This window comes from Carassius carassius, chromosome 41, assembly GCF_963082965.1.
Source record: "Carassius carassius chromosome 41, fCarCar2.1, whole genome shotgun sequence".
NCBI lineage: Eukaryota > Metazoa > Chordata > Actinopteri > Cypriniformes > Cyprinidae > Carassius > Carassius carassius.
This window is the reverse complement of record NC_081795.1, coordinates 7,225,364-7,347,259: the sequence shown is the minus strand read 5'-3', so window position 1 is coordinate 7,347,259 and position 121,896 is coordinate 7,225,364. Positions and strand designations below refer to the sequence as shown.

Below are 121,896 nucleotides of genomic sequence, written 5' to 3'. Positions count from 1 at the left end.
TATTAGAATGATTTCTGAAGGATCATTTGAAGACTTTAGTACTGGCTGCTGAAAATTCAGCTTTGCCAGCACAGAAATAAATGTTATTTACTGTATATTAAAATAACTAATAATATTTCACAATATACATGTTTTTACTGTGTTTTTAATCAAATAAATACAACTCTATTCCCTTGAATCAGTAATCATTACATGTCGCCACTAAGGAAACATATTGTTAAAGAGTAAAAAGAATAAACTGTCTGAAACTTTCAAAGTATATGACCTTATTAACCATCCCTATAATAGTCAGATCTCTCTCAGCATGTGCTATGGAAGGAAGAGGATCTACAGTATATCTTTTATTTTATTTTCCATGCTGCACACATGAAAATGTGCAGGTTTTTTGGACTCAAGAGTGTACAACACAGATTTTTCTTCATTTTTCAGCCTAACTCGCTGCCAAACCTGTCTTCTCCCTAAACTCCTTTCATATACAGTAAATAAACTATACTGTATATATATATATATATTTATATATATATATATTATATATTATATAAATATATATATTATATATATATATAATATATATATTTATATATATTTATATATATATATATATATATATATAATTTTTGTGTGTTTTTTTCAGGAAAACTTCATCTCCTGTCTAATGTATTTTTGTATCTAGATTTTTGGCATGAGCTTATAAACATGATCACTTGATATACAATGTAGACTGCAGTTTGTGTTGCTTCTGCTCAACGGATGAATATTTGTCATTGTCAAGGTATATTTGCACTTTTTTAATTATTAAATATGAAATATTTCTGTTAACGGATAGAATTATACTTGAAATAGAACAACATTAAAAATGCTGCACCGTTTATTTCTTTAAGAGGGTTGACACAAATACACAGCTATGTTTTTATCTTGCATGCACTTTAGGGTGTTATCTGTTATTGCTTATTTATGAATTATGGAGAAATGTTATTTTTTTGAAGGGGCATAGAATGTGTAACTGCACTATACTTATTTGGAACAAAATGATTATCTGTCAATTTACTGTTAAAAAAAGATGAATGGAACTTTCCATGAAACAAATAAGAATATGCAAACTCATCCAAGTAGACTGCAGTTGCCTTTGAGGCTAAAAGTGATTTTCCTGATGGATGCACTGATAAAAATATTTGGAAATGTGTGCCTTTGCGCCTTAATGAATCTATTGAGCAGGTTCTGCACAGTACAAGTTCCTTAGGAGTACTTTGCCTTCTGTGTCAAAAGGATTTATATGCAAACAGACAGTGATTTGTTCTTTTGTTGTCTCTTAGGATTGATGAGGCCAGAAAGTTGTCCAAGGTCATGGCTCCAGCTCCGCAGCAGATGAAAGTAACCGTCCTCCAGGGCGTTCAACATGCTTCTCACAGACAACCACCAGATGGGAGGAATCGTTCAGTTACATGACCTGACGTTAAATCTGTTGTCTTGGCCGTCTCTCGCTCACTCTCACCCAGACCACATAGCAAACCTGTAAGAATGACAGATTTCTCAAGATTACTTTTACTCCCGGCAGCTTATTTCTCCTTATATATTCTGCATGAGTTTATTTTTGTTGTCTCAGAACTGTATATTATATCATATGGATTTTGTGGTTTGAATTATAAATCAGATTGTGTAGGCCTACTGAGTTATTTTCTTACAAGAATAAATAAACGGTACCGAAAATGATAAATTACAGACAGACGGATGGATAGATAGATAGAGAGATATATAGATATATAGATAGATCGATAGATAGATAGATAGATTCTGCTTTTTACATTTAAATTTATTTACGACACATAAATTCAGTTCTGTCTGAAGAAGACTGGTGGCATCACACGTCACACTGTTTTGGCACACTGTCGCCCCCGTTTGGAGAGTTTGCGCTATTACTCCGCTTCTACACGTGCTTCATGAATATTCATGCGGGAGTGGGACGGGCTGGTGTCGGGTTTCACTGCGGGCGGTTGAGAGCTTGTATTGGAAGTGTGGATCCTAGAGTTGGAGGCTGTTGTCGATGTTGACGGACTTTATTTCATCCTGTCTGCTGCGCTCAGTTTGGACCGGAGGACAGAGCCCTTTTGAATTGATTTTGTATTTTGAACTTGACAACAGCAGGAAAATACAGGAAAACTGGAAATATACTAGTGGAAGTTGCTGTGGTACGCGACAGATAACTTGCAAGAAGATGGATATTATCTAAAAGGGATTTTTTTCCTAAACGACATTTCATTTTTGGCTCGTTTTCCTGACGTTACGTTGGGACAGACCGGATCGGTATCACTGAACAGCAAGAACAGATGAATGTAAGTATTTCATGGCTAAAGAGCGCCAGTGGCGTTAAACTATGACTTTATACTCCATCCTGACGCGACACGGCAAACTATAACGCTTCCATTACAGTCAACGCGCGCGCTTATGGCAAGCCAGTTTAACATTTATTCCTTAAAACTGACAAGTATCTATTTTGATGTTACTGGTACTTATATTTTGTCTTGTAATAAATAATCCAATAGTGTCTATTTAATAAGCTACTTCTACTTTTTCTCTTGAATAGTATTACTATTTTATCAGTGTTCCATATTAACAAATATGGATCAATCAACAAATTAACAAATTGCAGCTTTAAAGCAAATGTAACTATTGAGATAAAGAAAAGGAAAAAAAAAAGAATAATAACTGGTAACAACTGGGGTAGACCGTAGTAGTCTATCTGATAAATAGGTAATAATATAGAAGTGTTTAGATAGTTACAATAGATAACTAAAAACGAGACCTATGATCAATTATTGGTAAATGTGAAATGGGAACTCTGAACAGTTGGAATACCAGGGTTTCCCATACATTGATTTATTTGTGGTAGGCTGCCACAATATTAAAACTGACCACCACAAATAGATTTCCCAAAAGGCTTGAGCACTGCAAGTTTCAAAATCAAAAACCACTGCAGGTGTTTTTATATCACTGTATTTCAAAGAAAAACGGACTGTTTTCAGAAAATTCAATTTCATTCCATCTTGCAAGTTGTCTGATAAATCAGCATTTGTTAGCTCAGTCAGTGAGGCTCTGTATACAGCCGTTACCGGAGAAACCTCTCTCTTCCTCTTTCTGGCAGAAAAATTATTTGCATATTTATATATTGGGGCGGGGGAGTGTTGCCACAAATGAAGTGTAAGGCTGTGGGAAACACTGAATACATTATCAACATTTATACATTATGCATTTACAAATATATTTCTCACTATTGAATTATTTGCTGGTCTTTAATGTGCTAGTGACATTAAAAAAAAGATACTAGTTAGTTTTAAGAAATAAATGTTTATCCAGCTTGCCATAGTCACTTGCAGTGCTTTTGTGGAGTAGAATGGATGCATAATGTCAAATTTTATAGCTATGCATGTTGGGTAGCTCTCATATACATAAAATAAATTTTTTAATTTCTCATTTCAGTAAACACTGAAATCACTGATAATTTATCTAGTTAAGAAGCCCATTGTCACACATTTAGTTTTGATATGTAGTGTTTCATGTGAAATGCAAAGCTGAGGTGTAACCATTGAGAGTTTTGATTACATCGTTTTTTAGTCGTAAAGTTTAATTTTGGATTCAATGAATCATCGGGTCAGATGTGTGCATTTTTAGTTTAGTGCAGTTTGTGTGCACCCTAAAATATGATATTATTTAATTTATGATTTATTTGTTTCTGGTGGATGTGGCAGAAAATGGATGTTAGGCAACTTTAACAAATAGTTTATTGGAATGAATCAGACCTACACCATGCTGTTTGTAATAAATCAATACAATTAATCAGACAGTGTCAAAATGCAGCTGATATTGATATCAATACTAAATTTGAAGTTAGGAGCTATTGTATTTCCTAATCATGACTCACAAGACACAGTCTATTGGTTCAGAAATATGCTGCGGTTCACTGTGCTTGCAGCTGCTGCAGTTTGACTGCTGAACTCCAGTTTTTGTATATTCTGCACTATTGTTTTTAATCTAAACTGGAATTGGTGTAACCCAGTGTGCAAGCCACAAAAGCCTCCCGAACGGTTCTTTTCATTGAGGGGGTGATTTGTATTGCATAACTTTAAATATGTTTTTGAAAACATAATATACTAGCTGTGGAGGCCTGTGTAAACTTTAAGAGGCGGGCATTATTAATCTTCACCCCCCAGTAGTATAGAAAATGGAAGGTTACCTAATAAACCTTACAATGTATTGTCTCTGATTTCAAATCCTGCAAATAAAAGTGTTGTATCCGCTATGCAACGTTTTCAATTAAGTTGCCGTTTTAATGTATTTATTAATGTCACCAAAAAGCCTGACCTTTCTTGGCTAGTGTATCTCATGATATTTTTGGCAACGTGTTGCACCTCAGAGGAAATCAGTTGCAGAATAACAGAGGCAGATGTCCATTGGTCATTTATTTAACTTGCTTTACATGCCAGAGCATATAGATTTTCTCTCCTTGCAAGACATTCTAATTAAATTGGTTCATCAGTGGACTTCTTTTGTTAGCCGTAGAGAAGTGCTGTGCTTTTGTGTTGGTGACTGGCCATGGTTCATCCAGACTGCATTCCAAATCTCCCTCTGAGGGCGACAATAATTAATATTCATCAAGATAATAAGGTTGTTTTCACTCATTCAGTTCAGTTGACTTCCATTTCTTTGGTTCGTTAGTTGCCATAGTGCAATACTGAAGCTACTGTTTCGGCCGCTCTTGTTCAGCTTAGAGGCTGTCTGAATATAAAGCACCACCCATCGTCGCCCTGTTTGCTAGACTCCACATGTTCACACTCTCGGTTTTGGGATAGATCCATAAGATTAGTGAGTCACATCCCAAGTTAATTTGTGTTCCAGTTTGTTCAGATGAAGTCATAAGCTTGAAAATTAACCATGTTCCTCACGCAAATAAGCAGACAGCACTGGGTAGTTTATATTATAATGGTGTTTAAATAAGAACAACATGTTTGATTCAACAGCCACAAAGAAACATTGATAATCTAATAAATCAAGATAAAACCAGGAGACGGCTGCATGCTAGGCAGGAAGTGTAGTTGATTCTGGAGTGAGCCGAGCCGAGGAAAGGTTTAGAGCTTGAACCATTTTTTATTAGTTACTGGACTGAGTGAAATTTATAAAGTTTGCAGTGAAAATAGCCATAGAATTTATGTCCGACCCTCATACAGAGCATAACCATGTTGAATGCTGAAGGGCTTTTAAGACATTCCTAAGATTATGTCACCAGACTCTCATCCCAACAGACAGAGGGTTGATTTCTCAGCTCCATCCCTAACCTGGGACCGTCCCGGGTGAACTGAGATCCATTTGGATGTATGGAGAGAAAAAAACAGGGTCATTGCAGAGTCAACTACTCACAACTTTACATCACCTTTGATCTCATCCTTTTGTCTTCGGAAAGGATTCTCTGATGATGATCAGACAGTTCCAGTACCTCTGCTGTGGTGTAGTTAAACTCATCCTTACCGGTCTCTGGTGGAGCACTAAAGCCTGTTGCCCCTTGTTGGCTCCATAATTATAGATTCACGAGTTCACACTTACATACAATTGAGGGGGTAAAGTTTAATGCGTATTTGGTGTGCTGTCCGGAGGGAGGGCTCCGAGCTCGGAGTTCGGCCGAACCCAGAGTACTCCCCCCTATGTAAGTGGTTTAGGACTAGAAGTGTGGAGAAGGGGTGGTGGGGGGATGCTGCGAGACTGTCAAATGAATTGCGGTGAGACTGCTGTATATATACCTCTTACCATTGATTGCTGAGTGCGCTCCACCTGTGTTAATTATCTGCACATGCTCCTCGCGAACTTATTAATAAAACCTCATTTCACGAGTTCACACTTACATACAATTGAGGGGGTAAAGTTTAAGGAGGGAGGGCTCCGAGCTCGGAGTTCGGCCCGAACCCAGAGTACTCCCCCCAAAATTGCTAAAGAGCAGAGGACAGCCGCCGAACTAAAGACCCCCCCAAATGAGTGCCGCGTTTGGCGGGCTGGCATCTCGAGAAAGGGTCTGAATGTTTGGCCAGTGGGCCCGTGATGGCGGCTCACTGTACGTGGACTGACAGGCCCTGCTGGCCTGCAACGGGGAGCAATTGTAATTTGGAGCAACCGATCAGGCGAGTTTGTGCCTTTCTCCGCTGTGAGACCAATGCTCGCTGGACAGAAAGAGAAAACAGGAAAGAGGAAAATGAGAGCTTGACCGGGAGATTTTCTCACACTGCGTCCACTGTGAGACCCAATGCTCGCTGGAAGGATGAGAAAAGGTAAGTGCTCTACCGGGAAAGTTCTCACTGTGTCCGCTGTGAGACCAAATGCTCGCTGGACAGAAAGAGAAAACAGAAAAGAGGAAAATGAGAGCTTGACCGGGAGATTTTCTCAAACTGCGTCCGCTGTGGGACCCAATGCTCACTGGACGAAGAGAAAATGTAAGTGCTCTACTGGGAAAGTTCTCGCTGCGTCCGCTGTGAGACCAAATGAGAGCTTGACCGGGAGATTTTCTCACACTTCGTCCACTGTGAGACCCAATGCTCGCTGGACGAAAGAGAAAACGTAAGTGCTCTACCGGGAAGTTCTCGCTGCGTCCGCTGTGAGACCAAGTGCTCGCTGGACAAAAAAGAGAAAACGGGAAAGAGGAAAATGAGAGCTTGACCGGGAGATTTTCTCACACTGCGTCCGCTGTGAGACCCAATGCTCGCTGGACGAAAGAGAAAACGTAAGTGCTCTACCGGGAAAGTTCTCGTTGCGTCCGCTGTGAGACCAAATGCTCGCTAGACAGAAAGAGAAAACAGAAAAGAGGAAAATGAGAGCTTGACCGGGAGATTTTCTCACATTGTGTCCGCTGTGAGACCCAATGCTCGTTGGATGAAAGAGAAAACGTAAGTGCTCTACCGGGAAAGTTCTCGCTGCGTCCGCTGTGAGACCAAATGCTCATGGACAGAAAGAGAAAACAGAAAAGAGGAAAATGAGAGCTTGACCTGGAGATTTTCTCACACTGCGTCCGCTGTGAGACCCAATGCTCGCTGGACGAAAGAGAAAACGAAAGAAGGTGGAAGCCTTGCCGGGGGCAGTGAAGACTGGCCTCGGCGTCTTGGTGAGCGTAGGGCTGTTCGGGCCGATGTGCGGCCGCGTGAAGAAGCCTGGGGCTCAGGTGCAACGTCCGGCATTGAAGGGATGGTCGTGGGACCGGCGGAATGCGAAGTTGAATCCTTGGTGATGTTTACGTCCTCATCGGATGAAGAGCTTAATTTAGACATGGTAGCAGAGCTGAGACCAAAAAGCTACTAACTGCTGCGAGACTGTCGCAGTTCAAAATATATATAAAATAAAAAAAAGAATAAGAAATAAAATACTGCTGCAAAGTTCTCCACTAAATAAAATACTCTCAGTCTCAAACCAATATCATATAATAAAATATAATAAAAAATATAAATAAATAACTATGATTACAGTGCAGCATTACCAATCCCAGCTTGTAGGCCTGCTCATATTTAATATATATATATTTATATATAACTATAATATATATATATAACTTTTCCAAAGTGTAAAATGCAGCATCAACAGTTTCAGTTTTTAGACCTGCTCAGATTTAGTTATTGCGTTGGACTGATCGGAATTAAGAGCAAAGGTCTGTTTAAATGCCGACGGGAGCTGCGTTTGAATTACAATCGTTTTTTTCCTAGTTGTAGTGATGTTCACACTTGCGTGATGCCTTTAGAAAACATTAGGCCGGTGACACACTGGCATATTTCACCTGTCAAACATAGTCTATTTTGCCGTCAATGCTGTTGACGGTGTCCTTTATCAGTAGGCTTTATATTTATGCTCAACATGAAGTATAGATATTGTTGTCGTGAACACAAGATCCTGGTCTGTCGGCGGTATCCCTCTATTATGTCACCTACAGTAGTAGCAGCATGCCAGCGCCGCGTCAGGCACGATTCTGGTGTGTAAAGACACAGAAAACGTGAAGCAACTGACACGCAGCAGAAACGCCACGCTCACGCCACGCAGCCAGTGTGTCACCGGCCTTAGAATCAGCTGCAGATCGGGATTTGCGCTGAACGCGGAGACTTCCACCACTTAATATGTTCGTTTGGAAACACGAAAATGTACCAATGTTCCGCATACAAAATATTGCATTCGGTCATTCGGTACACACGTGCACCGTACCGAAAGCCCTGTACCGAAACGGTCCGGTAAGAATACACGTACCGTTACACCCCTAATATATATATATATATATTTGAAAAAGAGTGAAAAGAGAATCTGGACAGACAAAGACAAAGAATTGGCTCTAGGTAGTACATAAACATAAAATGGATAACTGTCAAAGTAGCATTTGTTATAAGTGTAACTTGAATCTCCTGAGGGACAGAAGACAAAATACTGCAGCTATGGCTTGTACGTCTCAGTCTGATATGGATTTGTTTGAATGTGGGGGCAACAACTCAAATATATAGTTCTCCATATGGCAACAGGCATATCGGACACGATACCTCTCTTTGAAACTATCTGCAAATGGGATGGTACAGTCTGTGTTCAGTTAAAACTACACACAGTGAGTTTCATAAACTCTATACTGAAATCATCCACTCGAGATGTTTCCAATTTCGCACAGTAACTGAAGCTGTATCAACTGGTGTCATGTTCAAAGGACCCAGCAGCACGTGTGGTTCTTTGTTTTGTTCAGCGTGCAGACCTCCTTCCACAAACACACTCGGCAGGTTGGAGGGTGTGGGAAAAAGATGGTACCCTGAAGCCAGAACATCCTAAATGCTGGCCAAACCAAGGTTGATAGGGCCTCCTTTTTTCCCATGGCACAAATGTATCTGATGTAGATTAGCAGTGCATGTACATATCTGAGGCCTGCAGATGGTTTTCTTCTTTACCACCAGCTCCTGTGGAGCACGGCTACCTTGGTTTATGCTGGACTACTGTACTGAAAATTTAGGTTCAACAATTCTTGCAGGTGTGTTTACATGGACTGTTTAGTGGATTTTTAGTTTTTAGAAATGGAATAGATGCATATACAATATGTGTTTGTTTTCTTTTTAAATACCACAAAAAAGTGCACTCTTAAATACAATTTACAGTTAAACTACAAATCATATGAAAAACCAGTCAGTAACTACATTGATTGAAGTCTCACAGTTAGTTGTAAGCTGCACGTATTTGAGTCACTAAAAAGAACTGGTTCATAGGAGTCATTTGTAGGGCTGTACTGGAGAGAAGAATTGACTCATTAAGATTCATTTGTTTTTGAATCCGACTACACTGGTTGTGCTTTATCTTTTGGATATGAAAAAAGAACAGAATCATTAATTTGGGACTGGGAGTTGGTTCTGGTGTTTTTTTGTTAATGAACTGGAACTGAATAAGAATCGGTTCTCTGTTTCCTACTGTAGTTATAAGGCTCAGTGTGTGGTTGGTGTTTGCTGATCTTTAAGATACTCCATTATTGTAGATAAGTGCTTCAACATGAAGCCTGTCTTGCCAAGTCTCACTGGATCTCAGAGTGCGTGATTTGCTCAAACAAGCAGAAGTTATATTGGAATTGATCACGATTGGCCAGGTTGGTTGTTTTCTTGGATTTCTTTCGGTTATCCTGTAAAAGCAAGAAATTTTAGGAAAATAATCCCAGTGTGACAGCATGTTTGCTTGAGGTCAAATGATAGTCAACGTGAAGTTAATTTGGCCGAGCACTAAACATCCTTTAAAATGGAAATATTTGAATTGCCCAATGTTGAGATTGATGGTGTTACTTTATGGCTGCTTGGGGTTTCTTTTTAAGGTCTTTTTGGCTTTCGGGGCCTTTTCTCACTCATCATTTACACTGAAGAGGCCAATATATTGTCTTTACCTCATCCGCCCTCTCAATCTAAACGAAATGAACTTTAGGAAAAACATAATTCTTGAAAACCATGTTTGCAGTCATTACAGTCTTCCAGCGAGAGTGTTGTTTGAGGTGTCGTGAGCAACGTGGACGTCTTCCACTGGTTGGGAAAGCGTTTTGGACATCGAGTGATAGATGATCAGCATTGGTCTGGCCAGCTGTGGTTGTTTTCATCTCCAGCGTCTTGGCCAGAGTGTTTTCGGTGTTTAACAGAGCAGCTTCTTTGGGAATCTTTGGAACTGTTGTGTGGAATGGAGGTTCTGGCAAATGGAGGAAGGCAGAAACACTTGCTCAAAAATATTCGTGGTCTACATTCCCACAAATCTGCTATCTTCTCTTCTTTGTTATGGAAGATTATAAAAAAAAATGCAAAACTGCACTGAGGTGCTTGCAGCAGGTGTGAACAGCTCGAGACCATTATTAAGTGTTATTGAGGGCATGCTTTAAATTAAAAAGGGGAGACCTGTTTTCTTTTCATCTGTGTCAGACTTTACAAAGGGAAAGACTGTGCCTTGCTCACAAAGAGTTTTATTTTTTCTTCAAATGGGCCATTTTCTATAATTAAACCACAAGCCCTTTGTCGTATTAAGTGGTCTGGGTTAAACACATGACCCAGAGCATTGGAAAGTTGCCCAAAGATGGAAAGTCAGAAACAGTGATCTAACACTTACAACATGCTCTCATAAAATTAGTAGAATTATAAGATATATTAAATTAAAAATTAAATTAAATTTATGCATTTAGCAGACGCTTTTATCCAAAGCGACTTACAGTGCAATCAATTTTTACCTATCATGTGTTCCCGGGGAATCAAACCCTAAACCTTGCACTTGATAAGCGGGTGCTCTACCAATTGAGCTACAGGAACACAGATATATGGCCAACTTCTTGACCTGATTTGATCAGTATGAACTTCACTATATAAATATATGGTTAATGATTAATATGGCATAGTTACAACATTTTTATATTTAGCTGGAATCCAAGAGTATTTCTCTTCATGCCATGTAGTTTAACAAGGCATTAAATGCAAGAAAAAGAAACTGATCATGGACAAAATAGCAGTTGTCTAAGTTCATTTGCCGTGGTACATGTCCAGCGCTTTGGAGGTCTGTTCCAACCGTTAGTAAAAGTGGCAGTGCCCATTGAACACATCTGTGCAACTTTCTTTCAGCCTTTGATAAAGTCTGGGACATTGCCTCAATGTCTGGAGAACCAATCATAATATTTGTTTTATCTTAAAACCTTAATGAATATTATAAGAAAGCTTATAGTGTGTATGAAATAAAATAAAATATATATGGATATATATATTATTTCATATAAATCTAATTTATATTGTTTTATTTTATAAAATATAAATTATAATAAATGTAACGAATTATAATGTATAATTAAGATGTCTTTCTTAAAAGTTGTTTGTTATGAAACCTCAAAAAACATACAGTATGTATAACATAATGTGTGAGTGTGTGTGTGACAATGTGTATACACACACACTTATGGGCGTCATGTATTTGGAGGCTTTACTTTCGAGAAGAAGTGTTAGGTACACATAATCTACGTTGGAGGTATTGTGTGGGTGTGTGTGCCTGTACTTTCTTAAACATATGAGAGTGTTCCTGCATGTGTGTGTGTGTGTGTGTTTCTTAGTCCCTGTGATGCTGACAGACTGAAATTAGCTTTGGATTCCCATATGCACAGGGCAGGCTTCCAGCAGACCCCAATTACAATGCAGCAAAGCCAGAGAGGGTGCAGGGCAGACTGTGTGGAGCCCTCCTGGTCTGCTCCCTCGCTCAGACACACACACACACACACACACACTATCACTACCACAGACTTGACAGACTACCGCAATGAGGCGCACAGCATGCAAAGATCTGACTCACACACACTGGCACTTACACACACTTTTATATGGACACCTGCATCATCAGACTCATTCACACACATTTTAAAATTAACCACATGTGCAGCTGTGCACAAGATCCAACGCCACCAGTCACTCTGGAGTTAATTGAGTTAAACCTGCTCACACATTGAGACATACTTACCTACTTAAAACAAATACCCTGTGGGGTAGAAAGTGAAAAGAAGTAGCATTAGAATTTTGCAGCAGTGAAAAATATACAGTAACTGTAGTCCCCCACTGGAGGGAGCATCTCTGATTCCAACAGTTTGACAGAGCAAAAGTATTTCCTGCGATTCTGTTTTTATTTACTTTACAAACACTTGTGAAATCCTGTGGTTGATTGTAAAGAATTTTATTGTGAAGTCATTTTTCTTACACAGTGATTGAGAATGACATGATTATTTTCCTTGGCCTGAAACTGATTTTGTGGTTTTTCATAGTAATGCAGATGGGGACAGGCTCATCTCAGAACTGATCATGTCTTCATTTTGTCTTCAGGCCTTGGTTAAAGGGATATTCCACCCAAAAATGAAAATTTTATGTTTATTTGTTTACCTCCAAGATGTAGGCTAGAGCCCTATTCGGACGGGATTAGTTTAACATAGGGACGTGGGGTAAAGCAATTTTTATCAGAGCTTCTCTGTGATTTTAGTCCCGTCCGAATGCTCCATGTCAGTAATCATTACGGACAATGTCAGTAAAGATTACGGCGACTTTTACCTTCTGTAAAAAGGTCCGGAGAAATTACCTCAGGTAATACTAGTCCCGTGCGAATAGACCATCTGAAAATATACACGGTAGTATTTCGTCATTTCCTGTAATTTTGCGCGTTTTTTTAAATATGGGAGCGCTTGAAGAAGCATTCACTTGCTTTCTAGGCGGTGGAACAAATCAATGGCAAACCTCAAGTTTATCCTGCATACGACGACACAGACCATTAAAGAAAAGGTCACAAGCAGTTCTCAGAAGCACGGAACTTCTGTTTGTATTAAGTTAATTTCCAATTACCAACAGAATCCAATCATCAGAATGTAATGAATTGCATTAATAAATTGTTTAACTGGACTCAAATCTTTGTTTATATATATTTATTAATATTATATAATATATATATCTATTATTATTATTATATAATGTATAAGGTACGTGTGTGTGTGTGTTATATATATATATATATATATATATATATATATATATATATATATATAGTCAAACTTAAAAAAAAATCAGACACCACCATCAGGGGCGTCGCTAGGCACGTGAAAGTTTAAATTTGAACAATTTACTGTAATTGTTGGTGTATTCATTTACATTGATTGAATGTGTATGCATTGCAGCGTAGTATTAACATTAGAAAAACTTTTGCTGAGAACACAAAACTGACGGAGAAATCATAGTTTTTAATGACCATTGGGCTGGTTTGGTTACGCGGATCTGGCAACCAAAGTAGCGCACACAAGTGTAGGTGCGTGTTTGAGACGAGGGAGGTGACTGCGCTGCGTAATCGTGTTACCCCTCCCACTTCTGACTGTTTTACTGAGACTTTCTTATCCAGTCCGAATAGGACATCAATATTACAGACGTCCTGTGGTAAAGTTACATTACTCCATCTACCCCCGTAAAACTAATCCCGTCCGAATAGGGCTTAGGTGACTTTGTTTCTTAAGTAAAACACAAACAAAGATTTTTAACTCAAAATGTTGCAGTCTGTCAGTCATATAATGTAAGTGGATGGGAATCACGGCTTTGAGAGTCAAAAAAAACCAAACACAAACTAAACCAAATTAATTCCTGCGGCTCGTGACGACACATTGATGTGTAAAGACACAAAAAGTTTTTTACCTCTGACTTTCCTGAGCGTGTCCTCAGTGCGTTTTCAACAGCCGGTGCCTGACACATCTTTTTCTTCTTCTTGCTTTATGGCGGATCGCAGACTTAGAAGTGCATTACCGCCACCTATCTCTCAAGTGGACCATTGACACTCCTAATTCAGATTGTATATAGAGTGTCAATGGTTTTGTTTGTGTATGTTTTTTTGACTCTCAAAGTTGTGATTCCCATCCATTCATCCATTCCCTGTACATTATATGACTGACAGACGGTTTGAGTTAAAAATCTCTGCTTGTGTTCTACTGAAGAAACTAAATCACCTACATATTGGATGCCCTGAGGGAAAGCAGATAAACATCAAATTTTCAATTTTTGGGTCAACTAGGTTGTCAGAACATCTGTGAGTTGCAGTATATATATATATATATATATATATATATATATATATTGCAATTTTTCCAAAAAATAAAAGTTTAAGTTAAAACATTATGTTTTTTTCAATTTCTATAGTAGCTTGAAATTATTTAGCTATTATAACACTATGATATGCCTGAAATTCATAAACTAGCTTGGAAATTACACTACATACAGTCCATAATGTTTGTGTTTAAATCTAAGTGGCACAGGCAACCTCTATCTAGCTTACTTTTAAAAATGTGCTGTAAAGAGGATTCATGTTGATTTACAGTGTTGTTTTAAGAGATTTACTCAAAGGCAGGGTCAAATGTGGGGTTCAGTTGTCCCTTTGCATGTGAATAAAATTTATCTGTAATACAGAAAACCACACAATTCATAATTCCTCGGATAATAAGATGTCTCATACAGGGCCGGCTTTGCCGACAGGCGACACAGGCGGCCGCCTGGGGCTCTCTCGCCTTGGGCACCAAATAACCTAGAGCCGGCCCTGGTCTCATAACTTTCAAGCTTTCATCTTGTTTCTGCTTTGCAGATCCTTCATACTTGAGTAGCTGGGCTGTATGAGTCAAGTTCTTCTAACCAGCATATGTAACTATTTAAGCTCCTGTCTTACAAAATATTTATAATTCAATTGGACCTAGAAAAGGGGCCTAATCCAGACAGCATAATTTTGATGATAAGGTCATCATAGTTTACAGGTCCACAAGCTACAATTTTATGGATGAAGAATCGCTAATTTAAAAGGGAGCTGGAGGAACACTCAAAGGAGACCTTTGTGGTTTTAATATATTAGAATTGGCCCACCAGTGGTTTTCTTGCTTCAATTTGGGCAGTAGTGTTGGCAATAATATACGACAGGGTTAACACTCAGTTCACTTTAAAGGGTCCTCTTGGCTCTCTTTTGCATCAGTGTGGGCTGCAGTTGAATAGTTTTACTAAAAAAGAGGGGTCATGTAAGCCACAGTCTCTATTTTAGGCTCCTGTCCATCACTGCACTGATATTTTGCTATAGGAGGACGTTCCTTAAATTTACACCCCAAAAGAAATGTTGAAGGGAAAATATAGTATTTCAAGGAAGTTTTCAAGCTTGGATCTCTCGAACAAACATGCCAACATCAACTAAAATAATCATTGTGACAGGAATTAAAAATATATTTTCATGAAAGGACAAAAACTGACTAAAAACAATCAGTCAAAATGACTATGATATTTTTTTGGTGCCATGTGTGACTACCTTCTGGTGTTTTTTTTTTTTTTTTTGTACAGTGAAGCTTCTCATTTTAACTGTAGCAATGATATTTTGACTTATTAGCTGACAGTAAAATGCAGGTGCAACATGTGTATATGGTGTGCTGCTGTATTATTAAAGGTGAACCTGTGCAACATGTGGAAAGCCACTTAAGCATTCTTGTCATAATTGTAACTGATCCTGCTTGTGTGATCCATCTATTTGTAATGCATGCTTTTTTTGATTTTTGTATAATGTCAAACCACTTTCTGTTAGTTCCCTTATACTTGCTTCTCTAACTAATCTCCTTTTCCATTTGTCCTGTCAGGTTTTGTAAGAAGAATTTTCAGTGAAGAGCAAAGAAAGGATGATTATGGATCGGTTGCATCAAAACAGGACTTGGTGGTGGATATTGGTGATCCTCTATTTGGCGCTACAGCTCATGACAATCCACTCATCACAATCCATGGTGCCAGGAACATTGCAGCTCCAGCTAGATGAGGAACAGCCAGCAGGAACTGTAGTAGGTGACATTAGTGCTGGCCTCCCACCTGACATGACTGCAACCCACTATTTCATCTCAGATCATCAGGGCACAGGTGTAGGCACCGATCTGGATATCGACGAAAGTACAGGGATCATAAAAACCGCAAAGGTCCTGGATCGGGAAGTACGGGACCGCTACAGCTTCATAGCAGTCACCATAACCGGTATAACAGTAGAAGTCACCATCATAGTAAATGACATCAATGATCACGCTCCAGTGTTCCCAAGAAAAAGAGCCACGTTTAAGATTCCAGAACAGACTACCATTGGCACCAAGTTTCCTCTTGAGCCTGCCTTGGATTCAGATGAGGACCAGCTCACTACGCAAGGTTACATCATAACAGATGGAAATGTAGGACAAGCTTTTCTTCTTGAAACCAAACGAGGATCCAACAAAGTGCTCTATTTGGATTTGGTAGTCAATGCAGTTTTGGACAGAGAGAAAAGATCTTTGTACACTCTGCTCTTGGATGCATTTGATGGTGGCTTACCCAAGAGGACAGGACAAATGATCTTGGATGTGATTGTGCAGGACATCAACGACAATGCCCCAGTCTTCAACCAGAGTCGCTACCATGCAGTGATCTCTGAGAACCTTCAACCTGGGAACAATATACTGCAGGTGTTTGCTTCAGATGCTGATGAAGGTGACAATGGGTTGGTGCTCTATGATATCAACAGGAGACAGAGCGATCCTGATCACTACTTTGTCATTGACTCTCGAACTGGAGTTATCACTCTGAACAAGCCTTTGGATTACGAGATGAGAAGAGTCCATGAGCTTGTGGTACAGGCTCGGGACAATGCCAGTCAACCAGAGGTCACCAACGCTTTCGTGACCATCCAGGTGCGAGACTACAATGACAACCAGCCCACCATGACCATCATCTTCCTCAGTGAGGATGGTTCTCCACGCATCTCGGAAGGAGCACAGCCTGGCCAGTACGTGGCTAGGATTTCAGTCACAGACCCTGATTATGGAGAATATGCCAATGTGAATGTATCTTTGGAAGGGGGTGATGGAAAGTTTGCTTTGACCACCAAAGACAGCATCATCTATCTTATCTGCATAGATCAGATTCTTGATCGTGAGGAGCAAGACCATTATGAACTCAGAGTCTTGGCTACAGATTCTGGCACTCCTCCATTATGGGCAGAGTCTTCATTTACTATTCAGGTCATGGATGTTAATGACAACCCTCCTTTGTTTGACCAGCAGGAGTATACACAGGTTATTCCAGAGGTTGCCTTTCCAGGAAGTTTTGTTGTACAGGTAACAGCACGGGACAAAGACCATGGACCCAATGGAGATGTTCAGTACAGAATCCTACAGAATGAAGAAACTCATTCAGACTGGTTCACTATTGACGCAGTCACTGGTATCATCACCACCTTGACCCAGCTAGATTACGAAACGGACCCTAAGCCTAGTGTGACTGTGGTTGCTGCCGACAGGGGTCGACCACCACTATCTTCTTCAGCTGTGGTCAAAGTGATCCTACAGGATATTAATGATAATGAGCCTGTGTTTGGCAGCAAATTCTACAATGCATCCATCAACGAGAATGCCGCAGCAGGGATCTGTTTCATGGAGGTAGGACTATCATTTATTTGTCTGCAAATGCTTAATATGTATTGTACTGATTAATATGCAAAATTTGGAGGGGGGGGGGGATGTTGTGCATGAATTGTGTGAAAACCCCAATGTGGAATGGCTTTATGTTTAAGACAGACTGTTAGAGTTCTCTTTTAAAGTGTGTAAACTGAGTAAATGGAAACAGTCATTGTAGGAAATTGACTTGGAAACCAGCATGATGTTGGGATATTGTAAGTAAGTAAGATATTGGGGAGTGAGCTTAAGTAAGCTTTGTTTAGATTGGACAACTTCAGTTGGGAAGTACTCACTCTCCTCACGCTGTGGGGGATTGTTTTTTTTTACTAGCTCTGTTACTTACACCTCACAATGGTTATTCAATGTAGTACAGAAGGTGGTGCAGATGAGTTCACATTTAAAGGTAAAAAATTTTTCACTAGGGATATGAATCATAAATAGTGAAGCAATTCTGTCTCGAGTTCCTATTAATGATTCTTTTTTTAATGCTTCCACTAGTGATTATTTAAGTTTTTTTATATTAAATATTTAGTTAATTGAATTTATATTCAGTTCATTTTATGAAAATTTTATTAAATTGTGAGATAATGAGTCACTTGGACTATACTGGTTTGATTTGCTACAGTGAACTGAATCATTGGAGTATTTTCTCTGTAATCGGACTGCACTGGTCATGCTCTCTGTTTCAAGCTGTAGATTCAGTGGTGGTGGTGACACCACTGAACAAGTAGTGTAGGAAATAGAGCCCGACCGATATGGATTTTTGGGGGCCGATGCCGATGCCGATATTAACTCGAAAAGAGCCGATTTATAAGCCGATATTTTGATTTTAAAAATAATCTGGATATTAGACCCATTTCCTATAAACTGCATTTACACAACATTCAATAGCAAAATATCTGCCTGTTCTATGTATGTGGGCTGTATAAACCATTTTCCAGAATGGACTATGTTAAAAAAAAGCCTTAGATTACAGTCTCAATGACTAAACAATTGCACATCAAAAGTATATATTTTTTAATGATCAAAAAACAGTCTGGTTTTAAACATTTAACACTTTTACTTTCTTCCAGTTGAAGCTGGTTTTAACAGTCTGTGTGTTTACTGTAAATAAATTATAATACTAAAGTTAAAGTATTTGCAGAAGTAGTCCCACACTTTGCTGCTACAGCATTCACCTTTTTCAGCCATCTGTAGGCAGAAAGAGAGACGCAGAAAGAATAAGCATGTGTATTAATAATATCACCATGTATCATTACTCATGTCATCATTAGAATTATAATAATAATAAACTGGGATCTCCTACATAGGCAAAAATGAGAAATATATATATTTTTTTATTTGTCAAGCAATAGGTATTACCTACTTATATTTAACAATATTATTTCAACATTTTCCTGTTATGTCTGTAAAGCTGCTTTGAAACAATGTGTAAAAAAAAAAAAAAGCGCTCGTTCAGCTCACATTTATTTACATGTTCCCTCTGGTTTAATCATTTCTGACGCACCTACTGTAGTTACTGTAACTACACTATATTTGCTCTCACAGACACATTCACAACAGACCCGTATATCTTCTCCTCTTCTCTTTGTGCAGTCTGAATCAAAACATCGTCTTGCCTACTATTACCGGAAGATTACGGAATCAATTCGAAGTTGAATGGTTAACGTAAGTGTCATGAACACACCGCTGTCAATTTTGAGAAGAACCACCTTCAAACAAGTTAATAGCAAGCATTTAAGGGGCCTGCTAAAAAGGAAGCTATTAGCGTTAGAGTAACGTAACCAGCCTGAATTCACCAAATTGTTCTCTGAACCTGAGGGTAGCCTCTTCTTCCTTGCTTCTCTCTTAATTCTCATCAGCAGGACTAGCGCTATCGCTCGCTTCTTACAACGGGACAGATACATGTTTGCTGCTGACCGAAAGGAGGAGGAACAGACTATGAAAGAGCTCCCGCTAAACGTTTTTAAAACTCCGCCTATGCCATAGCGCAGCGCAAATCGCGTTGTATCTGAAGGGCAACGCTGAGCCCAGCGGCAAGCGCCGTGCATACCGCGTACTGTGTGAAAGGCCCAATTACGCGGTCATTATGTGGGAAACACACCGCAATAGAATAAGAATAAGTTAAACGCTAACATTATAGTTTGACCTCCTATTAACGTTCGCGCTCTTCCACTGATAAACATGGTATTAGCTTTGTGGCTAATCTAATATAGCAATGCATTAGCGGCTGTAAGTGATGTTACAGAATATTTAGAAGTAATAATGATAGGACCGTTAGCTAGAACTACCACACAGTTTTTATATACAGGGTATGAACTAAATCTACAATCATTTCACATGACGAACGACAGACTCACCGTCAAAACAGTTGATCGCTTTCTTCTGTAGTGGACTTCTGGCGCTGTTGTTAACTCTGGAGCTGCAGAGCTCCCTCTGGTGGGCACACTATGCAACACTCATAACATGAGTGAAGCATGAGACTCTGTTTCTCATGTTTCATCGGCCGTTATAAATGCCGATGCCGATTTAAATGCAATTAGCTTATATCGGCCAGCCGATATATCGGTCGGGCTCTAGTAGGAAACTCTGCCAGATTACTTTAGTATGGTATTCTGACATTTGTGGATGAATGTCATTTCGTTCTGGTATTTACAAAGAACCGATTCTAGATTCATAACCTTATTTCTCATTTGAAAAAGTGTGAGAAGTCAGTTGAGGTTTGCAATTTTGGTCTCATCTGGCCTAGAATCCATAGTCCCTGTTGTCTGCTGACTATAAAAGACACAAACTTTTTTTTTTGTTCTATGGGTTTTATCAATGCATGTACAGGGTCTTCAAAGTGTTTTTCTAATAAGTTTCTCCACAGGCAAATTCAAAGCTTGTAATATATTTCCTAGTAAATCAAAACGTGTAATTTCACATGGTCACATATCAAGTGAAGGCACATTAATGCTTTCTCTGTGGTGGATTTGTGCTGGTGGGGGTTGAGACACACTCCAGCGAGCTGACAGAGGGCCCAGCAGACAGGAACTTGGCCCTGGAGTTTATCCAGAGAGAGGGAGGATCGTGCCTGGGAGAAGTTTTGGGACTGGCTGACTCCTTTCGGCTGTAGAGTGGGAATAGGAGCTGTGCAGGGTCAAGTGGGAGGTCTGGGAGTAAAACTAGAAGTTTATAGTGGTATTACTTAAGTTAAGAATTAGGAATCGGATCAGCAGCGCTCAGGTCTACAAATCAAGTGCAAATCAAATCTGATAGAGTGGCTCCTATCTTGCTGTCAGTTTCTTTCCACATTGACTGAGTGCTAATGGTTTATAGACAGTTTCCAAAAGACTTCAGTGTTCAACACAAGAACAATATAAGGAGTTACTAAGTCTATCCTTACAACCATCAAAGCAAACTTGCCAAGGACGAGGTCCAAACCAACTGTCTCTCAGGCTGTGGCACGAATGACTGCTGTAGATGAGAGCTGGCATGCCACTCAAGAGCAGTTGGGAGTTTGATGATGCACAGACTGCAGAAATCATTGCCAAATCCACATCCAAGCATCACAGCACGGCACTTGATGAGTTGCTTTTTTCCCTTCATCAGAGATCCCTGTGCGCAGAGTTCCACCACCTCCCTTTTTCTGAATCAATGCTTCTGTCCAAATGCCATTACAATGGGGCTATTGTGATCAGTCATTTAACATCTGAACTGGGCTTAATTAAATTTTTTCTAGTGTATCGCTCACAGAGGAGCATGATTAGTTTAATGTGTACTGGCTCTGCCGATTTACTACATTTTAGGTTTTGTCACATTGCTAGTGTGTCACTGCTGTTGGGCTGAAGAATAATTAACTACGTTTTATTTCTCTTTTGGTGGAATTTCCACCCTTTGTAGTGTGAAAACTCTAGTGACTATACCCAGTTTTGTTTTAACCACAAAGATAACTTGCAAAATACTTTAAAATTATCAGACATTTTACTAAATTCTTATAATGAGCATAACTCTGCCTTCAATTAATATCCACTATTATTTAGAAGGCATAACACTAAGTTAATTGTCAGTCAGTTTAGTTCTCTTACGAGAGCTCTCTCGTACTGCGTCTTAGCTAAGACGCTACGGGAAAAGTCTCTTTTCACGAAATACTGAAGCAAAAAATTATCCTTAATTTTGTATTTTTGTAAAGCGCATTTGCAGCAGTACACAGCCATAGGCGAGACGGCTCGCTCGCTCACTGGCTTGTTCTGCGGCAACTGCACAGCCTATCGAGCGCAGGCTGATGCAACATCAGACCAATAAGGGCGCTTCGCGCCCTTCTTGCCACTTCCCGCCGAAACGGGTGTGGCCCAACCTATAAAAGGAGCTCGAAAAGGCTGACTCACCTGATTTTTCATCTCTTCAGCGAAGCTCACGCATCGCTGGATCACGAGGAAGCAAGCGCCGTCTGGAAGAGCATATCAGCAGGACGAGCCATCCTGAAGCCGCTGGCACCGCCGCCTTCCACTGCCGTTCCTGCTGCGCTATCCGGCGCCCATATCCTTTATAATCCTTGTTCTGTCATAATCTGTGTGTGTGTTCGCCCTGCGACGCACATTCACAAAAGAGCTGCGTCTTTTTAAAGATGCCTTCGTGCGGCTCGTGCAGAACCCCGCTCAGCGAAGGAGATCGTCATGTCATCTGCGTCTCCTGTCTGGGTGAAGACCATGCAGCGCTCGCGCTCGCTGATGGCGGATGTCCTCATTGCGAGCTGATGCCTATGGTGACTCTGAGGACTCGCCTGGCATACTTCTCGAAGCCTGCATCATCCGCTGCGCCGCAGCGCCGCAAGAAGCGCCGCTCGCAGCGCCTACCAGAACCGCCTTCAGCTCGGCCGAGCTCGCCGGTTCCCTCCGCTTCGCCGGTTCCCTCCGCTTCGCCGGTCTCCCCTGCATCGCTTCCCGATGCTCAGTGTCCGCTGCTTGCCGACGCGTCATCGGAGGAAGTGGATCTCAGGCCCGCGTCGGAGGAAGAAGACACATGCTCTCTGCTTGCTTCGGGCAGTGAGGGTTGGACGAGCTCCGTGGATCTCGCGCCAGCTGCTCAGAGGCCCAGCAGACGGGGGGATATCGATAAGGAGCTGATGCGTGTACTCTCGTTGGCCGCGGCGAGCCTCGGCCTCGAGTGGTCTGCACCAGCGCCCCCTTCACGTTCCCGGCTGGATGGTAGCTATCTTCCTGATGAGCGCTCTTCCTCAAGCTCAAAACACGCCCCTTTTCTTCCTGAGCTTCACGAAGAAGTGGCGAAGGCTTGGGACGCTCCATTCTCGGCGAGAATCCGCTCATCTGTTTCGCCAGCATTCTCCACACTGGACGGTGCTAAGAACAGAGGCTACCTGTCACTTCCGCCGGTGGAACAGGCTATAGCAGCGCACCTTTGCCCGCCCTCTGCTGGACGGCGGACTAAGGCGGCGTTGCCATCCAAAGCCTGCCGCATGACGTCATCGCTGCTCACACGGATATTCTCTGCTGCTGGGCAGGCTGCGTCTGCGTTACACACCATGGCGACGCTACAGATTTTCCAGGGCGATCTTCTCCGCAAGCTGGATGAGATGGGACCTGAAGCGATCTGTCTCGCGGATCTGAGGAGTGCTTCGGATCTCTCCCTCCGCGCTGCTAAGTCCGCTGCACAGGCCATGGGACGGGTTATGGCTTCCGCTACGGTGGCTGAGAGGCATTTGTGGCTGACGCTTTCTGACATCAAGGAGTCTGAGCGCGCTGCGTTTCTTGACGCTCCGCTAACTCCTGCCGGCCTCTTTGGATCTTCCGTCAACGAGTTTGTGGAGAGATTCGCCGAGGACCAGAAAGCTTCACAGGCGTTCAAGCACTTCTTGCCGAAGCGCTCCAGTTCTGCAGCTAGCCGCTCTAGACCGGCCCCACAGAGCTCTCAGTCACGCCCACCGCCTCCTGCTGCGCCATCACGACAGCGTCAGCAACGCAGCTCGGGACCCCGTTCTCGCTCTTCGAGCCGTCGCCCCGCGCCGCGGGAGCCGCGGCAGAGGATTGCGGTGAAGCCAGAAGCCCCGAAAGCATCCTAGCACTGCTGGGAAAGCGCCGGTGTTCGAGTTCCGCTGCGGCCGAGCTCTCACCCAAGCGCGCCGCTGTTGCAGTTCCAAGAGTTGCGACTGCCTCAGTGTTTTCTGCAATGAGCAAGCCTGCACGAGTGCCCGCTTGCCTGCACACAAAAGCCGTTATCACGGCTACCCAGATGTTTCACAAAAACAGCGTTTTTTCTGGTGTCCCGGCCACGGCCGATGGTGCTATAAATGTTGTGACGATGCCCACTCCTCAGTGCCCATCTCCACATGTAAGCACAGCCCTACACACAGGGCCTGCGCTCATAATGTCGACTCAAGTCGGTCGCGCACACTACATAGTAAACGTGCCCACCCCTCAGTGCCCACAATTACTATGTCACACGCGTCATGCGGTTTCTGTAAAAACGAAACCCGTGCACGCTCGTCCGGCCACGGCCGATGGTGCTTTAAATGCAGTGACGATGCCCACTACCCAGTGCCCATCCCCACATGTAAGCACAGCCCTGCACACAGGGCGGGCGCACATAAGATCGACACAGATCGGTCGAGCGCGCCGCATAGTAAACGTGCCCACTTCCCAGTGCCCACATACACTATGTCACTTACGGCGCGGGGCTTCTGTAAAAACGAGGCCCGTGCACGTACATTCTGCACAGGCAGACGGCGAGTTGGAAGTGGTAAAAGTGCACACATGCAGCCCACGGTTACTCGCAGATATATTGAGTCCCACGGGACCCGCTCAGCCTCCCTCCAGTCGGTTAAGCGCCGGAACGGGGTCGAGGATGAGCGATCTGCCCGCTGTGATCAGCGCGCTCCCCGCCTCAGATGCACAGCACACTCGAGCGCCGCCGTTGCCCAGTCAACGGAGCGCGTGTCACATCCAGCCCTTAGCCATTCATGCAAATGCATGGTCAGCGCTTCCAGGGGTTTCGGATTGGGTGCTAGGCATTATAAAGAGAGGCTACTCGCTACAGTTTTCTCGACGCCCACCGCGCTTCTCAGCGCGCGTCGAAACTACGGTCAAAACAGAAGTAGCACACATACTTCGGGCCGAAATATCGAAACTGTTGAGCAAAGGGGCTGTAGAGCCTGTGTCTCAAGCTCAAAGCGAGGGGGGGCTGTACAGCAGATACTTTCTGGTGCCCAAGAGAGACGGGGGTCTCAGGCCCATACTGGATCTAAGGCAGCTGAACAAGGCATTGATGAAACGCAGTTTCAAAATGCTCACGACCAGGAAGCTCCTCGCGCAGATTCGCGGAGGGGACTGGTTTATGTCAATAGATCTGAAGGACGCGTATTTTCAAATACAGATAGCGTCAAACCACAGGCGGTTTTTGAGATTCGCCTTCGAGGGCCAGGCATACCAGTTTGCAGTCCTGCCATTCGGCTTGTCCGTAGCTCCTCGTACGTTTACGAGGTGCATGGATGCAGCGCTCGCTCCTCTCAGACTCAGAGGCATACGAGTGCTGAATTATTTGGACGACTGGCTAGTTCTGGCCCAATCACGAGCGGAGCTCGTGGACCACAGGGCTGTTTTACTCGATCACCTCGAGAAGCTCGGCCTCAGTGTCAATTGGGCGAAGAGTTCGCTGAACCCCAGTCAGACGATCCTGTTTCTGGGTATAGTTCTGGACTCGTGTTCCATGACGGCGCGACTGTCACCACAGCGCACGATGGGCATTCAGCGCGCAGCGAGTTCTTTCCGCTGCGGCGCGACTGTGTCGCTCAAACACTGTCAAAGGATGCTGGGTCTCATGGCCTCAGCATCTCCGGTTCTGCGGCTGGGCCTGCTCCGCATGCGCCCCCTGCAGTTCTGGCTGAAGGCTCGGGTGCCGCGCAGAGCGTGGGCGTCTGGCCGGCTGCATTTCAAGGTCGATCAGAGCTGTGTTGCGGCTCTAGCACCTTGGACAGCGAACGGCTGGTACCGATCAGGTGTAAGCCTGGGGACTTCCCCGAGTGTGAAAATGGTGTCGACGGATGCCTCCACTTCGGGATGGGGAGCGCTGCTCGAAGGCAGACCGTCCTTTGGCCTATGGTCAGAACGGGAAAAGCTCCATCATATCAACTGCCTGGAAATGCTGGCAGTGGAGAATGCGCTGACGTGCTTTTGTCCCCATATCAAGGATCACCACGGCGGAGGTGGACCTCTTTGCGTCCCACGAAAACGCTCACTGCCCCGCATTCTTTTCCAAGAACGAAAGCGCGCTGTCACGGAAATGGCCGTGCTGCCCGCTTTATGCGTTCCCTCCCGTCTCCCTCCTTCCGCAGGTGATAGAACGGGTGAGAGAAACGAGATGTTCAATACTGCTTGTGGCACCTCTTTGGAAGAACCAACCATGGTTCCCAGATTTGATGCAATTAGCAGATGTCGCCCCATGGCCGGTACCGTTGAGGAGAGATCTCCTCTCGCAGGCCAGGGGCTCGATTTGGCACCCTCAACCGGAGTTGTGGTCCCTCCATGTATGGGCACTCAACGGTTACCCGCTGATCTCGCAGTGGGAGTGCTAAATACCATCACTCAGGCTAGAGTTCCGTCGACACGACGTCTGTATGCCTCGAAGTGGTCGGTGTTCTCCAGCTGGTGCACAGCTCGAGGTTATTCACCCCTTAGTTGTGAGGTGACGGAGGATAAGGGCAGAGCCCCATCCACGCTCAAAGTTTATGTGGCGGCCATCGCGGCGTTTTCTGAAACGGCGTCCGGTCAGTCAATAGGAAGGAACGATTTAGTCATCCGGTTCCTCAGAGGAGCTAGGAGGCTGAATCCTCCCAGACCTCCGTCAGTCCCTATGTGGGACCTCGCGGCGGTTTTGGAGGCCTTGAAGGGTCCCCCTTTTGAGCCTATCCAATCGGTTAGCCTTCAGCATCTGTCGTTCAAGACAGTATTCTTGTTGGCTCTCGCTTCTGTGAAGCGTGTGGGTGATTTGCACGCGCTCTCGGTGAGCCAGTCGTGCTTGGAGTTTGGGCCCAATGACTCAAGGGTCATACTCAAACCTAGGCACGGTTATGTGCCGAAATCCCTCAACACACCGTTTCGGGCTCAGGTTATTGCCCTGTCCGCCCTGCCGGTGTCAGGGGAGGATGGAGACTCGAGTCTTCTTTGCCCTGTCAGGGTTTTAAGAGCTTATGTGTCTCGCTCTGCTGCCTTTCGGCAGACGGAGCAGCTATTTGTCTCATTCGGTGGACGTTCCAAAGGAATGGCTGTTTCGAGACAGACTCTATCCAGATGGATAGTTGACGCCATAGCGTTAGCTTACGCTTCCAGGGGCCTTCAGTGCCCGTTGGGCGTCAGAGCACACTCCACAAGAGGCGTCGCCTCATCGTGGGCGTGGTCTACTGGGATCTCCTTGCAGGATATATGTATGGCGGTGGGTTGGGCCTCGCCGTCTACATTTATCAGGTTCTATAACCTGGAGGTTCCCGCCTTGCAAGCAAGGCTGCTGTCGGTATTAGAAGAATCAGGGCCCTGAGGGGAATTCTGAATTCATGAGCGCTAGGCGCTGCCGACTGTTATATGGGCAGTATTGCGTAAGACCCGCATTGCCACATTGGTCAGGCCTTGCCTCGGCTGTGTGATGTCATATTGCCGCATCTACGGATGCTGCTAGATATGGGACGGAGGGTTTTTCCCCCTTTTTTCTGTCCCGGACTCTCTGTGAGTCCCTCAGGTGACTGTGCACTGTATATCCTGGGCGTTGCTTCAGGTTTATCGGTGTGTGATCCCTGCGCGCACGGCGTTTTACATCGGGTTCCCGTAGCGTCTTAGCTAAGACGCAGTACGAGAGAGCTCTCGTAAGAGAACGTACTCGGTTACTAAACGTAACCTCGGTTCTCTCTAGAAGAGCGAACGAGTACTGCGTTCTCTGCCGTGCGTACGATTCACTCTGGTTCGCTTCGGCGATGAAATAAATCAGGTGAGTCAGCCTTTTCGAGCTCCTTTTATAGGTTGGGCCACACCCGTTTCGGCGGGAAGTGGCAAGAAGGGCGCGAAGCGCCCTTATTGGTCTGATGTTGCATCAGCCTGCGCTCGATAGGCTGTGCAGTTGCCGCAGAACAAGCCAGTGAGCGAGCGAGCCGTCTCGCCTATGGCTGTGTACTGCTGCAAATGCGCTTTACAAAAATACAAAATTAAGGATAATTTTTTGCTTCAGTATTTCGTGAAAAGAGACTTTTCCCGTAGCGTCTTAGCTAAGACGCAGTACTCGTTCGCTCTTCTAGAGAGAACCGAGGTTACGTTTAGTAACCGAGTACGTTTTCATTAGTTTTTTATTATATCATTGTTAGTTGTAGAGTTTATAGTTTCAATACTTTTAGTTTGTATTTGATTTTTAGTATTTTAGGGCTGCCGAAGATTTGCTGGTATCATTCAATTCAAATTAAATTGAGTTCAAATAAATTTCTTTGCTTAGTCTATTGTTATTTGTGTGTAGTTGCATTTTCGTTGTTTAGTGGAGGTGAGTAAAGATTTTGTCTTATAATATGTCATGTATCTAAAACTAATATCTGTATTATGTATACAGAACTCTTTTTTTTTTAATTGTATTTTAGTTACTTTTTGAGTAAAGTAAATGTATTTTGGTTTTGTTTTTTAATGTAGAACATTTCTTGAGTTTTGTTTGTTTCACAAACTATTGTCATTAGTCATTTCATTACTTGAGGACTTTTATTTGGTATGTAAGTAACAATCCCAGCTGATGTCATACCAAAGCCAAAATTTTGGAATCGATCCAATCCTGTTATTGTGTAATATTAGAATCCTCTATCCAGTCTGAGAATTTGGAGCTCCAATGGAGGACACAGATGAAAGGCTTCTCCTTGGTATAGATGAATGAGATCTGAGATGGAAAGAATGGCTTGAACTCAGCTGATGTTTTGTCTCCTCTGCTAGGACACTTCACTTTTTAAGGCTACTATTCACAACACACTCCAACTGTGGTCTTGGGCATGTTCACCACCAGGGTGACGAGCGTTTTTCACCCTTTTATGTGAGGCAGCTGCATAATTGGTACATTTAGTCAAATCTCCCTTTTCTTAAGGTTTTGAATTGAGAGAACTGTGAAAAAAGGTGGAGTGTGGTTGCTCCACAGGTCTCCACAGCACAATAAGGCAGGAAAGGCCTTTGTCCTATTCGTATTCATCTTTTAGCATAGTCTTGTTAGCACTGCATTCTATTTCTAAAGCCTTTAATCACTTCTTTCCCTGAAACACTCATCTTTGTGCTTGTTTGTGCACTTTTTCTATGATATATAATGGGCTCCAGAAATCAATACCATTCTCATGCATAGTATGGCTTGAGATAAATTGAATATTAAGGGTATATTAGCAGTGATTTTTAGCAGTATTGTAACATTGTAATAATTTTAACGCACTTTTTGTTTGGCCATTATGTGTCCTAAAGAGAAGTTAGGTTAAAGGGGTCATATGACGTTGCTAAAAAGAACATTATTTTGTGTATTTGGTTTAATGCAATGTGTTTATGTGGTTTAAGGTTATAAAAACACATTATTTTCCATATAATGTACACTAATGTTTTTTTACAAATTTCATCGTTCTAAAAAGTGAAGTGTGCTCTGATTAGCCAGCTATCCAGTGCTTTGTGATTGGCAGAATGACATAAAGCATGTGTTGGAAATGTTACGCCCCTTAACACTGCGATGCCGTCTCCTAGCAGGACAAGACTCAGTCCAGCTTCTCTACTCGTGCACATCCCATCATCGGTACTCTTTTAGCATTTCAGTCAATGTACTGTTAGGAGCAACTGAATAACTTGGGAAATTAGTTTATTTCACGTCAGTGGGAGTGCCAGGCACATTTATAAACTGAATAATTTAATAAAGTAATTTGTGGATTAGTGCGTACTGGAGACGCAAACCTTTTCAAACGATTCAGTTCAATTTGTTGAACTGGTTTGAATGATTCACTAAGATCCGGTTAAATAGAGTTATTATAAATTAGAATTAGTTAGAAAACTGGACATCACTAGATGAGACAAAACAAATAAAACCCATTACAAATGAGTTATTTGTTGCATCCATTGGGGACATACTTACTGATTATGATTTATACGATCTTTTTACACATTGTGTATTGTGCTGCGTATACATAAAACTATGTCTGCATTTGTGATCAGAGAAACAACAAGCCTTCTCTACACTGCTCAAAACTCATGCTTGAATCATTATTGGCAAATTATTTAAATATAAAAAAACTTACAGGCTGTGAGCCAGAAGCGCTAGACTTTCTTTGTAAAGTAGGAATTGCCCAACTTTATAGAAACAGCCTTTGTGCCACAGATGCATTGTGGGCTCCTGGTTCAGGAAACAGTCCTCATCCTCCATAAAAATCTGTATATTTGGGTTGAACAGGAAGGGCAAAGAAAGTAGTTTTGCTTTCACAAGGAAACACACAGCGACTCCACAATACGACGTCGGCAACAGCGAGAATAAAAGTTATGCCTTCTTTCTTTGCATGAACATTTGGGCAATGTTATGCAAATCTTCCCACATCGTGACATAGACATGTGGAGGCGTGTTAGAACGAGCCATTTTAGGAGGCCATGGTTGACTCTTAAATTTTTATAAAGAATATCTTTTTGGATTTGAGACTTTAGTCTTTGCAACTTTACAGATCTTCTTTATGCACCAAGAGCTTGTAACACTCCAAAAAGAAAGGAAAAAAAATCAAATCGCATCATATGACCCCTTTAATCCAAGGTATGAGAGGCTTATTATGAAAGATTTAAGCTTCAGAAATTAGTCACTTTGACTCATTTTTGTATTTCAAGCAATATATTAATTAATCACTGAATCATTTTTAATGAATCAATTTTAGCAAACCGATTCCAAACTCTGATTCAGCCTTTTTTTGCTCATAGATGTTGAGTGTCCCTGTGACATTTTTCATATCTCAAAATGTTTTAGTAAAGTAAGTTTATAGATATTACTTAATTGTTATATCAGATATATAATATTTAAATATTCTTTTTTCTTTGTTTTTATATTCTTTATAGTCTTTATCTTAAATATTCAGTAAAATCATCAATGTCTTAAATATTTTAACTATTTAACTATATTTTAATTATTTTAGCTACAATATCTGGCTGGAATTTAAAATTAAAATTATGTTTCCGTTGATTAGGAAAAAAATATGACACCATTTTAGAGCAAACATATGTATATATAAAAAAAGAGATTGAATTTTGATCTTCCAGCTCCAGTCATCTAAGGAGGTGAAATGAGAGCCAACAATCCTCTACTGTAATGGCAAAAGTTAACGTGGCTTTTATGGGATGTTCTTCCTTCCTCATGGGGAGCTGTGTGTCTCCACAACTGCTTATCTGATCGGACTTCACAGCTCATTAGGAGGGTGTCAGAACAACCTTACCACCCGAAAAACTTCTTAGAGAGATCTGTCAACGCTAGAGGCTTTTTAAGAACTTGAGAGTCTGAATATTTGAGCCAAACCAAAATATTTTGCCATTCGCCTGTTTTGGAAGTGTGAGTACAACTTGTGTGTCTATCAGTTTTCCTTTGTAGCCTCGAAGACGTTTCCTGTCTCAGTCATGCTTTGGCATCTCTCTGCTGGAAAGTGAACTCCAAGTCCTGCACTGTCCTTGAAAAGACATCACTGATATTTTTCATTTATCTTCCACAGTCTTTGATTGCCCCCGTGCCTTAAAAAAATAGATTTGCAGGGCTTTCTTTGTTCAAGGGCAGCATTATATGTCTGCCTCATTGCCAGGTTTTTCAAAAATGTATTCGTGTTCTGGACAATTTGGGGCATGTTACTCATATGACTGCTGCCAGAGATGTGATCACTCACAGCATCAGACAGCTGTGTTTCTTTCCTGTATCTTTAGACATTAAATCATCCTAATTGTTAAAAAGTCAGAAGCAGAAAGAGGTTTCTGGATACTGACAGCAACTGCTCTCCAAAAACTTGATAGTATTATGTGTATTTCCTTACATTTCCAAACCAATTAGAACAGAATGCCTCTAGATTATGAAACATTTCTTATAATTAATATATTTATAATCAAACATATAAAAAGGACAGAATATGAGACTTTTTTTGTGATATACGTAAATATTTAAATAATTGTATTTCCTTTGAGTATTTATCTATTTATTTAGGCTACTTATTTATTTATTTTGTTTTTATTTCTTTTTATCATCAGCAGTACTTGCACAATTGGTTACTCACAATTAATTTGAGAGTATGTTCAGGTGATCTAAATATTTACTCACTGGAGTCATCCATTTCTTGTCTAATACTCTAAATGTACAGTATTTGATAAAATATCATCTGGAGTATTTATATGCTATGAATATTTTAGGACTTTCAGAATTTATGTTTAATGTAATCTATTTTCGCTGTATTACTTAAAAAATGGTGTTTATAGCAAATTGATAAACTAAATTGATCTCACTGCTATGTTTTAATCACTGGCTCAGTTTTTCTTCTTTGAATGCTAGACTCAAAACATCAACAAGCGGACCTCAGCAGGTCTTTGCATGGACCTGCTTCCTGGTCTGAGGAGGAGTGGATGTCTGCACGCCTCATTAAGCTGCACACACACTACCATATGGCATTTTTCTCTTGATCAGATGTCCAGTTTTTTTGTTTCAGAATATGTCTCAGATGCTGCCTTTTTCCACAAGTTTCCAAAAGCCATTCTTCGCTTTTCCAATGACTTGGTCACACTGCTTTAGTGCACACAAAAGACAACATTCCCCCAGTCTGGTTTAATGCCAGACAACTTTGCATAGTTTTTGCCCGTTTTCACAACAGCCTTGAATAAGAGGATCATAGCAACCGCTTTTTGATAAATGTTTTTGGATTCTGCAGCAGAAAATGTGTAGAAAATGCCTGGGGAGCTCAACATGGCCACTTTTGGTTATGGAAGTTGACTATTTATGTGGTTGGTTTTTGTGATAATAAAGACAGTTAGATAGAGTCAACCAATTCGAATGCTGTTTATTTACTGTACCTTTGTTTGATTGTTTGATTTTTTATTTATTTTTTTACAGTTATTGGGTTGTCTTCCCTATTTTGGTTTACATTTCAAGTTTTACACACACACTTAAGTTAAACATTTAAACAGATATCAAAAAAGCTAAATATAGAAATCAATATACAAGCAAATACAAGAAGAGGGAAAGCCAGGCAGACAGTCTCTGTGACATACTTCTGTCCTCTTCCCTGAAGGCACTCTATCACGTTCAGGCCAAGCCTCCACTGTTTTTAGTTCTCCTCCTTGTTGCTCTTTTCTGCCGTGCCCCCGCTACCCCGGCTCTGTGGTTTAGCACAGTATTTACACAGAGCAGCCAAATTGCAGGAAACGAGATGTACTACTTAATGTGTTTGCAAATATAATACTTCCTCGAGCACTTCGTTTGAGGCCAAGCGGGCGCACTGAAGCGAATATAAACATGGACGCACATCTGGACATTTTGTGGGTGTCCAGGTCAGAGTTGCTCCACTTGAGGCAACTGCCTGTGTTTTTATAGCACAGAGCCCATCAATTCAAATCCAATGCATCTGTCCAACTGTAGCAGGGGAAAATGTGTGAAGGAAAGTGCTCACAGTGCATTGCTTAACAGTGACAAATTTAAGATGTATGTTTGTGCTAAGATAACAGCAAGAAAGAGGGAGAAGAAAGACTTATGAACTATTTGGTGGTTTTGGTATTAGAAATTTTTAAATAGTTACATTATCAGGGAAAAGTTGGTGAAAAATCGTGATCTATATAAATTGAAAAATACTATATTTCCATATTTTGATTATATAATCAGTGTAATTTAGAAGGGCAAACATTTGTTTTTCTTTTACATATAACTGAATTGCATTCTTTTGAATCCTATGGATCTTGAGGGACAGGATTTTATTATGGTTTGGGGGATCCAAAGCTCACATCTGGAATCAGGGCAGTACTGTTTGGGTGGTAACTGTCCATCCTGCTTGTCATTAGATGCTGTTGTTTGCCAGACTTTGTGCTGCAGGTAAGCAGGACCTCTGAAGATCACTGATAAGATTCTGTGAAGGTAGTGATGGACAAGCAACAGAGAGTTAGAAAAGAGAAAAAGGAAAATACAAGTATCATCTACAGAGGGACAGTCGTGTCTGAGCAGTTGGAGTGAAACCTCAGATCAGCAGCTAGAGAAGGTTGTGAATGCTTCCCGACAGGTGTCTTTTCCTCTGTCCAATGTTTGTGTGGAGTTTATTCATATTTCCTTTTCTTTGACACACACAAGTTCCTTTACTCACAAGAAAATATTTTTTTAATCATATTTGATATATCATATTGTCTTTATTCAGAAAATAAAATAAAAAATAAACCGCCTTAAACAAGGTAAATTTTATTTCAAGAGGATTTAACATTTTATGGAAGCCTATTTCCACCCTAGCTTATAAAAAAAAGAAGTAATTGTTCCTCGAAATTGGGATTTTACATCCCACAGTATGGGTTTTTTTCTTATTCTATCTTACAAAAATAATAATAATAATAAAATAAAAAAATCTCACAATTCTCGGTTAAATTTTTTGCTGTGAGGTGGAAATGGGTTTCCTTACATTTCAGGCACATTTCATTGCAAGGTGCACTTTAATTTCATGGACATGTCCTGTCGTAATTCATCTTGTCTTTTTATATATATTCTGTCCTAAACATTACAACCGCTGAGCAAATTGTCTCCATATTCCGAGTGTCACTGCTTTAAAGAATGCATCCTTTGTGTCTGCCAGCAACCTCAGGCCCCTGATTAAACTCTGCCACGCTGCAATAATGAGAATGTTATAATGCTACCAATAAGACGGTGCTCGGTAACTGAACTGAAGTCAGATTGTCCTGTTTCTTATTGTGAATAGGCTTACTTAGAGTTCAGTGAGATGAGTAATTGTTAGTGTAAAGGTGAGAAAACTTAATTTTCTTTGACTTTGCTTTATTTGTGACTTAAGGCTGAATAATGCTGAGAACAAGGTGTTTGAAAGTGTGTTGCTTACTTGGAAGAAGTTCATCTGTAAATCACAACTGCTATACAAGAGGTTTAGTACAGCAGATATACAAACAGCAGAACACACAAGATGTCCTGTATCAGAAAAGAAGGAAGGACACAGGAATTTGACATTTTGGTATTTTTAGACTTGATTTCTTTATATATTTTAGGGGTTGTGCACTCATTGCTTTTTGAATATATTAATACAAATGTCAATCTGCTGCTCCATAAACCAAATGACATGTGTTTAGGATGTTTATGACATAGCAGAAGTGCATCAATGAAGAACACATATAATTCTGCTGTAAATCAGATGTGCCTGCATATAGTTTCAAAGTAAATATGAAGTACTTTCATAAAAATTGCATGGTTGTATTATAAATCAATATTAGAAGATCTTTTGAGGGCCTCATTGTGAGTGATTTGTATAATCGTAAGGGTTTAAGGTGGGAAAAGATGTCATAATCTGCCTTAGATTCCTTAGTAGATTGACTCAAATGGACCTGTGGGGCACAATGCAACACCAGGAGAGAATCGATTTATAGTAAGCTGGGAACCTCCTCTGATAGTCCATGAGCTTGTAAAATAACTAGTGTTGAGCTTAGTGATCTTAGCCCCTCAGGTTTTTCTCTCCTAAAAATGATGTTCCATATGCCCTCCCTCACAGCTCATAAATAAAAAGGGAATTAAACTGTCCCCCCTTGAGGAGGTAGGATCCTTAGGACTTTTCGCCAATCGAATTGAAAACTGATGACCTTCAGCTCCTGAGCTTTTACTAGGTGTTGTTTTTTTTCCCCCACTTCTCTTTTTTTAAGCAGGGCAGTGCAGTCAGCCGCGAAAATGCTTCATGGTGTATTGCCCAGAAACGTGGTCTTCAATGACAGCACCTTCATCTTCCTCAAATCCTCCTCGGCTTCATTAAAGGAAGCTGGAGGCAGGAGCTAGGAGCACAGGGGGCTTGTCAATGATCCTGTAAAACAGAGAGGGTAGCAGGGGGTTGGACACATGTTTCCAGCTCTGCCTCAAGTTAGAATCCATCAGGGGTTTCATGATGGAGTGCTGGAAAGTAAATGAATGGTCTAATGCGGTGCTTCACAATCTTTTCCACCTCTGATCAAACCAGAACTGGTGGTCAATTGATATGTTTTTTTAGCAAGTCTGGCAAAATTAAAAAAATCTCTGGTAGCCCTTTGAGTAGACATTCTTTTTGATATTGGTAGCCCAATAAGTATTTAACTAGCCTGAATAAAAAAGACATTGGCTGAACTTCAATGCGAACAAATCAGCATGATCAAAAACTTGTTTTTGAATATATTTTTTCATCAAATAACAAATCAGGGGAGTAGGGGTGCATTAGCAATGGATCACAAAACTCATGGCTCTGATCATTTTGAGTCACAGATTAGATAATTTTTATGAAGAGCAAAAAAAATTAATTTTCATGAGATGTGTCACCTTGGGGTCAGCACAGTTTGAGACCACTGGTCTAATGTATTTCCATCAGGTGCTCCACTGGAGTCCAAAAACTTCTGCGCACCATCATCTTTTGAAGCTTCAACACTTTGATCTTCTGAGAACCCCATGCCGTTTCAACTACAACCTTACTCTTTCCTTCAAATGTATTCCTGATATCAAACAGCCAGGAGGTATCCCACACAAAATGATTTATGCATTGCTAAAGCACCTTGTATAGGGCACAGATTTCAGAACATGTCATATCATCAAATGTCTCTAATCAAAAACATTAATGCTGTCAGAATAAAGTTGCTTGAACCAGGGATGCAAATGCCAACCTACCTAGTTCTGATGCAATAGCGATTCTTCTTTCTGTTTGAAGTCTGGTTCAAGTGTAAACCTGACTACTTTATCGAAGCCTTCCTTTTCTGTTTGAGAAGTCCTTCTGACATTTTAGGCAGCATCCTCGACGTTTTTAAGTCAAGGCATGAACTTGATCACCTCTTCTTCTAGATTGCATTCAGAAACTATTCTTTAAAGTCACAATGAAATTAAAACGGACCATGCTTCCTTTCTGGTGATTTTGCTGACAATTTTAATTTCAATGAAAAATACTGTTATCTTTTATCAAAATTTAAAAACTTGCTCTGTCTTTCAAATTACTTTTTTATTTATCAGTGACATCATCTGAAAAGCCCAGTGTGAACCAAAAGCCAAATTTTTTGATGTTAGTTGTAGTTATTGCAGCCTTTCTAAAATCTTGCCAGTATTTTGCACAGTTAAAGCCCTTCTGAAGAAATCAATCTTAAACCAGTCTAAGCTGGCTTGATGGTCCTAGCCAAGCGGCAACCTCCCACTCTCTCTTGTGAAGCCAACAAGGAAGTGACGTAAACTGCAATTCATCGACTGGCCGCTAGATGTTGGCTGCAAAAGAGAGTAAATCCCATAGACTCCCCATGTTAAAATGCCCAATTTTACAGCAGAAAAAAAAAAACATGTTTACAGCCTGGTTCAAAAAATGAGTTTTGTCTATTTAGCTAATTTTGCCCTTCATGACAACTGTGAGGGGGTGAATTTTTTATTACTCCGTTTAAATTATATTAAGCCTTAAAGTTCTACATAATTAACAGAGGTGTCAAGTAACGAAGTACAAATACTTCGTTACATTACTTAAGTAGAAATTTGGGGTATCTATACTTTACTTGAGTAATTATTTTTTAGCCGACTTTTTACTTCTACTCCTTACATTTTCACGCAAGTATCTGTACTTTCTACTCCTTACATTTTAAAAATAGCTTCGTTACTGCTATTTCATTTCGGCTTGTTTTCATTCCGGCTTGTCATCATTCAAAAAAAAAAAAAAAAAAAACTATCCAGACAAATCGCGCCATCCGGATGGAGTGAATTTGATTGTGGTTGGATGATAAGTATAAACAGATACCATTCCGACACCCTATTGGTTTGTACTAGTGATGGGAAGTTCGGATCATTTTACCGACTCGGACTTTTGAGTCTCGTTCAGCAAAATGAACGAATCTTTTTTCGAGTCATTTCGTTCATTTTAGCAAAATGTAATGAAAATGTTATGTGTTACTTCCCCAAACATCTAGTACTTACGCAAACGTTGATCACACTAAAAACAATTCAAAACTAAAATGCTATAAGATACAGAAAAAAAAATCATTCTTTACCTGGGTCTTCAGTCTGTGATTAGCTCACCTCACCTCTTATCTGACAAGAAGTCCTCGGGTTTAAGTCATTCCTTAATCACGTGACAGCCACATACGCAAAACTAACGCATTCTTGAGCCGGAAAGAGAATTGATTAGTTTATCTCATGAGTCTTTCGGGTCTCGGGTCGAGTTTGACTCGTTCCTTAATCACGTGACAGACCCATACGCTATTTCTGACATTTCTGTCACTGTGTTTTTGTTACTGTTTGTTGAGGATCTGTGGTTTGTTATTATTTTATAAATAAATAAAACCCTGTTATAAATAAAATATTAATTAATTTTTCTTTTTGACTGTCTATCGGTAAATAAACACTAGGCTATATAATAAAATAATAATTCAAGTTTACAATAAAAAGTATTTATACTAGTTTGTTCATTTTTACTTCAATTTTGAGTTTGCTGGTATAATAATTGCTTTTCCTAGGCAGACTTGACATATTGGTGTAATATATGTATAAGAAGATTGCTCAAAAAAGGACATAATGACATATTAAAAGCAAATAAAATTTCGAATTTGAATTATTAATGTTAGTTTAAAACATTAAGGTTATGATAACTTCAGCTTTAACAGTTTTAACCCAGCTCAGAGTGAGGAGGATACTTCAGATCCAGTGCAGGGGCCATGTTTTGGGAAGACTTTGACGAGAGGGTAGCAAGCTTGAGGCCTTCTGCTCCCTCTTCTAAGACCTCAGATGCTATAAAGGTGCAGGCCTACCTTGCAGAGCCACTCTTACCCCGCACATCAGACCCTCTGGCCTGGTGGAGGAGATGTTCACCAGTATACAAAAGCCTTTCTGAAGTCACAAAGACAAGACTTTGCATTGTGGCCACATCTGTGCCATCTTAAAGATTTTTTTCTAAAACTGGGCAGATTATCTCAGAGAGAAGAAACAGACTCAGCCCATCCAAGGTCAGGGAGCTTGTTTTTTTTTTAATGCAAACATGCCTTAAAGCAAGTCCTAAAAATATAGCCACAGTGTGTTATTTATTTTAAAGCTTATTTATTTTTATTTATTTAGAAAAAGACTAGCTTGTTGTGCAATATTTTTGTTGTTGTTGTGATTTTAAAGGTAATTTGTTATTGTTATAAGGCTCCGTAGCTTTAGTATCTCTTAATTTTCATTTATTTTTATTTAAATGGTTTAAAATTATTTGGGGAAAAGTTATCCTCTTTGATATAAAGTTTTTATTTTGGCACAAAAGTGTTATTTATTTTAAAATGTATTCATTTTAAATTATTATATAAAAAAAGCAAAGCTTGTTGTGCAATATTTAGTTTTTCTTTTTTTTTCTTTTTTTTATATTGTACTTTTTAAAGTTCATTTGTTAAGGTTATTAGACCCTGTGGCTTTATTATCTTTTAATTTTAATTTTATTTTTAATTATTTACTTTAGGGATGCACCGAATATTCGGCCACCGAAAATTTTCGGCCGAAAATGGCCAAAAAGTGCATTTTCGGTTTTCGGCCGAAACACTTTTATTACCGAAACAACACGGCCGAAATGTTATGATGACGCAAACAGAAACCGCGACCTGCACGTGCACCTGCATAGCGCAGACCACGAGCTCCCCGCGTCATTCACTTCACACCAGTGGGTCTTAATAGAGAACATTCTCTCTATTCTTATTCCTTTATTCGCAGCACTAAAGCGTCTCCTAACAAAGAGATTGAGACGGACCACGAAGTGAAAACAAAGAAAAGTACAGTCTTATAGAGTCTGTTAGCACACGTCTCACTGAGATCTTTTCGGATCCTCCGCACTTCATCGCGAATGTGCTTGATCCGCGTTATAAAGACCATTACTTGGACGCGGAAATATGGCAGAGCACACGAGAAATGCTCCAGGCCGCGCTGGATGCGGAGAACCCGCGTGGAGACGGAGAAGCGCCAAGCGCAGGAGACTGAGATCAGAGCGCAAAAAAAAAAAAGACTCGTCTCTGCATATATAATACACACACATATACATATACATGCATAATATCAGATTGTAGCCATATTTCTGCTAGATTTCTGCTTTAATTTGATAAAAATGTTTATTTATGCCCTGGCCCTATTTAAATACACTCTCTCAAATATTTCTCAAATGTCAGGCAGATGACAAGCTCAACTGCTCAACAGCTAGATGGTTATCTGTCTGAAGTCCCCATCCCCAGAAGTGATAACAGTCTTGCCTACTGGAGAAGTAATGCACTTTCTAGTACTACAGAGAAAAATTTCAAATGCTCTTCACCTAAATGCACTTTTTATGAGAGAACAGTTAATTTTAAAACCTTTCTGCAGGCCAGTAGGCCTGTACATTATTATTTAATATACAGATGAGTGGGATTAAATTTTAGTTTGAATTTTATTTTATACTGTGCATTGTTGCAATGTGCTTAATAAATATTTGCATAATTTGTAATTATGCATTTTTATGTTTTTTTTATAATTTATGTAATTGTAATTATCTTTGAAACTTTAATATTAATTTATGCAATTGCAATGTTTTAATTTTAGTAAAGTTAGTACACGGTCATAGCAATAAATGCAATGGTACTAATAATTGGGATAATTTCTTTCGGTGTTTCGGTTTCGGTTTTCGGCCTTGGTTTTCTCTTTTTCGGTTTTCGGTTTCGGCCAAGAATTTTCATTTCGGTGCATCCCTAATTTACTTTGTTATTATTTTGATTTATTTTGGAATAGTTGTCCTCTTTGTTACAAAGCTTTAATGGCACAAAAATAAACAATAAACAACAATTCAAAAGTATGTACACAGTGTTTTTTAATGTTTATAAAGTGTCATATGTTACAAAAGTATGGTTTATCTGATTTAATAATTACTCTAGCCAATGTTGTCACATCACGGGACAAAAGAACGAACAACCCGAAGAACCGAAAGATGAACTAATCAATTCTCTCTCCGGTTCAATACTGCATTCTTTTACTGTCTATGGTTTTAGCGTATGGGGCTGTCACGTGATTAAGGAATGACTCGACCCGACCCGAAGACTCATGAGATGAACTAATCAATTCTCTTTCCGGCTCATATTGCATTGGTTTTAGCGTATTGGGCTGTCACGTGATTAAGGAACGAGTCAAAAACCCGATAGACCCGAACTATGAACTAATCAATTCTCTTTCCGGCTCAGACTGCATTGGGTAAGAGTATGGGGCTGTCACGTGATTAAGGAACGAGTCAAAAACCCGATAGACCCGAACTATGAACTAATCAATTCTCTTTCCGGCTCAAGACTGCATTGACTGACAGGTGAATCACTACTACTAGAACAGAACCTATAGAATAATGCGCATGCGCGACTGAACGAATCACTCCCCGAGACGACTCGTTCTTCCCGAGTCACATTAAAGATTCGTTCAAAATGAACGAATCGTTCAAGAACGACACATCACTAGTTTGTACGCGATCCATCCCACCTGCACATGACACAAATCACGTCACACTCCAGCCAGGACATAGCCAGTTTTGGGTTCGTTTATCAAAAAATATATTTCTTAAAAGTAAGGTTGGATATGGAACCGGTATGCACCTTACTGAATAAGAGGAAGCAGATTTCGGTGCCTTTTAAATGCCTGAGCGATCGATTGAAATGTTTGTCCTGGTTCTCCGAAATGTACAAAAGAAGCACGGGCATTGCTAGGCTTTTTAGCGGGGCTGTAGCATTTAGCTCCATAAACTGTATACAAATTTGTGATCGCCTCAGAGTCAGTCCCCTTAAGTTTCATATGAAACCGGCGTCAGACCGGTCTCCTCTCCGTCTTTCAGCGCGCTCTTCAATCCGCAGACCGCGGCGGAGCAGCGCTAGCGGAAACAAACACAGAGGACACAAGGTATGTGTTTATCGAAAGATTGTTAGAATATCCGTATCTGTGCAGTTCTTTGTCATAAATACAGTTTACAAAAGGTCACGAGGGAGCAGTCGGTTTCTCATCTTCTGTAAAGTTTTCGCTGCGTTCACCGCTCATCACTAAACAGCTGTTTCCTCCAGCAAAAATCTAGCCCTTAACACATATGAACGAACACTTACACTTATTTAAATATACTTAATTTAATCGTACGTACTTTATACATACACCAGCTACTGTGCAAAAGTCTTGGGCACGTTAGTATTTTCACTAAAGAATGGTGTTCGGCCAGTTATTTATATACTTTGCTGTTTCAGTATAAAATATCTGTTTAAATTTCCAAACATTCATTTCGCCGTTGTCAGACTGCTTGTGCATTCAAAAGCGCACTAGATTATTAATTAAATTAATGGCAAACTGATATTTCCTACTGACACACTACAGCATATATATAAATAACTGGCTTAAAACCCTTTTTTGGGGTGAAAATACTAATGTGCCTTAGACTTTTGCACAGTACTCTACAAACGACTGTTGCTACTTTATAAAGAATGAGCATACAGTCATTCACAGAATGGATTAAAGACAGTGACAGCACTCATCTTAACTAAATATCAGAGTGAGTGACAGAGATACAGTCGAAACATTATGTGTGGTTTTTGTATTAAGTATAATGACCCAGATTATGAAATGCATTTATTAGCCTTAGATTAAGCATAACTTGGGAAATAAGAGCATCCAAAGTGAAAGCTATGTATTTATTTTAAATATTTGTAATGTTCTTTAATGTTATCCATAGTTTTTTTGTGGGTCTTTTTTTTAAAGTATCGGTTCAGGCACCGTTTAGGCGCCGGTACCGTTTTAAAAGTATCGAAATGGCACTGGATTATTTCTCACTGGCTCATTTACCAAATGGGTGCTTTCTCTTCGTCCTCCACAAATTAAGCTACTGTAGGTAGTTCGGTAGCGAGACGTTTTAATAAATTATCGTTTGCGATTGACGACGCAATTGACAATGTTGTGATAAGTAGGCTATACCAACTTTGTAACTCGTTACCCCCCCCCCCCCAACACACACAGACTGGACATAGCAAATACAGGAAGCTATCAATCAAGAAGGTATCAGGATTATGAGTTATTTTTTCATTTTTAGTTTTTGATTAATCACTTGGATTAATCATTCATTTTGACAGCACTATAATCTTTCTTGTATATAGACAACCATACAAGGCTAATTGTTTTTTAGCCTCCACCAATGTTCTTGTCCATTGCCCTCGCAGATTCCTGCAGCTAAACTTGGATGTACATTTACATTCCATTAAAGGTTATTGATGACATGCCTCTGAAGTTTGACTTTTTGCACCATAACAATACTTATAGGCAACTATAGGGTGACCATATGAGCCATTTTCCCAGGACACGTCCTTACCAGGATTTTTATATTGCCTAAAATATCCAGATTTTGGCTGTTTGTGCTTTGCAGATCGATCATTGTATGGCATTCATAAGTGTCATACAATGATTGGTGCGCAGCGACGATTCAAGTTGAATGAACGAACAAACACCTAACATGTACGTGTATTTGCATTACTCTGATCGTTCTCTGTAGATCTCACCTTATCACACGCCACGATTGGTTGATTATGTAACATACCTGCATCTTATTGGTAAAACTACTTTGGATGTTTTAGGCAATATAGAAATTCTGGCAAGGACGCGTCCTGGGAAAATGGCTCATATGGTCACGTTCTTTAATGTATTTGCATTGTACTAAAGTACGTTCATTTTCAATAGGCATATATGCGGCTGAAACAGGTAGCCTAGTGCATCCCAAATTTTTCAACATGAACATTTTAATATAACATTATAGTCATTATGGCCTATGGCTTTTAGAATAATGTTTTTTTGAGGAGGTAGGGTAGTGCACAATAGGCCCCTGAGGCGCCGCCTAAGCTTTTGTTCTAAATGGCATTTTTTTCCCTTACATTACTTTTACTTTTATACTTTAAGTAGTTTTTTAAACCAGTACTTTTACACTTTTACTTGAGTAAAAAGCTTGAGTTGATACTTCAACTTCTACAAAAGTCTTTTTAAACCCTAGTATCTATACTTCTACTTAAGTAATGAATGTCAATACTTTTGACACCACTGATAATTAAGGGCGCGGCCACTGGAGGAACAGGTGGATTTTTGCTTCTGTCACCGCTGTCGCGCTAGGTGGGTGTGGTTTCAGCAACCAGCTCCCGCCTTTTTGCCCATTTTTGATTATCCGGGAGTGACACTCTGTGACACTCTGTGACACGCTGCCAAGATGGCGACGGCCTGCTCCGCCTACTTTTGGCTTCAAAAACGCTCATCAGAAACCTATGGGTGATGTCACAGACACTATGTCCATGTTTTTATACAGTCTATGGTCTAATTTTTCAAGTTAAATGTATTTCTTCACTCTGAAATATGTCACATTGTGAATGGTTTGCCGGATGGGGAAGAAAAGTGTTTCATCTTGACTTTAAATATTTAAGATGCATTCAGTACTGTCACTGTGCAGTAACATGCGCTGCTTAAATTGGACTACAGTGAACACACCGCATAGCGGTTTTCTTTTCTATAAGTCTGTGTGGCATAAATCTCTACTGGTGTCAGTGTTTATCTACTCTTACACTGCTAACCATCATCTATGCTTACTAAAATGTGATTATTTATGACCTTTCTTTGGCTCTCTCTCTCCTACCTTGACGAGTTCAGTATCCTGGAGGATCCATTACAGACGCATTTATTTCTCATTTATTCCTTATCCAAGTATCATCCAAAAAGTCCATGCATGCTTCCTTCATTGCAGAGAAGAAAAATATGAACCTTGTATTCCAATTCAAATGTCCAGATTATTGCAAATGACATTAACAAAGGTTTGTTATAGTTGTTGATTTGCATGTATGTAAACATTCAAGTATACAGATAATATTCCATTCTTAATTGAAGCTCTGTCAGCACATCATCTCAGAGAAATACACAAAGTGTAGGCCTGCAGGAAAGTTGCCAATGGCAGTCACCGTAAAGGTTTATGATTGAGTGAGAGGTGCCGCTGCGGGTTGTTTGAATCCAGGGCTAATGACTTGGGTTAAAGAAGAAGCTTTTGAGTGTTTTTCCTGGTTTCTCACGATGGAATTTAACAAAAGTAAAGCCTTTAAATATCCCTATTAATCTGCGTTTACCATCAATGAAATGACTTACAGCTATTCATCATTCGCACAGGCACACGAGCACACACCCTTCCTTGGCACCGGTAGTTTGTGGATTGGGACAAGTCCGGAAAATATGAGCAAACAGAACAAAGAGCAGGAAAGAGGGTGATTGGCACACAGTGGTAGAGCAGTACTGATTGATGGATCCTCAGATAGAGAATAGAAAAGAAAGAAAGGTGGAGGGACTTTTAAACTACTCACTGTGATGAGCAATAGCCGTCTTAGGAATTGGGCTGCAGTACTGGTTGCCATGACAATGTGAACAGACTTTTTGTCTGTGTATTTCTTCTTTTTTGAAGGTACTGCTATCATACTGCTAACTAGTGTGGTCCCGAAAAGGCATTTTCTTTTTAGATTTTGTTTTTGTGCCTTTTGCCACTTTTCACATTACAGGGTTTCATTTCCTAGTTGTATGCATTTTTAATTTCGAAATTATGTTTCATTATGTTTTCACTCTTGTGGGAATGCCGTATACTGGAATATGAGCAGTCATTAATTCCGTCATTGTGCTTGTAGCACACGTGTACAGGTGACACCTGAACAGCACACATTGATATCTGTGTTTAAACTAAACTCGTTTAAGCTTTTCCAGTTGAAACATTTAAGAGCCAGAAGACTCAAGCATGCACATGCAAATATTAAGCTCCTTTTGAAGTATCATGGACAAATTGACACAAAAAATTTCAAAAAGCAACAACAAAGAAATCACTCACTGCTCTTGATTGAATAGCTTTTGTAACTTTAATAAAGATTAATCATTAATTTATAGAGTTAAATATGCAATGCTGTTTTACATTTCATTACTTTATTTAATTTCTGTATCTAAAAATTTTAATAAAGTCAGTTTATTTTATTTGTGTCTTTGCTCTATTGTTAATAATTTGTGCTGTTGCTTGTAGTTAAATATATTATTTTTTTATTTATTTTCATTTGACAGTATAGTTTTTGCCCAAAAATAGCACATACCGAACCATAATATATATATATATATTAAAATAGAAAACTGTTTTTCATATTATTACTGTATTTATTGAAGTTTTGATCAAATAAATGCAGCCTCGGTGCATAAGAGACTTATTTCAAAAGCATTTAAAAATTGTGTGAAATGTTTTGTGCACATTATAAGACCCACTGAGTGTAAATGATAAGGAGAAGAGACTGCCATTTCTTGTGCTACTGTCCCTTGATTATGCTTTACTTTGGCTGCCATCACTTCTAGACTTTTTATTGGTTAAGAAAATGGAGCATCTCTGTCTTTGTGAAGTTCATCATTGTGAACATGTCTAATTCAATATACTCATCAAAGGCTGCTAAGCTATTAGTGGATTATATCTCCAGGTGAGTGAGTTTATTCTACAGAAAATCAACGAGCTGTTTAAGAGCACATACGTTTGTTGAGTCTGTGGAATGAACGCCTGTGTGTTTATCTAGTATGTGTGATGTATGCCTGGCCGACAGTGGCAGCAGCAGGGCATGGGTCACTGATGGCCAAACTCAAAGGACACACCAGCAGACTCATCCTCCCCCTCTCTTCCTCCTCTGCTTCTTTCTCTTCTTTGTTTCTCGTTTGTGTACATATGAGGTGACTTCCTTGACTTGGCAGATCTGTCTCCCTGGTTTCCTGATAAGGGATCTGGGTGGTCTGATGAGGTGCCAGCGTGATTAGATTATATTTATTAACTGTTTTCCACCAGATGGGGAAGAAGCGAGGGACTATCAAAGCAGACAACACTTGTACTTTTGAAAGAGACTAATCTCGCTCCTAAATAATGTAGCCTCTCCTTAATCCGCATTCACTGATGAGCAAACACTGCCAGCTATAGGGTTGTTAATGGGTCATAGCTTTTTTTTCACAGATCTATTCATTTATAAAAAAAAATGCATTTAAAATGCACGCTTTGATTTAACTGCACTTATAATAAGCATTATGTGGTGTGACTCATAAAATGTAATCGATTCATATATTGAAATATTTAATGCATGTTTATAATATAATATGTATACAAATATATTTATAAATAATATTATTATTTTTAAACTCACATGTCAGTGATGTAAAGAAACATTCACATATAAAGGAAATGTATTAATATTAAAAAAAAAAAAAAAATTATTGACACTTAATTATCAGTGATCCTAACAATAATATTGGTGGACTGTTTGATAGAAAGTTTAATATCAAAAACTATAATTTATTGCTAAAATGAATTCAGTGTTGACATGATAGCGAGATCTTTGTTTTCCGATCTAGCTTGAACTGAGTTATGTTCTTTTCTTGTAAGAAGCTTGCTACAAAATCTGCAGGATTTGGCTTATTTTCGTTCAAAAAGTGAACATTGTCAAAAGATTGGCCAAAGCTCACAAATGGTGAGGAGTGTTTTGGCACAAAAAAATGCAGCAGTGTCAATCAAGGTGGCTCGAGCTGGCGACAATTGGATACACATCGCAATCCATCCTTTAATTAATTTTCAGATTTTCTCCCTGGATAGAAACCAGCTAAGCTTAAGTGATTTGATTATATGTCACCTTTTGTTTGTCAGGGACTTGAATCTGGGCCCAAGACCCTGATGATATTCCATAGTAGAGTTGAGCTGTCTTTTCCAACACAGACAGAAAAATCTCCAATACCATCCATCCGACATCATCTCATTTACTGAACGGATTGTTTCTTTTTGCTCTGGAATCTTTGAAGTAGAAAAGAACCGGCACAGATCCTCAGATAGACCATCTTGTTTTAATTTGTTCAGAGAAAGTGTTGATGATTGTAATCACAGATCTTCTTAAATATTTATAGCACTTAGTAGCTAATAAATTGTGAGCTACATTCGATACAGGCAAATTGATGCTTTGTAATAAAAAAATTTGTTTTTGCGTTTCTCCAAGTGAATTCCCATTGGATGAGTGCTTTTTTTTCCCCTGAGATCAGAATTATCCACCAAAGGCTAAATTATTATTATTATTTTTTTTTTTTTTTTGACCCAGTATCTAGAGGAGTGTTAAAGTCAGACTCTTTCATTAAGGACCAGAGATTTGCTAATATAGTACAATTCTTGCTTACTTGCTTAAGTTCACTATACTGGAAAATATTTTTTTCAGAATTTATTTTTTAATAGTTTGATATAAGTAGAAAAGCAGTCCTGGATTGAAAGCTTTTAAGAACGTGTCACATTTTCGATCCTTCGTGACACTTTTTCCACTGTGTGCATACGCTCCCTGTTGAGTTCATTAGCCTCGGAGGCTTTAGTTGGGAGACTAGCATGGTTTTAATGAACACTTCAGACCTTGCTTTCGTTGTCTGTGCTTTGACATGACTTGTGGTGGTGGTAGCGGCTGCTTTCTCATGCTAAGCAGCCATCGTTTTTCCATATCGCAGACCATCGCTGGCTCAAATAATGAAGCTCATTAAAGTCAACTGGTAGCTTAGACTCTGTAATGCTGGAGACGCCAGGGTCTAGTGTGGTCTTTGAGAAAAGCTTGGGTGGTGTGACGATGGTATTAGCAATGTTACATCAGCAGGGTATTTCTAATGGAAAGATTTGTGTTCTCTCTGTAAGTATTACATTATTAGTGCTTGCTTTTCAACGTCAAAGGACAACAGCCCCAGTTGTAGGCATTGCTAGTTTGATTACACACACACACACACACACACACACACACACATATATATATATATATATATATATATATATATATATATATATATATATATATATATATATATATATATATATATATATATATATATAAATATAAAATTTATTATTAATCAATAAATTAATAAATTATACATTTAATTAATTATTTATTTATTACATGAAATTAATTATAACTTTGACTTTCAAACTTAACCAGACCTTGAGAAATATCAACTTGGACAACTAGCCCTGGTCTCCTCATACTGTATAGATTTGCTTTTTTTGCTTTAATTTGACTTGTAAGGAGCTAGAACAATCAGCAAGTGTTTCTTACTATGTAATTAATGAATTTAAATGAATTCAGCCGAACCCAAACCCCCTCTTTAGCTCCCTTCTCAAATTCTCTCAGAGGGAGAACGTCTGTTTGGGCTTAGTTGCCATGGAGATTACTTTGATGAGGAGTAAATGACTGCATTTCAATTGTTTGCATTGGTCTTTACTTATTTATCTGCTCAGTGTTAGTCTGATAATTTAATGCAAGTGAACACTGGAGAGCAATGCAAGGCTCTCAAATGTTCTTATATTAGGTTGCTATGGCAGTGTAGAGGAATCAGTGGTAAATTCAAATTTTGTGTGATGCAGTACCAATGAAATCAGACGAATACATTATTAATTTGTGACCCATGCTGGCAAAATGAGTCGGAGAGTGCACAGGCTAATTTTGAGCTACAAGCAATAAACGTGAAAAATGTTGATTTAAGTAGAATTTGAGGTTTTCACAAAAATAAGTTATTTAAAGTGCCTCTATCATGCCATTTTTAAGTCTCCTAAAGTAGGTTTACATGTATGCAAGGTCAAAAAACATGTTAGTTTTTAATCATCAATTTATTTGTCATTAACAGACTGAAGGGATTTTTACATTTGATTATTTGTTTTTCCTTGAATGCTTTTGTTTAGATGTAGTGATGTACTAATTGCTTATTTCCTATATTTGTTCTGTTGTTTTTTTCATCTCTTCTTATTTATAATAAAAAAGAAAAAAATAGCTATATTGTGACTATTAATACAGTAATTATTATTAAGAAAAGAAGTGGAGGAAAAGATGCAACATTGCAGGTGATTTTGCTTTGGAACCTTCAGAAAACTTTATCGACTCTATCGATTCAAACACATGTAGCTCAATCATTTTTTGTCTGATTCCAACAAATCATACATCATTCTGAAGGTATGTTTTGCTCATTGTGCTATCACAGGTCAACTTAACTAGTAAATATGTACGATAATTTTTAAAGGTACACTAACACTCAAAAGTTTACAGTTAATAAGAAGGTTTTTTTTGTTTTTTTTTAAGGCCTGCATTGATTTGATCAAAAATCAGTGAAATATTATTACAGTTATAAATAAGTGTTTTCTGTTTTACTGTATTTTAAAATGTAAATTTTTCCTGTGATTTGTAGAACTGAATTGTCAGCAGTCATTACTACAGTTTTCAGTGTCAAGCAATCCTTCAAAAATATGCTGATTTGGTGCTTAAGAAACATTTCTTATCAATGTTTTTTTTTTTGGTAATGATGTAAAAATGTTTACTGCTACTTTTAATGCATTGTTGCTGAATAAAATTATTAATTTCTTTAAAAATATTCTCATTGACCCCAAACTTTTGAACAGTAGTGTAAATTATGGAAATATATCTCTTAAGATACAGAAAGCAGATCTCAAGTTCTTACATTCTTTGATTTGACCTCATTAGTAGTGACACTTAGGTAATTATGAAACCCATTTCATAAATCATTTAAAATAAAGCTCTCAAAATAGTTTTGATTCTGTCAGTTGGACTTTTTTAATAAACTTCTAAGGCTCTCTGTTGAGTCTCAAAAGTATGACCTGTCACCCCATTGGGAACAAAGAGAACTGTGAAGCTCTATGTTGTATGTGTAGGCCTAGTGATCCTTTAAGCTCGCAATGCTAATACTAAGTCTTCATTGGCACAAAGAATGTGCCGTGACAAATCCCCTCCTCATCCATATAATTGATTTGACCTGTAAAATTTGCTGAAATTTACCTCAACTAATTTTGTCCTAACATATCATCACACAAATTATGACACAAGCACCTCGGAGATCATTTGAAGTGTGGTAAAACTCTTGTTTAAAGTTGAACCATCAACACCAGGTTGTCTGTCTCCCAGGCGAATGCATGTGAGACGGCCACATTGTGATGGTAAACATCCCATCTGAAAGCAGAGGGAACCCCAGCTGGGGTCATACACATAACCGCATTGTACGTGAATTGACTCCTCATGTTGGATTAGCTGATTAAATACAGTGATCCTTTCCCTCTGATGCACAACCATGACATTTAATGCATTTGAATGCAGGTGTCAGAAAGGGCCACCACGGTCCTTTCAGCATCTGCCAGCTCCATTTCCCCATGCCGTTCAGTGCGACGATCACAACAGCATGCTTGGCAACCCTGAAAGCGTCCACTTAAAATGCCCCATGCATAATATCAAATCATCCCTTGTTTGGTGAATACATGCCATTATGTAGTTGTAGACGTTGAGAGACACCAATAGAAAAGTCATCAGTGTATGCAATGCGACAGAACTTGGTGTAATGCATTTGGACTTGGCTACAGCTGCCAAGATAATGTCGGGGAAAGAGTTTGGCAAGGAAAATAAACACCTGTTAAAATGTTTTGGGATCCAGGAACCAAAACATTTTTGAGACTGAATCCCAACTCACGAGATCAGGATAAAAAGGAGTGAGGGAACTAAAAAGTTGCGGAGAAGTGAAGAACGAGGGGTAAAAGTGGAAAATAGAGGGGTATGGTGCCTGATAGCGTCTGAAATAAAAATAGAGTCTGGATGGAGATGGTGTCTTGGTCAGGACCGTCTGCTAACCTCTCAGAGGCCACACTCCCCAGCTCAGGCGGGCCCCAGGAGTAGGAGGGTCCAGACCACAAACCATCTGGTTGCTGAATATGTTGTACCTCTTCACTTGGGGGTCCACAGTTCCTGCATTACACCCTATAGATAGCCATTAAGTTAAAACTATATTCAGTTTGTTTGCGAATTTTGCTTAAAAATAAAGGTTTTTATTGGCATTGATGGTTCCAAGAAGAACCTAACATCTATGGAAACTTTCCATTTCACTAAAGGTTCTTTATATTGGAAAAACGGTTCTTTAGATTTATTAAAATGTTCTTTACACTAAGAAAAAAATGGTTCTTATGAGAACTGTTCACCGAAAGGTTCTTTGGGAAATCAAAATGGTTCTTTTATGGCATCACTGTGATACGGACATGACATGAATTGTGCGAACAAATTACTAATTCATTCCCTCGATTTGCTAAATGGTGCGCACAATTTAGCAAATCGAGGGAACTAATTAGTAATTTGTTCGCACAATTTATAAATCAAGTGAAAGCAATAGTAAATCGAGGGAACGCTATAGTAATCGTGTGCACGTTATAGTACATTGAGGGAACAAATTAGTAAATCATGCACACAATTTAGCATTATATTTTTTCCCGCGTGTCATGTGCGGGGCTCCGTACTGTGAAAATCCCCCTTTGGAACCTTTATTTTTAAGAGTGTACTTTATTTGGCCACTTTGCCACACACTCTTAAAAAATGCAGTGATGCAACAGAAGAACCATTTTTGGGTTCCCTAAAGAACCCTTCGGTGAGTGAATAATAATTTTCAAAGAACCATTTTTTTAGTGTCAAAAACATTTCAATAATCTAAAGAATATTTTATACAATCTTTATTTTTAAGGATGTTGTATCTATTCTGCAAAAGGCTAAGATAGCAACAAAGCAGAACTGAAAGTCTTCCAAACCCAGAGACATCACAGAGGAATGGCCCAACATTTGATTAGAGTCTCTACGGTTCTTGACACTGAGCCAGCAGGCTGCGAACGGATAAAATGAGTCAGACTGATACTCATGACTCATTTAAGCAGAAAAAGGTCCACTGTAACATTGGTTTCTGTACTGAGGGGCCTGTTCCACCTGACACAACCCCTGGGGGACGCGGTGACCCTTTAGCTGATGATTTCATCACTTAAAACATTGCTTCTTTAGGTTCTTCTCATAGGAAACAGCTGAAGGAAAGCATTGTTTGATTTGCATTCAGAAAAACATCACATTACATAAGCTTTCAATCAGAAAAGAAAGGTTTTGTGTGTATGAGCAGAAAAGACTTGTTCACTTAGATTTGAGTGACTTGAGTTGCTTATTTACTCCATTAGTGCATGCCAGGTAGCATTAGAGAATTAACTTCAATGCAGCAGGGAAATGCAACAGAACTGTATATACTTCCTCATATGGAATGCATTTAAAGGAAAAATATTTTCATAGCAGTTGGAAATTTTAGATTTTAAGTGGATTAAGGGGACAGTATGCCGCTTTTTCTTTCCTTTTTAGAGAGGGACATCTGGACCCTGTTAGCTCTTTATGGACAATATTTCATCTCTCTCTTTATGTCTTCTTGACACTGCCTCTTTTGATTGTCAAAAGGGACTAATATATTTTTTTTTACAACGTGTTTGTAAAACAATATTTTTTTCTGAAACATATGGTTAGCAGAAATTAATACAGAGATATTTTAATCTATTTTAAGATATTTTATGACGTATATTTGACTTTTTAATATTTTTATGTATGTATGGTATTTTTATATTTTGTTTATTTATATTTAAATAAAAACTGCATTTAGTATGCCAGTGTGCGCTATACTGCTCGCAACATAACCCTATTGATAATTAATTCCTGTTATTGCGTAACCCAGGTGTTATCAAAGTGATATTTCTCTTTGTTTCATAAGCTAAACATCAAAAAGTAACCATACATCATAGCTCTGTGTTGGTGTTTTTTTCTTTTTTTCTCTCTGTAAGTCATTTGAATAATGTGGATAGTTGTGTTTGTTTCAGGCACTCTGAAAAGCACTTCATTTTATTTTATAACTCCTGGCCGGTATCTTCTCTTGTACCCACTGTTGATCTTGTTCTGGAATATCTGTCACCATCTTCAGTCTTCTGCCACTTTTTTATTGACTTCTTCAGCTCAAACATTGAACGGTTTTCAGTCTCCTTCTGTTTTCTCCTTAACACCTTCCTAAAAAACCTCTCAAGCCACAGGATGGCAGACCTTTTCATTATTGTAAATTCTTGAATGAGCTTTATGAATATTTAACATACTATTCCTGTCGGGTATATGCAGCAAAGGCCACCGCATAATGTGTTTCCCTGTAAGCCTGGCTGAGTTTGTGGACTAGACGTGGCTTCACCAAAATGGGGGTTTTGTTTGCCTAAATATTTCATTATCAAAGCGAGCTCTCAGTTCTGACTTGGGACACCATTCGTTTTGATATTTGTGTGTTGAGTGTACCATCTCTTGAAAGAAAGCAGGGGGCCGAAGACTATCTCCAGGCAGAAGTTAAGACTCTGGTCATCTGGTAGCAATCTTATCTGTGAACCAGCTTCATCCAACCACAGTCCAATTCATCAGAAACTGTCATCTGCCCATGGAATAGTGAAAAAAAAACTGAATGGGAAGGATGTTAAGTGTAACGTGTGGAGAAACAGATGATCTTTTAAAATAGAAAAAAATAACTCAGCTACGCCATTTGCAGGTAATTGCTTTAGGATGAAGCTGATGCAGGACTGGATTTGTAAATGCAGTGTGTTTATTTTAAGATGAACTCAACCTCTTTAATGTGACATGGAACCTCTGGTCAGCAGTAACTGTCTGCTCGTTATTCTTAAGAAAACAATGGCTTGTGAGGCTAATGAGTCTAATTTCGTCAAGCACTGTGCGTGCACTTGATTGGGTCGGCCTTTTCATGTTGGACAGGCTGTCACCATGCTCTGTTTTGTTAAAGTCGAATTAAATTGCCCAAGAATTGCAGCGGCTCCTGAGAAAACAGTGTTAATAGGTGCCGGCCGTGATGAATGGCATACAGAAGATCAAAGATGTGATCTTTATTATTTACAGAGCCTGTTTAGTATTTCTTTTTCTTTTTTGACCTACTAGTGTCTCCAAGCAGTGTTCGCTAACATATAGACTGATATTTGTTTAGACTTGTATAAAAATTCATACCAAGTAGCTAATAATTATTTTGGTGTTATGGAAAATAATAGATAAATGGAATACAATAAAATTCCATATATTCACTTAATATATATTTTTAAATGACATTCATTTTAGAATGGTTTTCATTAATATTCACATTTCTATATCTAATTAATATTTATTAATAGTAATATTAAGAATTAATTTATATTAAGAATTAATAATTCATACAAATAAATAATATTCAGTAATAGTAGTATGATTTTGTATTTTATCTTGAAATCTTATGTTAACTTATTTCTTCTCTGCATTTCTTCTCTTATTTAGTTTGCTTCCTATTTTAGTTGTCTAATTAACGTGGCAGTGTATTTTATGAATATTGTTGGATCTTGATAAATTGCTCTCGTCTTTCCTCTTATGTAAGTTGTTTTGGATAAAACTGTCTGCTAAATGCATAAATCTAATGTTAATGTATTAATTATTAATGTTTTTCGGAATAACTTTAAATGAGCATTAGATGATGGCAAATGTAATCTAAATGTAAAAATGAGAATCTATAGCATGCAGAAATCTCTAATATTGGCCAATAATGGATAATAACTGATATGGTACTTTTGCAAATCTCCAGTCAAACAATAAAAGAAAAAGAGAGAATCACTCGCTGCTCTTAAATAAGTAACTTATATAGCTTTAATGGATATTTGTGTATATTTACTCCATACAATTTAGGTAATTTGTATCTATCTAGTGGTCTGTCTGAGGACTCAGCCCGGCTGTAGATGAAATCCTAGAACTGCCCCTGTATAATAAAATGACCCAGCACCCAAAATACTATGAAAACATTCCAATGCAGTCTCAATTCTTCGTGAAAGATGGATAAAAAGGTGCACATGAAGCAAAAACCTTGAACAAAAATATATATGACAAATCCTGGCCAAATCACAGAGATGCTGATTCGCATGGACTAATATTATCACAGGACCTCAGTGTTTGGTGAAATATGGTAGGTCATTTGCGGGGAAATTTTTACTTTACAAATTACAGACATGGCTGATTCGCACGGGATTAAGTTCACAGACAACCTCCACAATTATTACAAATGACTAGAGGTCACCAGGTAATACTAATCCCATGCGAATAGGCCTTTAGACATGGATGTTTTCAATGATAACGTCTTATAGAATCAATAGTATGCAAGCTTTAAAATGAAACATAATAACTGACATCAAAGGTGATGCATAAGCATGGAAATTCCAATGGAGCAAAACCGGAGGATGAAAGTTCTGTTTCTTATAGTATTAATAGATACAGGTCAAAACTAATGTCACAAAAGACTGGAAGTTTAAGAGCCTGTAGCTATCAGAAAGATGTGAGCCAATCATATACGCTTAGCACGAAAGTCCTAAAGCACCAGGATCCAAAATAATATTACCAGGTCTTGCATGAAGATAAAACACCCATATCTGAACTTAATATCTGTCTGAGATGCACTCAAAGCCATCCGATGTGAGCCATTAGAAAGTTTTGTCAAGGAAAAAGGTAAGTTTAGTGCAGTTCTGCCCCTGACGTTTGTGGGGGATACTGGACGTCTGCTTTTAGTTGTGCACTAGGGAGGAAATTAAGGGTCTCTTTGCAAAGCCGCCCAAAATGAGTCGGGCAAAACATGCATGCAAGGACTGTTCTTGCCAAAGCTCTGAGAGTCATAGGCCAGAGATGGCCCTCTGTGATTAGTTAGAGAGTATAGACACCATGTCAGGAACCCAGCTGCCTGGCACTGGCAACTAAAGATGGTGCACAGATTTCCCCTTCCTTATTACATATCTCCTGGGGAAAGCCAGGCAGGGCCAGAGGTTAATATCCTTCACTAAAGGCCTCGACCTCAAAGTGACAGACATCATGTGAGATGGCAGCACTGTGTACCACAAAAATCTCTCTCTGGATCACTATATCTTTGTCCTCCCACACTCCTCCATGGAGTCAAACTGTTTTATACTGATTTCTCATACTGGCCAGGGTGATACTCGACCTTTGGAGAACATTCCAAATCGTAAAACATTAAGAACACCACTTTCATCCAGCTTTGAGTGGTTCTGCTGTCATGGGTAATCATGGATGAAGGAAGTGCAAAATTCTTCCATGGAAGCAGTGAACTTTCTTCAGATAAGGGTCAAGTTTTGGTGAATGCATAAGGTTTTAGCCTCTCAAAAGCCAAACGATCACCTTTCATGTTACAGCGAAGAGCTGTGTGAATTACATTTACATTCCAGCAGAAGTTTAATTGAGTCAGCTAACAGAAAGTAGAATTGGATTCATGTAACTATAATTTGTATCTATACTGGCTTGACAAACCTTGTTTAAAATGTAAAACATTTAGTTACCATACCTTGTCTGAACATTTAAAAAAAAAAAAAAGCTTAAAAAACTTCAAGGTTTGATTGACAGTTGCTAGGTGGTGGCTAAGAGTTTAAGTAAGGGCAGGGACTGCAGGTTTATCCATCGGTTTTTGAATGGATTTTGAGAAATCAAAATATGAATGCAAGCTGTGTTAGTTGTGGAGGGAAGGGGTTTAAGTAGACTGAAAGACTTGAAGTCAAGTACATGTCACCAGAGCAAAGTCTGTAATTTTTCAGCAATTGAGTTATGACTGATTAAAAATTATGAGGTCAAAGAATCTTTTTAGGAATGAAACACACATGGATGAATAGTTCACAACAAGATCTACACAATAAGATTTCATTACATACAGACTTGAAGTATTCTGGGTGGTTGCCAGTGTGTTGCCAGGATGTTGCTAGGGCATTTATTTATGTTTTATTTATTATTTATTTATTATTTATGTTTTAAGCTGCCAGTAAGTTTACCTTTTATTTTTTTGAGCAAATAAAATAATATTCTTTAATTATTTTTTCTTTGAAACACAAAAAATTCTCTTTCCATGCAATGCAATCTAATATGGCCCAGTGTTGTTTTGGACCTCGTTGACGTTCATCATCAACATCTGGAACATTCTTTTAAAATGTCTTTGTCTTCTAAAGTCATACAGGGCCATCCCTTTAATTAGATGACACCTCAACAACAGGCTTAACTTGTCAACCTTAAGAACGTTGACCCCGTTTTCATTTTGTATGTCCAGGGTAAAGTTTAACATAACTCTCTGAGATTCCACTGAAACCATCTGAGGCGTCCGAAGGGTGCTTCCGAGGCCAGCTGCCCATGTGTCTTCCCCTCAGCTCAGATTTTTAATATTCGTCTCATCACGCAGAGCTTGGCCTGCTCAAGCAGTTGCGTCTGGTCGTCTGCGCTCAGCCTGGTGAGATGTGTGTGCTATTATCTAGCACAGATCTTTTTCCACACCCAAACAAAACCACACATGTCGTAGCTGAGAGTGTTTGATATGACCACACACACAGCGGAACATTTGGTCGGCTTCACACATCCCGAGACACATACACACACACTTCACTCACACCTTGGCTAAGCCGCTTACAAATTAGTGTGTTAGCAAGTGTGCTAACATATCAGTCAACAGCTTGAGTCTACAGTATAGATTGAAATTGTTTTAATTTGCTCAGCATTTCATGCCTAACAAAGAGAGATTGTTGTTGGGTTTCAGAGGCTCGAGTCGCTGGGTCTTGGGAACCGTGCTGCCTTCCGTGCTTGATCTTCATTCATCTTTGGTGTCGTTCACCTCCCAACCCCCACATCCTGAATCACACTTCTTGAGCTTGTTTATGCAATGCTTGAAGAGCGTGACTCCCGGAGGATTGAAACCGAGACGAGGGAAGGTCTGCGACCCAAAACTACCCCCCCCCTCCAAAACACCCGGGGGTAGAGGATGGACGGGGATATAAGAGGTGAATGTGACTTAGTCCAGTTGCCTGTTGTGGTCTGACTAGACCGGGGAACAATATTTTTGTGAGATTGTCCTACAGGTTTAGTTGGTCTTTCAGCTTCCTCACATTCCTTCAAATTGTGTCCAAATCCAGCAATATGCTGTAGGTGCTCTGCAAGGCTCCAATTCTGCTGATTTTAAGATTTTCTCTTGCACCACTTGTCCGTCTTTCTCAAACACTTCAGTTAAGAGCCACACAGAGAGCTTTGCATGACCCAGACTGAACTTTGGATTTCAAAATAAAAATTCAATTGGAATTTAAAAGAGTATATCAAGTATGTTTCTTATTAGCTTTGCTATCAAGCTACTTTCGCAAAAATCTTGTTTTTGCTTTCTCTTAGCATGTTTACAAATTATTCGGTTGTAACTGGTATCTTCAGGATACTCCCAACTTATTAAGTGTGTGAACTGTATGTGTGTGTAGGACGGGTTTCAGGGCAGTTGCTGCAATAACTTCCAGATTTATCTGTAAGTCTTTGACTTCTGCTGCTTTATTCATTCTAATACTGTACATTGTAGTTTGCCTCACAAATGTTCATTCGCTTAATCATGGCTTCACCTTTTACACGGTGCACCATTATTTATTGGTATTAGTGTCACTATTAATAATGCTCATATTTGAATAAAAATGCAAATGGAATGCATCTAATTTATTTACATATTATTTTTCAGCATGCAATTCTCTCACAGTTCAGTGCTACAGACATAAATAATACTTCAAATCATGCTGCTTTAGACTTGGTCATGTAGCAGCCATATTACATTGCCCTAGCAACCACCCAGAACATATTTGCAACCGCATAACAACTTTTTAAAAACATCCAGGACACCTTAATGACCACATGCAGTTGCAATGCCCTACCCAGGACACTTTCTAGAAAACATTATGAAAAAATAAAAACATTCGGAACACCTTTGCAACCTCAATGCAGTGTCCTAGCCACCCTCGATTACTTGTGCAACCACGTGGCAATGCCCTAGGAACCCCCCAATTACTTGTGCAACCACATAACAATACACTGTCAACCACCCTGAACCCATTTATTTTTTTATTTTTTACATTATATCAACATATTAAAAACATTCAGAACACCTTAGCAACCACATGGAGTAGCAAAACCCTAGCAACAAACACAACACTTTTAAACTGTTTTGCAGCTTAACAATGTCCTCGCAATCCAACCAAAACACTTCTTCAACAATTTAGCAACTTTCAAAAACATTCAGAACACCTTAGTAACCTCATAGCAATAACCCTGGCAACCCCTGAACACTTGTACAACTGCATAGCAAGTTTCTAAAAACATTCAGAAAACCTTAGTGACTGAATAGAAATACCCTAGAAACCACCTAGAACACTTTTGCATCTGCATAACAACTTTATAAATTGTCACAACACCTTAGTGACCACATACAAAAGCACTGCCCTAGCAACCACCCAGAATGCTCTTATAGTTGTTCTGGGTGTTTTAAGACTGATGTTTAATACTTACATACTGTATTCTTCAGTGAATGCAACAATCTGGATTTTCTTTGAAATCAAATGAAAGTTTTGAATGAAATACCTTCTATATATGTCTGCAGAGAAATAAATAAGATTATCAATTCCCAGTTAATAGTAATAAATTAGATTTCTGAAATAAAAGACTGAGGGAATTTCTCAGCTTACTGATTTGGCCTTGTTTGTGCTTAAACAAAATCCCTTGAGCATGTGGACTGCAATATCCACACATATTTTTGCTTTGTTAATAAATCATGGCATCTGATTCATCCACAAGCCCAAGTCGAAGCTCATTGTGCGGCCTTTGGAACGAAGCACCTGGCTTTAATGCCATGACACTTGTTGAGTAACACAAATTATACAGTTCCTGCAAGGAATTGTTGGGTTGTTGCTGCCAGTTAGCATTGTTGTTAGTTTGGCAATCACACAATCAGACCCAGCTGCCTGAATATTGTGGTCCAGATGGGCGGATCTGCCTTGTCCTTTGCATGAATCTGGGAGTGCCGTCACACTGAAATTACAGCTTTAGCAGTAATGCTAGTTTTTAGCAAGATTTCCATCAACACCTATCGTTGCTCCAATCTGGAGCGGTTTTGTGAATCAGTGATCTCTTAATTGAAAGTTATGTGATAACCTAGCTCTCTTGTCTGTGATATTTAGCCAGATGCTTACAGATGGTTTAAATCTAGAATCTTCTGTAATTGTTTTGATTGTAAATGTATTTATTGCTCATGCTAAGTGAAGTAGTGCTATTGGCCCAGTCTCACTGATACAACATAGTGACTCAATTTTTTACCTCTCATCTTTCCAAAAAAAAGTAGGCTTTACTGCAGAAGTTATCTTTTGTTTCCACAGCCTTTGTAAATAGAGTCTTGTTACCCAGGCAAAATAGGACAGTCGGGACATTCATCGTGACTGGTTGCTTGTTTCAAAAGTTGAAATGGACATTGAAGTATCATTTTCATTGGCACATTTTGGTATTCTCATCATTTTCAATCAATTCATTCAATGTTTTATATTGACTGTGCAGATGAGTTATCACCCTGGTGGCAAACATCAGCCTGCCCCTGGCTAACCTCTACATAATCTTTGTATAAAGAAACCAAGAGTGGTTTGTATGAGTCATACTGGAGCTCTTTTTCTTTTGCTCTCTCAACCCAAAAATAATTTGGACACTTAAGCCCCATTTTAAAAATCCATGAATGTTCTTCCATTATAAGTAGTTTAAAAATAAATATATATAAAAAAATGCATTTATAAAATATACATAATCTAGTTACAGCCCTATTGCCCAAATACATTTCATATCAATTGTATATTTCCTCCCCATCGCTCTCTCTTTCTGTCCAAATCTCATTTCTTCTCTCATTTTGAAGACTGCATTGTTGCGTGTCTACGTCCTCTGGGCCTCCGGCCCACCGGCCTAATTCAGACAGCCCTCTGTAACCGTGAGAACACTTTTGGCAGGCTATTGGATTAGCTTTTGAGCACTACGTAGGCTAATTGATGAAAATGACCCCGGTGTGGAGAGCAGAGCCATTGTCTCTGCTGTCACAAAGTCTCAAGCCATCAACAGAGAGCATAACAGGATTTCTGCACACACGCCATCCATCCCTAATTTGTTGGCCCGGGAAACTGTCAAAGCCCGCTGGAAGCAAGCTCGGAAGCGGGGTGTTTGTTCTGGTTTAAATGTGGTAGATTAATCAGCCGCTGCCAACCACAAAAGCTAAGTATAAATGTAATAAAAGGAAAGCTGACTTATGTGATTGAAAACAAATGGAACTTGTGATTTGGACTGGTGCCGTTCCTTCTGTATGGTCTCTTTGAGCCTTTGATTTAGTAATGTCATGATTATTTAACAACCCCCAAGGTTTCTGATCACACCAATTATTCACACATGCACAATGCAGGCTCTGATGTTGTTTTATTAATTAAAAGAGTTGATTTGCCTGGTAGACATGTTGACGTATTTGCAATATAGATGATGTTCTTCAGATCTTGCTCATTCTGTTCTTTCATTCCTCAATTGCTCTTTCAGATGCCCTCTCTCCCACTCAACACTACCACACACACAGTTTCTAGAGCTCTACATGTGAGAATGGAGCCCTAAAGAGTTCTTCTGGCCTGAGAACAATGGCTTGCTTGGTTTCCAGATTGTTTCATTCATTTCGCAGGAATGTGGTAACCATAGATCACCTGACAATTAAACCCACTCATCTCACCACAAACCCTGCAGTAAGAGCAACCAAATATGCAAGGTTGTCAGGTTAGCATTACTAAAGAAAATTAGTACAGATATAGCTCACAAATGTTACCCAACACATGCTAATTAGATGATTACACAACAGTTCACATGCATTGCGGATGTTTGATTGGTGTTTATTGCTTTTTAAGATGGATAAGATTTGTGCAAAGTTTATATGCACTATTGTCCTTTTTTCATATTTTTATTCAGAAATAAGGCATTAATTTGATCAAAAGTGACAGTAAAAACATTTATAATGTTATGATTAACATTTCAAATATATTCTATTCTTTTGAAGTTTCTATTCGCAAAAGAATCCTGAAAAAAAAATGTGTGACTGTTTCCACAAAAATTTTATGCAGTTAAGCAACTGTTTCCAAATAAAACATATCTTACAGCTGTCTGTTTAATGTTTTAATTTAGAGCAGTCATATTTTTTTATTAACAAAATCATGGGGGGGGGGGGGGAGTCCTTAAATGTAAGGGATTTTAATTTCTATTGCTTTCAGTGTTTTTTTTTATATATGTGCAAGTATTGGTATAATTTTTGGATTTTTATTCAGAAAGTCTCTTTAATTGTGATAAATGGGCTGTGGTGATTCATGAGGTTAAATTACTCCGTGGCTTGTCCATCAATATGATATCCATTCACTGAGAGGAATTCTTGGAATCTGCGTTCTTCATTGAAGTAATTGCAAAAAAGGTGCTTTTGTGTGTGTTCATCATCACGGTTCATTGGTTTGGGCAGACCTGCTAATGTTCCCTCTGCATGACCATACATCGCCCTGGCAACTGTTGGCAGATTACCACAGCAACACACTGCTGATGTCACAAAACCTGTAGGCATTCACATTTTTAGCTTTTTCTGTTTATCACTCATACAATTGTCAGAATGTCCTTGTCATTTGTTTTAGCCACAGCTAGATGGAAAACAACTGAAGAAATTGAAACTGAAGAAATAGCTTTTATCACTTCATTATGTTGCGTCTGGATGTTACCCTGCATTTTTTGTCCCTTTTGAAATGTACTCTTGTTCTCAAAAACACACAAAATAAACCAGCCTGATTGGATTCAATCTCACCTGCCTCCTCCTGCTGGTTAATGTAACACAGTTGTGAGTTGCCTCAAACCGACAATAGGCTACATTACATCCAAAGATTTCCCAAGAGTCCCATAAACACACAAGAAACTACCACAGATGTGAGACACTTGAGCAGACTCTTACTTCATGTTTAGACATACACTTATATAAATACTTGTGCGACCATAACTATATACAAGAATTTTGTCAGATGTCAGATTCGGTTGTTAATCTTTATTTGTCAGTTATTTCCACAAGTTCCACCCATTTTCAGAGCAAGTCCCACTTTGGGAAGTCATTTAACATTCTCTTGTAGTTTGATACCCGGATTAAATCTCCCTTGTTTTTTTATATGTAAAATGGCTACTATAAAGAGGACCTGCACAGCTAGCATAAAGTGTTTGCTGCATTTCAAAGACAAAATGTGAAAAAAGAGCATTTGGAAGGTAAACTAGTTCCTATCATTTGGAACAAAAAAAGGCTAGTGTGAGTAATATGCTTTCCTGCATGTGATGATTACTTAAAAGGAAGAATTTTATGGGTTTTTTTTGGTTTTTTTTTTTTTTTGGTGTGTGTGTGTCAAGAACTTTTTGTTTTTTTTTATCCCTTTCCCCACCATTGACAAGTTATCCTGTCTTTTAGAAGGCAACGCTTCCCTTCCTAAGATGAGTTTTTACGGCTTTTCATGCTTTCACTGTTATATACTCGGGGGCGCTATTACACATCTTCTGAATGAGTACAAAACCTCCCGAACAAAAACACACGTGAACAGGATGGACAAATAAGCGATCTCTTGTGTAAACAGATGCATATTAAAAATAATGCGATCATCAGCAATAGACAGTATACTGTATAAATGAAAACTGCATAATTTTACATAGCAAAATGTTGATCCAGGAGGTGGTATATGTCTGTGCAAGCTTTGGAGGTGGTGATGTAAGCGATTTACTGGATTTATGCTTTACTGAATATTGTCTAGATGTCGTTTTTGATAAAATGTGATTTTCTCATCTTTTTGTTCAAAACTATACATTTTAATGAAGCCTACCTATATTCAAGTGTTGCTTAAAAAAAAGAATGCTTTAAGCTAGAATATATATATATATATATTTTAAATTAGAGGTTCTGATCTTTATTTTGGTGTATTGCATATTCAAATATTCATACAGAAAATTTACTAGCGGCCATCAAATTTGAATGAACATCATCAAAATCGCTAGCTGTGGCTTGCAACTTTTTTCAAAAATGCTGGAGGGGAAAAAGTTATAAATGATCTGTGGATCAAATAAATACTTGCTTGTGCATTGTAATTCATTCATTCAGAGTGAACAGTAAATAATCCCTCAGTTTGTAAAAACATCAAACCAACATGCTGACAGAAACCCACTTACAATGGAAGTCTTTGTTGCTATTGTACGTTTGCCCCATAGACTTCCATTGTAACCACGTAACTGTCAGCACATTATGTTGTTTGCTTTTGCAAACTGAGAAACAGTTTGAAATTATGTTCTATGGTTGAGCTTAACTCAGATTCAGTCTCAAGCGTTCATAGAGAATCAATCCCATTGCATTGGATTACACAAACAAAAGTCATTTTTAATGATCACAATAGCACTTTTTAGCTTTTTACAATGTACTGAAATGAAGAATCCTTAGTATTACCACTACACTGGCCAGTTTGCCATGAGTTCACAGTGCTCTACTAAGAGGGTGAACAATTAGCAGATGAATAGGTTGTGTGTATGTTTGTGTGTGTGTGAAGAACATAGAGATATGAAGAAAAATACAGACATTGTAGAAGAAGAATGTGGTTTAACGCTACAGTAGATATCAGCCTGTTCTCAAGGCCTTTCCCAGTGTTTGAAGAAAGACAGGGTGCTTGTGTACTTATGCATTGGTGTACTTTTGAATGAGATGGTTTGGTTTATGGTTATGGTTTCAAAGGGTCTCTTTTTAACTTTCAGATCATATACAATTGAATATGAATTGGTGCACACCATGGTACAGCTAGCAAGTGTAAGATCTTCTAGGTTAGTGCTAAATCTCCATTGTCTTCTTGAAAAGGCTTTTTTGACATGCATGTGATTAAAACCCATCACCTGGAGTGGTTGCGTGAGGTCAGTGTTTTCATACCCTTAAATGTTTTTTACTGTAAATACTGAAAACTTACTTTCAGGGCATGCAAATCCATTATGTATATCCATTCTATATGTAACATCTGGAGAATCACTGAAGTCGAGGACATCTGGAGCCCCTCTTCCCATGCACAGCCAACAAGGATACTGTTCGAAGTTCGAAGTCTGGTCAGTCAGCTGTACATATAAGCTAGTCCTGTCTATAAAGTACTGTATAGGAGAAAAATGGTGTAATTTTCAGCATCACCATCAAGGTTTTATTACTTTGTGGTTTCACTCATGATCAAATTTTGGAATGTTTGACCATCCTTAAATTTAAATTACTTCTTAAATTATGTTTTTCTAATGTTTCTTTCTGCTGTTCACACCGTTATACTCAGCTTCATGTTGTTTCAAACCTTTTTGACTTTCTTCTGTGAACCACAAAACCATATATAGGCCTACACAACCATTTAAACGTTTTTTTTTTTTTTTGAAAGGCGTCACTCACAAGTCTACATGTAATTGATTAAAAATGCTGTAAATCAGTAATATAATGAAATATTATTATAGTCTCGAGCGTTCGTAGAGACATTAAATATGTCTACGTATGTGTGTTGTTGTTTTTTGTCCATGCAGTGAAAGTCAATGAAGTGTTAATAAGATTAAGTTATTAATAACATGCTAATCATTCTAGTCAAGTCACCTTTATTTATATAGCGCTTTAAACAAAATACATATAAATACGTCAAAGCAACTGAACAACATTCATTAGGAAAACAGTGTGTCAATAATGCAAAATGATAGTTAAAGGCAGTTCATCATTGACTTCAGTGATGTCATCTCTGTTCAGTTTAAATAGTGTCTGTGAATTTATTTGCAATCAAGTCAACGATAACGCTGTAGGTGAAAGTGACCCCAACTAAGCAAGCCAGAGGCGACAGCGGCAAGGAACCGAAACTCCATCGGTGACAGAATGGAGAAAAAAAACCTTGGGAGAAACCAGGCTCAGTTGGGGGGCCAGTTCACCTCTGACCAGACGAAACCAGTAGTTCGATTCCAGGCTGCAGGAAAGTCAGATTGTGCTGAAAAAATCATCTGTTTCCTGTGGTCTTGTCCTGGTGGTCATCTGAGACAAGGTCTTTACAGGGGATCTGTATCTGGGGCTCTAGTTGTCCTGGTCTCCACTGTCTTTCAGGGATGTAGAGGTCCTTTCTAGGTGCTGATCCACCATCTGGTCTGGATACGTACTGGATCCAGATGACTGCAGTGACCCTGTGATCTGGATACAGACTGGATCTGGTGGCTACGGTGACCTCGGAATAAGAGAGAAACAGACTAATATTAGCGTAGATGCCATTCTTCTAATGATGTAGCAAGTACATCGGGTGTTATGGGAAGTGTTCCCGGTTCCGGTTTACCTAAATAATGCAGCCTAAAAATCCTTTAACGGATTTGGATATTAAAAGCATATTAGTATGTTATGTGTAAACCAGGTTAAAGAGATGGGTCTTTAATCTAGATTTAAACTGCAAGAGTGTGTCTGCCTCCCGAACAATGTTAGGTAGGTTATTCCAGAGTTTAGGCGCCAAATAGGAAAAGGATCTGCCGCCCGCAGTTGATTTTGATATTCTAGGTATTATCAAATTGCCTGAGTTTTGAGAACGTAGCGGACGTAGAGGATTATAATGTAAAAGGAGCTCATTCAAATACTGAGGTGCTAAACCATTCAGGGCTTTATAAGTAATAAGCAATATTTTAAAATATATACGATGCTTGATATGGTCATACTTCCTGGTTCTAGTGAGAACTCTTGCTGCTGCATTTTGGACTAGCTGTAGTTTGTTTACTAAGCGTGCAGAACAACCACCCAATAAAGCATTACAATAATCTAACCTTGAGGTCATAAATGCATGGATTAACATTTCTGCATTTGACATTGAGAGCATAGGCCGTAATTTAGATATATTTTTGAGATGAAAAAATGCAGTTTTACAAATGCTAGAAACGTGGCTTTCTAAGGAAAGATTGCGATCAAATAGCACACCTAGGTTCCCAACAGATGACGAAGAATTGACAGAGCAACCATCAAGTCTCAGACAGTGTTCTAGGTTATTACATGCAGAGTTTTTAGGTCCTATAATTAACACCTCTGTTTTTTCAGAATTTAGCAGTAAGAAATTACTCGTCATCCAGTTTTTTATATCGACTATGCATTCCATTAGTTTTTCAAATTGGTGTTTAGAGCTGAGTATCATCACCATAACAGTGAAAGCTAACACCATATTTCCTGATGATATCTCCAAAGGGTAACATATAAAGCGTGAAGAGTAGCGGCCCTAGTACTGAGCCTTGAGGTACTCCATACTGCACTTGTGATCGATATGATACATCTTCATTCACTGCTACGAACTCATGGCGGTCATATAAGTACAATTTAAACCATGCTAATGCACTTCCATTAATGCCAACAAAGTGTTCAAGTCTATGCAAAAGAATGTTGTGGTCAATTGTGTCAAACGCAGCACTACGATCCAATAAAACTAAAAGAGAGATACAACCACGATCAGATGATAAGAGCAGGTCATTTGTAACTCTAAGGAGAGCAGTCTCAGTACTATGATACGGTCTAAATCCTGACTGGAAATCCTCACATATACCATTTTTCTCTAAGAAGGAATATAATTGTGAGGATACCACCTTTTCTAGTATATTGGACAGAAAAGGGAGATTCGAGATTGGTCTATAATTAACTAGTTCTTTGGGGTCAAGTTGTGGTTTTTTGATGAGAGGCTTAATAACAGCCAGTTTGAAGGTTTTGGGGACATATCCTAATGACAATGAGGAATTAATAATAGTCAGAAGAGGATCTATGACTTCTGGAAGCAACTCTTTTTTAGGAGCTTAGATGGTATAGGGTCTAACATAGATGTTGCTGATTTAAATGATTTAACAAGTTTATACAATTTTTCCTCTCCTATAGTAGAGAATGAGTGGAACTGTTCCTCAGGGGGTCTATAGTGCACTGTCTGATGCGATACTGTAGCTGACGGCTGAATGGTTGCAATTTTATCTCTAATAGTATAAATTTTAGAACTAAAGTAGTTCATAAAGTCATTACTGCTGTGATATTGGGAAATGTCAACACTTGTTGAGGCTTTATTTTTCATTAATTTAGCCACTGTATTGAATAAATACCTGGGGTTATGTTTGTTTTCTTCTAAAAAAAAAAGAAAAGTAATTGGATCTAGCAGTTTTTAATGCTTTTCTGTAGGATAGGTTACTTTCCCACCAAGCAATACAAAATACCTCTAGTTTTGTTTTCCTCCAGCTGCGCTCCATTTATCGAGCTGCTCTCTTTAGGGTGCGAGTATGCTCATTATACCATGGTGTCATACTGGTTTCCTTAACCTTCCTTAAGCGTAAAGGAGCAACTGTATTTAAAATGCTAGAAAAGAGAGAGTCCATAGTTTGTTCCCTGTAGGCTTGTCATGGATGCACATGTACCACAGATGAAACTTGGCTATTTAGTTACTTAAAAGCTACATTTATCTTCATGATACTGTCCCTTCAACTGCACCGAGCTTCAGTTACCTCCCTCTTCACATCCCAAATCTTTTGGAGCACAGACAAACAGTGTTTTGAGTACACCAGGGACCATATTTCCATTCATGCTGACCTTATTTTACATGAATTATATACAGTGCAAGACTCCCTGAACCCAGAGTGAACCAACTCTTGGATCACTGTGTTCATGGAATTGTCCCAAGTCTTTATGAAACGCATATGCTTGCATAGAAATGTGGCATACATCTTTATTCTGCATGTCACTGATTACAGTTAAGTGAATATTAGTCACATTCCTGTATGAAAGGTAGCGAGAGGTCATGTTGTCTTCGCAGAGTAAGTTGTTTATACTTGGTTTGATAGTTCAGGAAAGGTTTTACTGTGGTTTTGTTTGTAAAGATTACCTCATGCACTTTTAATACCTAAAATACATACCCTACCGATTGAGAAACATGTAAGAGCTGATGTAAATACTCATAATTTGCATGGGCTATTTAATATCTAGTTTGTACCATATTCAGATTATAGTCGCTCATAATTCAGGTTCAAGGGTTTCAATAAATTGCAGTTCATATTCCTGAAATGTTATGACATGTATTGCCATCGTTTCTCAGTAGATATATATCGCCTGTCATAACTTTTAATAGTGTGCCCTACCTGCTGCTCTTTTCGTTTGTCACCGATATGCTCTTGCCAGATCTCTTGTTGGTTTTCACTGACCGCTGTACCCAGCTCTGTTTGCCAATTTGTGATTTCATCTGCTTGCCAAAAGCCTTTTTTATAAGGAGTTTGATCTTGAACAACACTGTGTAGCTTTAGAAAACAAGAAAAACTCTGTGTCGATTACTCAAGCCATATCGCAAAAGCTCTGATAATGTGGAATTATATAAATGTTTACAGGTGAGAACATTTCTGTCAAAGGTTGGGTTTGCTAAATTGAAAAACGCTGTATATATTTTAGATTGTACCTTTTGAATGTTGATTACCACGAAATATGTAAAGTTTTACCATGTTTCTCTCTAAACCTCTGGTGTAGGCAGTTTCAAATGGCAGGAAAGTGTAAAAGCTTTTGAAAAAAAATGTTGATATGTCATGTAAAACCAGAGGACTGCGAACATGGACCAATACAGTTCAACCACAGTTAACTCTGCATTTGTGGATATTGTGTGGTCCAAGGAATGTTTTTTTTTTTTGGCTAGACTTTGAGGACTCAGTAGCACAGTTGCATATGTCCAGTCTTCTTAAATGTGTAGTTAAACGTGAGATATAGGCTGTCAGAAATAGTCTCTGTAAGCAGCAATAAATCAGGACAAGTGCTTTTTTCCGTGACTTTGTCAAGAAAAAGGCCAAGGAACAGACCTGAAGTGATTTCCCTACCATGGCGGTTTCTATTCACATTATGTTGCGTTCTTTGGATAGATGTCTTTGGGCATGCACTTGTGAATGGACAAAAGTGCAGTGTCAGCAGTGTTCATGATTGATTAGAAGAAAAAATGCAAGAAACATTCCATCCACACCACCCACAAATCATGCATCTTTCGACTTTTCTTTTACATCTCATCTGCCCTCACAACACATTATCTTTAGAAAAACTGCATTTGGTTTAAAAGATAAAGAAGCTTACATATGAGCTGTAAGAAGTCTTGATATTGGTATTTTGGTTTAAATATGTTATACACACTGTTAAAAGTACAGCATATGCTTTCAAACATTACTTTCACACATGTACTGGCTCCAATTAGGCCTTTATGTCTTCAAAATCAAAGAAGGAGCACTCAGAGTGCACATAATTCACAGAATACAAAGCGAATGGCAATTGCAGATTGTAAAAACTTGAATTTATTTCAAGTTCAAATGTAACTTGATGTCTTCATATGCCAATTTGAAAAATTAAACCTCACAGTTGCTTATGAAACGGCCCAGTTGGATTTTGAATGTGGTTTTGAAGTTACTAAGAGATTAGTAGTGAAGGCTCAAAAGTTTGGTCTCATGTCAGCTCGACCCATCTTTAATTCAACCAGACTGCTGGGATGACAGCTGTGCCCCCCCATTCTGTCTTAATGTATTATAAGAGTAGAGCCTCAACTCTTTAGCTTTTATCTGGTGGTGTCGGGCTGCCTTTAACCCTTTGCCGTGTACAAGAAATGAGACGTAATCCTCTTGAGTATCGGACCCCTTCCTTCTCCTTACCCTTTCTGCTGTTTTTTTCTTTCTTAAAGCACAATGGTTATCATGTGAGGCCTGAGTCTTTAACCCACCAAATGAGCTTAGGTTGTACTGGTGAGGCAAAGTGCACTAGATCTCATGATTCATCATTAATCCGTCACTACTTTTGTTTTTCCTTCATCTCTCTCTTTCTGTTGCTCACAAGCTCAATACACTTGTTCTTTGAGTAAGTTCAGCTAAAAAGAACTAGGGCTGTGCAATGAATCGCATGCGATTGTCGCACATCTCGTCAGTAAAGCCAGTCCCGTGATTAGTAGTAAATTACCATCACCTGCTTTCAAGATTAAGCGGCATCCACTACACAGAGCCGTAGTTCACTAACAATTAGGCAATATAGCGTTCATAATTGCAGATGAATCACATTCGATATCGAATGCGATTTCATCTAGCTTGTCAGTGAACTACTGCTCTGTGTAGTGAATGCCGTTCAATCTGAAAGCAGGCAATCAATACTGCTGTTTGTATGAATAAGATATCATATGCTTCTAGAGATCAGTTTAAATTAAATGGCAGTAATTTGATGACCTCCAGTGACGTACCATAAGCAGAATTTCGAAGAGCATACAACAATATTTATTTTTTATCTTTTGTTCTACCTTATCTTTATATAGCAGCAGAAATAAGAGTAGTATGCTAGCTTGCTCTTAATTTAGCTCTAGTGAACTGCCCACTTAGACAGCATTTTAGGGCATCATAGGAAGTGTTCCTGATTGCAAAGGCTCATATTAATGCCTTAATAAACTAAACCGAAATTCTATTATTTGTAACATGTTATTTAAGTCCAAAATAAGAAAATTATGCATGTACTCTTGTTATTAAAGACAGCCCAGGACCTCCCAGGTTCACTGATCTGCAGTGTTTTTATAGGTGGTGGTTAGTGACATATGATGATCATTACCAACAACATTGCAATTAAATACAGCGTAATGCGTACTGTAGTCAACGTTAAATCCATACTTTCTTTTTTGGAAAATGCAATGCTGTAGATTTGCAATTACTGCTAATTTATTAAAGTTAACTGCAACCAGATATGGACTGTCTGTAATTTAGGGTCGTGTACTTGATTTTTTATGTGGTTCAGTGTCTTTGACCAGTGGCTTCTCTTTGCCCCATCAGCAGATTTTTCCTGTAAGCCGGAAAAATAGACCATAATTTCCCTAAAGTGTTGCAAAGCCTCTATAGATTTCAGTCCAACACTCTCAAATCGAACCAGAAGACCTGTAATTTCTGTAGTGCCAACTAGATGTTTGAACCCTATTACTTCAGAATTTTAGTCTTTAGTCTACTTTTAGATTTTGCAGATTTACTCAAGAGAAACATATGCATATAGTGTTAAAAATGTTAAATAAATAAAAATATTTTTGTATTTACAAATATATTTTTTGTATCTCTTCCATCATCTCTCTCTATCCTTGCTTGTCAGTAGTTTGGGTCAGTAAACCTCTCAATATTGCTCTAGTAAGGCTGCATCCGGGCTAAGGAAGCTTATTGACAGTTTAATACTGAGAGGCCTGTATAAGAAAGAGGCCTCAGAAGCTGCCCCAACAAAGCCAGAGCAAAACACACACAGATACGGGTGCCTTTCATGTTACAGGTGCTTTAGAAATTTAGCCCATTCATTGCTACTGATATGAAGACCATATGTAGCCTCACGTGGATGTCCATATAGAGGTGTATTACAGACAGCATAAATCTTTCCATCTTGAGACCACGTTCTCTGTTATGCACATTCATGCTTGTGCTTGAAGTCTTAAAATGCAGTTTGTAGTATTGTGTAACTTGAGAACAGAAAGATGGAACAGCAAAAAGGATGATCTTGTAGGAATGTGGGCTTAGCTGAACCATATGACTCCTAAAATTTGAGAAAAAAAAATAGTTTAAAATAAACTGTATTTTAATTAAAAATGTATTATTCTTTAAAGGTGCTCTAAGCGATGCCGGGAGTCATAACTTCTTGTTGACGTTCAAATTGTTGTCAAACAAAGCGGAGGCTAGCTAGACCCTCCCTCCTCCTCATCCGTGCACTAACCCCCCAAACCCCACCCCAAATCTTTCTTGTCGGTTATTGGCTGGAACAGTTTGTTATGTTTTGTGGTGCGGGTGAGCCCAGTTTGTTTTTCTTGTTGTTTGTGGAGCCTGTGGTGTTCAGGGGACAAGCAGCTAGCGGATAGTGAGGAGATGTTTGCTGGATATGACAATTTTTGACAAATTTTGACAAATTTTTGGCCTAAAAAATGTGTGACATCACTTAGAGCACCTTTAATGAAAAAAAAGTATTATTATTTAATTTTATTTTGAAGTATGTCCCATTATGTCGTTTAAATGTATTACAAATGGAATTTTCCATGTTGTCTTTAAATTAAATGTATGCATTTAGCAGACACTTTTATCCAAAGCAACTTTCAGGCTATCAATTTTTTTAAATATCATGTGTTCCCGGGGAATTGAACCCCTAACCTTGCGCTTGATATGCAATGCTCTACCAATTGAGCTACAGGAACACTTATTATGATGTAAGACTTCCAAGATTTCTTGTGATTCAGCATTGTACGCCCATATAAAGCTTCTGCGAAGTAAACAGAAGGTATTTAGTGTGGTGGTCGTCAGCATGAACCTCATGGACATGTTCTCATTATTTCTTCTGGACTCAGTTAAACAGAAGTGGAAGAGGCCACTGATTCAAGTTACGGGTCAAGTCTCTAGAGAGCTGCAAGCCAGCTGTCGACAAGTTTTGGACATGTGTATAAACTGGGCTGGATGGTATGAAAACGTGTGTGTGTCAACTGCTAGAGATTTAACTATATCATTTATACCATACTAGATATATTCATGGCATAAGACTGCTTCATTTTATTTACATACAGAGCAGAATGTGTCCTAAATAAGTCAAGTCAAGGAATAACTACACACATAACAAATATGGGTATGGTTATAAGCCGCCCCCTCTTAAACGCCACTGCATGGGCACTGTCATCACTGAAAATCAAACACACACGTCCTCTCTTGATTTTTATGGTCATCTCTTTCATTTGCCTAAGCTGTTGTATGAAATGTTTTCATGTAGATAACAATATACGCCCTGACATTAAAAGACCCAGATGTCTTAACTCAAAACTGTGACTCGTCTAAAGTCATTGGATTGACGAATCAATAGAGCAGGCTGTGATAGAGACTCTGATTTATGAGAAACACCAGGCTCAGTGAAAAATAAATGCTTTTAGACGAAAAAGCCACTTCAGGAAACTGGCATGGAAACAGCTGAATCTCATCCCAGCCTGGGAGGGGGTTTGTATGGTTCAGACAATCCTCAAGGATTCTGAATTCATTCTGAAGGATCTACTATAGGTTTAGGCTTTAAACAGCACTGTCTCATATTAATGTCATGGTGCTATAATTCAAGAAAGCATTAGAAATTTTTGTATAAACTAGATCTAGACATCTAAGTTATACAATCCCATTGCAGGTAGGGTCACACAGAAACAGACACCCACCATGTGGTACGTGCTTGGGTCACATATAAAAGACAGAATGGATAGTGTAGGGGTTAAAGGTCAGAGAGGGGGGGCAGGTGGCTGCTTAGGTGACCTTTGAACCCAGACCTCACATGGCAGTCACACCCACACACTGATTAGATTAGACTGGGTTTAATCTGCCACGAGGATGCAATATAAAACATAACCGTGCACTTAGCCTTAGCAGTGTGACTGCTAAATTGTTTTATATCGTTAAATGGGTTCATTATTCAGTTCCCTGACATGTGTAACTCTTTAAAAAAATAAATAGTCAAAACCAAAATCACATTATATTTTTTTAATTATTAGATAAGACTATGGTTTGTACTGTTTAATTAATGGAATGTAAACACTATGCCACCTAATTAATATTCATCAGCCAATCTGATATCTTATAGAGCCTTATAGCAACTTTTTCTGTGGCGTACAGAATGCGTGATATCATAATCCCCACTTGTGTCTGTCACATTCTCTGGCCGTGTGTGATCAGATAAAATGTTATATCATCAAATCTGTGATGAATTAGGGTTGAGTGTGTGGACGCCCTGTTGTGCCCCGGTTTGTTTGTCATAGGGAATGTGTTATCGCCGCTCATACTGTTAAGCAACTTATTAAAGGATGCAGAGCTTGCAGACTTCTTATTGAACACATTTTTGCTGAAGGTTTGCTGCATGCAGCTCTGAGGACATAGTGTTAAAACATTCAATATGATATGTTCCTTTAAAACATGGAGCAGAAAACATAAGTTGTAGATATGTAACATATTTCTATAAATCCTTAATGCTCAGAAGTGTCAAAAGTTTCCTCCAAGAGAAAAATGGCTCCCCAAGATGTAGATGAACTTGTTTCTTTATTGCAACAAATATGGATAAATGTAACATTACATCACTTGCCGCCAGAGTCCAAATATCTGATGAAAGTATTACAATAATCCAAAAGTACTGCATGTTTGTAATGAACAAATAAACAAATAAAAAACTCATCAAAATCTTGGATGGCCTGAGGGTGAGTACATTTTCAGGAGATTTTGGGTGCACTATTCCTTTAAACCACAAAACAATGAAAACTGGATGATCTTTTAATTGTTTTTGCAGCTGAATAAATAATATTTAAGACATCTTCTGGATATTACAGACATATAACTATAATAACGTCATATCCTTTTTTTAGTTTAACTCTTTAAGTATTTATTGTCATCATGCATTCATGGCTCACCCTCAGGGTAAGTGTATTTGATTTTGCTGTTGAAAGACTAGCAGACGCTTTGTAAGTGCAAATTCCATACTCACAAGAATCATGAATCAGAATCAGATCTGTTTATTTTTAATATAAGTTGGCCTATACATCAGAAATGAGTCAATCCTTAGGATACTCATCACTATCAACAGAAGAAAAGCACTCGTTATATCATCTGTATACTGACAGAAACCACAAGACAGTGATAAAGAAAAATAAATAAATAAATCTTTAAGCGTTTAAGTAAGTGTAAAATAAAAGTAAATGATAATTTTATCTGAAATACATAGAAAATCCCCATGGAGTGATAACGTAATGAAATGGGAAGATTTGAGAATGTTTTATGTAGGTCTGGACTAGGATGGAATGTTCAAGAAGAGCATCACCTCAGTGACTCTATAACTGTGCTATAAATTAACAGGGGTGAATTAAGTGATGTAGAGAGTTTGTTGGGCTTGTCTAGTTGATTTAGGATGAAGTGCATCCCAAGGCCAAAAGCATCGTCCACCAGTTTGCCCTATGCACAAAATGAGATGCATGAAAGTAGTACTACTTCAAATAGTCAGCCATAATGTTATTTTAGTATCATTGGGATACTATTATAGTTTTTATTATAGTTTTTTTTTTCATTATTTTTAATTTGACTTTTATTTGTTTTAGTACATGAAGTTAATTTTAAATGTAAAAAAATATATAAAACTAAAAAATGTAATAAAATTAGACATAAAAATAGCATATTTTATTTCAGCCAAAATTAGTTTGTTTTGGTTAACTATAATAACCCACTCAGCCCAGATATGGCAGAAAGTTAATTATCAGGTAGGGCTATATATATATATATATATATATATATATATATATATATATATATATATATATATATATATATATATATAAGGGTAGTTCAGTCTAATTGCTTGTTTGTCCATACAGTGAAGGTCAGTGGGGTTCAATGTTGTTTTGGACCCAACGTGAAAATATCTTCTTTTGTGTTCCATAGAAGCAAGACATGTAAGGGTGATTAAATTTTTGGTTGAACTATCCCTTTAAGAAAGAGCAGTCTTCATACTAGAATGATTGAAATCCCCCATGAGGAAAAACTCCATAAAAGAGAAAAGCATTGCCAAGTTCTAAAGGATTTCACTATTCAAAGTCTCCTGCACTGCTTTTTTTATTTGTCTAGGGTAAGACATATACTCTGATAAAAACGTAAGTGAAGAGCGTGCAGGAAGAGTCAAATGTTGTGCAAAAGATGTTTAAATATTTCAGATCTAGAGCGCAGTGGCTGGAAATAGCAGTTATATCTGGGCACCATCTGTTGTTTCGTGAGAAAACACATGCCATTTCATTTTGTTCTCTCGCTGAAGAATCGGCTGGGATCTGCCTGAAGCAGTTGGACCAGAGCACTGGTTCTGTATTACAAAACAGAGTTTTGTGTGTGTGCATGTTACCACAGCACTATACAATTTGGTTTGCTCACCAGTGATGTAATGTTGACGTCTTCATCCAGTCAGTGCACCTTCAAGAATTTTACTGGTTTAAGCTAGTTTAGGTGGTCTCTAGGACTGGCAGACTGGTTTTTAGCAGGTTGGTCAGCTGGAAAGAGTCCAGAACCATCAAAATCCAGAACCTTTTGAAACCATCAAAGTCTGACCAGGCTGAGAGACCATCTAAAACTGTTAAACCATCTTAGACATTTTTTTTTTTTTTTTTTTTTTTTTAGCAGGAGATATCTGGCAGAAACTGAATCACAAAATCTGTCTCGGAGCAATTGGAGCTCTTCATGAATGTAAAAAAATAGCATTGTGGCAACAACAGCAGAAGTTAACACGTAGCAGAGACTGTAAACTCTCTGTCTGCCAATACAGTGAGACTTGGATGACTGAACAATAAGAGAAAGTGCATCAAACTACACAGTTGTTAATAGGCTACCTGGCAAGAGAGAGATTTATTCATCCCCTCTCAATGCTATATTTCATTATGCAGTTAGTATAATGAAAGAAGTGCGCTTGCATTTAAGTGACAATTGCATAAGTTGCATTCTGATCACCTGTCATTATAAAAGTTAAATATTTCAGTGTAAACATACGTGTAAAAGTTCATAAATGGGTCTCTTAATGCAGACAGCCTAATTATTTTACATTTAAGAAGCAAGGTTGTTGTTTTTTTTTCACTTTCATACATATTTCCAGCTGTGCTTGCATTGTACCTACAAATATGCATTAAGTGAAGTGAAGTGACATTCAGCCAAGTATGGTGACCCATACTCAGAATTTGTGCTCTGCATTTAACCCATCCGAAATGCACACACACAGAGCAGTGAACACACACACTGTGAGCACACACCCAGAGCAGTGGGCAGCCATTTATGCTGCGGCGCCCGGGGAGCAGTTGGGGGTTCGATGCTTTGCTCAAGGGCACCTAAGTCGTGGTATTGAGGGTGGAGAGAGAACTGTACATGCACTCCTCCCACCCACAATTCCTGCCGGCCCGGGACTCGAACTCACAACCTTTCGATTGGGAGTCCGACTCTCTAACCATTAGGCCACGACTTCTTTCTTAGTTACCTCATCTATCATAATGCAAACCACCCATATTCGTGTCATACCTTATAATATGCCAAACATTAGTAATTTCCAAGCTGTAAGAATCTTTGAATCTCTATTGCATGTTTTTTTTTATTACAGGATGTCTACCGACTTTGGCTCAACAGATTCAATTTAAAAAAAAAAAATGTTAAAAGCAACTTCACCATCATTTTTCACAGAGGTCATTATTTCTCTAGCAACCATGTGTAGGCTGTTAAATGAATATTCTGTTTATTTGCATGAACAAGTGACAGCGAAACCGAAGAAATTGATCTAAACACACTCTGGCCTGTGCCGTCTCCTTCACCAAACTGTGTGTTTTTCTATACTCGACCTTGGCTTGAACCGTGGGAGGACTGGCCTCCGCTGGGACCGTCCTACTGCTCTAAAAACAGTCGTCTGAGGGCTGCGGCCCAGAGCGTCGTAGCATGGCTTGGCACACGCCAGTAAGCAGCCCCAGCGGGCCTCACAGAAAGCCGTGTTTATCGGCCAGTTTATAGGGGCGGCTCCAGAGAGCTGATAGTAGCTGTGTGGCCTAAACAGTTTTTCTAAAATGGTAGCACCCCCCCCCCCCCCCACACACACACACACACACACACACAATAACGATCCTCTGTACTGAATGTTGCTGGTTCAGATCTTAACTTGTTTAGGGGTTGTTCTACACTGTAATCATGCATATATTGTTTTTAAGATTAAAAGATGTGGGGAAAATGATGGACAGGCAACATAAATGAACATTAGAATGGACATCTATTGCTTAATGAAGGAAAATAAATACTAGACATAGAGTCTTTGAAGAAAACGAGTTATATGTTTATTATGTAAAATATGTGGTATTTATTTGTGTGTGTGTGTGTGTGTGTGTGTGTTTGTAGTTTTTTAAGATTATAGTTCTTATTAATTATTTGAATTAGTTGAATTGGGTTTTATTTTTATATTTGAGCTTTTAATATTTTCAGTTCTCATTTTAATTTTAGTTTCATTTTTATTACTTTTATTATTACTATAAAATGTATTTCTGTTTAGCTTTAATTCACTTTATTTATAATTTTAGCTTTTATTATTTCTAGCTAATTTTAATGCTTCAACTCAGATTAAACTAACTAGGCAACATTTCAAATTTTTGTTCAGTTTTTCGACTAATATTTATATTTAATTTTGTTACAGCTTTATTCCAGTTAAACAAAATATTTTTTATAGTTTTAGTTTTAGTTAACAATAATAACCCTGGTATATATTCAGTATTTTGAACATATTGAATAGATTATATTTAATCATTTGGATTAAAAACACTGTTTGTTTAACAGTTGGTACGTTAATATTTTTGTTATTTAGCTTTTAAGCTCAGTTTATTTACTGAACACACTGATTTATCATGCCATGTTTACTGTGTATGACTTCCTTTCGTCTGTGAATCCTAAAATTATATATTTATAAGAATGTTTTTGTCCATGTTATCAAAGTCAGTAAGGTCTTAAACAACACTGGACATTGAATGAAAAACCACAAAACATTTTTAAACAATTCTCACAGAAGAAAGAAACCAAAACCAAATGGGCTTTTGAACAGAAACTTAAATAGGAGTTTCCATTCCCATACTATGCAGCCAGATGAACACAGTTGTGCCACTTTGTGATGAGCTTGAGGCAAGTGAGTACTTTTCTCTCCAGCAGAGACTGTGATTAAAGCCTGGTGAAATTAAAGAGGGTGTTCGTGAAGTGTTCTCCAGGTCCAAGAGAAGCAGTAAAGCACCTTTTCATTGAAGACCATGAAGTGCCTAAAGCCATTTAGAAAAAGCAAGCATTTACTGCGTTCCATTTTAGCAACTTTTTGTTTCAGAGAGTCAGATACGAACATTGGAATAACGCTGTGCTCATTCTGGCATCTTGATTGAGGTTGTAAGAGGTTGATGATTTCAGATGTGAACAGAAATATTTTTTTGCCTTTGTGCTTGTGGAATGACACGTTGTTATGGGCTGAAATATGTGCCACCAGAAACTGAATTTGAATTGCTAAACTTGAATAATTGCATTGAATAACTGAATTTGAATAACCTAATTTGAATGTGTATTGTTTAATTTGAATCATTGCATTGAAAATCTGAATCTGAATTGTATAATTTGAAATTGTATTTATTCAAAAACTGAATCTGAATTGTAGCCGAATAAAATTTGTCCAATAAAATTTGATCCTCACTTAAAAATAAACTCTCTATATATCTTCACATTCACTTCTCACAATTCAGATTCAGTTCTCAAATTCAATTTCAAGTTACTGAGACAGACATCCGGGTAGTTGGAGGATGAAGGAAGAGCAATCGAGCACAGATCGATAGATAGCGTTCATTGGCGCACAGGAGCCAATCAGAACCTACGTTTTGAAGCAAAGTACGTACCCACCATGAAACAAGGAAGAAGTGCTTGCCTTGCCGACTGACTTGACCACCATGGATCCGGTGTGATAAGAGATCACGAGGTCATTCCACCAGCTGGGCACAGTCTAGGAAAAGGTCAGTGAGAGTGATTTTGAACTTCTTTGGGATGGCACCACGAGGTGTCGTTCACTTGCAAAGCGCAAACTTCTGGAGGGCACATAAGATTTAACCAGTGAGTTTTGGTATGTTGGTGCCATGCCAGTGGTCGTAATAAGTGTAATAATTAATTACGTTGTTATATATGGTTTTGCTTACAGGCAGTTAATGTACTGTAATTACTGATTGTCTATTATTTAAGAAACTATCATACAGTAATTATCACACTATTTAAATTATGATGACAGAAATTACAATTGTAATTGAGTTAAACACATATAACACAGTACATAAAAAGGACATTATAATAATTCTACTGATTTTATTTTTTTTTTTACATATAAATGTTCAAGCAATATGCACACTATCAATGTAAGCCATTTATACAGTTTTCGAAATACATAACATTTCAAAGAATCTTTACAGAAAGACATACTGTTGTGTCTATATGGTCAAAAACACCCTCACTATTTTAATAGTTGGTGCTAAATGCTTTAGTCTTCATACATACAGCAAGCAAGCCATAGGCAACAGTGGTTAATAAAGAAAAATCTGCAAGATGTTGATAATGGAGTAAAAAACCTTTGGAGAAACCAGACTAATCAAAAACACTGGGGACCAGTTCTCCTCTGTATATTCAGTTTGAACATTTGGTACAATGTCAATAGTAGTTAACAGTGTTACTGCATTGATTCAGCTGTAAGGTTAAAGGTTAATTGTGCTATGTACAGGCAGTAACATTGTTTTCTCTGTGGCCCAGGTGATGCAGGCAGTGTTAGTGAAGAGTTCTAAGGTGCAGTCATCCATCAATGAATTCTTGCTGTTTTGCTGAAACTGGAAACAGTTCATCCTATGTGAAGTCCATTGTGGAAGATTGGGGAATCATCAGTCTCAACTAGCTCCAGAGTGTCTCGGGACAGAGCTTCTGTGGTAAAGAAAAATATAAAAATGTAATGTAATATAATAACAATAATTATTTCCTCTCTGCCGGTGTAATATACAGTACAGTATGCTGGAAGACTTTCTTGACATCATGCAGAACGGGGTCAGAAGACATCAGAAGCAGGAAACATCAAAAATCATTGTTAACCGTAGAGCATCGGTTTACAAATCTTTCAAAATCAAGTTATGATTTATGTGTATGTTGTTATAAAAACAATTAAACAGACATAAATGTAATCTGTTCAACTCAGTCTATTTTGCATTCAAACATTGCTTTAAATTCTTTCACCTTCCTCTTGTTTCTCAGAAACTGTGGTGTATGTACGTGAATTATTCTTTCTCTTGTGTGTTAGTATTTGCATATTTTTGCCATTTACTTTTTTGTTGCTTCTGTAGGGTCATCGCTTACAGGTGATCCCTGGATTCTTTGACATGATATGAGGTACTTGGCCCCAAAAGTTTAAGAGTCTTAGGTTATTTACATTTGAAGGAGAATATAGAAGCGTACAAACCTAGAAATGCTCACTTTTGTTTTGAAGTTGAAGGAATGAAGTCAGCTTTTGTTGAAATGACAAAACACAAGAATGAAATATAATGTAAAATTAAAATGTAAAAATGTGTACAATAAACTCAGTACAGAAGCCACATATAAAAGTTTAAGTTAAAAGGTGGACTTTTGAGAGAAAGTAATTTTGCTATGGTCAGGACAAACTGATCAATAATAATCATATGGGAACAGTGACAACCAAAAAAAAACCTTTGTACTGTTGAAAATAAATGTATATCACACAGCACAGTGAGCCTTTATGGTAACAGCTCAGTCAATTTAAAAAGCATTAAATCTAACTGGTCAATGCATTAATCCACTGGTGGGGAGACAGATGCTTGGAGGGATATATCTAACTAAAATGCGACAATATATTGACTTTTTTTTATTGACTAAAAAAATATACTAAAGTTTGATGTTGGGCACTGGGCCCAACAGGACCATGGGAAGGTATTGCATCTGTGAGCAAATATGTTGAATTTACTATTTCTGAGTTGTCTCCTTGTCAAAACATAGTGAGACATACAGGCTTACTACTCTCTCTCTCCCTCTTAGTAAGCAGTACCCTGACAATGACAATCACGAGGAGTAGTTATCGTAAATAATCACGCTGAAGACATGACCAGTCTACTTGGCGGCAACAACATTTTCACCGGAGGAAGAGGCAAATGCTTAGAAATAATAAACGCCAAGCAAAGATGTTGTTACCAGAGCTAGTACATAACCACAAAAACGTGGGATAATAGCTACTGTGTTTGCAACACATCGAGAAAGATGTAATTTCCCCCGTTTCTACAAAACAGCTACACCATTAAACTAAAGATCGTTAGATCGTGAAAAAAAAAATTGTCATTACCATATTTGTCCCAGGCGGATCCATGGTGGTCAAGTCAGTCGGCAAGGCAAGCACTTCTTCCTTGTTTCATGGTGGGTACGTACTTTGCTTCAAAACGTAGGTTCTGATTGGCTCCTGTGCGCCAATGAACGCGATCTATCGATCTGGGCTGGATTGCTCTTCCTTCATCCTCCAACTACCCGGATGTCTGTCTCAGTAACTTGAAATTGAATTTGAGAACTGAATCTGAATTGTGAGAAGTGAATGTGAAGATATATAGAGAGTTTAACTTTAAGTGAGGATCAAATTTTGTTGGACAAATTTTATTCGACCACGATTCAGATTCTTTTTTTGAATAAATACAATTTCAAATTATACAATTCAGATTCAGATTTTCAATGCAATGATTCAAATTAAACAATACACTTTCAAATTATGTTATTCAAATTCAGTTATTCAATGCAATTATTCAAGTTTAGCAATTCAAATTCAGTTTCTAGTGGCACATATTTCAGCCCATACGTTGTGAGGAAGCAAAGTGAGTTTGAGTTTGTCTTTTCATGCTTCTTGTCTCCTCTCTCACTTTTTCTCAATAAAAAGGCAAAAAGGTCAACCAAGAGATATTTTTTGATTTTCTCTAGAGAATGTGACTTGTATTTGCCTGTACAAAACTGATTTTCCTGTAGAAAAAAAAATTCACGGAGGTTTTTAGTGTGTTGCAATGACAGTTTGACTCAAATCATACAACATAGTTTGAAATTTGTGGTTATGGGTTTGATCGAATGTAAGAGCAAAAGTGATGCTCGCCTTAGCGATGCCAGAAATGATGTGTTTGATGACAGCTGTGAAGACAAAACATCAGATCTTTGATAAGATTGAACGTTTTTGATTGAAATAAATGTAAACTCATAGCTTACTTGGCATGTTTATATGTCTGAATTACTTTTTCTTTAAACTTCACAATAGCACTTTTTCTTAGAGGCATGGGCTTTTCTTTGTTTTCTCATAAATTTATGCTTTGAAAGTTGGTCTACAAATTGGAAACAACCATGAACAAATCAAAGACATTAGGCCATGATAGCAACCCATCATTCATGCGTCTTTACAAGGAGAACACAATCATGTTTTCTATAACTCAAAAACACACTCAAAAACAGATGCAATATATATGAAGTCTATAAAGCTGATAATGGAATGACAAAATGAAAACAGATGAGTGGCAGAATATTTCAGTCCTCTCTAATCTATATCTATTTATTTACTGTAATTTTACACACACATACATATATACAGTATATATATATATATATATATATACTGTATATATGTATGTGTGTGTAAAATTACATATACATATATATACAGTACAGACCATAAGTTTGGACACACAGTTGGGAGTTTTCTTTATTTTCATGACTATGAAAATTGTAGATTCACACTGAAGGCATTAAAACTATGAATTAACACATGTGGAATTATATACGTGACAAAAAAGTGTGAAACAACTGAAAATATGTCATATTCTAGGTTCTTCAAAGTAACCACTTTTTGCATTGATTACTGCTTTGCACACTCTTGGCATTCTCTTGATGAGCTTCAAGAGGTAGTCACCTGAAATGGTCTTCCAACAGTCTTGAAGGAGTTCCCCGAGAGATGCTTAGCACTTGTTGGCCCTTTTGCCTTCTGTCTGCGGTCCAGCTCACCCCTAAACCATCTCGATTGGGTTCAGGTCCGGTGACTGTGGAGGCCAGGTCATCTGGCGCAGCACCCCATCACTCTCCTTCTTGGTCAAATAGCCCTTGATGCCATCAGTGTGACTCTACAATTTTCATAGTCATGAAAATAAAGAAAACTCTTTGAATGAGAAGGTGTGTCCAAACTCCCTTTGTTGTGCTGTGCAGCATTAATACCAGGCCAGATTGAGTTCAGGAGAACGGCTATTAGCTTTTGCTTTGAGGACATATATGAGTGATGTGGCCAGTGACTCCTACTGACCAGCATCTAAAATGACATTTAACTGAAAGCAATATATCTAGTTATATAATGTGTACATAATGTCCACTTATATTCCATGTATTTTCATGTCCGCCGCAGACAATTTTACCACAATCATACTTTAAAGCACTGACCGTACTACATTTGACCTGTATAAAAGCTGTGCTCTCTGACTTTTTTCAAGGAAGGCATGCAAAGGCCGCAATCCATCGGAAAAACCCTGCTGTTCTCTGTAACTGGCCTCTCAACAACCCATCCAACACAGGTGCCAGGCGGCAGGGCTGCGGGTGGAATTTGTTACCGTGTGCGTGTTGTGTTTGTGCAAGCAGTCCTGCGAGGCAGTTTATTTACCAGCAGAGCAGTGCCATAAGCCACATCAGTACCGTTAGATCCCATAGTGAGCATGGTTCACATTATTCCATCTTTGCTAACATCCCTTCAGCATCCCACTAAACTCTCTGCAATTCATCTGTGTTCATTCAAGATTCTGAAGAGTGGAGTTGGTTTATAGCTTCAAAGGCATCATTGGTCACTAATATGCCTAAAACTAATAAGCTATCTGGCCCATTTTTCCAAATGAGTGTGATAAAAAACAAATGAATTAACACTATTTTTATTTAAAAAAATATGTTTTACATTTATTTTATTATATATTATAAGATTAATGTCCACATCCGCTTAGTAGGTTGTTGTTCAAAGTAATCATCTAATATTGTCATATGATTTTGCTATTTCCTTTTCTGTCTTTTTAACAAAAACATTAGGTTTCACGCTTGTGTGAAAGTGTAAAAGAGCTGTGTCTCTTATGTGGCATTTCAAAAACAACCGGTGGGGCCACTGCATTGACAGTGAATGGGACTCTACAACAGAGCTTCTTCAGAGACGTAAGGCGTGATGGGGTCAGTGCGAAGGGTCACCCGGCATGCATTTCCAGAGGTGCTTTACGCATGTTTATTGTTCCTGTTAAAATGACCACTCAAAATGCTTGGTCTTTAATTCTCGTGGGCAAGATTTGTCAGAGGTGGCACGAGTCTTAGTTTTGATAGGCTGGCTTCCTGCTAACTCTGAGCTTCAGTAAACCTTAGAGAGGTCACTACTGAACACAGCCAGCTCTTAAAACATCTTATACAAGTGGAAAACCTGCCTGTAAAAAAAGAATTTAACCAAAACCTGTAGTAATGCTCTGTCTGATATAATGTAACATAAAAGTTTGTTTAATAAATTCTAATGAATATTGTGTAATAATTGTCTAATAAAAAAGGGTTATGTGCAATAAATTCTGTGTTGAATCAAAATATTTTTTTCTACAGCTACTTTTTGTAATTTGTAATCTATCTGTCTATCTGTCTGTTTGTCCGTCCGTCCGTCCGTCCGTCCGTCCATCTATCTATAATTGCAATTAAATATTATTTTATAATTATATATGAAATAGATATAAAATAGATATTACATATAGTGATTTTGAAAAATTCTATAACAATTAAATAGAAATGTGTGTATGTATATATATATATATTGTCAACACATCAGTGTTTATTCAAATGCATTTTTCAAAAAAAATTTTGAATGTCACATTCTCTGCAATCATATTAAGTTGCAGTCATTAACCCCTCTGTCTCTGCTTCTCCTCTCTGAGATTCCCAATCTGTCACTTTTCTCTGTACATGGTTTGATGCCTTAATCACCTCCAGCTGCGGAGGCCAGATGAAAGACAAATACTCACAGTTATGGAGACATGAGAGAAAAAGGGGAAACTATACTCTATAGTCCCTCCGCACTGGTCCTCCTGGTGTCATTAGTCCTCTTGAATTGGCCATTCTGTGATCTTCTGCCAAAAATCCTCACCTTACTCCAACCGAAAATACCTGCAGCTACCCCTCCCCATATCCGTTGAGGCTAAAGATGAAAAGCTCAAAGCTGTGTTATTTTAGAAACCAACACCTTTCAAAAGTCTTCCAACTCCAATATTTACATCCAAAACTCAGCCCTTTACACCATTCCTGACATAAATTGCGGTCGGCTACCAGAACACAAGTCAGCATCTGATAAAAATGTGAAAACATGACCAGTCCATGTCAGCTGCTTCTTTCGCCACAAGACTTTTTGACTTAATCTGGACATTTCCTGATGATAGTGTCCTGGCAGGCGGCTTGTACCGGCACGGCTCTGGGATGGAGCCCAGCTTCCTTGCATGAAGAAATAATTAGGGTGCTCAGTGATCTTGACATGTATATGATGTTTAACAGGCATCCCATTATACTGCAGATCACTTTTAATGGACATCTGGAGAGTGCCGCGTACTTCACAGATCTGGAAGAGCGCTCCAATGATGCAATGCTGATCTAGTACTCAAAGGAAGGAAATATGTACAAGTGTTGTTTGCTAATACAAAACCGCCATATTGCACCCATTGACAGCTTGTCCCAAGGTGTAATGTTACAGTAGATGCAGGTCACAGTGACCTTTGGGGTTATTGCCAGCCACTTGAAAGTGTGTCATATAAAAGTTTAGTACGGAGAGAATGCATCTGGGTATGTTTCATAACATGTGTCTGTGTTATGTTATTTGCTGTTTTTGTCCAAATGGACATCCATTGGTGATTTTTGAGTAATGCTTGGCAATGAGGGAATGCAGGGAATCTGTTATGTTTTACCAAGCTGTAAGCTATTTTGACAGCAGGATAGCCTATTGGAAGATGTAATTGTGAAAAAAAAACAGTGATAAACAGCAGTATTTGAAAGGATAGTTAAAGTCTGCCATGTGTGTGGTGTGCATTATACAACCCGAATTCCGGAAAAGTTGGGACGTTTTTTAGATTTTAATAAAATGAAAACTAAAGGAATTTCAAATCACATGAGCCAATATTTTATTCACAATAGAACATAGATAACGTAGCAAATGTTTAAACTGAGAAATTTTACACTTTTTTTCCACTTAATTAGCTCATTTAAAATTTAATGCCTGCTACAGGTCTCAAAAAAGTTGGCACGGGGGCAACAAATGGCTAAAAAAGCAAGCAGTTTTTGAAAAGATTCAGCTGGGAGAACATCTAGTGATTAATTAAGTTAATTGATATCAGGTCTGTAACATGATTAGCTATAAAAGCTTTGTCTTAGAGAAGCAGAGTCTCTCAGAAGTAAAGATGGGCAGAGGCTCTCCAATCTGTGAAAGACTGCGTAAAAAAAATTGTGGAAAACTTTAAAAATAATGTTCCTCAACGTCAAATTGCAAAGGCTTTGCAAATCTCATCATCTACAGTGCATAACATCATCAAAAGATTCAGAGAAACTGGAGAAATCTCTGTGCGTAAGGGACAAGGCCGGAGACCTTTATTGGATGCCCGTGGTCTTCGGGCTCTCAGACGACACTGCATCACTCATCGGCATGATTGTGTCAATGACATTACTAAATGGGCCCAGGAATACTTTCAGAAACCACTGTCGGTAAACACAATCCGCCGTGCCATCAGCAGATGCCAACTAAAGCTCTATCATGCAAAAAGGAAGCCATATGTGAGCATGGTCCAGAAGCGCCGTCGTGTCCTGTGGGCCAAGGCTCATTTAAAATGGACTATTTCAAAGTGGAATAGTGTTTTATGGTCAGACGAGTCCAAATTTGACATTCTTGTTGGAAATCATGGACGCCGTGTCCTCCGGGCTAAAGAGGAGGGAGACCTTCCAGCATGTTATCAGCGTTCAGTTCAAAAGCCAGCATCTCTGATGGTATGGGGGTGCATAAGTGCATACGGTATGGGCAGCTTGCATGTTTTGGAAGGCTCTGTGAATGCTGAAAGGTATATAAAGGTTTTAGAGCAACATATGCTTCCCTCCAAACAACGTCTATTTCAGGGAAGGCCTTGTTTATTTCAGCAGGACAATGCAAAACCACATACTGCAGCTATAACAACAGCATGGCTTCGTCGTAGAAGAGTCCGGGTGCTAACCTGGCCTGCCTGCAGTCCAGATCTTTCACCTATAGAGAACATTTGGCGCATCATTAAACGAAAAATATGTCAAAGACGACCACAAACTCTTCAGCAGCTGGAAATCTATATAAGGCAAGAATGGGACCAAATTCCAACAGCAAAACTCCAGCAACTTATAGCCTCAATGCCCAGACGTCTTCAAACTGTTTTGAAAAGAAAAGGAGATGCTACACCATGGTAAACATGCCCCGTCCCAACTATTTTGAGACCTGTAGCAGAAATCAAAATTGAAATGAGCTCATTTTGTGCATAAAATTGTAAACTTTCTCAGTTTAAACATTTGCTATGTTATCTATGTTCTATTGTGAATAAAATATTGGCTCATGTGATTTGAAAGTCTTTTAGTTTTCATTTTATTAAAATTTAAAAAACGTCCCAACTTTTCCGGAATTCGGGTTGTATATAGGCATGTTACACGTCAGATGCTTCAGCTCTGTGGCTGTAATGAACCGAAGGGTTGTGCGGCTTTCACTCGGCCGCTGGTCAAGGGGGCCAGAAAGTAGTAGGAGGTATCCCTTTTACCCTTCATCCTGGGCTCTCTGAAATGATGCCAAGAAGAAAAAAAGAGAGCACTCAATAAACAGCTGTAATAACTCATGGCATGTCCTTCAGTATGTATCAGTCCTTGTCTTTCTGTCCCTTTTCAGCACTGTCTGACAGATGCACACATCTCTTTACACTTCCATCCATCTTTATTTTTACTCAATGCCCACTCATATTTGTATTTGTCCATCAGTCATTGTTTGTGCATGTCCTCCCGTGGGTTTGGGAATCATCCATCAATGTGCTATTTTTATCTGTCTGAAGTCATATGATGTGAATGATAGCTTCAATAAAATGCTGTGTTGAAATTATTGAGAGCATAGTAATTTTATGGTGTGCTTGGCTTCGTCTGTAAGTATCCTTCTGAGAAGAGAATGCGCTGTTTTCTGTTTGATCTCTTATCTCCCCCGCTATGGAATGAAATGAGATATAGCACCAGATTGAAAATATGAAAACCATACTGTGGCTTAAACTGAGAGACTTTTGTTATTAACTCTAGGTTTCAGACAAAAGTTGTACTCTGTATTTAAACACCACTTCTGAACTAGAGGCCTTGGTTGCTCAGGTCACCCCAAAATTAAATCTTATCATCATTTAATTTCACTACTAATATTTATAAATTTATTTTCTTTCTTCCATGAAACAAAAAAAGATAAATATTTTGTCTCTTCTCCTAAGTTTTCATGTCTTTTCTTGTGTTTTAACATCAACTCAAGTTTAATCAGTTATATTGTCATGACATTCATCTGTCAGCATTGTTACTTTTTCTGTTTTCATCGAACTCTGTATTGGGTACATTATAGTTGTTAACTGCTTTTACAATTCTTTTTTGGTCCTTTTTTGTGGTTTGACAGTCTCAGATCCCCTCTACTTTCATTGTATGGCAATGCTTTGAAATGTAGCTATTTTTTTATTTTTGAATGATGTATTTCTTTAAATGTGCTTAGTTCCTGTATTGTGTTTTTGCTTTTTTATAGTTTCCCATCTAAACCACAATTCCCATATGTGGAACTTGCCGCAAGTTTGTGCAACATTTAAATTAAAACAGCCATTTCTTTTGGGCAAAACTCTTGAAATTAGCTGCAAAAAGGCAAGATGTTTGAAATTGAGCTTTTTTTTTTACGTGAGATCACGCTGTTTCAGTTGGATCACTCTGTGGGTTTCTTTTTGTTTAAGCAAAGTCACCACTGTACTCTCCCCATGACATGTTTGTGTAAGAGACGTCGCTCCAGATGACCTGAATGCCAAGTTACACCAACTCGCTGTCTCGTACTGCTGTCTTTTTGGGGTTTTGTCTGTGTTTGGCTGATGTAATTTGTGATATCTTTGGTTTTATGTTTATTGATGTCTTCACTAAGAAGATCAGTAATACAGGGCTTGCAAAAGTGTATTTGTCTTACAGACTCTGACTGGTTTGTAAGCAAGTTCACAAACTGTTTTGTTGGCTACAGTGTTTGGTTAAGCTACAAAAGCTTTCTGATCAGATGGTTTGGTCTTGAATGCTCCAAGATGTTTTGTTTGACTAGGAACGTGCCACAGAATTAAATGAAGCAGTTATGCATGTTAAAATGAATTATATTTAGCAAATCTGGATATCTTGTACTGTTGTTGGATCATAGATCTTGGACTTCATTTGCATGAAAATTGTCCCACTGAACATTTTCACAGTCCTCTATTAATCACAGAACCATCCATTATTGTGATCATATGACAAATTCAGAGGTAACCTTGAGTCAGTGGTTTGTCAAAAGACATTTTACAGACATCCAAGTAAAAGTTTAGCATTTTCCTTCCAAGGTGAATTATAAAATCAAAACCTTCATTGTCGTATACAGCGGTTCCTCTTGGGAAAGCATCAGTCAAGTCTCTCGGTTATATGTTAGCCACTAAATGAGCTGTGTAGCCTTGAGAAAACCCAATGCAGTGAAACCAGATGCATTGCATTAGCAAAAACTAATGAGAACTGGATTCTTTCTCACAATTAATCTTATATTTGCTTGCTTGAATGTTTCTTTTGAATGCCCCCCCCCCCTCCCCCAAAAAAAGGAGTCAAGAGAAATGGCGGGTGAACCACAAAACTCTACAAGTTAGCCTTGGATTCCTTTGGCTTGTTCCTCAGTAACAGTATGCCCAGCCAAAGTCTCGCTTGGCTCACTTAGAGTGATTTGCATCGTTCGCTAGCACAAGGAGAGAGAGACGAGGGAACTGTTAGAGCTCCAGAATGTGTTCAACGTTCTCACTCTTGCCTCACTTTCACCCCCTAAAAAGATATTATGGATGAAAATTAAACCACACTTGATGCAAAGACCAAACCTCTGTTTAAGCATCACAAGACAGTAACGTTGACTCAACCAATGGTTTGTGTTTGGGGCCTGAACTGTTTGTTTGTCCAACCAGTAAAAGATGGACAGAATTTGTTTGAATGTTTGAAATTAACTTCAGTGGTTCAGAAATTAAACATTTTAACTTTTTTAGGCAACCGTGATGTAGTGTTTATAACTTTTTAGATGAGTTCAGAAATGTATTGGGTGAAATTCAGTTTTTGAGGTCATCTACCTCTTGCATTGTGTGCTTTTAGTGTGTCTGAGTCTACGTGTTTGTATGAGTCATGGTGAGGAAAAGCACAGAGGATTGAGCGGAGATTTTGAGAAAGCAGCACAAGCTAACTTTGATGACCCACTTCAGTCCAGATTGAGATTCCACTTAACTTTTTATGAACTGTTATTTTACTGGCAAAGACAACACACTTCTTAAACAGTACATCCCCAAATCCCTCAATCTCCTGTGTGTGTGAGAGCATGTATAGCCTAAGCGTATTTTTGTGTTTGCATGCATTTTAGGTGCCCCTTCAGGACCCAAAATATTATCATTCAGTCAATCATCATGATTACTGGCATCTCACCACATATTCAAACACACTCTAGAAATTATGAGTTTGGTTTTCTCCCCATTTTTGAGAAGCCACTTTATTGAAATCCTTTTTTGTTGGCGAGATGGAAAAAGAAACTCAATCCTACTTCTGGTTTCAGTCTTCTACCTTTGAAGCTTTTATGTGCTTAATACCGATTGTTTCCCAATGCATTATTACATGTACCATACATATAGTCAACCTGACAGATGTTTAAAGATGGCTTCTTGAATACAATAATAAATACATGATTTCTTACTGTGACCAACACGCTTGTACATTTTTCCATTCAATAGCCACTATGAACAGTGCTAAATATAAAATATTCATCTTACAGTGCTGCTTTGGAGCTCTTTAGTTAGACTATATTGAGACTAACAAGTCCCCCAGACATTTCCCAGCTTTCTCTGCCCAAGCCAGGCTTTTATAGAAAATGGCTTTGTCCATAAAGCAGATACTTGGTTAAACTCCCCTTCCACGGTTTGCTACCTCAAGCTCTTGCTGTTCAGGCCTAAGGCGTCCAACTATTGTCAAGCTAGCATGAAGGGAATTAAGATAGGTAGTGTGGTGTTTATGAACATCGTGCCCAACCCCCCCACCCCTACTCGGTTGTAAAATATAAAGGTTTCTTCAGGGTGTTGGATGGTTAAAAAGTGGAACATCTCTCCGCTGTGGGTTGAGACTTCTTGTCTTCATGATTATTTTTCCTACACTTGCTCCATTGCCTCTGCCAGAACCCGATCACAGACTCGGATACACTCATCTCAATGTCATTAGGATCTGTTTGCACAGTTTCTGCCATCATCCACTCCAGGCGGTTCATGGGCGAAGTGTAATGTTGTTTGAGAGTTGGTAAATGTCAGCTGAAGCAGGATTTTTTCCTTTTATTTGATGAATAACCTGAATAGAAAGTAATTTCACTTTCCATATTTGCATGGAATGGCATTTAATTTTCTCCCAGATAGTCATCAGCTCTACACAAGTCTTTTTCTGTCTTTCTTTCTATCTCTCTCTCTCTCGTTCCATTTGTTTATCTGATTGATGTTCTCTCCTGAGCTGTGTGCTGTGGCTGTGAAAGTCTTTATGTCTGCTAGCTGCCAGTAGGTTCCCTCCTTTTGGCTTGATTCATCAAACCCAAGTTTAGCAGAAGAACTCACCTTGTGCTCTCTTAGTTTTTAACGCAGTATATGCACCTACCACAGAGCACCAGAGCAACTTTTGATTGCCAGGGACTGTGAACCAAGTTAGATAAATTGTTCAGTGTTATTACTCAGTGGAGTCACAGGTTTTTTTTTGACAGGAAAGTGCTGAGTTTTGTTGAAATATAAATGAAGAATATAAAAATTTAAATTCAAGCTAGAGCTTGATTTTACCTTTGTATTATGTGTGTATATTATATATATATATATATATATATGAAAATTATATAATGTAGTTTTCTCTTGTGTTTATATAAAAAAAACAGTTTTGTAAACATGCCTTGATATTTAAAAAAAAAAAAAAAAAAAAAAAAAAAAAAAAATATATATATATATATATATATATATATATATATATATATATATATAATATTTTGTTTCACTTTTTTTTGTTTACCTGGCAACAGCTTGTTAAAGAAATTATAATTCATATGAAACCAGTGAATTAGTATCTCTATTTTAAATAATTTCAGGGCAAGTGCATAAATATTGATTTCAATATAAAAAGGCTGAAAATATTATTTTAATTTTTAGTCAACCTACCCACATAAATCTACTGCTGGTTGGATATCAATGCTTAATTATTCCTATTCAGTGTAGAGACAATCAGTGATTAAATATAATTGAACTTTGGTCCTAAACACTTAAAGTGTCTGGCTTCTCTCCTTGTGCTTTTTGGTACGTTTGGCTAGACGTTTAATCTAATGTGATCTCTCCTTTTCCAGGTTACAGCTACTGATGCGGATGGTGGTTCTTTTGGCTCCATCTCCTACTCTCTGGGCTCTGGTCCAGGGAGTGTGACCCCATCTCAGTTCACCGTTGGCAAGCACAATGGACAGATCTGTACTACCACCAGCCTGGATCGTGACCAGGGACCAGCCAACTACGACTTCACCGTCACAGCTGTGGATGGTGTATGTTCCAGTGATTCTCAGCAATCTCATCCCTCACCAATTCGATTGTGACATCAACTGTGACTGGATTGTTTTCAGAAGTTCAGCAAATAATATCCATTTAGGAAGCCAGTGGGGGAGAAAATTGCCTACATAGTAATTCTTCAATTTAGCATCCTGTGCCTAACTAACACTTTAAAGCACCAGGGGTCAAAGAAAGGTAATTTCAGGAGATAGATTAAAGCAAGCAGGGGCAGTTGGGCCCTAGAGAGCATCAGCTTGTAATATTTATTAAATTGAGGCTTTTCCTGACATGCCATTTGCTCCATATGATTTGCCAGGCTGGCAAGATGTTTAGCGGCAAGAACCGTATCCCACATGTACACTGTGCCCTTGGCAGATTGCAGTTCCCTACAGGGAATATAATCTATTTCCTTCCCAGAAGTAGCCCTTGAAACATGCAAATTTTAACTGAATTATTTTGTCTAGTACAGTTATTCTGGTCTGTTGTAAACATTTTCTGTGTCTTAAGATTTTAAGGCTGTTATGGAGTCAGCCTTCATACTGTTCAAGCAAGTTTAAACAGATTTAATCAAGGCTGTGTTTTTTTTTTTAGGGTGGACTGAGTTCAGTGGCCTACGTGCGTGTGGATCTGATAGACATAAATGACAATCGACCAGCCTTCTACCCTCTGAACTATGCAATGAGCCTGAGTACACAGAGCACCCCAGGAACCTCTGTCCTGAAGGTGACTGCTCACGACCCAGATGCAGGAGATAACGGCAGAGTGACGTACCGTACTGTAGCTGGAGGGAGCTCACCTTTCTTCACCCTCAACAAAGATACTGGTGAGACTATTAAATGTATAAATTAGTTTTAATTATTAATAGCTTGGCTGTATTTTAGATGGAGTTTAACACTACCGTTCAAAAGCTTGGGAGTTTGTGGAATTTTCTCACGCTTATCAAGGCTCCATTTACTTGATCAGAAACACAGTAATAACAATAATGTTGTTTTTAAAATATTATTAAAATTTAAAATAACTGTTTTATATTTTAATAGATTGTAAAATATATTTATTGCTTTGATGGCAAAGTTGAATTTTTACCATCATTACTACAGGCTTCAGTGTTACACAGTCCTTTTAGAAATCATTCTAATATGCTGGTTTGAAAAAAATAATAATAAAACTGATCCCAATCTTGACCTGTGTGGATGTTTATATGTATGAGATGAAGAGGTATAGTGTTTGTGGTAACCTAACGAAAATGTTTATTTTTGGTGTGCATTTTCCTAGGAGTGATTTCACTGTCGCGTGCTCTACATGGAAAGGCAAACTCAGTCATAACAATAGTGGTCTCAGCCCAAGATGGTGGGGGCCTTACTGCTCCAGTCAATGCCAGGGTCAACATTAGCATAGTGGCAGGACTGGTCGCCCCCCCTGTGTTTGAGCAAGCTCAGTACTTCTTCATGGTCTCTGAGGATGCCCTGCGTGGAACACAAGTTGGAGTTGTGCGGGCCAGCACTAAGAATGGTGGGTGAGCTGATCTCAGAGGTTTTTACTCCCCCTCTTTTAGACACAAATTCTTATTCAACATGTTAAAACACACAAACCAGACTTCAGTGTGTACCCAAATTTATCAGTCACATTGGACTTTGTTCAAGTTTGCTGAAAGACGTCTTCTAGCTTTTTTTCTCCATGGAGCACCACTTGTACAAATAGGCATGGAACCACTGTACACACAATCGGCATTAATCATCACTAATAGGTCTATTTCTTCTCAGGTGTCTCGAAGGATATCTCATACACTATTAGATCTGGTGACCCCATGGGCTACTTCACAATTGATTCTGAGACTGGGGCTTTGAGGACGAGTTTGCCTCTGGATCACGAGGCCCAACCCAGCTTGAATCTGGAAGTACAGGCGCACTGCGGTAACCCCCCAGCCTTTGGCCAGACTAGGGTACGAATTACAGTGTCTGATATCAACGACAATGCACCCGTCTTTTTGCCTTCATCCTCTGAGTCATTGATTCTTCCTGAAGACACCCGGATGGGTACAGTGGTGTATAAAATCCAGGCAGAAGACCATGATTCTGGACCCAATGGTCTTCTGAGTTTTGACCTGTTCACCAGCGGTGCCCTGAGAACCTTCAGTATTGATCGCAATAGCGGACAAATCCGCCTGACTGGCAGTTTGTCATATGAGACCATGTCTCGCTATGACCTGAAGGTGATTGCCAAAGACAGCGGAGCACCTCAGCTAAGTTCTACCTTCACCCTTGTCATCAACGTGCAAGCCGAGAATGGCCACGGCCCCGTGTTTGATAGCCTCACCTACCGAGTAGAGCTGAAGGAAAGCACACCTCTCAACACTCGCTTCCTTCAGGTACGAGCTGTTAACCGAGATGGTGGCATCACCACTGGACCATCTTCTACATCTTCCGCCCCACTAGCCTACCACCTGCTCCCAGACGGTGACACTGCAGGGTTTGGCATTGTGTCTGACAGTGGCTGGCTGTTCGTGAAAAGTTCCCTGGACAGAGAAGCCAAGGAGATGTACCTGCTTACTGTACTGGCCACATCAGGCAACGGACAGCTGAGGAAGACAGGTAGTGCCACAGTGCGTGTGTCAGTGATGGATGAAAACGACAACACCCCACGGTTTACCCAAGAGAGAGCATTTCTGGCAGTGCGTGAGAACCAGCCGGCTGGCACTGGTTTTGGCCGGGTGTCTGCCAGCGATCGGGATGCTGGTCTCAATGGTCGGCTGAGCTACCGCCTGCTCCATCTGGATCGTCACTTCCAGATCAACTCCCACACAGGTGAGCTTCAAATATGGCAGATATTCTAACAGACCAAAACGACTAGATCAGCTTGGCACCTAGACAAGTCTAGTGGTATTATGTTTGTCTGTAATTATAAGTATATGTATAAGTGTGCTAGTCATGTCCATTATCATTTCTTATTGATAAACTGACAGACATTTAGCGCATAATGCAGCACATAAATAGGCTATGAAAAAAAGTAACTAGAAGTTTGACAGTAATTGTATTCATTTTGAAGGATATGAATTTCTGCATTCAAATTTAGAGTACAAGTGAGTTTTAGTGTGCTGATAGTCTGACAGTTACTTATTGCTAGCATGCTGACTGACAGACAACAAATAAATAGGCTAAATAACTATAACCAAGTGATTTGAAGTTTAATTGTGATTTTCGTTATTTTGAAGGTGGTGAATTTAGATTAGTTTCAGTTTTAGTTTGCTGATAGTCTGACTGTTAATTATTATTAGCAGACATAGAAAATGCTAAATATTGTGACTATGACCAAACTTTCAGTCGTCACTAAAAATAGAGAATATTACTAAAATCAAGCAATTTGAAGTCTTATTTTGAAAGTGTTACATTTGTGAAGTTGAATTTAGAGTAACAGCTTTCCAAAGAGAGATAGTCTGACAGTTACTGATTGTTAGCATGTAAACTGGCAAATATTCAACAAATAAATGAGAAAAATAATTACTATTACCTTTAATTTTTAAAAGCTGCCACAGTCCTCATAAAAACTGTTATTTTGACTTGATGTGAGCATGCTATGTTCTGCATTTTTTCTTCAACTGTAAAAAATCTCAATTAACAAACTAGCCAAACCTGTAGTCAGTTGGTGAATGGCTATTTGACTGTTCTGACCCTTCCCTAATGTGGAGCTGTTGAAAATACTAGCCATCACACACAGCTCCAGATTTCTGGCACCATGATAACTGTGGGAGTTCCTCTTAGTGAAGTCAGGATGTGCCATCTGTGCCTTCTGCCACAGATGAAAATTATCTTACTGTCTCTCTTTTTTTCTCCATCTGTCTATAAGGTGAGATAAGCACAAAACTTTCCCTTGACCGTGAACTTCACTCCAGCTACCAGCTCGTGGTGGTTGCTCAGGATGGTGGTACCCCTCCGCGCAGTGCTACAGGCACTGCTTTCATCACAGTTCTGGATGAGAATGATAATGCGCCATCCTTCAGCCATCCAGGAAGAGAGCTTTTGCTGCAGGTATGAGATATAATATTAGCTTAATAAATCTCATGTCTTCTAGAAGAGAAAGACTATACATTTTGAATGTGTACAGTATATGTGCTACAGGTTAATTTGATCCACTTTTAGGAGTTTACATGGATAATATACATGGACTAAAATCAATAAAACTCATTACAAATATTAGAATGATTTCTGAAGGATCATGTGACACTGAAGACTGGAGTTATGGCTGATGAAAATCCAACTTTGAAATCACAGGAATAAACAGTTGTTTTAAATTGTAATAATATTTCACAATATTACCGTTTTACTGTATTTTTGATCAAATAAATGCAGCCTGGATGAGCATAAGAAACTTCGTTCAAAACAATTAAAGGTCTTACAAATTTTTGAATGCTATATTGACATTCTAATGTTTTTACAAAGATTTCTACAGAGGAAAAACGATACAGATTTCATATACAGAAGTGAGCTGTTTTGATAAAAGTGTTAACTGAAATCTCTGTTCAGGCGTTAGAAGGTCAGCAATCTGGATTTCTTCTGGGAACCATTCATGCAAAAGACCCTGATGAAGGAGAAAATGGAACTATTTTCTATTCCATGACTGGTAAGAAAGATGCATTGAATCAAAACCTGTTGTTTTGATTTCTTACACAATGTCGAAACCAAATGCAAAGTTTACAGCAATAAGCTTTTTTTCCCCGTCTACAATGAACAGGAAATTTCTTATTTAATTTAAAAAAATAAGATTTAGTTCTTTGTTAGGAATGCACAGTATACTGATACTAAAACTGTATGCCTGTACAAAAAATACATTATACTTGACCCATACAATAATATTCTGCTATTCTTCAAAGATTAGACAGCATGACGTGAAGTGTAGAAAGTAATGTGTTGTTGCATGAGATCATTAAATATGTTCTGTAACACATTTACTAAATTTGACACATAACTATTTCATTCTGTAATTTATCTGTAAATCAAATCCAGATGGGATCAACACTGAAGTCATTTGCACACTTTGTACAGTAGAAAAATGGTCAATCCAATCATTCTTTATCACCCTGATGCACGCTAACTTGACAAACTTGACCCGTTCCATCCTGTCTTTGCTGTAGGTCCCAGAGCCGAACGTTTCACACTGAACCCAAACACTGGCGAGCTGCGGTCCTCTTCCCCTTTGAGGCATTCAGAGCGGCCTGAGTACAATTTCATCATTCTAGCCTCGGACCGAGGTTCACCCCCTCAGAGCTCCACCATAACATTGAAAATTCAGGTCAGATGAAACAGAGGCTAGGTTGAGATACACCTAGAGTCTGTTAACCAGTTTATCGAAGTCATGCTAATTTAATCCAAGGGATGATAGATGGACAATAAATCACCCTCGTTCTTTGTCAGGTTTCCTGACAAATTTCCTAACAATATATATTGTGCCTTAATTGGTTGTGGCGATAAAACTTCAAAAAGGTTAACACAAGGGTCTTTGGTCATATCAAAGATTGGCTTCATCATAAGTTAAAAATAACACCTTCTGCCACATGGATCTACTCATTACCCTTTCATATTATGCGAAATGATTTATTTAATACTGTTATATGAAAATATCAACTTGTAAACTATCCTCTACAGGAATGGATCCATTTACATCCGCTTTCAGGTTAAACATCATGCAAAGGAAATATGGAATGATCTAGTTGGCCTAATCAAGGCTTACATTCTTGCATTGCAAATTTCCATAGCCAGCTCATCTTTTCTAGTCCAAGTCCTGTAACTTTCCCCAAACAATGCTGGGAAAAATACTTTCAGCTGGCTAATTTTAGGTGCTCAGTGATGAATGTCTTATCCTAGAGTTTCTTTTCTTTTCTTTTTTTTCTTCGTTGTTGTCTGCAACATTTTAAGTGTGATATTACTGTGTAAAACACTCAAAGTAGAAGTGACCGACTCCCAGCTGGACCGATACAAGTGCCAGCTGTGCTTTCTGCTATGCTGTATCAAAGTCTCATAATACAGTTCAGTAGCCCTTTGAAGAACAGAAAACCCCTTGTGAAATACCCCAGTGATGAAATTAATATTTCTTAAATGAGTCAACGGAGTGGAAACAGAGACAACGGACAGCAACAGTAGTAAATTCCAGCATGTATATTCCTGGAAAACACATGTATTCTGTATAACCATTCAATATTGTTATGTACTGTATGCGCTAAGACAAATAATAAAGTTCATAATTGATATCTAATTAGAATAAAAGAGCTCTGGCAAAGCTTTGATTCTTTCAGAAATCAAAAGTTTGACTCAAAAGCAGCTGTGTGAAAAAGTAGATATTTTGTTGGAACGTGCTTTGACATGTCATTTACCGCTTTATGTGGGATTAATTACCCCTCTGTCCTATTATATTTCATTAGAAGACTTGGCCTCAGGAATCTTGTTACTGCCAATATACTAATCACAGTGGTGCATAATGATGATTTAGTCATATTAAAAAAAAAAAGATAGGTTATGAATGAGCACTTGTGTTGTAGTGCATACTTCTAGCTTCTATATTAGGAAGTGAGGTTGAGATCTTGCTTTGAAGTGTTTCTGAGTCATCTATGAGGATTCAGTATTTTTATTGAGAATATTTGCAAATTTGAATGTTCTAGCAGTTTCCTATTATGATTATGTTTACTTTAATCCATTATTATTTTTCCTGGCAGTCACAGACCCATCAAAATAACTGATTAATGCTATCAAGTTTGTTTGAACTTGTAATAGCCCCAAAAAAGTTTTGTTTTTCATTCCCTGTAACAAGACAAGAAAATGTGCGCTGCAGTATGTTTCTGCTTTGTTGGATTTCATTTGTAGTCAACTAGCAGGACACTGTTTAAAAATAGGTTGCAGGTCTGTTCTGGTATATAAATAAATTAAAAGAAAAATCAAATAATAAAATGCAAAACCTAATGTTAGTTACCGGTATTTGTATTAAAAAATTATAGTAATAGTAATAAAAAATAATATAGGATATTTTTGTTTACTTCCATACAATAAACATGAACAGAATTATGCAATGTTAAGAAAATATTAATAATTCCTATTTAGCTTATGATGCTGAAATTGGTATTTTATAAATATTTGATTTTAAGTAATGATTTTGTGTGTGCATGTGGTTTTCATTTTAATTTCAGTTAACAGTAATACACTTTTAGATAAAAAAAAATATATAGGTCTTGAAAAAAAAAAAGTTATTGTACAAAAATATAGTACAAAATATACAAAAGAAAAATTAAATATCTGTGAAGTTAAACTGAGTTTGATCCAAGGAACCATATACATATAACCCCATTATTTCCATTCCTGTTGCCAAATTAATGTCAAACATTTAGCCGTGCTTTGCATTCATCATTTCAGTTTCTAGATCTAATATATAAATGTCATTCTTTACAGGTCATAAGCTCAAATAAAGGATCACCCACCACTAACTCCCAAACGATAACATTGAATGCAGTGGAGGGAGCTAAACCTGGCTCAATCATGGGGTCTGTTCGTTCACCTGATTCTCAGACTCTTCCTGAAGTAAGCCATGTCACGTATACTGTGGTGGGATGCACCGACTGTGACGGCACCTTTGTGGTAGACCGCCAGACGGGTGATGTTTACCTGGCTCATGAGCTTGACTACGAAAAAGCTCCTCGATACTCTCTCCAGATTGAGGTTGACGACTTCTCCATGCCTCTCCCTAAAAGTCACTTTGTTACATTGGTAATCGATGTCCAGGACAGTAACGATCATGCTCCTGAGTTTCCTGAAGATCCCGTTATCATAGTCATCCCTGAAAGCACAGACCCTGGGTCATCTATCTACACCTTTCAGGCCATTGATAAAGACGGAAGTGGACCCAACAGTGAAGTGCATTATTCCATTCTGCAACAGTGGCCAAACATTCCAGATCTTCTGTTCCTGGATCCAACTACAGGAGTTCTCTCTCTGGGAATGATGTTGGATCATGAGAGGACCTCTTCACTACTTTTGGTGGTTCAGGCGACAGATTCGGCCCTCGATGTCAGTCAGCAGCGCCGTGGAACGGTCACAGCACGGATATTTGTCACTGACGTGAATGACAACGACCCTGTGTTCATCTCACCATCCGTGGTGAGTGTGATGGAGGACCAGCCTGTGGGATTTGTCGTGGTCTATGTCATGGCTGTAGATGCAGACCAGGGAGAGAACGGACGAGTGACGTACCGTATCCAGAGTGGCAACACCAGAGGAAAGTTCAGCCTTAACACAGATACAGGTAAACAGGTCCATGTGAATGAAATACATGGTGCTCAAAAAACATTCAACAAACAATGTTGAAAACATTTGTGCTTCTAAATATTTTTGTGGAAAATTAGATTTTTTTTTAGGATTGAAAAACACTATAAATATCTTTACTGTCAGTTTTAATCAATTTAATGTGTCTTTGCTGAATAAAATTATTAATTTCTCTCTCAAAAAAAAGACCCTAAATTTGGAACAGTTCAGTATACAGTATATTTACCATTTATTCCACAAGACAAAACTCATTGTCTTTTTCAAATTTCTGAACTCACTCTTATTTTTAAAACAATGCTACACATCATTCAGGTTAAATTATGAAAAGTATGGCACAACCGCAATGCCACTGTTTATTTGTATATTGTTTATCGTTCAAAACCTTGTTATTTGATGTGTTTTGCGTTTTGAGTGATTATTTTAAATGCTATGGCCAATTACTCAAACCGCCAGTAACATCAAGACATGCAGCAGTAGCAACAAACCTCTTATAATTAAACTTGTGTGTGAACGTGACATTAAAGGATTAGTTCACCCAAAAATAAAATTTCTGTCATCGTTTCCTCAACCTCATGTCGTTCCAGATCCTTATGGCGTCCTTTTTTTCTGTGGAAGATTGCATTGCATGCAAAATTCAGCATAATTTTGATTCTGCATTTCTGCTTGACTAGCATTTTTCCTCTCCTCCCATGTCGCAATCCTCTAAATGCCCTTTAGTTCTCTTAATCCTAAAAACCGCCAGCTCAACATCTCAGCCATTCCGAGAAATTCTGCCCTGTGCTGTGAGTTCGGAACAGTTTCTCTCATCTGTGTGTGTGTGTGTGTGTAAATTAGTACATCATGACATTAAGCAGGAGTGTAAGACACACCACTCAGCTGGTAGCTATTTACAACATGTTCTACCACAAACAGATAGCTCAGATTGTGTTTCTCTGTCAACACTCAATATTAAGGGCCAGAATTTATAAAAATATATAAACCAAACTTTTGTAATCCTACAGATTTTCAATGACATAGGGGTGAGTAAATTTTCATAGGACGTTAACTTTTGGGTGTTCCTTCTCTTTAAAATAACATTTGCTGCTTTCTGAATGACAAACCCACTGTGCAAACTCTCACTTGCTTGGGAAGCTCATTATGAATCCCCTCCACTATTAATATGAGAACAGAAAAGCAAAACATCTTTCTTCCTCTTAGTTTCCCCTTACGTTATCAGAGCATGACTGGTGAAAATATTCGAGCTGGTAATTCTAACCAGATTAAGACCTCAGAGGCATGTTAGCTCAGCTTTATGGAGATAGAAGAGAAGGGAAAATAAGTCGAAATAGAACAAAAACACCCTCTAGTGTCTCAGTTCCCATCATGCTTTACAGCCAGCTTTGAATCATTGCGTCTGGTTCTTTAAAACCATGAAATTGGATCAATAGGAGCGCCGCACACTCATGGTAGGCTAACAACGAGGGCACTGGCACCCCAAAAATTTTAGCAGGGCACGGCAGGCTGGGCTGTTGCGTGTCTGGAGTACTTGTTTGAATGCTCTTTCTGTTGGCTGTGGAAAAAACTCATAAACTGCGGCGAGATAGTTGAGCTGTTACAGTGGCTCAGAGAGTGTTCAGGTAGGGAGGGCTTTGCATGGGGAAAAAAAGTTTTATTTTAATATGTTGCATGACTTCCACTAATTTTTAAGACAGGCGTCAGCTCTTCGTGCTGTGATGTTGCTTATGCAAGATCAAAGTGTGCTACAAGATGGAAATCATTGGTTGTGCGAGTGTGTGAATGAGGCTTTGCTTAAGTGCAAGTGGTTTTGTTTTAAACAATTTACATCATGGCTTCATTATTGTGTAATTGTTAAAATGCAGTCCAGGAGGCGATCACTCACAAAAAAAATACCAGACACAATGCTTATTACATTCATCATATGGTAGCTTAACACTTTTGCTTTTTTCCCCTGTAGGGTCTTTGTCTATTCTTAGACCAGTTGACCGTGAAGAGCAAGACCTCTATAACCTGACCATAGTGGCAGAAGACCATGGTTTACAACAGCACAGCAGCTCCCAGTTACTGTCAATCCAGGTGATTGACGTAAACGATGAGGCACCATACTTTGAGGAAAGTGAATATGAAGCTTTTATTGCAGAGAATCAGCCTGTAGGAACTACTGTGCTTGTGGTTTCAGCTTCTGATTTGGACCAAGGTATGCCAGTTACCGTATATTGTATAAGGGGCACTGGAGGTGTATTTTATGAAGCATTGATAGTTTTCATCAAAAAAAATATGTTAGTATTTGTAATTAATATAATTATTTAATTTTATAAATAATACAAACATTTTATTTAAAATTCTTAAAATTATTTGATTAATTAATATTATTTAATTGATTAACGATATTTAATTCATTCATTCTAATTTATCGAATTTAATTATAAATATTACAATTTAAATTATAAAATAATACAATAAATTAAAAATTCAATGTTTGAATAAAGGGTTGTTCATCCAGTGTAATTTTAGTATTATTTATTAATATTTGCAGTAATATTTACTTTTATAGTATTTATTAGTATTTTTATTCATATTTCAGTTTAATTTGTATTTGTTTTAATATTTTGTTTTGTGCTTTTTTCATTAATATGGTTCTTTTTTTATAGTTGTATTTACCTTTATTTTAACTGATTTTAAATTTAGTAGTTTTAGTAATTCAAATAAATTTTGTTCAGTTATTGGGCAAGGCAACATTTCATTGGGATTTTTTTCTGTAAATTAATTATTTTTCCTCTAATATTTATCTTTTATTTTATTTTAGCTTTATTTCAATTAACAAAAATGATTTTTAATAGTTTTAGTTTTAGTTAACAACTGCTATGTATGCATGTAGATGTGGTTTGGGGTACGTTGTCTGTGGACTCACTAAAACTTGAAATGTTGTACTATAATGTTTAATTAATCTTGATGGTAGGAAAATCCTATATTATGGAATGTAAATATGAGTCAGGAGCATGATTAATTACGTACATTTTGTATCACATTATATTTTTTATTTAATGAATCACACTAAATTAACATGTATTTGACAGCCTACATGATTTAGTTTACATTCCTCCCTATCTCACACAACTCCTGTATATCTAGATATACTTGTTTGATATTAAACGGTACTGTCTGTGAACGCACGCATTGAGTGAGATAAGTTCATTTCCACCTTTTGAGGTTGGCAGTGGCCACACCATCCTCTTTAGAAGTGACACGAATGTTTGTTTACCGTTACTAACATTTCTCTGGATACTAAAGCCAACCCATCACAAATAAAAGTGCTTTAATTGGTGCCAGGCTGGGGGTGGGTTGAGCACTGCGTTCTCTTGGACTTACTCAGCGGCAAATAAAATAGAAGGATCATAAACTTTCTCTCCATGAACAATTAGCGAGGTAAACAGGTGACACTCTGCCAGATTGCTCGCCTTTTGCACGCGATCTACCATCCAAAGACCAGGGGGAGTGTGATTGAGACCAACTACTTAGACAGCAGTATTAACTACAAACAAATAAAAACAGGGTACCATTTTTACCCATTTCGTGAGAAGAGTCCATTGTGCAAAGTGAACACAACCTTCTTAAGAATGATGGGTTTTTCTCAGACATGATGTGTTGGACTTGCAGGGAAACTGTGTAGATTCATCTTTTATTCTGTCTTTATGCTTTTTCCATAGGGACCAATGGAATTGTTACATACGGACGTATTGTAGGAGATGACTTTAGTATTCATCCGGTGACAGGAGTCCTAACCACCACCAAGGCTTTGGATAGGGAAGCCCAGGGGGTTTATACTGTTACAGGTACTTCAGATAGAATGCAGTTGCTTAATTGCAAGAGAGAACTCAGTATTCTTTTAATAGGATAGTTTTTTTTCTGCAAATGTCATGTCACGGTTGGGCACAGATTTGTTTAGCCAGTTTATAACCTCTCTCTCATAAACAGTTTATGCCAGAGATGGTGGTTCTCCGCCCAATTTCGCCAAGACCACAGTACGCGTCACAGTGCTGGATGAGAATGACAATAGACCGGCCTTTGGGAGAGCGTACTATAGTCTGGAGGTGCCTGAGAACCAGGAGCCTGTGACACTCTTCACCATTAGAGCCACCGATCAAGACTCTGGGGACAGTGGGCTGGTGCACTACAAAATCACTGGTATTAATGCCATGAGCAATATTTATGCTGTATAATATGTTAAATATTATCAGATCTTTTATTTATTTAATTGTTCATATATGTTTTGATCATGCCCAGAGTAATTTTCAGTTCTACAAATACCCATTAATACTTCCCTCATTGTAGCAACAGTACAACCTCATCAGAACTAGACAAAAAAAAGTATTTATTCCTCTTACTTGAGAAAAAAAATATTGTTTATTATATTACAAGATATAATTATGAAATTGAATAAAAAATTATATAATATACATTGCACCCTTCAAAGGTCAAGGTTGATGAAATTGATTAATTGCGCATACCCGGAGAGGGAAGATATTAACAGGCCAGATGACAATGTTTTTTTCATGTCTTTCTTTCCTCAGATAGAGACAATTTTGGTGATTTCCACCTGGACAGAAAATCAGGTGTGCTGTCTACTTCCAGGCCTTTGGACCGAGAGTCCAAAGCAAAGTATACCCTCACTGTGGAGGCACAAGACCAGGGTATACCATCACTCACCAGTACCGTCACTTTGGACATCAGTGTCTTGGACCTAAATGACAACAGCCCAGTGTTCCCAAGCAGCAGCTACTCTGTGGAGGTATCAGAGGATGCATTGGAAGGGTCTCTTGTTCTGGAGGTTTCAGCCTCTGACAAGGACGAAGGGTCCAACAGTCAGGTGGTCTACTTCCTGAGCCGCGAATCCAGAGGCATGTTCATTGTGGACCAACACACAGGTCGCATTATTACAGCAGCAGCCCTCGACCGAGAAAAAGTAGCTTCCTACAGCTTCCAAGTCTATGCCATGGACTCCTCAGCCTCTGACCCCCGTAACACTTCTGCTGAAGTGACCGTCCACATCTTAGATGTAAATGACAACGCCCCTTTCTTCATCACAGACCCGCTTATCATCAATGTGTCCAGCAGTAGTCTCTCCAACCACAAGGTTCTAGCAACCATGAGAGCCGAAGATAAAGATTTCGGTGCAAATGGATCTTTATTTTATCGGTTTGCAAATCCAGTCAAAGGCTTCACCATAAACTCCTTGACTGGGGACATCCAGGCCACCGAAAAGCTACACGCGATGACTCAGAACCAGCGGACCCTCATTGTGGAGGCCATGGATCAGGGTAACCCAATGCAGTCGTCTCTGGGAGTTGTGATCGTGTACATCAGAGAGCAGAGTTACCAGGGCGTCCGCTTCTCACGCAACTCCAGGGATGTCAGCCTGCAGGAGAATGCCGCTAAAGGTGCAATTAGTGAACTAAGAAACCAATACAGAAATGTCAAATTGCTATACATCAGTGATATCCAACTGATATTGCTATAGCTCAATCTAGAGCACGGCACTACACTCTCAGAAAAAAAAGGTACGAAGCTGTCTCTATGCTGAAGTACAAACGCTAAAATGTACATAATTGTACCTTATTTACCCATAAATGGTACATAAAAGTACATATTAGCACCCTTTGAAAGGGTCCTGCTCCAGTGACAGCTTTGTACCTTTTTTAATAAGAGTACAGTATATCAACACCAAAGTCATGGGTTTGAATCACAGAGAGAGTAATGCATGAGCTGATAAAATGTATGCCTCGTGTGCAGTGTAAGTCACTTTGGGTACAATCATTTGCCAAAATTGGATGTGGATGTCTAGTTTAGAATCTGAATCATTTACAGATGGAGCAGTATTAACACATTTTTGGCTACTGACCGAGTTGTCAAGTTTTTATGGTAAATGCTGTGAATGTTAGTTGTTCGCAAAGGTAATCTAAATGTACAAATAAGGGAAATGAGATGCATGATTAAATATCCAATATTGGCTGTTAAGATAAAACATCAATGGTTATGACGTATTGTGCATCACCACAGTCTTTCATACATGCCAAGTTGATGTAAAATTTTGTTTTAATCAAGAAAGGTCTTGTATTTTTCATAGGTACAGCAGTTGTTCAGATACACGCTCATTATCCTGATGGATCCAGCAGTGGCATTAACTACAGCATTTTCAGTGGTAACAAGCAGCAGTCCTTTAGTATCAGCCCCCACACAGGTATGATAGTAAATCTAAGTCTTTGCATACAATTATTGTGATTGTTCACTATTAGTCATAATACATTCATTCATTATTTAGGTGAGATTTGGGTAGAAAGCTCCAGAGGTCTGGACTTTGAGGAGACCCCACGATTCCGCCTGGTGGTCAAGGCTGAAACTGCATCCTCCAGTTCCTTCATGGCAGTCAACCTTCTCCTACAAGATGTCAATGATAACTTACCACGCTTTCAACTTCACAATTACATTGCTTATGTTCGTGAGGCCCAGGGCTATGATCATCCTATCATTCAGGTACAGTAATCTCTCATTTGTTTTCTCAGTGGTTGAGTCTTCATAAAAGCTGTGGAGTACAACATCCCTTGGCCTAAATACAGCATATTTTCAGTGCAAGCCAAAAGAGTTTCTTTTGCATTTCCCACAATGTCTTCATTGTCTATGGTGAGAATATAGACTCAGCTGTCCAACATAGCCACAACCAATTCCCTTTTTCAACTTTAATTTTTTTTCTAAATAATTTGAGTTCCAAGCCCAACACTGCTTAGAGGTTCATGTTACGCTCGAGCAGCTGTTGCAAATCTGTCTGTATTTTCATTGCCAAATTCATCGGTAATTTCCTCAGGTATTGGCGAATGACCTGGACCAGGGTCAGAACGGCCAGGTGACTTACTCCATAAGGTCATCGTCTATGAGCGGCCTCTTCAAGATTGACCCTGTCACAGGCAGAATATCCACTGCTGCCATCATGGACAGAGAAATCTGGAAACAGACCAAGTACTAAGTTCTTCCATCTGCTTTTATAGAAGTTTAGATTTGTTCCATTTTACCTTTATTTTTCCTAAAACGGAGTGATAAAAAAATAATGACTTAAAAAAAAAAAAATATATATATATATATATATATATATATATATATATATATATATATATATTTGTTTTTTGTTTTTTACATAATAAATCTTAAGTATTTTAAATAGCTAAGAAAAAAAAATGACAAAATGAGACTTCTGTAGAGGCAGATACAGGGATGTGGTTAAAACTTTTATATACTTTGATAATTAATCAATAAATATGCTTTTATCTTTGATTATTTTTAGATTTTGCATGTTAAAACGTCTTAAAATTCTTTCCTGTCAACATAAAAATAGTCTGTGAGAATGTCCAGACTCTGCTCTAATTATGTTGTTGTGTCTCCAGCCTTGTTATTATGGCAACGGACAGAGGCAGTCCTCGGTTAGCAGGTTCAGCCACTCTCACTGTGATCATCGTAGACCTGAATGACAACAGTCCTACCATCCCTGTTCCACGTGAAGTCCGGGTTCCTGAGAGTAAGTTGACTGCTGTTTGAACTCCATATCACTCCTGTAATCAATGAACTAAATTTCCTATTTTTTCTGGCAGACAAACAATGAGGCACACCACACTGAAAGATTGACTCAATTACCAGGCGTTTTTCTCGCCAAAGTCCTTAATGGTTATTTCCTGTCACTGTACAATGTGTCCAATAATGGTGGGAGTTGTCCAGTAATATGTAATACTTTTGAAAGGTGCAACCACAAATGGAAACAATAAATAACATTTTACACTGGGTTATCAAGATTGTGTATTCTCTCTCTAGATACCTTGATTGGAACTGTGATCACTCAGGTCACAGGAAATGATGTTGACTCTGGACCTGCTTTATCCTATTCCCTTCTTCTGGACTCAGACGCTCAAGGCCAGTTTGGAATACATCGCTATGGAGGAGGGGTGTCCTTGACTGCCCCTCTGGACTTTGAAGATAAAACATGGTACACTCTGACCATCAGCTCCTCAGACTCAAAGCAACAGAGTTATGCAAATCTGACCGTGCTTGTGGAGGATGTGAATGATAATGCTCCAGTCTTCTCCCAGGACCTTTATGAGGTACGTTAGGAGAAATCACAGGTTCAGGATGAATATTGATACAAATATTAAATTTCTGTAGTTTATTTCAAAATTAAACTCAAGATGTTTGAATAATATATAGTAAACAGTCAGAAGAGCCTTTCAGAGAGCCTTGTATTAATAACTGATAACACTACCTTTGATGTTCTGCCCTTTAAATAAAGATAAATTGATGCTGTGTACTGCGCAAAGCTGTAAGCGTTAAGGCCAATTATTTCTTTGGCAGGTGACTCTAGCAGAACACTTGCCAACAGGAAGCTCAGTTATCACAGTAACTGCTACAGATAAGGACTCTCGAGAGAATGGAAGGATAACATACAGGGTTTTGTCAACAAAAGACACATTCTACATTGACCCAAGCAATGGTAATATGTCATTTTGTTATAATTTTTTTGTTGTTTCTTTTTTTTTCATCCGAATTATCATCAGATATCTTGTAGAATAGTGCATCTCAATAAATTAGAATGTCATGAAAAAGTTAATTTCAGTAATTCAACTTAAATTGTGAAACTCGTAAATTAAATAAATTTAGTGCACTCAGACTGAAGTAATTTAAGTATTTGGTTCTTTTAATTGTGAAGATTTTGGCTCATATTTAACAAAAACCCACCAATTCACTATCTCAACAAATTAGAATATGGTGACATGCCAATCAGCTAATCAACTCAAAACACCTGCAAAGGTTTCCTGAGCCTTCAAAATGGTCTCTCAGTTTGGTTCACTAGGTTACACAATCATGGGGAAGACTGCTTATCTGGCAGTTGTCCAGAAGACAATCATTGACACCCTTCACAAGGAGGGTAAGCCACAAACATTAATTGCCAAAGAAGCTGGCTGTTCACAGAGTGCTGTATCCAAGCATGTTAACATAAAAGTTGAGTGGAAGTTAAAAATGTGGAAGAAAAATATGCACAACCAACCGGGAGAACCGCAGCCTTATGAGGATTGTCAAGCAAAATCGATTCAACAATTAGAGTGAACTTCATAAGGAATGAACTGAAGCTGGGGTCAAGGCATCAAGAGCCACCACACACAGAAGTGTCAAGGAATTTGCTGAACCACAGACAACGTCAGAGGCATCTTACCTGGGCTGAGAAGAAGAACTGGACTGTTGCCCAGTAGTCCAAAGTCCTCTTTTCAGATGAGGAAAGAGGTGCTAGTGAGGCCAGCAGGGGGTGCTCACCCTGTGGTCTGTGTGGGTCCTAGCGCCCCTGTGTAGTGATGGGGACGCTATACTGTCAACAAGCACCGTCCTTCGGATGAGACGTTAAACCGAGGTCCTGACTCTCTGTGGTCATTAAAAATCCCAGGATGTCCTTCGACAAAGTGTAGAGGTGTGACCTCGGCATCCTGGCTAAATTCGCCCATTGGCCTCTGACCATCATGGCCTCCTAACAATCCCCATATCTGCTGATTGGCTCAGTAAGCTGGTGTGTGGTGGGCGTTCTGGCGCAATATGGCTGCCGTCGCATCATCCAGGTGGATGCTGCACACTGGTGGTGGATGAGGAGATACCCCCTGACTATGTAAAGTGCTTTGAGTGCCTAGAAAAGCGCTATATAAATGTACTGAATTATAATTATAGAGCTTGTATTTTATTTGGAAACCAAGGTCCTAGAGTCTGGAGGAAAAGTGGAGAAGCTCATAGCCCAAGTTGCTTGAAGTCCAGTGTTAGGTTTCCTCAGTCTGTGATGATCTGGGGTGCAATGTCATCTGCTGGTGTTGGTCCATTGTGTTTTTTTAAAACCGAAGTCACTGCAGCCGTTTACCAAGAAAGTGTGGAGCACTTCATGCTTCCTTCTGCTGACCAGCTTTTTGAAGATGCTGATTTCATTTTCCTGCAGGATTTGGCACCTGCCCATACTGTCCAAAGCACCAAAAGTTGTTTAAATGACCATGGTGTTGGTGTGCTTGTCTGGCCAGCAAACTCACCAGACCTGAACCCCATAGAGAATCTATGGGGTATTGTTAAGAGGAAAATGAGAAACAAGAGACCAAAAAATGCAGATGAGCTGAAGGCCACTGTCAAAGAACCCTGGGCTTCCATACCGCCTCAGCAGTGCCACGAACTGATAACCTCCATGCCACACCAAATTGAGGCAGTAATTTAATCAAAAGGAGTCCCTACCAAGTATTGAGCACATGTACAGTAAATGAAAATACTTTCCAGAAGGCCAACAAATCACTACAATTTTTTTTTGAAGTAAGAAGAATACTTATGAAGTATTCTAATTTGTTGAGATAGTGAATTGGTGGGTTTTTGTTAAATGTGAGCCAAAATCATCACAATTAAAAGAACCAAAGACTTATACTACTTCAGTCTGTGTGCAATGAATTTATTTAATACACAACTTTCACAATTTGAATTGAATTACTGAAATAAATGAACTTTTCTACCACATACTAATTTATTGAGATGCACCTGTATATTTTTAAGGATTGAGACATAACATGATTTTGGCATAGTGGTTCACAGCAGGTTTTTCTTCAGGTCCCATGTTTTAGTACGTCAGGTGGCAATCTGATACAGTATAAAATATATTAAACTAAAGCAAGCAACATGAGTTCCCATTATATGCAAAACTATAACAATGAGTAGAAAGAAAACTGGAAAATTATAAATTATCAACAACAGAAGAAGTGTGATTTACTAGCCTAAAGAGAAAAAAAACACTACACCAAATATTGTGTTACTATTAGCCATGTTACTAGTTACAGATCAGTTTATGCCTAAGGACTCTAGAGCTGGATGCATGGCATTACAGGACCCTGTCCAGGATGTTATTATAGGGTTGTCACACACCAGTTGAGAGAACCACTGTTTTGGAGCATGTACTAAAAGCCTTGATCTTATATTATTATGTATTTTATCTTATAATGTAATTTGTTTACATAGGTACTCTGTTCATCAAGCAGAAGGTTGAGTTTGACTCTCAACGCCCTTCCATTTTGGTGGTGATTGAAGCCAGTGATTGTGGAACACCTTCGTTGACTGCCCTTACCACAGTTCAGGTGCATGTGTCTGATGTTAATGACAATGAGCCTATATTCCAGCAAACTGAGTACAGAGCCTCTGTATCTGAAGACGAAGTTCCTGGTTCAACCATTTTAACCCTGGAAGCGGTGGATGGGGACTTATCTAGAGACAACTGCAGGTTTGATTTTGCCATCGCCAGTGGAAATATTGGTAACGCCTTCCAAATTGAGAGCAGTGTTCATTTCCTTGAGGGCCATGGATTTCGGACAGTTGGAACACTGATATTAGTTGATAAGCTTGACTTTGAGAGTGTGAATGGCTATAATCTCACTATTGTGGTCTCAGATCGTGGCATACCTCAACGAAGCTCAAGTGTTCCAGTTTTAATCACTGTAGTGGATACCAATGATAACCCTCCATCCTTCAGTAGGGTAGAGTACAATGTTATTGTAAATGAAGGAGCGGAAACAGGAAAAGAAATACTTCAACTTTTTGCAGTGGACCCTGACTCAACAGCTAATGGAGAGGTTCAATACTCAATCAGTTCTGGAGACGAGTCTGAGCTCTTTTCTGTAGATCGGTGGACTGGGTCCCTTCGACTGCGGAGGTCTCTTAATAGTGAGAAACAGTCCTCTCACGTGTTCATCATTCAGGCCTCAGATGGTCAGGTCCACTTTGCTCTTGCTCCTGTAACTGTTGAGGTCAAGAACATTAATAATAACAGGCCCTACTTCCCTCTTAAATCACTCACAGCAAGCATTCGTGAAAACAAGCCCCAGAATGCTCTAGTAACCATACTACATGCCATTGATTATGACAAAGGAGCATACGGAGAACTTAGATATTTCCTCATGTATAATTCCGGCAATGGAAAAGATTCCTTCCTAGTGAACCAAACATCCGGTGAGGTGCGAACCCGCTTTATGTTCGACTTCGAGAAGGTAAATGCTTTCGATTTTATTGCTATGGCAATGGATGCTGGCAACTACTCAGCCACAGTCACAGTTCAAGTCTTTGTGACTGGTGAAGATGAGTACAATCCTGTTTTCACTAAATCAGATTTCGCCTTCCATATACATGAGGGTGCCAAGAAAGGGCAAAGCATTGGCCAAGTAAATGCTAATGATGAGGATGGAGGGGTGGACGGCATTGTCCTCTACACGCTTGCAAACAGTTCACCATACTTTGAGGTCAACACATCTACAGGAGTGATATCCCTCAAGATGGATGCATATCATCGACATATAAGCCGGTCCAAAAGAGAGACACGGAAGATGACATTGGATGTTATTGCCCACAGTCCTTTGGATAATTCCCGAAAAGCTTCTGCCCAAGTCACAATTGATGTCACCCATACATCCTTTGGCTTGAACACAGACATGAATGTGGTGCTTGCCAGTGCTATAACAGCTTCCTTGGCAGCCATTGTGTTCCTTATCATAGTTGTTGTGGTGATATTCCTCTTGAGATCCCAAAGGTACAAAGAACAAGAGGCTTGCACCAGAATAGTAACCCACAGTACCATTCTGGAGAGTCTTGAAGATTCGAAAGTTCCAGGGGGTGATAAGCTGTATCATCAGACTCTTCCTGGGTATGCAACAGAACAAACTGGGAGCAAAGGAGGCACCTATGCACGAGGTGGTTCTCTCGACCCATCTCATTCCAGTGGACGGGGTTCCGCCGAAGCAGCAGAAGATGATGAGATCCGGATGATCAATGAGTATCCTCGAGTTTCCAGCATCTCCTCCTCTATGCAGGAGCACATAGCTGCTCGTGGGCCTGACTCTGGTATCCAGCAAGATGCTGACCAGCTGTCTGACATTTCCTGTGAGCCTGGGATGGATGCAAACCAATGGTTTAAAGGGAAAAAAATGGGAAGTTTAAGTGGGACACTATTATCAAACCAGTTGCCAACTTATAGGGATGAAGGAGGTGGTTATCTTGGGGTTGGAAGAGGACTTAACATCTCGCATCCAAAAGATTATGCTTTCCCGGAGGATGGTAAGCCAGCTGTAGATGGTTCTCTTACAGCAATTGTGGCTAGCGACGAGGAACTGAGGGGCAGCTACAACTGGGACTACCTCCTCGATTGGTGCCCTCAATTTCAGCCTCTGGCTAATGTCTTTACAGAAATTGCCAGATTAAAAGATGAGAATGCGCCACTTAAACCTCGGCACCCATTTCAACCCAAAGCAAAAACTGATCCCAAGCCCAGAATTGACCCTCCTCCCCTTATTACCTCTGTAGCTCATCCAGGGGCTAAAACTGTTTTGCCGAAACCTGCTGTAGGTCGAACATTTCCTCACCTGTCCTCATTACGGCGATCTCCCATTGACCATGATGGCTCTGTTTGCTCAATAGCCATGTCTCCAAGTTTTTCTCCATCACTTTCCCCACTTGCAGCCCATTCTCCAGCCATTACTCCTTTTGGAGGTCACTCTTCCTCCATTTTCAGTACAAATGAGCACTCCTTAGAACATGAGGAGACAGAACTGAGGATTTAATGCTGTCTAAGGAGAGCTCACCAGAAAGCATTCCCACCTTCTCAGGTACTCTAAAAATGCCTATCCTCTGGCATGGTCCTCAACGTCATGTTGTATGTATAATGTTGCCCCACTGGCTGGCCAGAGGTTTCAGAAACTGTTGCTTTGGTCACCCTTCTTTAGACTTACCGACTTGAGTTATAAAAGAAATAGAAGTGACTATTTTATAATGTTGTTCTAACAATCCTGAAGATCAAATTACATTTCTCTTAGCCCAGCATTTGCACATTTTAAAGGACAGTTATATTTGATGTCAACATTTTCTAAGAAAAAACTCTTTTTGTATTTTATATTTTTGTACTGATGTTTTTTTGTTTAAAAAGAATGACATATGTCAAACGGTTGCTATAACCTGTGATTTTATTGACATACATTTGTATATGTATATATGTGGCCGTAACAGTATGTTTGTTATCAGAGTTTGTTTTAGTTTATTAACAGTTGACATTCTAAAGTGTTCTAAGTATTAAGCTCTTAAATGTTTGGGAAATTTGTTTTTCTGTCAGTATTTATATATATATATATATATATATATATATATATATATATATATATATAAAAAGGACAGTATCTGCAAAAATACCAATTTACACAGTCTTTGAATTTTATACTGCAGACCACAGTGATCATATTGATTTCTACATGCTGCTTCCCCTCCCTTAGCTTGACTAATGGGAACACAATTGTAGCTTATGAAACAATTGAAAAAAAGTTGTTGTCTTTTTTCCATTTAAAAATCAAGCACCAAGTTGCTACTTTATTAGGTGACACAAGCTATCTGTGCCAGGAATTTGAAAAACTGAAAAGAAATAACAATAACAGAAATGAAAAATGTTTGTTCTCAAGTGTTCATTTGAACACATATTGTAACACAAATATTCTTAAGGCCAGTGAAAATGGATATGATGTTACAATATAGGTTATAGGTATGGCATAGGTTAGACTGATCATTTTTTCTGGATTTTTATGTTTGAATAAATACATCAAGCTATCCAATAATATACTTAATTTGACCAAAAGGAAAGATTCACTTACATTTCCACTACTCCTTAGTCTCAAGGTACTTACATTTACAAGTTTTTTTTGTAGCATCTTTCAGTCGTTACAAAAAAAAAAAGGTAAATTTAGCTAATTATACGACAAAATGCTGGATTAGTGTTTTTATGTATGTAAATTACATGGCTAAATAATTTTATGAGACCCATATTTGTTGAAAAGCACTGGTGATACGATGTTAATGATATATTTGTTTCTATAATGTACAGTTTTTAAAATCTCAAACTAAATAATCGCAGCATTGTGACATTTTTTTTTAATAATTAAAGATGATTGTAAATGTTGCCAATTGACCATACTTTATATCTGTGCTAAAAAAAAAAACCTCTTTTAGGAAGTATTTGAATTTTTTTTTTTTATTAAATGTTGAGTCAGTTTTTGTCAATGTATTTTGGTGTCCATTGAAAGGCTCAACTTTTTGAAACCTTTTTTTTTTTTCCTTATTTTGAAAATCCACAGTGCCTATTGAAGAAAATCATGATGAGTGATTGTAAAAAGTTTCTTTGTTCAGATCCTCAAGGTAACAGGAGCATTTCAGTATTATAGTTGAAAGTTATGGTCCATTATGAAGAAGAATCCTATATGTATGGCAGATATTTCACTTTTGTACACAAACAATTCCTGACTTGTAACTGTGAATGTGTTATATTCATGCTGCCTCTAAGTAAAATAAATAATGACCAGTTGTTTTGTGTTCATTTAAAAAGTTTATCATGATGTTCAAGTTACTGTTCAGTTATTATAGGTGAATGACATCTGTTTACATTACTTTTAAATAGCACGGTGGTCCAAAATTGGCCAGCCATTTGTCCTACCTTTTTAACCAGTGTAATCCAAAGGGCATTGATATGATAAGCAGTGGTGTTTTTATTGTAAATGATGGTTAAAAAACACTGCATTTTATCCAGTTTCCACATTAAACCTTTCAAACATACTTTTTTGTGTGTGTATTTGACAAAGTGCCTGATTAAAATGTATTTCCAATCACAAGCCTTAATCATCTTGATCTATTTTTTTATATGTATACATATTCTGTTAAGGTATATGTTTTCTTTTAGATATGAAAAAGTAACAGAGTTGAACATTACTTTCTGTCTTTGTTTTCCTATTAAAATTGGATGTTTCATTTTTAGTTTACATACAATTGCAAAATGGCCTTTATTTTAACCTCTAAGAATACAGTAGATCTGTAGTTGTAGGTTGGTCATCAACTGTAGTTTCAACTGAAATCCAAACAGAATCCAGATGTACAGCCAGATATGGGAAAAATATTGACGTACTGTAGATTTACAATTAATATGTCAAATAAAAATGAATTGAATAAAATAAATACTTTACATATGGAATAGCTAATACAGTATGTGAATTGTGAATGAAACTACAGGTATACAAAGACTATAGAATCCTAGTTCAGCTAATGTTTTTGTGTTTCCATCAGGTCTCAAAGCTTGTGCACAGATTGATGGGGGGGGGGGGGGAGTACCAGATAATTTGTCCCTTCCAACCTGTATATACAGCACAATAGATACAGTATCTCTAGCAGCCTGTGCCTTGTTATACATTTTTTTAAAAGCCAAAAATAAGATTTGAAATCATAGAGCCTATAACATGCTGTAACAAAGCAGGGCAGTAACAAACCTTGCACACAAAGGGGAAAAATTAAGTCATTATTCATCCATACTCATACTCAGACCTTAATGATTTGTGGATCTTTCAGAACATATCATTAGAGCCATGACATAGACAGCTTGGATTACAGGACATGTCATACACTGTGTTTCTGAAGTTTTGCCAGTATGTATTGCCATGGGGACGCAAAGAGCCATCTAGCATGCAACCACAAAATATTTTGACTCCCTGAAACTAGTTGAATGTTGGTTTAACAAAAACATTTAAACCGGAGGACATTTGTTGGACTAAAACTTTCAAACCTAAATATATTAAGGCCTACCTCACAACATTTCGATATGTGCTATAGATTGCTGTATTTGACCTTGCTGCTTATATAAAATCTTGTGCCTTTGCAGTGAGCACTTCTTGAGAAGCTGTCAAATTAAAAGAATGCGAGTCTGTTCAAAGACTTTAGAATATGGCACACTCATAATACTTGTGAATGGAAGTGAAACACATTCTAAATAATCACCTCAAGCTTCGGTTGCTTTATCAGGGTTGAGAGATGTGTGTAGGGCTGCACGTGCGCATTAGCCCATCTCACACACACTGTATAGACTTTAATGGTAAATAGGGGTTGTGCGCAAAAGATTTCCATATTCTTTTAACCGGGTCTCGTCGCTTCCGGTTCAAGCGTTTTGCATATGCTTCTTTAAATATGAAGCAGTTATACTCAAGATGCCTTCAAAGTAGATACCAAATTTATAACCAATGTCCATCACATATTTGGACTGATATCTAAATGTTTTTTTAGATTTATAATTTCAATAAAAAGTCAAACATAAAAACTGTTCGTTTAACTGATTATCTTAAAAGTCCACAGACATCGATATTATTTATTACAGCTGTTAGCAAGTCTCCAAAGGGTCACTTCAGAGGGAAATCAATCATGGCCGCCACATAAGCGTGGTTCCAAACTGAAGTGCTCAAAACTGGCCTCTTCAAAAGGGCCCTTCAGAATGAAGGATTTCAAAGAATACAACTGATGCACAATTTGGGCCCCTATGATCCTTTCCACAGGGAAGTTTGGTGTTACAGAGTTCGACTTCACCTATTGTATTTTTCTATGTAAAATTTGTACAAGTTAGAATTAGAAATAGACAAAAGAAATTTCAAATTTAGAAAAAAAAATTCAATTAAAATGTTTCAAGTTTATATTACAAATACATATTACATTGTAAAAATGTACATTATATTTAACGTAAAAGACGATTGGGAGTCAACCAGCATACAAAATGTGCGACTAAGGCACCTCCTTGATCATCTTGTTAAGGTTAAAAAAAAATTTTGACCTCTACACCCTTCATCCCTTTAAAGCTCTCCGACGGGTTAGTCGTCATGCCCACAGGCTGTTGGCTTAAAGTCTCATGCATATAGCACACAAAAGTGGAAACACTTTAGGAGTTTCAAAGTCGTCAGTGGATTGGTCGAATTATACAGGATTTCTGAGAGGCTTGTGTATCGCGTTCTTTAATGTTCTGCCTGAAAACAAAGATGTTGTCACACCAAACCCCCTCACAAAAAAAGAAAGCCATCATGTTTACATCTGTGACGATGAGTGCTTATCAGGATCAACTAAATGCTGAATTCTCAAAAGTATGTGAAATATAAGTTCACGGCAAAGAATCTTTAAAATATGTCCAAGAGTTTTACACACCAGTCTGTTATTTGTGGCGACATTTCCACACCCCAAAATGTGATGATGAATGAAATGAACTGTGACTGGTTGTTTGACATGTCAGTCAAACGGCCTCATGGACGGGCCTTGGCCAATGAATTCTATTTCTTTGCCATGAATTCCTGACCTTCATTCAGAAGTGCCCTATGCCTTAAACCAGGGTTCCTCAAATCTTGTCCTGGAGGGCCAATGTGCTGCAGAGTTTAGCTCAAACCTTGATCAAACTCACCTACTGTACCTGCGATTTTCGAATGATCCTGAAGACATTGATTAGCATGCTCAGTGTGTTTGATTAGGGTTAAAGCTAACTCTTCAGGAAAATGGATCTCGTGGGCCAGATTTGAGGATCCCTGCCCTAAACCCTTTAAACAGTTTACCCTCCGATAGTCGCGTCTAACCAGACCTTCAGACTGACCTACAGATCTACACAGAATGGAAGTCCGAATGGAACACAGGTGTTAAAAAGGACTTTTTCAAAAATACCAGTAAATTCGCAATTTACCAGTTATGAGAAGTTGCAAGGCTGGTCTGGACTGAAAACAAAAAGCTTTCTAACACTATTATTGCATGAGAAAAAAACTTAATGAGACAGTTGTCAGATTTCATTAGTGATTTCAAATATGAAAATT

General features: G+C 38.6%; 1 protein-coding gene across 1 annotated transcript; it reads left to right on the top strand.

Annotated features, from left to right (window-relative positions):
* Nucleotides 1-1,834: 1,834 nt before the first annotated feature.
* dchs1a (dachsous cadherin-related 1a) lies at nucleotides 1,835-117,378 on the top strand. The gene is made up of 21 exons (XM_059534219.1): nucleotides 1,835-2,330; nucleotides 15,656-17,467; nucleotides 94,694-94,882; nucleotides 95,478-95,709; nucleotides 96,159-96,395; nucleotides 96,647-97,687; nucleotides 98,727-98,908; nucleotides 99,404-99,500; nucleotides 100,012-100,169; nucleotides 102,314-103,163; nucleotides 105,138-105,377; nucleotides 106,888-107,013; nucleotides 107,156-107,365; nucleotides 107,752-108,618; nucleotides 109,305-109,418; nucleotides 109,500-109,711; nucleotides 110,040-110,191; nucleotides 110,614-110,744; nucleotides 111,035-111,321; nucleotides 111,569-111,707; nucleotides 114,239-117,378. Exons 2-21 carry the CDS (start codon nucleotides 15,695-15,697, stop codon nucleotides 116,821-116,823), a joined length of 9,822 nt encoding a protein of 3,273 aa, XP_059390202.1. The 5' UTR covers nucleotides 1,835-2,330; nucleotides 15,656-15,694; the 3' UTR covers nucleotides 116,824-117,378.
* The last annotated feature ends 4,518 nt before the right edge of the window (nucleotides 117,379-121,896 follow it).

What these genes read in the sequence shown, in the direction of transcription:
- dchs1a (XM_059534219.1), top strand. Translation starts at nt 15,695, where the DNA reads ATGATTATGGATCGGTTGCATCAAAACAGGACTTGGTGGTGGATATTG. An exon ending in CCATAACATTGAAAATTCAG is followed by an intron (nt 100,170 to 102,313) that starts GTCAGATGAAAC and finishes CATTCTTTACAG; the next exon opens with GTCATAAGCTCAAATAAAGG. An exon ending in ATGATCATCCTATCATTCAG is followed by an intron (nt 109,712 to 110,039) that starts GTACAGTAATCT and finishes TAATTTCCTCAG; the next exon opens with GTATTGGCGAATGACCTGGA.